Genomic DNA, 144,179 nt, shown 5'->3' on the forward strand with positions numbered 1-144,179 from the left:
ACACACCAATCCAAACTTTAACATATTTGCCTTAAAGAAGAAACAGTTCTGTGGTAATCTCATAGTCTACCTCGATCCCCACACCTCACAGGCAGCAGAGGATCACTTCCTGCAACAAGTAGGAGTGGGAAAAGACTGAATACACATTGAAACACTTAGCTAGTAACTTTTTAAGTGGTAGTTTATCTTGAATGTGCATCCCCTTTCCCCTCAATGCTCGATCCACATGGTTGAGCTCACAGCACTACTGCAGTGGCTCTCTCCACTTCAGCTCCAAGGGTAGCTGCAAGCCTTCACAACCATGTTTTGTTCTGGGTTGTTTGCTTCAAAGAGAAATAAAAAGGAAAAAAAAAAAGAAAATAGAAAAAACTAAACAGGGCACAGCATTAACATTGTCCTTTTCCCTCCTGTGGCTGAGCAGGACCAAGGATTAGCTTCTTTGCAGAAATCCTCTAGAGGAGAAATAATGAAATTTTGCTTTTCACAGGGGTTTAAAACATGGCCAGACTTTAGGAATTGTACCAATAGGAGAGGGAAAGTGTTCTCACAACTAAGTGCCTTCCTTGCATTCTTTCCCAGCATTCATAGGACAGAAAAAACCCAAAGAAAAATAATTTCCCTGCCTCACCTGGTTATTATTAATTACAGAATTAGTCAAACTGGAAAGGTCATACAACCACATTTAATTAGAAACTTGGGGAGAAATCACTTTTTTTTTTCACTGTTGTTTTTTCATTGCTTTTAGTCAGGGGGAAAGTAATCAGAAAGCATCATTTTCTGACTGCATGGAAGGCAAAAGCCAGAATTTACTTATTTAACATGGAAGGAATAAAGGTGGGGTTTCTGGTGAATGGCAGAAAAAAACGAAACACCTGTCATGTTACCTAGAAAGAAACCTGCTGCCTACTGAAACTCTACTGAGCAGAGCATGACCCCACTCACACAATGCTTGAATTACCGGATATTTGTTGTAACAAACAGGAAAATCCCAGAGAACACAAGCCAGGGGCCAGGCTGGGCAGTCAGGCAGGGCAGCATGTCACAGCCCTGTCCCCAAGCTGACAGCTTTTCCCAGGTGCAAAGACCAGCCCTGCCAAGGAAACACATGTGATTTGCCTGGCCAGTCTCCTTTTCCTCCCTTGGCCCCAAGGCTAGGAGGAAGGCAGCTGTCCTGCTGCTCATCCCAGACAGGGGAAAGGGTAGGTCTGTTGATGGCAAGAAACTCTGTGACACACATAAATAGTCAGTGGACAGTGGCAGAGGGATGTGTGGAACATCCTTGCTCCTTTTCTGTCCTTCACCTGCAAGACAAGGAAATTACAACAATGTCCTCATCATTTGTGCAAGGTGAAAAATCCTTTCTTACCATCCTGAGTCTCTAAATTATCATCTGGAGAAAATTTCTCAGTGACCAATTCTCGGTCCTTAAAAGAAGCAGCTGGGGAACTTACTACCTCATGCACACCCAGGGCTGGAGCAGGTCCAGTGGAGGTGACAGAGATGATTTAGTGCCTGGAGCATCTCTTTTATGGGGAAAGGCTGGGGGAGCTGGGGCTGTCCAGGCTGGAGAGGAGCCCCAGCTGAGCGAGCCCTGCTGCCACCTTTGCAAGGACTGGGGATGGTCCATTAGAGAGCTAAGCTAGCACAGATGATGGAAAAGCCAGGCACTGCTTTCCACAAAGAAACTGCACATGCTGTAATGTAACCAATCTTCTTGCAAATGAATTGAAAAAAAATTTTAAGGCCTAGTCCTAGTCATAGCTATTCTTAGAAAGCAATGGCATATATAAGCCACAGCCTTAGTGTAAACTACTTGTTTTCCAATGTATTTCGGTACCATTATCAAAAGTGGATGCATACAGCTGAATGATAGAACAGCTATAATTGAGGGGGAAATTTGGCCTGATCTCAAAAATCAAGCTAAAACTATAGTTACATCCATATTAAGTAGGAAAAAAAAAAAAAAAACCCAACCATTAGTTTCCTAGCTTAAATCTCTTGCTGAAAACACACTTTAAAATCTGATACTAAACAGTCCAGCCATAGTCCTGATACAAAATACAGTACTACAGATGACACACCAGGAAAAATAAAACAAAATTAACATACCAATGTTTGTGGCTGGACCACTGTACCATTACTGGCATTTTGCTTATGTAGTGATTCCATTGGTGTTTTGCATTACATGGCAAAACCATAGGTTCCCCTTCTAAGAAAAGAATTGCTTAATGTGCCAAATGGTACATCTGGAGAGAAGTACTGCCAGCCTGCAACGATAACAACAAAAATAGATTAATCCAATGCTAGCTGCCTAAGTTTCTAAATTATGATGCTCCTCACAATATTTCTATTAAGAATCATATTTGGGTAGTGTATTACCTAAAGCTTTCAGGCTGGAAAGCATCCTTAATCTATTATTCTAGGGCTTTTTATTTTTTTTTGCAGATCCAACAGCTGCAGGGGAGATGACTGTGGGTTTGGTGAGATATCATGTATTATTAGTGCTTTGCTTTAACTTTTTAATTAAATTATTCTGTGACCTTTCACAGGGGACACTATCAGGCACAAAAATTGTTTGATCTTCAAAAGAGTAATTTAAAATGAAGCCTTCTGCCTGATAGTGTGGATCAAGTGGCATGTGGTATTTAAGATCAGCACATGTAAAAGAGAAAACAGGTAAAAAGGATCTACTAGATCACATATGATTTATTATAATACATATTTCCAAAGCCTATTACACTACTACCATATAAAGTCTAACAGGCCCTTACAAGCAGTGACTTTGATACTTCTTTGAGAAGTTCCTGCACAAATCAAGCTTCTCCTGGAATGGGATTCCTGCAGGAGAGGCCTCAGTGCCCTTTGTCTAACTTGTTGCAGGGCTCTATGTGGATGAAAGTCTACAGCTGTGCAACTCCACATGAAAACCTGCAGTTCAGCACACCTCAGCTGAAGCCTCGAATTTAAATTATGCCTCCTTTTTAACAGTATTTTCTTCTTGACAATTTCACTGAAAGGACATCCCAAGCATTTTAGACTCCAAAGACTCAAGTTTACACAGAATGACACAAGCCACAGCGAGATATGCTGATCTAACCCCAGTAACACAAAATCCAACCTCTGCCTGCAGAATGAACACAGCAGATGTTGAAGATGCTACTGTAGTAAAGAACACGAATAACTCAAGGCAGGTTGGAGACACCACCAGCCCTCTGTGCCCCAGCAGACGAGGCAGGGATGTGGAAGTGCCTCAGAGCAAGGCTCTGCTTTGGGACAGCTGTAGCAAACCATTCCAGAGCACAATCAGGCAGAGATGCAGCAGTTTCAGGAGCTGGAGTAGCTCTCTGGCTCTGAAGTCTGTAACAGTCACTGCATTACAGAAGGCCATCAGAAGAATATGGGTGATTTTTTCCCCACTAAAGGTGGAAGGTTTTCCAACTGAATACTTCCCTGATTCAGGGGCTCCAGGCACGCTTTTGGGAGCTTTTGGAAAGTGGCCTACCTTACAGATCTTGGAGCAAAGGTTGCTCAAAACATTGTTCTGGAGTTATCCACAATCAATCTCAAAATAGTCTATGAATAATTTTAAATACTAAATTGAAAAAAAATAGGTGATTCCATTTTCTAAAGAATATTTCATCCCCCAAAAATTCTAGAGGGCAAATTAACATAGCTGAGACAAGATACTTAACAGGGTAGTAGAAATGTTTCAGGGATGACACATCAGTGCATGTGACAATGGAGACACAACACAGGTGAAATATTTGAAATTCTGTAAAAACATGTGGGTCATTATTACACTCTACTCAGGGCTGGGGGATGAGAAAAGATGTAGCTCTCAGAAGCTGCCTTTATGCTGTAAAATTTCTCATCTGCTAGCAACTGCAGGGTGGTACTGGGGGATCTGCTGGCTTTGAACAGCACATGGATGGCCCCACATGTCCCAAATCCCTGCCAGTTTGGGTGTATGGGACAGTGCTGTAAATGTCTGCTGGGGAGTTACACTACTCCAGACTTCAACTAGGTAATTACCATCCTGCATAATACCAATGAGTACTGAAAAACACAATTAAGCCCAAACCGAACTTCTCAAAAGTCTCCATGCATCCTCTTCCCCACATGGACAAACTGCCAATTGTCATAGGAAGCGCCAGTGTTCCTTTATGTGAAGAATGTATATTGTTTTGACATTTACCCATGCTTCCTAAAGTTGAAAGCACCTCCTCAGAAACTGACCATGCACAATAGTCTGGCAAACAAACTCACCTGTCCTCCAAATGTATTGACATTTTTCCTCTCACACAGCAGTTCCTTTATTTTCCCAAAGATCAGAAAATTTCCATTCCAATAAATATTTTTCAGGATTGCTCTTTAGTTGCTTCCTGAAGAAACATGTTGAAAATTGATCTTATCTAAGTTATTTCCTTGTCTGACACAGAATTTTAATGGAAGTTTGAACAACAAATTCAGAGCAGCATGCCTGTCACCAAGGGGATAAGGAGTGTCTACAGTTAGACAAAAGTTATGGAACTTTCCAAACAGCTTTGGAAGGCTGATCTCTACAAAGTCTTATATTATTTGCTTACTTTCAATATCCAGACTTGCGTTTCATTTTATTGAACAATCAGTCCTGAAGTCTTCCTAGTGGCCTTTAACATGTATCTCTAATTTTAGTGTTAGACATCAAATCTACAAGTCTAGCTCACACAACAAACATCATGAATTTCTGCCTAACTTGGATGCAGTGAAAACATTGTTTTCCCTGAAAAACAATGTAATAGATAAAGAACAAAGTTCACAGTGAAAATGTGTGGTATGGTTTTATCCTATGATAACACAACAGTTCTTTAATATTTAACTTTGATAATAACAGCTGAATTAGATACATGCTTCCAGATACATGCTTCTACAGATGGTGGATGCAGAGATTAAGTGACTGCCTGAAAGTAACACAGGAGATGTGTGGCAGTCAAAAACTGATCCAAGAACTCCCAATTCCTCTCTACTGTGTGCACCACGGGGCTATTGTGCCTTTTGACTAGCTCTGTTATTTTTGTACCTGTAATAGCGGTTGCCCTCACCCGGTTTTGTTAAAATTGCCCTCAATACCAGTAGAAAACACCAGTTCTCACCTTCAACAACCCCTATGTTTGGCCTTACAAGTCCTAACCCCCCCTCCAAGCTGGGGGAAGGTCTAGGAGCATCTCCCAGCACAGCTCCCACACCCACAGCACTGACATCCCAACTCTCTCGATCCTACGAACCCCACACACCTCCTGCCTCCTCCCAGACCTCCTCCTCCTCTGAACAATCTGCCTCACAATTTGTCTGCCAAACCTGCAAGTCTGGCAGAATGGTGTGCAAAGTCTCACCCATCTATTAGTGTCTAGAAAGAAGCTGTGGCTCAGGAACCCCTTTCATATCCAGACTGGGAGGCTCATGCTCACCTGGTGCCCAGCAGCTCCAGCTGTAGGAATGAGTTGCAGCTGCTCTTGGGGGGACCTTTATAACTGCATTTTTGCAGAGCTTCAGTTCCAGAGAAGATAACCCCAAAGCCTTCACCTTTTATTTGGGATAACTGAGAACATGGAAACTGAAAGACTGTATGGAAGGGATTTAGAAAAATACAACCGGCTGCTAACCACTCATGTTACTGCATGTCAGTGGGAAATAAACACCAGATGTGTGCCCTCCAAAACCTCCCAGATGTGATTTGTCCAGAGCTGCAGTACAATCAGAAATACAATCTAGGAACTGCACACCAGCGTGTCTTGGCACTGATCACCACAAAACAGCCACTGCACTTTGTGTTCACACAGGACTGCCTCACTCAGGGTGAAGAGAATTCATGGTGTGCCAGAAGCCATCAAAATCCAGCTTCCATAAATCTGATAAAAATGCTGAAGGAAAAACTAAAACATGAAAAATGTTTGCAAGGAGCAGTAAATGAATATGGAAGTCTACAGTACATCTAAAATCTAAAATTAATCAATATTTTAAAAACATCAATTATTTCCCTTTTTAAAACTCCTTAGTTTTCACAAACGCACATACCTGTTTTTATTGGTGCATAAACCAGCTCATCCAGATTTTTTCCTATTAGCCAGATTCTATAACTTATAGTAGATGAAAAACAAAAAGCTGGATCCTGTCAAAGGATGCGAGATAACTTATGATTAAAAAAGATTTCAGGGATGAAGTTTCCTAAGTAACCACGGAAAAGCCACATATTTATCACTTGAGCTCAGAGTTCTCCCTTTCCCAAGGGAAAGGACATAAAACCAGGCATCTGTTTATATCAGTTTGAAAGGAAGTGGTAGAAAGGATGACTGTAACAGTGCCCTGTCCAACATTATTTCCTGGCGTTCATCTGCTGATGTTTGAAGTGCATTGGCACAAAGTGTACCTTTGCTAAACTTCTCAAAATATATGAAACCTCAAGTATCTCAGAACAACAAAATCAAAATTAGGTGATAATAGATACGTAAAACCCAAGCCACCTTCTCCCACTCTCTCAGTCCACCTGTAGGAGCCAGCAAAGCATATCCAAATTTGTGTTCAAACCCACCAGCACCAGGGCAAACCTGTTATTCAAAAATCTCAGAACAACAGAATTTATTTCATTAGTTTCTAATCCCTGTCTCCAGTTGGAATAGTTCCCATAGCAAACTCCAGAAGCTTTGGAATGGCAGTGACAGCAGAGGAGAGAAAGAGAATTACCATCAAAGAGACTTACCCTGCCAGTATATTATTTTTAATATAGATGTAGAAATGAAAATATTTCTTTCAAACTGTTATAAGTTATCCCAAAGGTGATGGTTCTGAAAAAGCAGAATACCTTGTATTATTCATTATTTTAACTGCACAACATGGAAAACAGCAGTGTGCTTTATCCAATAGGCATCGAGTGGAGAGGCTCTTTTGGAGACTCAAGCTGTTCATTTGATTGGTAATCCCTGGAAGACACTGCCATTGATACATTATACTCCTGTTCCACAACACATTGGACAACTCGCTGACAATTTCCTTCTCTGAAAACCTGCTGTCACTTCAGGGTGTGCTGGGCAGCCCCCAGCATGTAGCAGGCTCCAGAAGATGCTCCTAGACTCCCAGTGCCTTTTAGGCTTTGGTAAAGATCAAAACGAGAAGGGACATGATGCTGAGCATTCCCTGTGAGGGTTCTGCATCTTAGCAACTCAAAAACTGGCTCTGTAATCCAATTCATTTACCTCAAGAATAAGACAAGATTTTTTTTTGTTTTAGTTTTATGTTCATGGAGTGATAGAGGATAGCAGAATGTCAGTGAGTGAAACTGAAGGCACCTGCTTGGCATTCAGTGCCTGCTAGTTTCTAATGTCATGGGTTGGAAAAGTTTAATCTAGAATTTGCATTAAAAGAAAGAGCTGAAAAAAACAGTTAATAAATAAAAAAAGATAGGTGGCTGTGGCACGGGCACCTTTGGGATCTGGCAAGTGGAGAACCAGCAGTGGATTTGGCACCCAAGAAAAAGCAGCACTACTCTTGCCTCCATAGCAGCTTTCACCAAATCCTTCCCCCATGTCCAACACAACCTTTCACAGTAGCAAGTTGTCCTTGGTATGACCCGTGTTTCCAGCTAGTAAAGTCCTCCTCTCTTCCCCCTATTCCCTCAGAAGGCATCAGTTTTCTATTTTAAAAATATCAAGTCACCCTACTTCAGCTGCATTATAAACAAAGACAAACAAAACAACCCAAAACAGTTTCGTGTGTGGAACAAGAAAAAAAACACTTCAAACCCAAAGAAGTTTCCAATAAGTCACTCATTGAAATTCAGGAAGAAAAAACCCCAAAGGGTAAAAATACCCCCATGTATCCAAGTTCTCTGAGGCCATTTCTTTCCCTCATCTGTGTTCCATCATCTTCTTCCCTATCCAGAAAAGTTGTGGTGTCCGTGGGAGTATGAAAAAACATTGGAGTGACCACGGAAAGGAACTCTCTGTCTGGCAGCAGAAAGTCATGCGTTATCCCGTCTCCAGGAACTCAGCCTTCCTTCGATGGTCATAAATATTCTCTGATGACAAAGCAGAGGGTAGTCATTCAACCAGACTGAATAATACTGTACAACCCTGAAAAGCACACTGGGATCTGTGCTCTGTCCCCAGCCACAACAAAGATCCACGGGAAACAACCCAGCTGGCCTCATGTGTAGGACACCCTGCACTGCCACATCCACCTTCAGGCTGATTCAGGCAGGAGTGCTGCACTTCTCTCTTTCAGAGGTCTCAACACACCCGGTGGCCATAAAATTTTTCTGAGGACAGTGTCATCCACAGCAGCCCTTGGCAAAGGATTCGGGGTGCTATTGGGTGAGAGCTGGACGTGTTGGGATCCTAAACTCCCCACGTGCTGGGCTGAGTGATCAGCCTCAACCACACATCACTGAATGACACATAGGCTGAAAAAAGCACCAAAGTACAGGTTATCTCATTAATGATAACTAGCATGTGCTATTAACGAGCACACAAGCAGTCATGTCACCTTTTTAGTTACACTCTGTTCTTGGGAGTTTTCAAAGTTTTACAAAACATTCAGGTACAAGTTTTTTTAAGGGAGGGAAAAAAAAGACTCATTACACCTTTAACTTGACATTACACTGTGTAATAAAAGATCTCCTAATTTTCAGGAGAACATTACTTGACATCTTGTTGCATAAATACTCTGCTTGTGCAAGCAGATCTGGGAATGATCAGTAATGTATGTCACAGTCTTGCAAAAGCTATTGATGAGAAAATTATCTTAATGACCAAGAAGATCCTTTCTTTCCCTAGCCAGAAAAAAAAAACCCAAAAAAACCCAATAAACAAAACGCCAACAAAGATCTAAATGTAAGTCACTCTTCTGCTGGTCTCCCTTTTCACTCACCAACCCCAAAATAATAAATTTACAGTAAATAAACAAAAATCACTTTATGCTTACCCATATGCCTTCTCCTTTTATGGTAGCCTTATAAATTAAATTTAATCTTGCCCTTCAAGGTAGAAATAAGTAATAAAACTAACCTGTTTATTTGTCAGTGTAGTTTGAGAATTATACTCGTGTTTCTGCTTTTGAGAACGTGAGGGATTGTTGACACAATGGAGGCCAAGCATGCATTTATGGTGCATGATATCACCGTGGGGCTCACAGAGGCAGTTTACTTATTCCACAGATGACTGCCACAAGAGAATGTAATTGCTCAATAATGTGTCAATGTACCCATGGGAAGCATTTAAGTCATCTGAGACCTGTATTGGGAACATGCCAGGGACCCTAGCACTACCTCTAATTTGCACGAAATGGAGGAATTGTGGCCATCTTCTACAGAAAGGGTAAACAGAACAAGGGAGAAAGTCCAGACGAGTCAACACAACTGGAAGGGGAAAAACTGTCCCCCATATTCAGGAAATAAAAGCTGTGACTTACGAACTCCCAAGCAGGCCAGTCAACATCATTGTGGTATACTCCAGCACATGAGATGATCTGCACTGGGGAGAAATTCCCTCACCAAGAATTAAAGCCTCAGAAATAGACCTAACACCTGACTGAAAAGCTATTTATGGACAATGTAATTCTCATACCATCTCCACCATGGCTTTATTTTTTAGTCATAAATCAAGTTAAAGTGAAGTATTGATTAAATATTATTGGGAGGTAAACAACAATTAAAGCTTTCTGAACACTGCATGAATTTTCCAAATGGTTTACAGGATGTTTTCTGTTCACCTTTCCTCAAGACACAGCTCGGAAGAACCTGTACTCTTTTAGCACAAATGGATCAGTCCTCAACCCCACAATGGATCAAAAGATCTGACTGAAGGACATCCACTGTGCCATGCCTTGATGCGCAGCTCAGAGCCCAGATGAGACCTACTCCGTGTAAAAAAGCCAAACAAAAATCCTAGTTCTGCTAATTTCAGGTTAGTCTTTCAATGTAGTTTTTGACCCCAGATCTCCCTCAGATCTCCCTCTACTTCTTCCTCCCACCCTGATCTGACTTTTCCCATTCCGAATGAGATTTAGAAGTCTGCCTGATGGCAGGTGGGTGGAGGCTCTCCAGATACTATGTTTGTTGGTAGCCCAGCAGTTATTTGTGGTTGACTTTTTTGGTTGCCCACAGGAATTTCCAGGGTGGTGTAAACAGACAGATGTGGGTTCTTTTCTGCTATATAGATCACACCATAGAGAGATATCAAAGGAAAAAACCAAGCCCATGAATAATGCACTAGTGGTAGCATTTGAAGCTCTGAACTTTAAAGACTGGCCTCTGAATTTATTGGTTTAATTGTTGGGTATGGACACTTAGGCTGCCAGATAGCTTTTGAAATCAAAATATCACTGAAAGGTTTCCCGAATATTCAGAAGTTTATACAAAGTGTAAGTGGGCTCAAGTACTGGCAAACTCCAGGCTGGTCCCGCCCTGACAGCACTGCCACAATCTTACACGCTAAAATTGTTCTTTCCTTCTTTCCCTCAGTAGCACAGTGGTTTGATTTTTACTTCAGTGATGCATCTCAACAACTATTCCATGGCTCATTGCTGCTGTAACACTGGGAAGCTGAAGGGGAGGGTTTCAAAGGTATGGATTAGTAAAGCTCCACTGATTTCAGGCTAATTCATACTAGCCAGGAAATTCTGCCCCTTGTTCTCTTTTTTCGGTTTGTTTCTACTGTAAATGCTCGCACAAGAGACGCATCGTGGCATTTTTAGCCTTGAGATGAACAACTAGCCCATGATTAAAATCACATTAAGTCAACAGTGCAACTTGCTAATCATTCTTACTCTAGAGTTTCCAGCTAAAGCTTTTCTCATAATTTATTTTTCCAGGAGGATTTGTGTATGTTTCTGTCAGTCTATTTTCAAGCATGGCAGGTTACAGAGGCACTTTGATTCATGGCTGGACATGGATTATTTTAATTAGAAAGAAAAAGGAGTCTTGGTTTTAACAGCCTTGCACTGTCATCTTGCGGTTGCAGTGCTCACTTCCTCACTCTTATTTGGAAATCCCTTGAACAAGAATTTGATTTGAGCAGGAAGAAATGGTGAGCCTCATTCCCAGAGCTTGGGTTTGTTTGGAGGCCTCCTTCCTGACATTCTTGAGACAACAAGACAGAGTGACCTTGCCAACTGTTTCCACTTCAGCTTTTTCCATGTCCTTCCTTTGTGAGAAGAAAGCATCACCTCCTCCACAAAACCCTCATTATTTAGAAGACTTCATCTCCTCCAGACTTACAGCACTTCCACTATGAACACATGCTCCAAGACACATTTTCAGGGCAGTGTCATGCACAGTCATCCTTCCTGCCTGAGCTTTGAGGAGGGAATACTCTGCCACTGTCAGGTCCCAGTGAGGGACACAACTGAGACAAATCACTCACAACATCTTCTCAGCTTTACTCACTAATCTCGAGCTGCAAACAGCAATCATTTCTGCCTCTTTTCAGGACTTCTCAAGACACCAAGCATGGGATTATCCTTGTAGACACTTTCAAGAGTTAATTTCCTGAGTTGTCCAAAAGACAAGAGAAAGCCCTGAGCCAGGCTTCCCTTCATCTCCAGTAGCTTCTCTTCCACCTGCTTCCTTGTATCTTCCTGCTGGATAATAAGAAACCATATTTTGCAAAGATAGCCCAAATCCATCCCCTCCCAGTGAAGCCTGGCCAAATCATCTATCAGTGAGTGACTAGAAATGAGGAAATCAACTTAATTAGTCACTTGGATGTGTGCAGCAGCATGTTACCCCAACCTAAACTACAGATTCCAAAAGCTGTATCCCTGTCCTCCTCAACAGGCAATATTTAGATCTCCTATTATATAAAATCCTTCCTACTGTTTTACCAACGCCAGGAATCAAAAGCTTAAAAATCTACATTGTTTCTATTTGTGCTATTCACTTCTGTCATTTGTCTCAAATTAGAGGTAAAAAATGCCCATAGGGTCACTTTTGTTACATTCAGTTTCAGCATCTCTATTTGGGCTGCCAATACCTTCAGGAAATGTTTATTTTTAGAGAAACCACAGTTAAGAGTTAGGGGCAAAAAATAAAAAATGGGTTTCTAAGGGACTTAGTTTAATACTTGGGGAAAAACCCACTATATTTTGATTAGAATTGTGTTACTATTGTTCCCTTGAAGGAAACTTAAGAGTGAAAAAAAACGAACTCCCTGTTTCCGGAAAGAACTGTCTTACAGCTTAAAATGTTATAAACCATATTTACTTCAACTTTTCCTTTACATGTGAAAATTGTCATGATTTTGCAAACAGATTGCCACAGATAAGATTTGTGCATCAACCCAAAATCTTACTGCCAGCAGAGGGGTCTTCTGTGGGCTTTGGAACCCATTAAAACACCATTCAGAATCCGTGAGGGTTATACTCTAAAACTCCCAAAATACAAGATATTTATGCCAGATTTTTTTACAGCTACAAAGGATTTTAAAGGGTATAAATTATCTATCTTGTCCTCACACTTTCCAAATGACTACATTTTAGTTTAGCTTCAGAAAAAAAAAAAAAACAAACTTCTTCAGAGATAAAATGTAAAACTACTTCAGAAAGAGGATTGCAAAATAATGGGGTTGTATGGAAACTTTGGGAGCTGAGAGTTACCAGAAGTGTGACTACTGTTATCAAACAAATGAACTGAAATCACAGACCCATAGAACCATTCAGGTTGGAAAAGACCTCCAAGTTCATTCAATCTAGCCTGTGACTGATCCCCACCTTGTCACCCAGACCAGAGCACTGAGTGCCACATTCAGGCATTCCTTGGGCACCTCCAGGGATGGAGAGTCCAACACTTCCCTGGCTCATCCTTGCCAATACCTGACCATCCTTTCAGTGAAGAAATTCCTCCTGATGTCCAACCTGACTCTCCCCTGGCAGAGCTTGGGCCCATTTCCTTTTGTTCTGTCCCTTACCTGGGAGCAGAGCCTAATCCCTGGCTGTCCCATCCTGTCAGGGAGTTGTGGAGAGCCAGAAGATCCACTCTGAACCTCCTTTTCTCCAGGCTGAGACCCCCCCAGCTCTCTCAGCTGTTTCTGGTACTCCAGGCCCTTTCTCCAGTTCCATTCCCTTCTCTGGACTCACAGATATGAAGAATCCAATTTTTGGCATGCTTAGCAGAGATGTCAGGAGACAAATCTGACTGACAAGGGTGTGTTGGAGATGCCCTTGAGGCCAGGGATTGATAACCTGCAGAGGGCAAAGCAAAACCAAACCCACACGAGGACCCAGCTCAGCCCTTGGGAGCAGGACAAGCTGCCATCTCCCCAGAGTACAGGAACACATATCCCACAAGGCCAGCAGCACCAAACCCAGCTGCTGCTGCTGCTGCTGCTGCTGAAGGGCTCCCAGAGCAGCAAGGACCACCTCTAACAGCAGGAGCAGCACATGCTAATTCCATCCTTCCCCTCGCTGCCAGCCTGCCAGCCCAGCTGATAATTGGCACTAACTGCAGCCGTGGTTGCTGTGATGTGGCAGCTGTTTGCCAAGAGCTGGACTGAGACCACCAACTCACTTCAGACAGGCCACTAAACACCCTTCTGAGGGTAACCACGAGGTCGCTCTCAACTTGGGTTAGATTCAAGCTGGGGACTTCGAGGTGAAAAGGCTCCGCATTCAATTACCAGTCCCCTGAGTCATCCCATCCACCCTCTATAGTTATTTCAAAGTGCTCTGGTAAGCAATATCTGAGAACATTACATGTGTTCTAAATGCTAAAAATACATGTCTAAGAAGGCAGGGAAAAGATTGGATGACTCAAAAGGGCATTTTAATTTCTCTTTAAAAAGAAATTAAATGAAAAAAAAAGAAAAAACATCACTCACTTTCAAACTGCTTTTTCTTTTTTTTCCAAATATTTTTTTCACACCCTGGTTTGCCAGTCCAATTAATTTCTTGCAAATATCTTTGGAATACAAAAGAGAGACTTCTAGGAAAAAAAAAGTTCCTTTTACCTTTGTATTTTCTAAATAGCTAAATCAGTACTAGAAAGAAGGTGAAAGTACTTGGGGGTGGGGGGGAGAGGGGGTGTGAGAAGGGTAGCAGGAACAAAACAAAATGCTAAAAGATGGATTAAAAAGGCCCCACACTGAAAATGACAAGTCCCAGGGATTCCACACAGGGTTTCTCAAACGTGCGGATTTGTTTTCAGAGTGACGCTGCCCTCTGGTACCCCAGGATATGGTATTTTCAATGCAGCTCCAGAGGGTCACCAATCCATTTGTGTCACCTATCCTGGGATCTGACAACTCTCCCCAGGGGCTCAGTTAAACAAGCCTTCAGTTTTTAAACAAAGTGGATTTTAATTGAGAAGCACCTGTGGTGAGAGTCTACTGGCATTATTAAGAAGCAAATTTATCACAGTGAATCATAGAATTAGGAGGTGGGGGAGCCAGCAGGGAGGGGGAGTCCACATGTACGTCATACCTGCAACACAGAACCAGTCCTTTCATAGAAAACCCTTGGAGAAATGTGTAGGATTTGACTGCACCCCACAAGGAGCATTTTTCCCAACAAGCTGTTCCCAGGGTGCTGAAAAGCTATCATTCATAAAAAATTATTGAGGGGGAAGGAGGTAGCAAAAGGGAGTTCAGGAGGCCAGGGATGCCAGTGGGAGCTGCAGAATGAGACCCTCTGTAAAGCACGCACCTGTTTGTGGCCACCATAAAAGCTTAACTAGAAAGCCTAAAGTTCCAAATTGGGGGGGTGCAGGGGGCTGGTGGGAGAAAGGGGGAAAGAGGGAAAACATAATGAAAGCTTGTCTTAATATAAAAATAAACTTTAACCCATGGAGTGCAGGCTCACAACAGATGGCTGCAATTTAGAAAAAAGCCCTGGCAACGAGAAATACACAGAACTGAGGAGGAAACTCTTCCAGACACATCTTGGTATCATCAAACATGGGCTTGGGGCAAAGACTGGAATTGCACCTCTTTATAAAATATGTGGCTAAAAAACCTGCTTCTAAACCAAAATTTAATGTTGGCCTAGAGAGCAGTTGATAGCAGGGGCCAAGGTCTGTCTAAATGTAGTAATAAACAATTCCACTAAGGAAGAGTTTACAAGGCAAGGAGAAGAGAGTGAAGCCAACAGTTAGATGACATACAAATGTTTACAGTGACAAGGGGTGTGCTGTAATTTTAATGACACCACTAGTAAGATCCCTTGGTGATTTGTTGCAGGGTTATGCGCTCACTTTACCCTTGGTAAGGGACAGAAAAGATGTGCTCAAGCCTTTTGGCCCAGTTTAAAAGACTTAACATCAAAGGTGAGGCTCCTCATAGGTATTAGTCACTAAGGATGCTTTTCACCCTCAGAAAATAGCTGGGCATTTTCATCCATTATTTCCTTATCAATGTTTTCCCACTTACTGCACATGTAACACTGCCTTTTTTCTCCCCTTGTTTATGTAAATCAGCCTCACTTCAAATCAAAAGTAGGCACAGACTGTGATGTGCATAAGAAAAGAAATGCATAGTGCAGAATAAAGGGGGTAAGGAACAGAAATACCAGCCACTCTACATCCCATGTCTGGGGAAATGTGGTAAATGTAATCAACAATTTCAGAATTTGCTTTCTTTCTCTTTTAAAATCACTGCTGCAGTAAAAACCTACTTCTCCCATGCCACAGTGCCTTGATCTGCAAGGCTTGTTTCAACTTTTTTTATTAAGATACTGTCAGCTTGGACTTGCATGGAGAGAGACTATATGAACATGGACAGGACAAGGGAGAACGGCTTCAAACTGTAAGAGAGTAGATATTAGATTAGATTAGATTAGACATTAGAAGGAAATTCTTCCCTATGAGGGTGGTCAGACCGTGGCACAGGCTGCCCAGAAAAGCTGTGGCTGCCCCATCCCTGGAAGTGTTCAAGGCCAAGCTGGACAGGGCTTGAAGCAGCCTGGTTTAGTGGAAGGTGTCCCTGCCCATGGCATGGGGGTGGAATGAGATGAGCCTTAAGGTCCCTTCCAACCCAAACCATCCTGTGTTTCTATAACATCTTTTTCTATAGCATTATTTTTCTTTACTCAGCTTTATATATTCTTTCAGCATGCTCTTCCCTTCCTCCACTTTAATTCTTACATTTAATATTAACAGTTGAATAGTTCTGTAGCAAATGTAGCTAACTTCCTCCACGATTACACAGAGGTAATCAGCAAACTGATTCTTCTCCCCCAACTCGACCCTCAAAACAGCCCATGTACACTATTTCCATGACCTGTTCTGTGAGAAAAGTGCCAACACAGAACATGCAAATGCTCAGTGTTAAACTGATTCCTAGCCTAAGTTGTTTAAATACATTTCAAACAAGCAATAAACATAGGATTTATCATGAAAACTGAATGTTTTTATAAGCAGTCACTGAACAGTTCACTGTGCTGGTCCTGTTAAGGCATCGTGAATCTGGGAGCCTGTTCTGGGCTCCTCAGTGCAAGAAAGACATTGAGGGGCTGGAATGTGTCCAGAGAAGGGAGAGGAGCTGGCAAGGGGGCTGGAACACCAGGAATGGCTGAGGGAGCTGGGGACAGCTCAGTCTGGAGAAAAGGAGGTTCAGGAGAGACCTTCTGGCTCTCTACAACTCGCTAACAGGAGGGTGCAGCCAGATTGGGATTGGTCTGTTCTCCTGAATAGTAAGAGACAGGACATGGGGAGATGACCTCAAGCTGTGACAGAGAGATTCAGGGTGGCTGCTTAGAAAAATTCCTCCTGGAAAGGGCCATCCAGCCCTGCCACAGGCTGCCCAGGGCACTAGTGGAATCCCCAACTATTCTGACCCGCTTAAGGTGAGGAGAGGTGAGTTTTGGCCCAAACTAAAATTGCAGAAAGTGATGCCTAAAGAGGCTTACCTGGTACAGAGGCTCGACGAAGTTAAAGGAATAAAATAGGTATTTATTAAAAACGCCTTCAAAGGATACACCTTGGGCAGTAAAAGAGCCTGGCCACAGTTCCACCATCTTGGGATGGATGATGTGTCACGAGTTTTCACACTTTATAAGTTTCATAGCCTCAGCCTATGAAGTCCATCCTCTCAGTTTGCTCCTCAATTCGCTGTTGTTTATGCTTTTTGGGCCTGAGGCTGTAATGGTGTCCTTGGTTCTCAGGCTGGAAAAGGATTGCTTAGTCCAACTACCTATGAATAGAACTTACTAACAGTTTATATGAAATTCAGAATCACACACTAAGGCAGTACAGAATCTAAAAAATACGAAAGCTAAAACTTAAGGCATCAAAAGGAATTAGGTCCTCACCATAGTGGAAAACAAGATTAAAACCCAAATGAGCTTACAGGTTGGAATCCAAAGTGATCATTCAACTTCATTTTTTTTTTTTTTTTTCATAAAGAAGGTAAGAAAGAGATACAATAGTAAAGTAGGAAATGCCAAGAACAAGTACGAGAAGCACAAGGAAAGGGGTTACCACATCCATGAGTCCAGTGCTGGCTCCTAGAGTGTAATGGGGAAAATCATCCCCAGTGAAGTCCCTCCAAGAGATGTGAGTGAGTCAGCAGCAGAGCAGAGCCACGGCAGCAGGACCAGCAGGGTGGGGCACAAGCAGCTTCATAGGAGCAGCCAGGACAGCACAGGACAGCACAGACAGCAAAGACTCCAACACTTTGTAGATCTTGCAGTCTGCAGCAGGTTAGGCACTTGCTTACAGAATGGCAATGTTATATCTCACCTTAGAGCAACAGCAGGTCTGTGGAGAACTCCATTTTAGCTCTCTTAAAGTTCATTGGCTGCTCATTGGTACCCAGGAAAAGTTCCCTTCATGCATCAAAAAGTTTACTGCTTGTTTTTCTCATATATCAAAACTTTATTGCTTGTTCATCAGAGGTATCAAATTTTATTACAAGCTATTTTAATGGCCTTCAAACAGGGTGCTTCATTTTCTAAAATAAACTAAAAACATTTTTGTTCTGCTTATGTTTTGGAGTTAACACCACCATGGCAAGGTACCTCTCAATAACTAATGCACTACCACTTCAGAGCTTTATTGAGATTTTTTTTCCCTTAGGCATCACAGCTTTTGTGCTTATTTTGATCACATTTTCAAAAATTCAGAAGAAAATGTTTTAAGAGCAACCGCGCCAAAACCAAAAAAAAACCAACCAACCAAAAAAAAACCCAGACTGGACTGTTTGTCTTATAACAAATATTGACTATGAATATATGCTAAAGCATGAAGATTTTCAGAACTCTTATTACAGAACTAAAGGCATCGTGCAAAAATTCAGCAAGTGGACAAACAAGTTGAAATACGTCCTGCATCACAAAATGAAAAAATGAAACACAAATTCATTTTGTCCAATTATGTTTCTATGTTAATACTTACTTGTACTCAGAAATGAAATGAAGCTTTAAAATTTAGCATAAATGTGTTATAGAAGCCATCTTAAATTTAAATAAAACCAAGTGCAACTTAACAGTCTGTCTTACTCAGGAACTTCTGTGACATCTCTGCGTCATCACCAGTGCAGCATCAGCTCCACTTTTGAACTTAGATGAGATGAGATGCCATGCAGCAAAAACCAGGAGGTTAATTTTAAATGCTGTGGGCTCCCCTTGGTCTTTACCTCCAGCTGTGTTTTTCTTTCCCATGAAAACCCATGCAAAACTAGAATTATCTGATTTGTTTGTATATTTTTCTCTTTACTATTTAAGTATTTTAACTATTTAGGTATTCTCTGAATTATATACTACTTTTAGAATAAGCTGTAAGACTGCAGAAAATGCTGGGCAAAATTGCACAGTATCCTTGATTCCAATGTGGACTTGATAATCTTGGAGCTCTTTTCCAACCTTAATGATTTCATGATTCTATAAGGCCATTAAAAGCAATACAGTGCCAATCCTATCCAAATGAAATTTGGGGTGAAAGAAGACAACTCTTTTATCTTCTGGAGAGGGGAGGCTCTCCCTAAAAAGATACTATATGGACAGGAAATCTCAGCGAGTGTCCAGACAGCAGGAGGGAAGATGCAAACTAACAATACTCTGTCATTTGACTGACAACCTGTTTTCCATCTCTGAGTTCCCCCTGGGACCTGAACTCCTCCTTCTCTCACCCTGCGATCTGTTTTTATTTGCTTCTGCCTTATCCAGTCTAGGTAGTTCCTAATTCCGTATTAGATGGACACCACCAGGCAGGTCTGAGAGAAATGCAGAGAGTCTCAGTTCTTGCCTTCTTTTGCCAGGACCACCCTAGTGAGGGGAAACAGCTGAGGGAAATGTCCTGTACAGACACTGGATCCATGACTGGAACATCAATTCAGTAAATTTAGTAGCTCAGCCCTCCATGTCTCTACCTTCAACATATAAACCAAAGTTTTTCAGAGCTTACAGTGTGGCCAAATTCAGGCTGGGTTATGCCAGAGGAAAATTCACTACCCTCATTTATATAGGGAATAGCTAAAGCTTCCAAAAAAAAGTTGTTCTAAAGATACTAAAGACCTATTCAAAAATCAATGCCAGTTTCTCACCCTCTTAAATTGCTGGATGTTATCAGAAACTACTGGAAGAGAAATTTCCCTCAGAGAAACCCATTAAGCCTAAAGTAGCATGAACCCCCCCCCCCCCGCCCCCCCCAGTGGAATGGTTATGCGTTGGCCAAGCTGCAAGAGACTGGAACTGGCTCTCGACATGGAAAGGTCTGTTGGCAGAGGGGGGGCAGCTCGTCAGGACCCTGGACAGCACCACAGGGAGTCAGCGGTGCACACTTCCTAAGGGGACACAGGGCTTGTAAGAAGGAAGTGGGAACTCCAGGCCATCACAGAATGGTTTGCATTGCAAGGGACCTTAGAGATCACCCAGTTCCAAGGCCCTTTTCCATGGGCAGGGACACCTTCCACCATCCCAGGTTGCTCAGAGCCCCATCCACCCTGGCCTTGGACAATGCCAGGGATGGGGCAGCCACAGTTTCTCTGAGAAACATGTGCCAGGGTCTCACCACCCGCACAGGGAAGAATTTCTTCCTAAAATGCATTCTTCTGCATTGCTCAATAAATCCCCCTCATTTGACACAAAGAAGTCTACACCAAGAAGAGAGGGATTTCAAAATTGATACAACCCAACAACACAGCTCAGGCTTGGTACAAAATCTGAGGATAATTTCGGGTAGAGCCTCACATGTTTACTACTTTCTCATTTGCAAATCAAGTAGACTTTTTTTTGATCCTCACTACACAATTGCTTGCACCAACCTCAAAATACAAACTGACTGTTAAATAAAGGTTGTGACAATGGCATTAATTGCCTGTGACTATTTTTTTTTTTGGGTTGCATTTAAAAATGTATTTTACAAGTACTTAAGGAAAAAATAAATTATTAGAAGCATATTCAGAGCTTTGCAAACATTTCAGGTTATTTCTCACAATTTGCCAGAAGGCTTTTCCAGAATCTCTCCACTTACAATGAAAAACCGACTCCCTATTCTCTTTTAACAGCAAATGGACCTTAAAAATTAAAAAAGAAAAAAAAATCTGATCTCTATTTTTTGAAAGCACTCGAAAGCAATAAGATGGTCACAAGACTTGATTTGCCTGTTCTGCCCCTTTACAAACTCACTAAAGCTTGCTTTTTATGACTGATTGCTGTGCTGTATTAATCCCTGAGCATATAAAACGAGTCTATTGGAGACCAGGACTCCACTGGGGGAGGACAGGGAAGCTGTTGTCTTCCGAGAATTAATCCATCCTGGAAAATCAAAAGCCAGCCACTCACAATACAGTAATCAGCATGTTCTCCACTATGAAAGCCTTACGTTTCCCTTTTAGAAAACACAACTATTACTCCATTATGTACTAAAACACATAAAACTCTTTATTTTTTTGGTGTTTGTTATTATTTGGCTTATATTTATGGGTTCATGTGTATTCTATTGGTGGGTATACAACCATCAAGTTAAAAAAACCACACCCTGTCTATTCCCCATTGCTTAAAAAGAAAAAGGGACTCCCACTGTTTTTTCCACAACCAAAGTTCTCTCTGGATTTGCTTTGTGAGCAGGATTTTAACTCTTTATCACCCTAAATAAAAGGAAATTCTTTGCATTTTTTCCTTATATAGAAAGCCCAGAAAGTCCATTTTCTGTTCAAAATAATTTATTTTTAAAATCACTTTGTTAAATTATCTAACATGAATTTCCTAAATAGTGGCATTAAAGTAAGAGTGAATTTTTCGAATTACACCATTAAGAACAACTTCACTTTATTCCAGACAGTATAACATTTGATGCTCCTTTGTTAGCAAAAATTTAGTTCTTTCCTTTTAAAGTTGAATGATGTAGCCATCCAAATAACCCCATTTTTTCCTTTTTTTTTAAGAGTAGAATTTTTTTTTGCCCCCCCCTTCCCCCCCCCCCCCCTCCCCCATTTAGGTGCTGGAAGTATGAATCTTCCATTGTGTTATAGAGATAAAGATCAAAACCCTGAAAAACCCAGCTCTAAATCTTACATGACAGTAATGAAAAAGCTAAATGAATTCTGGCCAAAACATAATAATTAAGGCTTAAGGAAATCATTGAGAAGCCATATACTCAAGAAGAAACACAATCACATTTCCATTCAGCCAGCAAAAGGCACCTACCTGTATACAACAGCACTTCAACACAATTTTTAACATCCAACAAAATATTCCTGTCAAATTATTTTTTAAAAGCAAACAAATCAATTTGCTTATATTCATATTTGCCCTTTGCTAAAGCAAAAAATACTTTTCTCCTCTATTTATTTTTCAAGTAAAGAATTACTAAAAAGCAGTAAGAGTTAAGAGACGTGGTTGCTATTGCCATTATCCCTTTTCAGACATAATTTATTTAATCAATGGCTGTAGACAGGAGTTTTGTATCCTTGACTTTAAAACCAACAGATGTCTAAAATCCCACTGCGTCAATTCCACAGTGTCACCAGGTTGGCATGGTAGACATCAATATCTTTCTGTTAACTTGAAACGCCCTTATCAGCTCTACTCACCATCAGATTTAAACAGTACAATGTACTTCTCAGAGTTCAAAGCAATGTGCACTTTTTTCCATTTTTAAATCAAAAATTCAACTGAGGGAGCAAAAGCTCATGCACATTGATGAAGGTCTGTTACACTTAATGTGGAGTTTAAGGACATGAACTTGTCTTTCTATTTAAGTATGGGGTTAAATGTCAACAAGACCATGAACATGTTAGTTTTTCTGAGACCTCTGTGTTAGATGTGACTGAAGATAATCCAGTGACAGTAACTATACAGAAGTACCAGCAATAATTCCTGTTTTTTGGCTTCCAGGGCAAAGCTATGGTACACATAGAGTTAACTGTGCCCTCCTCCCCCTGCCCCCCAGCTTCACCCCCCTTCTTCCCCATCTCATTCATGCCACATTCCACAGTGGCAGGGTCCAACAACAATATAGGAGGGTACCCAAAATGAAGAGGCAGGGCCTTCTATTCTTCTGCCTCTCTTGAATTAATTAACTGGAAATGAGTTTTGTCAATGTTTTGGAAAGGCAGAGGGGTGAAAAGAAACTGCTAGAATTAATCACAGTGAGAAACTACCTCTTCAGCAGTCTGCCAAAGTTCAGAAAACCCATGAGAAGTGCAAAATAAAAGGAAAGTGGGCTGACTTACCCTCCAAAGGAACAAATAAAATTCAAACAAACACCGAAGTCTCCAAAACAGAGACATGCCCCAGTGCAAAGGAATGCAGCATCTGTTGCCACAACAGCTTCAGCTTTGGTTTTAATATACTTGTCATGAAGACTGATAGGTATCAAGGTAGAAAAGACAGTTTACTAATACTTAAATAGACAAAAGGCACGTTGTGCTTAATTCACTAAATATTTAAGTACATCCAACTTTGATGCTTATATAAATAGAGATATTTAGGTCCCACGATTGAAAATTAGCAACTTTGCTTGTTTAGCTCTGACTCAGCACAGATCTTTTACACGAAGAAGGCAGCCTGCAAAGGAGTTCTTTCTTTCTAGAGTTTTAAAAACAATAGTTATCTCCAGGTTCAGCAAAGGAAATTATGACAAGTCGATACTGCACGTATGACATTCTTTTACTGATGAAAAAAGAAGTAATGAAATTCCAACCAACTGACAAGAAGGACCTTTTTGCACAAGCTGATTTACCCAGGTACATAGAAAATACACAGGTGACCTTTTGTTTACAGCAAAGGGAGGCAGAAGCATCATCTGGCAGTTTTTCTGAGAACAAACACAGTAATTTCAACAGACTGGCACTAAAACTGAAAAAACTGGTTGCTGAGCAAGGGAAAATATTTTATAAAAGAAATACATTTTTAATTATTTGACTACTGCTAATATTTTTGCTCAGGAGGGTTTTTTCCTGACTGACCGCAGAATTAACTTGTCATCTCGTTGCTGTATCTCCAAGCCCATCCTCTCGAGGGCAGAGGGGTCTGCCAGCCCCTTCTGCTCCATCTGTGCAATCAATGCCTGGTTCTGCTCGTTCTCTTCAGTGAGATTCCGGATCGCATAAATTGCCCACTGGCTCACAACTGTTGAGCAGAGTTAAGGATTTATTTATTTAAAGATGAAACATTGTTTATTTTCATTGATTACTGCATCCACCTCCCCCACCCTCCCCCAATCCCTTAAACTCAGAAAACTAGTAGAAATCAAGGGTTTGAAAAAGTAAGAAGTTTACAAGTGCTGACATTGAACCTGCAAATGCTTGCATAAGAGGCAATTTAATTTTAAAAGATGTATGCCCCTAAACTTCAGGTAAATTTACTAGGGTTTATGTTGAGTCAAAAAAACCCCAAACAAACAAAAAACCTCAACCAAATGAACAGCAAGAATTAAAAGACATACTGTTTTAAATCAAAATTACAGTCAATTGAAATATTCCAATGATCTTCCTAGTGAATTTAAGTGAAAAATAAGTCAGTTCTTTATGATCTGAACACTTTGACACTACACTTCCAAGCACTGGCAAACAAAATAAGCTGTACAACATGTACAGGAAAGATTACCATTATTTTCACTGCAAAAGTTGAAAAAATGAAGAAAAAGACAACCAGGTTAATATCTGAAAATAGCACAAATAATGTCAGAGACTCTTAAACTTCTTTGATGTCTAATAATACCTAAACTCAGTCCTTTATGCCTGGGTGCTTTTACACACTTGCCAGGAGACCAGACACTACGATCACTGGCAGGGAGCTCCCGCTGATGTTTAAAATGGGCACAAGCTGCAACTCATTCACCTCCCAAGGTGGTCCCTTGAGGCCAGGATTGAGGCACATGTCAGGGATGTAGACAAAGGATTTAAATTCCCAGGATTATCAGCCAGGCATCTTCCAAGCGAACTACAGTGCTCATTTTATGAAGTGTCAGAGATGTTGGTCCCAACTCTGCAGCTGAAAAGTTGTTATGATATAATCTTTCCCAAGTTACCCATAGAGGAGCCAAGCCTTTCTGAATCATGAGTGGTTTGCCTGCAGGGCACCAATTATTTACTACATGTAGTTTCACATCCAGTAGAAGAATATGCATAATTTACTCATCTCCTTGACGTCTTTTGGGTTGGAGAGCATCTAAGCAGAGATAAATGTTCTTGTGGGCATTTGCCAGGGGGCGACAGGAGGGAAAACTCAGAGGGGAACTTCAGACAAAACAACAGAAGAGAGGAACTGGACTTAAACAATCTTACACAACCTCAACAGACAGATGGGTTTAGATGAAGAGTAGCTTAGACACAAATGGAAGGGAACAGCCCTGCATTGGTATGTGTCAGTAAAACAGCCTTTTCGTAGCAGTTTATATTTATTCTCAAATTCAAGAAGTCCAGAATTGGAAATCAAAAATAATAAAGCATTAACTACTATGGAGCCTCTTTTTTTTTTCCCTGATAGACCTCTTTAGAGTTTGTCAGGAAGCATGCTGCACACCTTCTTAATTCAAAAAAATTCCAGTGTGAGGTAGTTACAGAGGAGAGAAATTAAGACCAAAACAAATTATGCATCACATCAAAGCTTTAACAGGTGAACACAACAGAGAATATCAACGTATTCTCTTCTGTTGGTAAATCACCACTAGAATTAAATAAAAACACAAGTGCCAAGTTACATTTAAGTTACATAAACTTGGTATTTGCACTGAAGATTACATTTGAGAATATAAAACAGTAAGATGCTGAAGTAATAAAATCAAATATGTGCAGACTCTCAGTCATCAGCACCAATGGTGAGAACAGATCTCAGACCAGCAAAGCATGCAAGTTGGTGAATGCAGATAAACCAAGGCTGACACCCAGCAGGTCTTTTCCAGGTCTGATTTAGGGCATGTCACAAGGGCCAAAAAGTAACATGAAGTTCTCCCAGTGGACTGTGAAAAACATCCTACCACCCTCCCTGGCTCGGCTCCTGGGATGAGAAGCACACTTTTCTTGCTGTGTTCCTAAAATACGGCTTCTGCATAAAATGTGGCACTTGCATAAAAGCGTATTTTCTACAATATTAACAGCAATTTTCAGAGAGTGACATCTCTCAATCACATAAAGTGCCACACAGACAAAAAATATACTCTCAAAACTTTTATGTTTATTAGCCTTGGGAATGATCCTGCTAATACAGTCTTTATGTACTTCAACACAAACCCGCTGCTAAACCCGATGGCAAATGCTCTTTTCCTATTACCAGATCCATTCATGCTTACATAATATCTAAGACATCCCCATTATCTTATGAACTCTATCACCATTGTGGTATTTATCATTACTGACTACTGTAGCTGAAGCTGCAAAATGGTTTCAATAACATTTTCACTCCTTCAGAAACCCCTTTCTGTGTGGAGGTTTTCCATTGTGACCACACCATGAATATTCATGATCCCCTTGTTTGAGTGCTGGGGAAGGATGAGGCCTTTGGACAGCTGGGAGCAGACCCTGGCAGACTTGAGTGTCTGCGGAGATTAAAGCTAGTCCCCAGCTAATACTCACATTACCCTCTTGCTCCTCTCCAAAGACAGAGACACAGAGAGAAAATTAAACATATTTGAGAGTCTCTAATCCTACCTACACTTTAGGCACTTTATTGTACGCTCAGCTTTAGAAAGAGAGCTTCTAAAGTTGCCATAGTTACTACAAATAGCAGTGTGAGCCTGTTTGTTGTGAAACTGAACCAAAGAGAAGCAACACAGCAAGCACAGCAGATCTGATTGCACAGACTCATCCAGATTTTTCCAACTAGGCATATTACATTCTCAAATAAATTAATATTATAGAACAGTGAAGATTATGGCATTCTGTCACAGGGAAGATGGCATACAAAAGGAAGAAAACAATTAATTTCATTTTGCAGAAGCCTCCTCCCTGAACTATCTGTGCTTAGGGACTGAAAACAAACATTTCCATGCATTTATAGCAACACTTTTCCAAAATCCTTCAGTACTGCATGCTTTGTGATTCCCATGCTATTTTGACATATAGGAATAACAAAACTGAATCAACTTGCCTTGTCTTCCATACTTAACATCCTCATTCGCAATTTAAAATCGTCCTCTGGGTTGTAACTTAGATTACAGGGAGAGGGGAACACAAAGAGAAAGGAAGAAAGGTGGAGAAAACTGTTCCTTAAGGATGAAAAATGTTACTATCTGTAAGCCATGAAAATCTATGACACTAAATCTTGTTTAAGTTTTGCCACCGACTGCAAAAGGAACTTTTCACAATTCTCCCAGTTCTTTTCACTTGGATTCTGCTACAAGAGCTTGTTGGAGTCAATGCAAGAGCACAGTGACTGGTTTGTAAGCTTAATGGGGTGTGAAAATACAACGATGTCCTGCCAGGAACCACTAACCAATACTGCTGGAGAGGACACACAGACCATTTCTCAGGGAAAGTATTCCACCTTCTCATTATTAGTCCAATTGGAACTTAACATTATTGACAAACCCACTGCAGCCACCAGGACCCCAATGAATTGTTCTATAAAGCGATTTGGATTCTATGGATGACAGAGAGCAGAAAAAATTACTAATGAGGATGGAAGCTGATGAAGTAGATAAAAGGCAATCCATAAGCAATCTTGGAAGTATGTTGTATGTTGCTTGAAAAAGGGAAATTTTAGGAGCTAATTATTATCATTAATACAGGATACTGAAGGGATGACAAGAAGAATGAAACACGTACATCTGTTTTCCTAAGTGCCTTTCACAGTTATTAATATTGAAGGATCTCTAAATATAACATTCTTATTGGAGAGTTTATTCCATAGTGTAGGGACTTTTTTTTTTTTTAAATTAGACTGTTTCCTGTACTACAGTCAGTTTTCTATAACTAAATTATTCCTTAGGAACTTTCTTCCTTACAAGTAATTAGGTCTTATGCAAAGGAGGGTTATCTTTGCCCAATCCCATTACCTCATTTAAATGAAAATTTTTGTCATTTAAAGAGCAACTACATTCTAATCAAATACAGGAAGAGATACAGAACCTTATTGTTGGAACACTTGTCAGGTTGGAACTCTAGTCAAATGGGTTGTTTATGTAATCCATTTCTTAAAGCCACCCAATTTTTCTAAGAGTTATCCTGAAACAGGTCTGTAGGACTAAAAAGCAGAGGTAATGGAAATACAGTATTTGTCTTGTACAATAATTATATTTCTTTCAGGCCTTCAACAAGTAATCCAAATATCACTAGAACATCTGCAGACTGGAATGAAATACTAAAGCATCACTTAAGAGTCACTTCCACTTGCAGACCTGACTGGATGGCACTGAAAAGACATAAATCATTTTTCTTTCCAGTCTTTCAGTCCTTTCAAGTACTTCTGTTTCACAGCACCCTGAAGATAATTCCTCCCACCACTAAAGGAGGTCTCTAGACAACTGCACAGTTGCTCCTCACAGTCTGGAGCTGTGATGGACCCCACACAGACAGTCAGGACTTTGACCCCTCACCATCAGCCAAACTTCTTACAAAGTTCTACAAGTTTCTGCTAGGCATTTTAGTAGTTAACTGAAGTTCTAGAAGCTGTATAAAATCAGAGCAATTACTCACAATTCCTCTGTATTTTTATGTGACTTCTACCCGTGATGAAGATATTACCAAAGAAGTAATAACAGAAAATTTAATGAATTAAATGTTTCATCTAAATTTACTTACTTATTTTCAAGAAGTTGATTTATATTTTTAGAATTAATGCTTTAGACCCTATTTATTCTTGGCATTGAATTACCAGAAAACATCAGGAATTCATCCTATACAAACTTAAAATATTTTGCCTAGAAGAGAGGCAAAAAAAGAGTCTAGAAGATTTCAGTTGCCTGTATTTTCATTTATTCCACAGCTGTTCTTATGACCTATAATTGCAGTCAGCACATTCTGGGTTTAAAAGCCAGAAATGGACAGTACTGTATAAGGTGGGAATGTCCCTACCTGCCTGCTCTGCTTGACTTTGCTCTTGCAGAGCAGACAAAGCACAACACATCCAGCCTATAAGCCTCCAAAATACAGAGGCACCACTAGATGCTGGCAGAGATATTTATTCCTGATCACACTTTGTAGGGATAAGTGAAAGTAGGTGTTTCTGCTACAGGCAACTCTCACCTGGTCTGAGGGATCGGGCAGAGGGTTGGACCATCCAGTACCAAACAAGGCTCCATCTCCACCACAGCGTGGCAGCAGAGCTTTACTGGAGCTTGCAACCAGCCCTTCCACTCCTCACCAGCAGCCCTCCCCAAGGGGAGCTGCTTCCACAAAATATTCCAATAAAGACAGAAAGCCTATCTCCAAAAACTTGAACAGGGGTTTGCAGGTCGAATTCTGCCCTAGAGAACACAGCTTTGACAGAGATTTTAAACTACACCATCTCAAAACAGACAAATGGGAAAACCCATTTGGTTTAAAGGCAATAAAACAGCTTCAATACTAGGGTAATATTCTCTGTAATTAACAGTCTACAGGCAACAGGAAACATCCACAGTACAAAATAATTGTACATTAAACACTTTTTCCAGTCCCAAAGCCCTCACTATCCTCCCATGCCAGTAGTGTTCCCTTGCAGACAAACACCATCCTTTCTGGTTTCTGCATTTATCTTACTCTCTGAGCAGTCTACCCATGATCTGCAATGATGAATCCATTTCTTAAAGTGTGCCTTGTGGGACACAGGCTTCTTCAAAATGGGAGTTACACTTTCTGTATAACCAGAACACAGACATGTTAAACCTCATGGATGACTTTCAGTGACAATTTATCCATGTAAGTATCTACGGCCAACAAATATACTTTGAAGACCAGAACGGACTATTAAACCTCTTTTACCAAACTCTTCTGCATAAACACAGATGACCAAATGTTAGCTCCTCTTGAAATCAAGCCTGTCAATTCTGTTTCATGCACAAGATGCTTTCATGCCTTTTCTCTGAAAAACTTTCAGTGTTGAAGTGGAAGATTTCACTGTGTCCCTAAACAAACTGTCCTAGTGGGTAAATATCTCACTCATTACAGCCTGTGAGTTATTTCTGGCTTGGATTTGTTTAGAATTGTTTCCAAACGATTTTCAGCATAGATTAAAAAAAAAAACAACAACAATTCCAGATCATAACCAGCACTTGGTAAAGTATTTTTTGCATGAACTAAAGAAAGAAACCAAGGGAGATATTCCAAGGTATCTCTTTTTTCAATTCATGTTTTTCAGCATCCTTTTTGAAGGACAGGCACCAGAATACTGACAGCCAGGGCAGACCATGAGGCTCATTTGAGTTCCAAGGCTTTCCTTTTTTAACTATATCCTCATGAAGTTAAATGGCACCCTTTGTTCATTGAATGGGGTTTACTACTTCAGAAATTTGAAGTTTAATGGGACATTCCTTACCTAGAGTCACATAGGAATTTTTCTCCCCAGATCACTGGTATTTCTGGGTTAACAACTCTGAGCAGTATTATGCACCCAGATTGCTATTAGTCCTTAATGCCTGCCAACTAAACATTTAATCTATATTCTGTGTGCAGCCTTTCATGTTCTGTGGGACTTAAAACCCAATGCCAGAACATCTTAGCATACTATGAACTTAAAAAATTTGGGTCTAAAACTTCAGAGCTACAAAAGTCATAGGACACGTTTAGCTCTGTCAGGCTATTTTTATTATAATGTCTCTTTTGCCAAAACTTACAGAACTTTCAAAAAAAATTAAGCCATAACCTCCAGCTTGTTTTCCTTTTCCCTTTCCTCAGACTTGTAATACTAGCTTAAAACCAAGAATATGACACATTCATTTTTTGCTGCTTAAGCTGCCAATTTTTTTAAAATTACGACTTACATTTTTAATAGAAACCCATAATTTATGAGCAGTTACAGATCATCTGGTTTTAAAACAGAAAGAATCACAGTCTTGATCGATATCTCAAGTTAGTACTTCACAGTTAGAATATTCAGTTCTTTCCCTTCTTTTACATTAATTCTGTTTTAAGAGTTCATAACTAAATCTATTAGCTATCTGTAAGAGGTACCAGAGTTAGCAGGCAGGTATGTTAAAAAGCTTTCACCTTACTGTTAAAAATCCCTTATCTTCCCTCCCCAAGTTGAAAAAAAATGCAACATTTCCTGAAGTTGAAACTCATGTATTAAATTATTATTAACACCTACCACAAACACTGAGATGTGAAGCTACCAAGCACAGGGAGATGGTAATGTGCTCACAAACTGATCATAAGGCAGGTTGTAGTCCTTTTAAATTTCCTGGGACATGGAAAGAAAAAGGCCCCACCTTTACACAGAAATATATTAATGTATATTCATATGTATACATACAGAAATAAACACATTTTCTAAAATGCTTTAAAATGGCAATTACAGGAGTCAAAAAAAACTTTCAGAAATTTGGCACTACACTTAAAAAGGCAATCTAATTCATGCCTGAGATTTGGTCAAGCTAATTATAATTCACCATTCTAAGACAGATGATGAGTTGAGCTGACACAATCTGCACTGAAGCTCTTTCTCTGTTTAGAAATGTTAGAGATTCATCCATTTACATAAATCCAACAAGGATTTTATGCCACCTTATCTTTCAGTACAGTACATGTGTATTTTATTGATTCAGGGTCTCTGAGTAACTTATGCGGCATACCTTCCCCCCTGCTGCATATGATTATTTCAAATGTCACTTTATGACAAATAATCAAAACACTGAAGGTAAATGAAACTCCAGTTCCTTGGTCACAGACATCAAATGATACCCAGTGTGCATCCAAAAATAACAACCATTTAATAAATGGGTGTTTTGAAAGATGCAACTAAATTACAACCAACTGTTTGTTTAGCAAAATAGCCATTAGCCACAATTCTGTCTACAATTTCAGGGAATGGCTGCAGCTCCTTGAGGAAATCGCCACACTCCAAGAGAAATGAACAAATCCACAAGGCGAGTGGAAAAGACTGCAAATAAATCCTGAGTGAGGAAAGAAAGGTAAGTTTTTAGAAACCATCTGCAAATCGAAAGAACAAAATTTAACCAAAGGATCTGAGGAAGCGAGAGCGAGCAATTTAAGGCTCAGGAAGCAGCTACACAGGAGAACACATTCACCAGCTGAAAACTGTTTTAATTACAGTGATTGAAAATGGGGCAACAGAAAAATGTCAGAATAAAGATATTATTCAAAGCATTGGCCAGATGACATCCAAATATTCTTTGGAGGCATGCACAAGAAAAAAATGTCAAGAAGACAGACTGAAATATGATAAGCTGGTTGTAGAAGGCATTCCACTCTCAACAATATTTCTGAACCACTCCTAGTTTTACTTAAAAAAACCAAAAATCTTTGGCTCTCAAATTTCTAGTGCTCTGTCTCAGCCCAGAGGGGAATTTTTCAAAAGTAAGTCTGCAGAAAAATCAAGGAAGCTGTTTCAGCTATAAAAGCAGTGAAATATTATATATTTTCTTTTCTTTCTTTGTGTTTTTTTTTTTTTTTTTTTTTTTTGGAGTGCTTCTGATAACTAAAGATCTGCTTTCTTTCAAGAATTCAAGCCTGTCATGGATTTAAATCCACAGAGAGGATTAGAGAAGAGGACAAATATGACAATATTTGGTTTAGAAATAGAGTTATTAACTTTAAAACTTTAATTCCTCACATTTACATGCATGAGTTGGTACCTACAGAGATTACTCCTCACAAGGGATTAGAAATATTAGAATGTAACATTTGAAAGAGTCATCTTGTGTCCTGTATAGCTCTCTTAGATTTCCTCCAGCTTTAAGAGGGTCCCTGTACATCACATGTTTCTTAAAGGTGATAGCTTGGTAGAAATGAGATACTGAAGAATAAATTCATATTCACATCTCTGCAAATCTGTGTTAATATTTTATAAACTCTCAAGGAACTCATTACCAACACCACCTTTCCCCCCCCAAACTCTGAAGTTCAATATTTTTAAACTATTTTAAATAATTTCAGTATTTTAATCATCATGCAGATGCTCTAAAAAAAAGAATTTTAGTAATTATACAATCAGTAACCTGAAATATACCATTAGAATTTGTAACTTTGTTAAATGATAAAACACAAAGAGTGATCCTGTGGTCACTTCTGGAGGATAAAAAAGGTTAAGTGCTTTAATTTTTCAGAATATCTATTTCTGTACTGCACACTACATTCTTTCTGTGGTCTCAAGTATTATTCATGAGGAGAATGCTGAATTTGACAGAAAAGCTTTCCTGGGGAGCAGTGTGGAAGACAGAATTAGTAATGTAGAACATCTCATAAGAAAACTTAGTATTTTTGTTTTCATTCTAAAATAACCATTTTCTGGCAATAAAGAGTTGAGAATTGCAGTCATTGTGTCAGAATTTAGATCTACCAAGTATGCTTAATGTGTTATGTTTCTCCCTTGGTTCTCCACCTTTAGCTGAGTTTTGCCCTGAAGAGTTTGCAGCATCCAGAAAAGATGAACAATGAGTTAAGACATGGAATTTGTGTTATCCCAACTCTTCGGATGTGCAGCCAAGGTTAAGTGAGATTTAAAACAAGATTGGGTTTCTCCTGTGCCCTTTCCAACAGGAAGCAGTACTCAGCTCCTCCCCCTTTGGAGTTTTATAATAATCTCACTCAGAACACTTTAGGCAATATACTGAAAACTACTTGGAGTGGAATCGAGATCTCTTTGGTCAATTAATGCTGTTGTAAGCAAAGATTGGATAAATTTGGCAATGTTTCTTTCAAGAGTAAAAAATACCCTTGATAGATAGTGACAGCAGTAGGCACTGATAGACAGGAGACCTTCCCAACTACAACCAAAAGTGGTATTTGAAAATAGCTGTTTGGCTGAAGCCTCTCGGGAATCATTTAAGAAACTACCCTGCTAAAGGCCCAACCGGATACAACATGGAGGGATTCCCTTCTAAACCCATCAGGCCCCTCATCTCCCTCAGCCACTAACAATACAAAGCTACCAAGAATTCACAGCAACTTGCACAACAGGGCAGGATTTTGTCTACTGAATAAGGTGAAAGCAATAAGCTCCTCTCAGACTGCTCTTGCACAATGAATAACCACATTTGTACCTGTTCCAGCTTCTTGCCTGATCAGTTCTTCTCTGTACCTTAGAATTACATTCAGACAGAGCTCAGGTTTGTGTATATGTCGCAAAGCAGGAATCCTCCACTCTCTCCACTCTAAAAATAATTCTCAGCACACAGGAATTGAGCATGGCAATACAGTGATTTCTTGGTTTCCATCTATGGTGGAATCTTGAAATAGGATCACAGACTGGTTTGGGTTGGAAGAGACCTTAAAGCTCATCGTGTTCCAAACTAGTTCCAACTCTAGCTCCAAACTCATCTAATTCCATGGGCAGGGACACCTTCCACTATCCCAAGTTGCTCAGAGTCCCATCCAACCTGGCCTTGAACACTTCCAGGGATGGGCAGCCACAGCTTCTCTGGGCAACCTGTGCCAGTGAGAACAGGCACGGTTGGCTTCCACTCAGCTGTTATTTTGCCTTTAGCTCTATGAATGAAGGGTTCAGGCCAACTGATTTATGTTCTTAATCTGTGCAGACATGTCCCATTCTTTTACTGCTGACCTCAACCACTGCTTGTTAAAAGTCACAATGACACATTCAATACTGGTTGATAGAAGATGTTTGCAGCGCTCTGTGTCATTCCTGGATGGCACAGAGCAATCAACAACATTGCAAAACTGAGGCCCTCTACCAAAGAATACACTCCCCCTTAGCCTAGGTGGCCTTCAAACTTACTTGTGCAGCAAAGCAAGTGTCACTATGGGGAGGAAAAGGGTAATTCCATAGAGTCACAGTATGGCTTGGCTTGGGAGAGCCAAGTTCTGTGTAAGTGGGCAGAACCTGGCAAGAGAAGACCATTACAGTTCTCATAAGTTCTGTGGGTCCTTTACAGTGATCATATAATAATGTGATTTTGTGTATGCCTATGAAAATACAGAATCATATAGTTCACATCAAACTACTTAATGCACTGCCAGTGCCTGAAATGAGCTTTCTAAAAAAAAGGCAATCATTGCTGAAGTGACATCGGGCTGTATTTTCTTGGCAACACACATGGGATAGCCACACGTGCATGAAAACACTCAGCTTTGTGATGGCTCACACTAAAAAGTCAACTCACTCTCCTATTTTTGCTTTCTACTGGCTCCCATTCAGCAGTGAGGCTGTTGTACAGCATGTGGGCTGTTTCAGGGTTGCACTCTGGAACTTAGATAGAAACATCTGTCAGCTCCCCCGCAAGTCCTTGCTGGCATCTTGCAAAAACAAACTGCCATTGTTGTAGACCATAGCAACTTGATTTCCTCCAGCTTTAGCCAGATTCATGAACCACAATTATACTTGCTGCTGCCATGAAGTCAAAATTATTTTCAATCTACCTCTCAGATGACTGAATATAATAGAAGCAGCTTTGGAAGGAATATCTGAAAATTAACTTACTCTTTCTATATTTTCATGCATTATTCAAACTATGGGATCTGTATATGGATATTCATATCAACCACAGCATTTCCTTTCACAAATGCAGAAAATTCTCATTCCTAAAACACAGCCTGCTAGGTGTTTACTCACATATAAAACACATATATGTATATATGCACACACATATATAAAAACATATATTTTCACAGCAGGATGTATTTTCTTCATGTATGACTGATTTCTTGGCCAATAGAAAGCTGTGTTAATTAACAGTTTATGTAAAATAGATACTTACATAACGTCATTCTGATTAAATCCAGACACTCACAAAATCAATTTATTGAGACACCTTCTATAAGACTGTCAATTTGGCAGGCAGCCTGAGAAAACAAGAATGTTCCATCTTCAAAACTGCAGGTCACTTCTGACTTTCAAGTTTTACCACTAACAGCTATTACATTGCAGTACTCTGGATGATTTCTTTTCCCAAAATAGTAATTAATATTTCTATGGACAGCCACTGAAAAGGAAAAAAAGCCACATCTGTGTGTGTTACTCATGAGCACAAATGAAGGAAGCAGTGAAAAACTGAACAGCTTAGCTAAGGTAAACTGAAAAGTCTTCAATAATAAAGAGGTCAGTTTATTTAAAGCCTCTCATAAGCACCTTTTTTTGAGTGATTAGGGTCAAAAGTATTTTGATCTGAATGGGCTGACCTCCCTCCTCATGTTTACCTTAAGGAAATGGAACCTGTGAAAGGGCAGAAATGAAGCTGGAAGAAGCAGGAAGAGCTTAGGATGAGGTAAAAGGCAAGAACAAAAGGAAGGGCTCTTGTCTGATGATAGAGCCAGTCAGAGATGTGGAAGATGATGATTCAAGAGAGAAAAATAGAAGATATTTGAATTTAGAACATCTTTTCAACACAAATAACCTGAAAAGCAGGATTTGGAGTAAATTTTTTACTGGTATTACCCAGATAGGCATCTCCAACCCACTCTGCTGTCCTTTAGCAGGTTGAATTTATTTGTTTTTAAGCACAGGTTACAAAGGTAAAGCACAATGTTCCCACTTTTCAGAAGCAGAACAAGAAACTGAATTTTCAGAACTAAAAGATTAGCTCATACAAGAATCTCTCCTTAATCTAAAGGCAAATAACTCTGCCTGCATTTTGAAACACTCTGTTTTCCTTTGAAACAGAAGGACAGCTATGATTAGGACACAGTCAATCCACAGAAGATTTACCAGGTACAGAAAAAAGTGGTATTAAGCATTCTTTGAAGTTTAACTCTTAATGAACTGCATCTCCCCAGTCTCAACTGTTTACTTTTTGTCCTGCGCTGAAAGCCTAAGTGCCACAGAAAATCTGGCATCCTTCAGCATCTCTCTGTTGAATTTACATGCAAAGTTGTAGTAGCTTGAAAATTTAAATACCAATTCAAATAATTACAGAGGCACAGTAAATTTGTTTTTAACGGTCCATAATAATAATCTTCATGTCTGTAACTATGAGAGTGGTGGTTTGTTTGTTTTTACTCATGAAATATCCTGAAGGGGAACAAACCAAACTGTTTGCTAGAATAAATGTAGAAGTTACGAGCCTGAGATATAATTAGACAAGACAACAGCTCTCCCAAACTGGGGACTGAAAGATGAACTGAAAAAAATTAATTAAAGCAATGCAAACATGTCAGTTGAACTTCATAAGCTACAAACTCCCTGCTATTTCTATTCACATTACAGAGCTGCCCAGGATCTCAAAGGATGCAATTTTAAGGTAATGACAGGTTTACAAAGGAATTTAATTTAGGATAAGAGAAGACCCATTTCCTCTTTCAGTGTACTTCCATATGCTACAAATAAAAACATTTATCAAAGAATTTTTTCTCTCAAAGGTAATAAAGAACTCCTTTAAAAGAACTCCTTTAACATCTAACGTGGAAGTCCAGCTTCTCCTGATAAATTGCACACTTTAGGGGAAATTTAGGGAATTTTTTTTTTCATCAAGAAAAATATCCTGTAGCTTTTCCTGCAAAAGTTGCATTTTTTGGTGAGAAATTTTGTATGTATAATTTGGAGGCAGAACTTTTCTAGTAAAACGGAGAAAACACAATGACATCTTGACTGTAGAGCTTGGGTGATTCCAAAACAGATTCAACAAAAATCTGTTGCATCTACCAAGACTTACTAAGAAATCTAAATTATTATACAAAAGGATTCTGGGTGAAACTTTTTCCAGTCAGCTTTATCCAAGGAGAAATCCAAGTAACACAGCTTGAAACCACAGAAACAGGCACTAGGAACAAGAATGTAAAATGAACTTTTTGGACATGACTTCCTGAAGGAGCCATATTTAAAGAGCTATGCTAAGCTTTTTCTTGCAGCTTTCCACCCCACCTTGGAAAACTGCAGATGAGTTACTGGGGTCCCTTCCAGCCTTACCCATTCTGGGATTTGTGCCAGGCAGGACTGGAGCACACAGAGAACACAAAGAGCCAAATCTCTTCAGAGAAACATTATGCAATGCATTCAGTCCCCTACATGCTACTAAGGACCTGTGGTGTCCAGACGTAGCAGAACATGCTGCAAAGCAGATGAAAATAGCAGCATATCTAAACTGCAAAATTCTCCTCTGCTTCCCTCCGTATGACCTGCTGGGAAGGCAGCAGATGAGGAACGTTAGAGGCAGGAGAGAAGCAGGGAAGCATTACCTTCATGTAGCACAAGAGCACCTGGAATAGAAAGGTCAAAACAATAAACAGAGCCATAGGCAGGAGCTGCACTCCAGAAGCTGATGCAGCAAACTTTGTCACAGCAGGCGAGTCCTTCCTGTGCCCACGTGCTACTCACTTTTCTGTATCACCCAATACTGTATGCTATGGATCACTGGTAAAAGATCACATTAAGAGGTTTTATTATGTTTTTAAAAACCAAGTAAACAAAGTTTTATCCTCTAGTAGGAAGTTTATGGTATAGCCATAAAATGTCAAAATGTATAAAAAGGTGCAAGAACTTCCACTTTGCTCAAAACACAGTAAAGACTCTCATGGTATTTTATTTTCCTTTTATTCAAGATCATAAATTACAAGTCTATCCTTTGAGAGCCTCAAACTTGATCCTCTTCTACTATAGTTAAAATGAAGGATTAATCCTAGAAGTGGTTGCACAGCTGTGCTTTCCAGCAAAGAAGAGTCACTTGGGACAAAAACTACTTACTAGGTATTCTCAGGGCTGTTTTTCCATTTAGGGAAAGGTAAATTTCCCTGCCCATGCCACCACAGCCAGCAGTGCCCATTACCAGGTCTGGACCATGGAAATACAATTCTGCCACTCAGTGCACTGTCAAGAGGCACACTGTCAGGTCTCAAACTATAGGAATACTGAAGATGTAAAACCTGTGGATATAAAGCATCAAACTGAATAACTCAGAGGATGCTTACCACCCCTAGTTCCTCCACCAGCTTGTTAACATAGTGCTATCATCTACATTATTTCATTGTTTTTGGATATATTTATATGCAGATGATGTTCTGCAGGACACAATTGAGAGAATATGAAACATTTTCACTACTCTTTTTTGTTTGTTATGCTTGTTAGAAAGAGTATACTTTTTCTTCTATAATAATTTGAAAATCAATTTCATGTGTTCAGTATAAAAATGCTGACATTTCCAAGCAATTATCAGAAAGTTACAAAGAGCTAATTATTAGATGACAGAAAATCACGGCTCAGTCACTGAACACACTTGTATTACTTGAAGAGATGGGTATCTCTACTTAACAACTACTTATCTTCAATATAAGATTATTTCTCTCTAATAGCAATGTATTTTAAAAGTTTCTGCTCTTAAGTTTAAGGAGAAGAAATCTCTAATATGAAGCACAACACCATTTATACTAAAATCTCCCCAGTATTTCATTAATTTGCATCATTGATTTTCTCAACTACACACACTTTCATAACAGCTTGCTAGCCTTGTCTTTGTGCTTAGAATAAGCTCCCAATGTGATTTAATAAGTGTAGAGAATCAATGAGGTACTTATTTCAGTTTCCAGAACAGACTGCAGTGGAAACAAAAGCTCTAAAATCTGATATAATGACCAGAGTCTGAACTCAGACTCCTGTCACAGCTCTTTGAATGGGCACACTTGCAAACCAGTAATATTTATTATTTTAAGAAATAGAATATAACCACAGTTAACTTAGAATCCAGTTCATGGAAGCCTATCTGTGCCCTTGCTCACTTCTGAACCATTTAAATATAACCTAGAAGCTCATGAGGCCACTTACATTTAGATACCCTGCGAAAGCAATGCCAGCATAAATCCATGAAAACCCCCACACCTTTTCTCATGAGTCACATTCAATTATTTTGTAAAGGATACAAGGATTGTTGTCATCAATGCTGCAATTGTCCAGAATCAAGGAAATGCCATCCAAGTCATACACCTAAATAAAAACAAAGTTTAATTTAACAAATATCTCAACTAACAAAGTTTCATGAAAGAAATACATAAAAACATAACAGGGATGTTTGTTTCATCTAAAATATTAAACATGCTAACATGAATTACAGAGTAAACCTGGCATTTTCAGCATGAGTATCACAAAACAGTAACACAAGAGGGCACTGATTTCACATTCTCCCTTCATTTAGCAAGTGTCTGACTGAGGTATTTTCTATTTCTCACACTGAGGCAGATAAGTTATGCTCACTTACAGCTCCTGCTTGCTTCCAGAAGGAAGAGACATCAAACACTGTAGGGTAAAAAGTAGGGAAAAAAAGAAGTTGAAAAATACACCTACACCCACACAAGTATGCGTGAGACCCATCTTCTTACCGTCAGTCCCAACGTGTTACTTGCATGTGCCAGCACAAGTTCTTTACATCAAATAAGAGCTGTGGATGCTTTTCCTTTGAGAAAATTCCTTATGCTACTATCAAATGAGCAAAGATGAGATTTGGTGTCTTTAGCTCCTTGTGCATGCATACACATGAGAGTTCACAAACTGCACTACATTTGTGAGAGTGTGTGAGATAACAACACGTAATCCTAACAGACTCATACACATACACTTTACCAAGTACTTGGGACAAGTTGATCTTAACAACAGACATGGAGCATTATTACCTTACAGAAAGTACGTTCCATAAGAAATTTATGTAGACTCCTAAGGTACACTGTAACATTACACATGAGTATTTATAGCTTTGCACTTCCTTTCCAACCTCAACCATTCTGTGATAGCCAAGTTATACTTGTCCAAATCTTAGGTTCTTTAATCTCTTAAATTTTAATTTCAAACCAAGAACTGCCAGTTAAAGGAGTTTAATGCAATGCCAATTTAGGCCGTGGCTTGATGATGGTGTTCTCTCTTCCATCTCTTTTGCCCCAAACAAGATGCATTTTTATGTACCAAGGAAAACAATAAATCTCAAAGTTTACACTGCAGGATCATCAGCTTTCTGAAGTACAAGTTTTGCGGTAAGACAGGCAAGTTGAGTAGATTTAGATGTGAAATCTTAAACAGCCTATGGATCAATAAAACTGAATTCAGAGACAAAGATGAGCACATGCCTCTTACAAGTTCTTTTTCCGATGTTATTGCAGAGTCTCAAGCTACATGAGAAAGCAGCGGTGACAGACACACAGACAGGCAATGCTCACATTTATAAGAAGCAAAGAACACTCCCAGGTCTTTAAACCCACCTCACACATCTGTGCTAGCATGCCTAACTTTACCTACATGAAGTACAGTTAATAATACAAGTTTAAAAATATCCATTGTCTCCACAGAATGTTTGTGTTTTCTCCAAAGGCCACGCACCATGTATAGTATCATACTTCAAAGCTTGAACAAGCAGTGACCTTTAGGTAACACAGCACTTGCACATGCTTGGGAAATGCTGGTTCTTTGATGTTCAGTCTGTAGCCAAACTCTGATGTGCCTACAATGTTACCTCTTATTTCCCACCAGTGAAATGCTGAACTGTAGAAATTAATGGGGATCAAGTGCTGTCAACAGAAACAAACCATGCAATAATATGCTCCAGTTTAATTCAAACGAGATGTCTGGTTAACAGAGTTAGCATTTTTGGAAAGTACAATTTTAATTAGGGCTCACTGACACTTCAAAAAGTTACTGTGAGAATATGATACGATTCCTTCAAAGTTATGTGGGAACAGCAGCAGCAAACTACAGCCTTAGTGATACCTTCATGAAAAAACAAGTTGCTAACTACCACTGCCTTGCACCTCCCCCCTTTGAGTTTCTTTAACATCACACAATTCAACTGTACATACAATTTGCATGAGTTAGGCACAGCTTTTGTCACCACAATGCCAGCTTTAAAATGTCACCTGTGACTTACTACACAGAAGAATGGAGCAAGAAGAAAGCGCTTACAATGTACCTACCCAAGACAAATATATATACTCCAAGTGACTCATGAGATGAAGAGGTCAAATCCTGAGCAACCACTATTAGAAAAGTTCCAGTCCATGCCAGTTGCTCCTGAACCTCCAGTGGTCCACTAAAAAAGCATTTTATGGCAAACTACAATTCATGCTCTATAATGTGAGCCAGTCCAGCAACTGTTCTGAATATAGCAGAGCCACGTCTGCAACAAGAGTGCTACAGGCAGAGGGATGAACCACTGTTCCACCCAGTGTCCCACTTGAATTGCTCAGAGTCTCTCAAATCATGTTACTCTCATATCCTTGTAACCTCCCAAACCAGCACATTTTGCAAACATTGAGAAATCATCCTAAATCTTACACAGATCTCTTACACAGATCCATTGGAACTACACTGCCCAAGAGAAACTGCTTTGGGAACTTTTCCAACTAATTACTGGTCTCAGAGTTTTTGCTTTGAAGAGAACTCTCTGTGAAATGCCCAGTGTAGAGCAAGGGAGTGGAGCTTTATCAGGGATCTTCTGCAAGCCTTGGAGAAGGAGTCAATATTGCATAAAACCCAAATCTTACTTTAAATATGGTGTGGGTGTGAAAGTACCTTGTGAAGAGAACATTTGTGGCTGGTGTGAAACTGGCTGTAGTCTGTCCAGATTTTGGAAGGAATTATAGACAGAAACTAAAGAATAGGAGAGTTGTGGTGTCTGGTGAACAGAACTGCTCTTGTTGGCCTGTGTTGTGAAAGATTGCTAAATCTGCTCTCCATTTACATTACTGACAACACAGTTGGCCAATAACAGGGAACTGCACTGGACTGCAACAAAGCCACAAAGTTATTTTATTATCAAGAGAAGAGTAGTTCGGAATAATACTGTATTTTGAACTACACTGAAATAGAAAATGAAGCTGCAAGGTTACTTAAGACAAGGTTATAATTTAAACAACACAGCTCTGTGCCAATGATCTTTAGTGCTTCAGTCAAGTCAGTAATGAATATCTTGCCCTAATGTTACAATGTCAGTGTCTGAAATAGCATTCCAAAATAGCAGAAACACAGAATATCCAGCATTCCAAGGCAGGTATCCAAACCTGCCAGTTAAAAAGCCTACTTTCACAGCACAGCTTTATATTGCTGTCATTTGTTTACTGCACTTGCTTCTGAAACATAGTCGTGTATCATGCCAGTAAGAGAAACTTAAATGTATTACACTGAAGAGAAAATGCCTTTCCCAGTGACAGTGACTGCTAGTTTTTTTCTCTGTATCTGTAATTTAATAATCAATTTCAATTATTTAAACCAGGCTCTGAAAAGAAGCTCACGCAAGCAAAGGTCCTTTACAAATATAAAACAAAGTTTATGGGAAGAAATAGCCCAAGGCTGTATTGGCCTACTCTTCCATGGTCAAGGAATGATACAGTCTTTAATTCAGATGATTTGGGACATAACAGCCCTGAGGAAAAAGCTGTGTTTTTTCTCTTAATAACCAATGAAAAAAACATATGGACAAAAATTGGCATCTTTATGTTATCTTACAGAAGTCACATTTATCGACCAATACATGGACAACATCAATAGCACAGTGAAGGGTATGTGCCTAAACAGAACTGTTCCTGACAATCTCCCAGTACTTTCTCACGAAGTACACAGAAATAATTACCATTAACACAACCATTCACACCAGATCCCAGGAGAAGTATAAATTAATTGAGACTATTTATTGAATCTTTCCCTCTAGCAGCAATGGAGCTAAGCTCAGGGGTAAGAATGCAAATTCTCTGAGCATGACAGTGCTTGTTGCTAAATCTGCCTGCATCTAGGAAAATGCAACCACAATCTCCAGGTCCAGCAACTGTACAGACAAAAATGCAAAAAAAAAGAAGAGTCCAGCAAAAATAATCTCTTCAAAGAATCATTAACATTTTGGGCATTAGAATAAGAGTACTATTATGCAGAAAAGAACATTTGTGCCTTTACATAACAACAACTGAACATAAACCACTCTTCCACCAGAATGTGATCAATTTTCAGCCTTTAATCAATGCAGAATGAGAAAGGTGTTTGTTTCAGTCACAGAAAAACTTCTATTTCTTAGAAGCTGTGTTTTGCCAAACTATAGGTGAGCAAAAAGAGTATGTTCTCTCAAACAGAAGTGGACTAGTAACAGACCAAGCAATGCTGACACTTACTCTTCCTTTTACACATTATTTATAATCACACTGAAATACAGAAAGACAAATTTCTAGGTTAAAAAGCGGCTGGGGGTGGGAAACGTTCTAGAAATTAGTCCAAAAACAGGAACAAGTAGGAACCATTTATAAGGAAAACCTCTAAAGACAACATTCATTACAGATCACCAGTTTCCTACCAGACAAAAAGTCTGTCTTCAATCATGTTTAGCTTCACAGTATTAAATTTTAACTCCCATTATGGAACTTAAAAGGTTTCTGGCAGCAATCAAACTGGCAAATTTCACATTTTTATTAACTTGGCTCCTTCCCTTCACTCTTTGTAATGCTTCCAGTTCTGTCACACAGCTGTAAGTGCCCAAACCCACTCAAGCAGCAGTGCCTGGTGCCTTAGGTAGGGCTGTGCTGGTCGGCTGCCAAACGCCAGCCCTGGTCCCCAGTGCATCAGTGCTTCAGCAGCCACAACTTGACTTCCCCTCTCTGGAGCACTCTGGGTTTCTCATCTACCCTGTTTGCTGCTTCTCACATGGCTAAAAGCAGGAGCATAACAGCAAACCTGATCCCCATATTTCTCTGACAAATTAGACTGGCTAATGTAATTAAAACCTGGAGGAGGTGGAGTCAGAGAGAAAGGGAAGATTAACACAGCTGGGCTGGCATCACCACAGGAATCCTAACAAATGTATTAAGGTAGCAGAACACACTTGATGATTGTATTTTACAGACTTCTCTTAGTGCCCTAGATTACTAAATGATTAAATTGCAATGTACTTCTCAAGAGCTGAATCATCAAGATATTAACATCCATCACACATGCATCAACAGCATCCTAAGCTGCATCCGTGGAGTGGAGCCAACAGATACAGGAGAGGAGGAGGCTTCAAGAGAACCTGCTGGCAGCCTTCCCACATCCCCACAAACTAGCCACCAAGACTGAGCTGCTCTCCTGACTCAGGTTCAAAGTAGTTTAAATAGAGAAAATATGGATAAAAAAGTGTAACTGAGAAAGTTCTGGCTGGATACAAGGAAAAATTTTTTACTATGAGGATATGGAGCAGCTACTGTGGACTCTCCATCTTGGAGGATTTCAAGACTTTTCTAGAAAATCCCTGAGTAACCTACTCGGAATTCAACTTTAGGCAGGAGATCCCTTTCTGAACAACTGTGTGAGTCTAAAACAGTTTTGTCTCACTCTAGCAAAAATGAAAAGGCTAAGACCATGGAAAGAAGCACAAGTCAATTATTTTCCTCACATTTAATTGGAAGATCAGATTCTTCCTACTTTGACCTCTTCTTGGTTATAAAATTGTAAATAGTTGTCAGAAATTTACTAAAGGATGTAAAATTTGGAAGCAGTTCTAGAAAAAATGTGATTCTTAACCATCAGTGGAATAATCTGGCATATTCACTGACTTCACAGGACAGAGAAATCTTAAAAGTACAGTAATTTCACGACTATAAGGCGCACCTTAAAGCCTAAAATTTTTATCAAAACCCAGAAGTGCGCCGTATAATCCAGTGCGCCTTACATATGGACAAAGTTTGGAAATTTGCCAACCTGGAAGTGTGAGCTGCTCATGCGGCTCCGTTACTTATTGGTTACTTTGTTGTGCGCGGCTCCTCGCTGCAAAAACAAAAGTGCGCCTTATAATCTGGTGCGCTTTATATATGGAAAAAGTTGGGAAATTTGCCAACACCCGGAAGTGTGCCTTATAATCCAGTGTGCCTTATAGTCGTGAAATTACTGTAATTTGTATTTTGTATGCCAGACCCTTCATATGAACTTCTTCTTATAAACCCCTATAACTTTGAATTAATGCCTCAGAGCAAATACAAAGGATTCCCCATCTGTACAAAAGGAAACTTCATGTTTTCTAGAGTAAAAAGTAAGAATTTTGTACCATTCAATATACTGAAGAATATCTGAACTAGCTGTGAAGAAAATAAAAAAGCAATACAAGTGAGGCCTGAACCCCACAACTGATGAAAATTTTTTGAAAAGAGCATAAGCAACATGGTTAACCTACAGAAGCAGCTTGTTGGAGAACACAGCAACCTTTAATTAGGAAAATAGTATGTTTTATTATCCTCATGAGGACAAGATGAAATGAGCCTAAGAACAGACCATTCACATTACACATCCATTAAATATTTTTAACAGTAATGGACAATGAAGCATTGCAATACACTGACACACAAGTCTCAGACTCCTGGAGCAGACTCCAATAATGCAAGTCTCTGCAAATGACCTGACAAACCTTAGCCTGAACACCCCACCTGGTCCTGCTCTGGACAGGTGAATGGTTCCAACCTTCGCAATCCCTTCTGCCTCTAAGTCTGCATGACTTCCTTAGAGAGAAAATCACACTAAAATATCAAATTATGCCAAAGAAAAGGAATCCAATGAAATATACACTGAGCATTTGTTGCCAGTCTTTGGCCACCATTAAAGATATTTTTAAGCTTTACTCCTTCTGAATGTACCACATGAGACTACATAATCACTTACATAGTGAGAAATATGTCCTTCAGACTCTGCCACCAAACAGACTGACTAACAGAGTCAATTTTCCGCCAAGACCTCCTCAACAGTAGCTGATTAGGGTAGAATACAGTATTCAATGTAGGTAACAGAAGAGCTTAATAAGAGCAGGAACATAGCAACTGTTAGGTTCCCAAACAGCCTCCTCTACACCTATGATGATACTGAAAAATGTTACTTCATTTTTTTCATTTCTTGGTTTTGGGCTTTTTCATTTGTTTTTCCAAGCAGCAGAAGTGACAGGAGATATACACAGGATATTCTGCTTCAAAAGACAGAATACTTTAGGCCTTCAATGCTACTGAATTCCATGGCCTATGGCAGACTACAGGCACTTTGGTTTACAATACAGGCAGCTGTGGCTTGCTTGCCATCAAGTCTATTATAGGAGTTCACCACATTCTGCAGAGCTACTGAAATACTTGTGGACAGAGGTTCCCTACTCCAGGACAACACAGCAGCCTTGCTTAGTTGGTCTGAGAGCCCCTTGCACCAGCACCAGTGACTGTACTCATGTCTACTTCAACCAAGGCAATGTCCCCAGAACACTCTTCCACCTCTACACCACCTAGGTAAGCATGTACTTAACATTTTAATGTGTGAAACTCAGAAATCATGGAAACAAAACCTGTTCCTCCTGCTACATTAATTTCAAAGATATTTGCTCTCTTTCAGCATTATCTCCCAGAGAGACATGAGGTTTATTTCAACTCTCCCAAAAGTGGAGATCCTTGCCTCTTTCTTGGAGGTAAAAAGAAATTATAATAAAAAATAACTTAGAATTTGAATGTGGGGTCCTTTGTGATGTCCTAAACCTCTTGTCAAAGAGCTGATTTAGAAAAAGAGGGTTTTGACCTTATGGAAGATGAAGGGAAGATGAAGGTTTCATACACACTATCAGGCCTGAGCCAAAATAAGATAATACAAACACTTGAGAATTCAGAATAGCTTCCCACAAGAGACAGTAACACAACTGGAACATTTGCTTTTTAAACAGTGCAGCTTTCCTTATTCTCTTACGTACAGTTCCTGAACCAGAAGCCACAACAAATAGATGCTGCCATGAGAAGCAGGCTGTTTCCTCTGGTATGGTTTAGATCTGTGACTTGATGTGGATAAAGCAAAGTCCAACATAGACTCATTTTGCTTGAAACACACAATACTCACTAGTGTAGACTTTGCCTATCCTGGCAGCAGCAGTAGAAGAGAACAATGGTGCTAAACATCATCCAGTATTCAACACTGCCCTTCAGATTAGTTGAATTTGTACAAATTTGCATTAATACCATGGCATACATTTATGTACTTCTAGTCACACACTCTCCTATTCTACTAAACCCAGTAATCAGACTATCCAATCACTGCTATAAAAGTGACTCTTAATTCTCTTCTATTCTTTCATCAGAACAAAAAGAAACTTAAAGGAAATTAAGTGTAAGAATTAGTTATATAGAGACAACTTCTAACAAGACTGTCAAAACTTTGAAATGTTATTTAGTTCTAAAGCAAAGTGAAAACTGAAGACTTTGCACTTTGAAGTTCTGAAAAAATACATGGATAAAGGTCAAACAACAAATCACATGACCCCTTTCAGCCTTTTAAATCACCATTGTAATAGAAAGTTCCAAGTAATTCTGACAAACTGCCACTGTTTCGGTGACTACAATATTTTTATCTTCCACGTCAAGCTTTAGAAAGCATTTTACGAATAGCTCAATTAAAATGAGAGACCTTGTTTTGTGAGTTGTGTGTTATTTTTTGGGGTTATTTTTGTTGTTTCTTTGTTTGTTTAAAGTTTTGTTCCCTCCAGTTTCACATTTTACATTACGTTAGAAAAACTTTTCTTCTGGAACAGAATTCCAGAAGATATCCTGATTCTGAAAATCATTGACACTGACAGAAAAATACATTACCACTGAATGCTCCTGTTGAAGATTTCCTCATTAGTGTTCTACACTAGTGATCACACACTCTTCCACACAAAAATGGGCATCACAGTCTTGTGACTGTTACTTTGCTCTACTACTCAGGTCAGCTTTGGTACTTACTTCATTTCTGCCCAACAGTTGGCACACCTGCCTTGCTCTTCTCACAACATTTCAACTGCTCCCTGACACACAGTCCAGTTGAAATCCTTCAAAACTGCCAGCTGCTTTCAACTTAAAGTGAGTGGAATGGAAAACAATCCAAAATCATACCCTGTTCTGATGAATGCACCACCCTCACAGAGGCCACATATGTCATCACTCTCACACATCACAACCATATTCTGAAATTGGTTCCACTCCCAATATCTAGGATTACAACTCTTACTTGGAAATTTCTGAATTTAGCAAGCAAAAATAAATGCCAATCAGATCCTCCTTGCTCTAATGATGACTTTTGCTGTGTCCAGCATTACTTAACATTCTCACTTAGTTTCACTTTGAAGCAAGGATTTGAAAAAAAAAATTAAAAATCAATGTCAGACATATAATTCCATCAGCAGCAAACCCTCAAATAATGAAAATAATGTGTGAAAAAATGTAGGATGATCTCAAAACATGCAGTGATTTACGCCAGTGATTTCTATGTTTCATGATTAAATTCTGCAGCTAAATTCAGCACACTGAATCACATACTTCAGAGTGCACTGACAGACTCAAAACTAAAAGCAAAATGGTGGCAGTTTCCTGTAATTCCTCTGAGTTTCCTATAGTAATTGTGAAGTGACTCTAGTGTTGCTAAATTTTTTAAGGAGTTGTAAAGAGTAAGTTATTGAGTATATCCCCCCAAACTTCACAGCCAAGGCAGGGGTGGGGGGGTGTGAGAAAAGAAGAAAAGGAGAAAGCTGGTAGGTTAGAAGATTGGAAATAGCACAGAGACATTTATTAAAGGCATTAATGATTCTCTGCTTCCACATTCCCTTGTAAGCAGGGTTTCCAAGATTTTACTGATGGGTCAAAGAACAAACCATTAATTTTCTAGTACATGTGCTAAAGACATGCACTCTGTTACATGTTAAGTACAAAACTATCCTTGATGATAATTAAATTTTCACTAGGTTAAAGCATAGTAAACAAAGTGTTTTTGGAAAGGACTGTAAAATGCCTTTTTAGAAAGCTGCAGAAACAGTAAATGGGATGCTGCAGGACTCAGCTGGCTACTACAGTGAGTAGACAGTTTAATGGTGCTTGCTGCTTGTGTTTTAAATCAAACCCAGACAAAGAAGCCCTCAGAAGCCTGAGCCAGCCATACAACCCCATTGCTAATACTGAAGTAAACAGTATGTCACACTGAGCAATACCCACCTCTGTTTTACATGAAACATGACGTTTTCCGAGAAACACAGAAATAACGGAAGCATGGTCCTTTTGAAAGAAAAGAAAAAAAACCAACAAAAACCCACCAGTCCAATTCTCACAATTACAAGAACTGTTTTCTGTCAGGACTAACAGATGTTGCCACACTTTACTGAAGAGCCTACTGGGGATGGTTTCAAAGGAGGCCAATGCAAGCGCAAATCAATTCTTGAGCTGGAAGAAGCTTTAGACAATTCTGCTGAGATGGATTAATGTCTTTTACCTCGGATTTTATGATACTTCAAATCACAAAGTATTGGTCATCCAAAATAGAACTGATGGCATGTCCAAATACAAAAGCAAAGCAACTACACTTTCTTTAACTTTGCAAAAGTAATCCATTAGCTATCTTTTTATTTTATAAGCCCATACAAAACATCAATCCTGGTGTAAATATGTCCTTTAAAGTCCTTTCAAGTCTTCCCCATGTCATTTTATAAGCAAATTCAGTACATTTGTATTTGTTCAGTGCATGAATAAATCCCAATAACTTCACTGGGACATTCAGGAGGAATGATAAGAGAAGGCTGAAGTATTCACCTTAACTCCCTAACGAGGAACAGGTCCTCTTTTAAATATGATCCAACGGCAAGATCTTTTCATGCCTCCTTCTCAAGCTCTGCACGTTCAGCAATCAGGTCCTGCCCATATTTCCTGGAAGAGTGACTCCAGACTAGCATGTTAACTTCACAGGTAGCAACAGCAGACCTACTGAGGGTGCTGGGATTTCTTATTCCTTTTTTTGGTATTATGCTTTTGTACAAAGCAAAGTAAAACAAAACGTAAACATTGTCAAAGCCAAGAAATTATTGTGAATTGAGTAATTATAAAATGAACAGATTAACTTTTTTGGTTCCATTTTAATTGTTTATGAGCCAGATCCAGAAGTTGAACTTGATGACCCTTTGTGGATCCTTTCCAACTCAGGATTATTCTATGATTCAGATGGAATTTATTTCTGCATAATTGAAATAATGTCACAAACTACTTCAGCAACAATTTTACTGAGACAACAGTCACACATTTTATAAATAAAACCTCCTCTTGATTAAGAACTCTGCCTGAAGAAGATACTCTCTTGAAATCAGAGTATCCCAGACAGACTAAATTATTTCTTATATGCTGAAACAAAACAAAGAAAACAGAAGGCTTTCAGTGATTTATTTAAAAGATTTGGTAGTATCAAAACAAGGGAACCTGTGGCAAGAGAGAAATAGTTTTCAAAAGAAAATTTTTTAAAATACATTTATTCAAGTTAACATTAATTAATATAATGCTTCTATTCTCACTTGATTGTACCCTGGGAAAAAAAGGTGACTATTTCCACAAATATAATTTCCCAGATTTGATTTATTCTTTTAAAATAAGATTGAAGTAGGTTTCTCATCAGCTGTATGCTCTATAATCTCTTTCTTTAATGGGAAGTATAGATAAAGGTGTTCTGGATTGCCAGCCTGTTACAGAGTGGCTAGCAGCACTGTATGCAAATAAAAAATCTGGAAAATATCACTGTATACGAGCATGACAAAGAAGTCTTCTCTGTTTTTTAAAGAGAAAAATATTAACCTAAGGTTTGCAAACTGGTATCATTGAATTCAAATGCTATTCTTTAACAAGACCAGGTTGGACAGGGCTTGGAGAACCCTGGTCTAGAGGAAGGTGTTGCTGCCCATGGCAGGGGGTGGGATGAAAGAAGCTTTAAGATCCCTTCCAAACCAAACCATTCTGGGATTCTATGAGACTGATCAGCTTAACAAAAGAAGCAGGGGAAATCCCTGTGCACACACATTATTGAAACATTTCATGTTTCTAACACTGCAAACCAAAAAGGGGTTTACTTTGGTTTGGAGTCTTTTTCACAGCTTTTATACATTGAGGATTAATTCCTCAATGATTCCAGGATTTTGCCAGTAATGGTGTTGCATTTTTAATCGTAAAAGAAATCTGAATGATGATCTTTTTAACATGGCTCATCATTTTTGACATTTGCCACCCCTTTTGCTGATGTAACTCTAGCTAAAAGTAACCAATAGAGCTTTTCCACTGAAAATTTTTACAAAGTGTGATTCTGGCAGCATAATGTTTTTGCATCTTTTTCCATTATAGTTTTGGAAAGTCCCAAGCTGCCAAACCACAAAAGAATTCAGAAAACAACCCGAATAATACTCTAGGTTACAGTAGTGTAACAGTTTGGTATTTGCCCCCTTTCAGCAGTTACCTACAACCACAGCAATAAATAAAAGTGGAATAAATCCTTGCATATTACATTGCACCCCCATGACCACTGAAGACATCAGTTATCAAATGACACGGTCCACTTGCACCATAACACAGCTCAGATCCACAGAATCACTAACATTGGAAAAGACCTCCAAGATCAAAAATCCAAATCCAACCTGCAACTGATCCCCACCCTGTGACCCAGACCAGAGCACTGAGTTCCATCTCACTGAACACCTCCAGGAGTGATGACTCCACCACCTCCCTGGGCAGCCCCTTCCAATGCCTGCTCATCCTTTCCATGAAGAAATGACTTCTGATATCCAACCTGAACCTGCCCTTGAGCCACTTCCTCTTGGCCTGTCCCTTGCTCCCTGGAGCAGAGCCTGATCCCCACCTGGCTGCACCCTCCTGTCAGGGAGTTGTGGAGAGCCAGAGGGCCCCCCTGAGCCTCCTTTTCTCCAGCTGAGCCCCCCAGCTCCCTGAGCTGCTCCTCAAAGGACTTACAGAATGAATGCCTGCCCCCCACAACAAGCAGATAAATGCACTACTTAACAAACCTCTCCTGCGTGTTGGGAGCTGTTTGTATTCTGAAAACTATTTTCAAGGAAAACAAACTACAGACTAGGTTGGGAACCAGAGAATGTCATGAGGTTTGTACAGAAGCAGGGCACACTGCAGCTTCAAAACCACATGTGGTGACTCAAGAGGTGAGCAAATAAACTTGCAATGATCTGCCAAAGGTTTACCCACATAGAACGTTTTGAGGTGCAGGTCTCCATAGCCCAAGCCAACGGGACCCAAGGTCTAATCCCTCCCAGTGTAATCAAAATAAGTACAATGACCATTATAGGAGATGTAGAATGTAGGCTGGAAGGAAGGACAAGATGAATCAACCTCATCTCAAGTGAACAATACACTAGTGAAGTCTGAAGGCTGCAATGAACTTGGATCAATGCAACTCATTTCAGCAGAGCTTCTGAGTGCATGAGCAGACAGAGCTGGGATGCTGGGATTTGGCACTGCCTTTTGGGTGCTGCTCCTTGCTGCATTTTTGAGATGGTCCCTGGGGCTGCTGGCTCCTGACAATCTGCACTCCTCTGGGCAACACTCAAGAACTGCTGAGCAAACAGTGCAGACCATGGGCTCTTCCCAAGGAAGGGAAGTTTCACAGAAAAGCAGTTCTGTGATTTGATTTTGATCGGGGAAGATTGAGGGGAGGAAGAGGAGAATGCTGGGATGTGCTTGTGAGCCTTGCCAAACTGCAACTTGCCCTCATGGATGGTCCCTCACACACCTGATGCACCCACCATGGACTGGCCCAGCCCTTGTGTGACATGAACACTGTTTCTTTGCTGACAATCCAGACTACAGAAAGCTGAGCAATTATTCTCTGCATTTACCTGAAATTCTAAGAATATACATTTCCTTTTAATGATTCACCAAGCATAACCTTTGCACAGGATCAGATTCTCTTACTAAGATAAATTTAGCCACCTTGTTGAGATTAAGATCAACTTTACATTTAGAAAACAAGACTCCTGATGTTGTGATTTATATGTCTATAAAAGCCACATATATGGTCTGCATGGTATACAATAACTCAGGAATGCATGCTCTAGCACTAAATTTCATGCTGAAAGCTTGCTAATGCCTCAGGCTACTGAGCGAGATGATACATGAAGCTGTACACAAGGAGATTGCATAGTCGTTTCTTAATTTACCTCTAAATTACAACTATCAGAGAGTTTTCTGAGTATTTGTGTCTCTAAATGTCTTGTAGTCTGGTAATAACAACTGCAGGTATTACAAAAGTAAGACTCCCCATTTCTAGCTGAACTCCTGTACGCGTGACGAACAAAATTACAGGTTTTCAAATCTGCAAAGGTGTTGTTCAAATTGTTTTAAAAACTCCCTAATGAATGTATCCTTTCATATGGTTAATTTACCTGAAAATATTATGACACTAAGCCAATTGTTTATACAATTCTGAATGTTCTGTTTTGCATTATTTATATTGTTATTTCTTTTCTTGCAACAGATCATTAATTTGATGACAGCCTATGAAGTCAAGACTGCAAATTTCAACTGAAAAATAGAAAGAGTTCTCGTTTCGAAACCGTTTCATTACTCTATATTAAGTATATATACACTGTGTCATTAAAAATTATTTAAAACAAACCTACCCAAGCACAGCCAACTCTTCCTAGCAAGTCCATTAACAAGAAAAAAAATATCATATGAATAGAGATTGAGGGTACATTTCCATAGATGAAATTTGTACCATAATTAATGCAATCATAAAAATTAGAAACTTTTTCAAAAAACTTTGAATTCTGTAAGTCACTATTTTTTACTATTTTTAAAAAGAAAGAAAATTTCTATAGGAGTTGAATAACAAACACTTTCATTTGAAGTTGATATTCAAAGGAGCAAGTCAACACTTTTACAGAAATGCCTGCAGGAACAAGTTGACAGCAATGGTGGGTCAGAAGGTGAGAGGAGAAAAACCCTTGAATCAGAACCTCAATCAGCTGCCACCAGGTTGATCTACTGTAGGGGAACTATACCCTCATTTTTTTCCCCTCAGCAGCTACAAATTCTAAAAGCACTTTAAAAAAAGTGCATTGAATGGTAAGGTGCTCGTGAATCTGTACAATTCAAGAGCTGCACCTAAGAGGCGACACTCCCAACCACCAAATACTCCATTTGGATTGTAGGTTCCAGAAAAACTGGCAACAGTTAGTGTCCTCTCAAACTGGCTTTGCTTCTTATGCCTGGAGCTGTGGGGAACAAACAGAGCTGAAACAACTAAACAGACCTGGCTGGAAAATACTGAGGGAGTGACATTCAAGTAGCAGGGAACAAAAGTTAGATGCGGGTTAAAGGGAACCTACCAATTTATGACTAATTACACCGAACTGTTTGCGCTTTTGTTTGCAGGCAAAACACTGTTGTCTTTACTATTATTATTTTTAGCTACAATACTGAATAATTGCCTAAAATAAAGGCCTTCAATATTTCCAAATAAAGCCCTTCAGTATTTCCAAAGCCAAATGTGCAATCATACATTTGCTGGACTCAAGGATGAAGAGATTTTTAGAGAAGTTGAAAACTCTCCTATGGAAAATTTCAAGCCCTGAACAGCTCCATGGGTAGCACCCCATATTTTCTAAAAAGACAGGAAAATATTTATTTGAAGGTAAATGTTACAATTTCCCCATATTAAAATTCAATATGTGTTGCCAGTTTCAATATGAATCCACTGAACTTCATAATTATGCTTTAGAACAGTAATTGCTAGACCAAAATCTAAATCACTTTTATTTTGTCATAGGTAAGATTAATGTCAAAGCAAAGCTGACTGTATTGCTAAAACATGCAGAAAAAACAGAGAAAAGACACTTATATTCAATACTTATTCTAGTTTATGAAGAACACAAAAGATTCTATCTTTACAAAATGAAGCCAATCCTCATCACTGAATCATGGAATGGTTTGGGTTGCAAGGGACTTGAAAGTTCATCTCAATTCATTCCCTGTCATAGGCAGGGACACCTTCCACTAGACCACTCTGCTTCAAGCCCCGTCCAACCTGACCAGATTCAATATTTCACTTCAAATATCAGTCAGATTGCAATAATGTAAAAATATTAAAGCAAACTGAAATACTGCACATACAACCTCAAAAATTATTAGACTGAAATGAAGTAAACTGGTTATTTTTGCATTAGAGGTGGTAAACTATGTAAATTTTTTGTCAAAAGCAACAGAATTATATTTTTAAAGTTAGACAAGCAGAATGCATAATGAAACTGAAATAGGAATACTGCACCAGCCTTGGTTAAATCCATTCACACTGCACTCAGATCCTCTGGGCTGGATGTCCTGTTCCACAGGAAACTGTCTTCAGGGGATTATCACTCCCAGAGTCCATATCATGACCTAAATCCCATCCTCAGGGTACACACACCATTCAAGACTTGTGCATTCTTGTACCTGTACTTTTCCAAGTACTGATGACTTGCAAAGAAGATTTTTCAACTTCTGTAAATTCATACAATGTATGGTCATACAATTTTGTCGTTTTTTCCAGTATCAGTATCATTTTCTTTTCCTCCTTTTCCCATCAGTAAGACTGTGCCAGAACTCGTTTTTAAACAAAGTTCATTAAGACATGGCAAAAGACATCACCTTGCCAGTAATGAAAATACGATCCACCAAGATAAATAGAAAATATTATTGGTATTTTTTTAAAATTCAACAGTGCATCTTTTCTCCCAGGAATTTAACAGGAGTTATGATTCTTAATCAAGAGAGTAATCAGGCTCATATTTGAGAATCTCTTTCACAGTATATTTGTGTAACACAATTTGAACTCTGCTTGTGGGAAGATTATCAAAGGGAAGTAAATCCAAGATGTAAAATACAATTAGTTTTAACCAAAAGTAATACAAATCTCAATTTTATCCATCCTGGAGTAGTACATTGAGGTAACTGAGGAGTTTGTGTGTATGTGTGTGTGTATGTGTGTGTGCGCATGTTTTTATACACAGTATAAAAACAGTATGTACAGTAATTTCACGATTATAAGATGCACCTGATTATAAGCCGCACGTCCGGGTGTCAGCAACTGTCTTGGGTTACAATACAGGGTGTGATACAAGGTATCTATTCTATCACCAGTTGTTGAGGGTGGGGGCAGTGATCCTTATCTCCACAGGAGATATTCTGCTAATGGGCCATCCATTGAAACCAGGCAGGGCATTGTTCTTTATCTTTTCACAACCCATCCTTCCTCCAGCCAGTCATTTTCTGCTAATGGCCATTGAGTCCCACTGTGGGACTGATAAAATTACTGCATCCCATTGAAAGTTGCTCCAGCCAGGGGGAAGAGCCCAACATTTCTTACCAAGATAAAAACAGAGGTTTTGGGACACTAAGGGAGCCCCTTTCTCCACTGGACTCCAGAGGAAAACCAGATTTCTCCACATCACCACTGGACCTCCGGAGGGAAACTGCACCTTGTACAGGAGCACTGCTCCAACTGAGCCACATCTGTCACTGCAGGAGGATGCAGCCACCAATTAATGGGACTGCTACCAACACCCTGCCTGATGGGGTGTCAGGTTGTACTCTGACTTTGTCAGGGTTTGGGGTTTGTTTCTTTGTAGTACTGTATTTCTATTTTAATTTCCCTAGTAAAGAACTGTTATTCCTAATTCCCATATCTTTGCCTGAGAGCAGTTTGATTCCAAAATTATAATAATTTGGAGGGAGGAGGTTTACATTTCTCCATTTCAAAGAGAAGCTCCTGCCTTTCTCAGCAGACACCTGTCCTCCAAACTAAAACAGCAACTTTTTGTTCTTTGTCCAATTATCAGCCGCACCTGATTACAAGCCGTACTTTGGGTTCAGACCAAAATTTTAGTCAAAATGGTGCAGCTTATAATCGTGAAATTACTGTACATTAAATTACAGACTGGTTTGGGGTGGAAGTGACCTTTAAAGATCATCTTGTCCACAGCCCCTGACACCTTCTATGACCCCAAGCTGCTCCAAGATCCATCCAATATGGCCTGGAACACTCTCAGGGATGGGGCAGCCACAGCTTCTCTGATCAATCTGTGTCAGGGTCACACCACCCTCACAGGGAAGAATTTCTTCCCAATATACATCTAAACCTGCTCTGTCAGTGGGAAGCTATTCCCCCTTCTCCTGTCATGCCAGGCCCTGGTAAATAGCCTCTCTCCATTCTTCTTGTCAGCTCCCTTCAGGTACTGGTATTCCTGTATTATGTATCTACTGCATTATCTTTTATATTATTTATCTATTATATGTCTACACAGATGCATGTATCTATATATAAATCATACATACATGCCAATATTTATATATTTAATTATACAGCAAGTAAACACCAAAATATCTAACTTGTATTAATTATCAATTTCCTCATTCTTCAGTTAGGAGAAATACTCCATTTCATAAACGAGAACTATAAGACAATAACACAATTCTGACAGAAAGGCAAGCGCAAATAAAATCTTCTGTCCCTCCTCAGATTACTGCTTTTCTACCTCAGAGGACATTTGTGATAACCAGCCAGAATGACTCCACAATAATTATTATACTGAACTTTAATCCTGCTTTGTCTTGCGAAGAATGACTTTGGTCAAAATAATTTGTTACCTGTGTATCACAACTGCCAAGAGTTCCTACACCTATTTGACTCACTTGGAACTAGCACACGGTAGTGAGTTGACCTTTGCAATTTTATTACAGTGAAAGAAAAAGAAGGTAGATTCTGCAGGCACATAAGCTAAAGAAAAAAAAAAAAAAAAAAGTCAACCGGGCTTCAGCACACGTAAGGATTTCTCCAGGAGGCAAACACTGAGGAATCACAAATGCCTCCCCGCTTCCTCTTCTCTACCTTAGCTTTATATATCTGAGTTGACAGTATGGAATAGCCCTTTGGCTAATTTGGGTCAGCTGGCGTGGCTCTGTCCCCTCCCAGGACACTGCCCACTCCCATCCCCTTTAGTGGGGGAAGGAATGCCAGAGGACAGCACTGCTCAGCAATAGCCAAAAAAATGGTTTGTTATCAACACCTGTCCAGCTACTAATGCAAAGCACAGCAGTGGAAGGGCTGAGAATTTACCTCAGTTAGACCCAACGCACTTGTAGACATTTGTTTTCATTCAATCCTCCTCAATCAGTGGTGACAAAGGGAATTTTGGAATTCCAGACTGTGAGGATGTATCTGAAATTTAGGGATTCAGTCTTGCAGACAGGGATTGTTTGGGCATACTGTGTATTACCAAATTCTATTTCCAAGCAGAGTCCAAGGGAGCCTCTATCAGTCCTGGAAGGTGAAGAAACAGATCTGCCAAGCGGTTGTCTGCTCCCTTAGTCTCCCTCAGGCTAAGCCTATGGGGATGTGAATATACCGTGACTATCAGTAAGTGCTTCCCTCTTGCCCCACTGAGTGACACTCTTAGGAGCAAGAAGGAAAATCACACTGGTGGCACAGGTTTCTCTTCTGTTAGAGAAGAATTTAGTGTCAGCATATGTGATGGAAGCAATCAGTCTTGTGGTGTTACCCACTGGAAATGCTTCAGGGCAAGATGGAAGGAATCTTGCTAGCAGTCTTTCATTAAATAAATATTAATACATACAATCAAGCCATCATCTTGGTTTTTGCAAATCTAGCTCATTCTGCATTTCATAAACAGTAGAGGATTAATTCAGTATCTTAGTGCTCTGACTTTCAGCGTATGACTTGACATACTTTGATCTTGCTCCTACTGCTACAATATCTAAATATAGGCCATGCTCCATTCAAGGAACTTAAATCCAATTGTTTTTCTAGTGTCTTTATGAGATCTTTGGTTAATGTCCCTGTGAAATCCTGCCAGCAAACCACTTCTGCCATAACAATCTGAACATATCTGATTGACTGCAATTATGAGGCGAACTTGGAAACTCACAGTTTTAAACATTTAAATACTCGTGAATGAGGCAATTCTTTGTCATTTCTTGATTGAAATACTGAGGTTTTTGGTTAAAGAATAGAAGGCTTTCAAACAAGCACAGTTAACGTGAATTAGCATGCTAAAGGTATCAATAATAGACCATAAAAGGAGTACTACATCTGTTGTCTCTCCCAACAGAGGCAGAAGATCCTGAATATTTATAAAGTCCTTAAACAATGCAGAGGAACTGAAGACACTTTTCTAAAATCTCCTTAAAGACTGCCAAGTTCTCTTGTCACCTGTTCTACCACTGCTTACATAAAAAGCTAAGTAGGTTTCTTCCAATCATTGGCTGAGGATAGCAGGCACATTAAATTAGTTGATTAAAGCATGCAGAAGCGATCACCACTTATTTTTATATTATTGCAACCCTCTTGTAACATTGGGGCTCTTTGAAGAGCCCACATCTCAAGCAGAAAAGATAACTGAATAGAGTTCTGCAAGTAAGACCTGAACAGGCAGAATCTTTGCTTACATGGACTTGTGCAGTCTCATTCCTTGCCTCTTTAAAAATGAGACCAGTTCTTTGGTTCCTTCGGGCATAGGCATGACTAAACTTGGCTCAAGCATTGCCATGCTGAAGAACAAGAAGCAGAATCCTGCAGGGCTACAATTTAGAACAAATAGCATCACCCAATGGCAGAAATGCAAATCTGCAGATGGCTGTCATTAACTTTCTGGCTCCTCTGAAAGACATGAAGTAAAACAGGAGAAATGGGAAAATAAACCCTAATAAAATCAAATGTTTGGTCTCTGTCTAAAGACTAGGTGCTCTGATATGGCCTCACACCTTTCAACAGGAGTTTTAGAAAACAATTAATTAATGATTGGAGCTGTGTCAGAGAAGATATAATTTGGGTATTAGGAAAATATCTTTCCTCCAGAGGATCTGGGGCACTGAACAGCCTCCCCAGGACAGCAGTCACAACCCCAAGGCTACTAGAGCTCCGGGAGCGTTTGGACAATGCTCTCAGGGATGCACAGGGTAGGACTATTGGGGTGTCTGTGCAGGGCCAGGAGTTGGACCGGACGATACTTGTGGGTCCCTTCTACCTCAGGAGAGTCTATGGTTCTAATTTTCAGGGCTGGTAAGAGAATTCAGACTGCTTCAGAGGCACACAGCAGGCAGAGAAAACTGAAAGCTGAAAGCTGCTTTTTGACAAGGCAAAGCTGGGCTGAAGCTAGCATGGCATTACACCTCTACTGAACCTGATAATGCCTGTCCCAGGGGAGGGAGTCAAAACCTGAATGCCACTGTGGTGAAACTGAAACTGGTAGCACATTAGGAGCTTCTGTCTAGCTCAGTGCTTCTCTGATTTTGGTGGGAAAGTTAGCATCAGGATTAAGTGGCATGTGCTTAACATGCAGCCTGCCAATCATTGGAAGGGCTTACACACCCTTACACACGAAGTCTTCCTGGTGCTCTCCTCACCCTGAATGCAGCACAGTGCGCCACTAAAACCAAGTTACTGCAGTAAATTCACCACAAAATGTAGTCTTTCACATCATGCTTCATTATTTCTTCCATCAAACTATTTTATGCCAAAATGCGAACTGAGCTACATTATAAGCAGTGATGGCCAAATCTCAATACTTAAAATAAAATAATCTTTTTTTTTTCCTTCTTGTTCCTATAAACTTCAGGATTGTCACAAAAACACAAGCTGAGAAACTTTAATATCTCACAGTAACCAAAACTTACTCACTTATCAGGAAACAGATGAAAAGATGAATGATTCCTGTGCCTCTCAGCACAACCTCTTTTAAGTGGAATGAGAAGAAAGCTGTATATCCAAAAATGATCATATTCAACACTCACAGCACTACAATGTCAGATCATTGTGAAGTCTGGTGCGGCTTTAAAAAAACCCCAAAACTCAATAAATGAAACACCCTGAAGAGATTGTATGCAGGATGTCAGTTCAGAGAAGATGGGGAAATTCAGGTCAAGTTGAGGTTAGAACAATGCAAAACAACATAGAAAACTGATGACACTTGTTGTAGTACTGGAAAATATATCACTTGTATCTGATACCAGTAAAAGTGGGAAGAACTTGGATTAACAGCTCAGATCTGAGCCAGAGAAAGAGTGTTCAGAAACGCAGATGTACATATGGGGTTCCTGTTTCCAGCAATCTATACCACTGGCAAACCCCAGGAACCACAGATAACCCCCTTCCAGCAATACAGTGTACATTAGATCTTCTGAACTTCTTTTTAAAAAATAACTACATCAGAAGGTTTTATTTTAATAAGTTTTTCTAAAATTGTGTACTCCAAACAAATTCAGTTCTTAACCAGGTAGTAAACTAGCAAGAAATGTTTTTAGTTGATATGGTGGTCCTCACATAACTGAGTAAGATACTAAAAAACACCTATGAAAACATCTCCAAGTATTCCTCAAGCAACTAGAATTTTAATAACCCATGCCTTCCAGAATAATTTGAAACCAAGCTGAAGAAAGGAAAGAGCAACAGTACAAAACCCTTTGGTGAATACCAAGTTAATTCATCTCTGAAGTAGTTACCTTAGGTATGATAACTACTACTCAGCCTGCTGGAAAGGAAAGGAGTTGCAGGAATCTCTTGAGAACTCTTCCATATAAAGGTCAGTTACCTTTTGTCTGGGAAAATGAGTATTTTACACCTTCAACAGGCACATTAAATAGAAATGCTACAGATGCAGTTTCAACACATAGGTAAGTGCTGAAACAGCTGGAAACAGCTGTTTGACACTGGTGTACCAAGCTTTCCTTTAAAAAGGGCTGGAATTCTGTGCTGTACCACTATGATGATAAGGTTCAGCATCAAAGAGGGTTCAAAAAAACCCATCAACACCCAGAGTCAAAAGTAAGCCAGGAAGCCTACAAGTTGGTATAGACTGTTTGGAAATGCATACAGAGTCAGCTTGGTTTATTTTTTAACTTTCCATGCTTTGTATGATCAAGGTTTCAAGTGAAATTGGCCAAACCAGCCAAGTCACAATGAATCAACCGCATCAGCTGTCAACAACTGGAGGGGTAGAAGAGGAAACAGAAGCAGGGCAAGAGGGAACATTAACTTGCTGCTGCTAAAGGGTCAGCACAACAGAATAAAGTTTTGTATTATTCTCTAAGGACAAATGAGTCACGTTACAAAAATAATCCATCACTTTAGAAACAATACTGCACACTATGCATTCATCTCTGACCTCAAGGCAAAAACCTCATACCAACCCTTTATTACTCAGATTGTCTGCCCCTTAAGAGAGAACCTGATTGTCTTTTGTTCACCAGTCTATGCTTTGATGGAAATCTTCGCATTTCATTAAGGATTCATGATTGCAACAGAGCTGAAGATTAACATCATAACAACATGGGACCAGGTCTTGAGACAGTTCCCTTGTATGTCCCAACAGATACTCTTGAGGCACAGACACTTTGCTACTTGGTGTATTTCTGCATTAGTTAGGTAGAGTCCCCACCTCCAGAGCAAAGCCCCAGCTTTTAAAAGGACTTCTGTCAGAAGGTCAATTTTCAGCTTTCCTGCTAACCTTCACAGTGCTGTACCCAGACAACAATTACAGAGCTTAGTCCTGTAACACCCTGAATGTTTTGTCCTTATCTAGTAAAGCATTAAAATGTACAGAGCTTTATGAGGATAGCCCCACCCAACCAGTGGAACCATGCAGATTTTTTGGTAGGTGTGCTGTTTTTGTTCAACTGTAAACCAAGAATCTTTCTTCCATTTTAAGCTTCTGTTTAACATTAGGAAAATATAATAATCACAATGATGCAAGTTTTTACTTAAAAAATTCAAGAGGTTTAGTTCTTCCCCTACCACCTCTCAACAGCATATGCTACTAATTTCAAATCTTTCTACGACAGAATGTAATTATTTTTAAAAAGTTACATTAATCCTGAAGAAGAAGCTCATGGAGTTTTTCTAAAAACCTTAGGTGAGAAAGAACCATTTGCTAAATAACTTAATGTTGTGAAAGATCAAGAGGAATGGCTTCAAACTGAAAAAAGGTAAGTTTAGATCAGGTATTATGAAGAAATTCTTCTCTGTGAGGGTGGGGAGGCACAAGTTGCCCAGAGTAGCTGTGGCTGTCCCATCTCTGGAAGTGTCCAAGACCCAGCTAGACAGGGCTTGGAGAAACCTGGGATAGTGAAAGGTGTCCCTGCCCTGGCAGGGGGTCAAACATGATGGTTCTTGAGGTCCCTTGCAACTCAAGTGATTCTGTGAAAACAAAGCATGTGTCCTTACTGTGAGTTTTTCTATTTCATAATCACTACAGCAATAAGATGAAGTTGAAGAGCATGGTGGCCACAGTTTGATCTAGGGATGTTGGCAACTTTTGCTAAATAAGTGGATTGTACACCTTGCCCCATGAAAAAAAGGATTTGGAAACTGAATTCCAAACAAGTCAAATCTTGTTCATATTTTCAGGCAGAACAGTCTGCAAATTAGGAACCCAGTCGCATATTAAACAATTTGGCTTAGAGATATACATATAAATATATAAATCTAAGTTAATTTAAACATGCTAAATAGTATCCAGATGTTTTACTTGCTACTTTTATTAAGAATAATTTTAACAGTAGAAGCGTTTTCCTTTTCCCTTTTCTCCCAGAAGACTTCCTTTTTTCATCTCTGCATTAATAAAAAACAGCATTACAGCATTAGAGAAAGCACTGCTGCCACCTCAAATAAATACAGGCCCATGAAAAAAAGTATCCCTCATAAATTGTTCATCATTGGAGAGACTCTACCTAGGTAGAGTGCCAGTACCAAAGACAACTATATTTTTATTATTTTCCCCCTATATGAATAACTGAACAGCTTTATTAAAGAAACAGAATTTAAGATTAGGATGCTATGATTCAGTTCATGGGCATCCACAGTACCAAAAATGTCGTTGGTAGCTTTAGGGACAGGAAATAAGCATGTGCAGAGTAGTGTTAGGTGTCAAAAAGCAGAGATCAGTCATCTCCCTTTCCATGCATATGATTCTTGTAAAGCAACACAGAAACACAGATTAACAGCTATGACCTATTTTGTATTTCTACATTAAAGACCTATTTCATTTCTACAATAAAGACCTATATCCTCTGTAATTCATTCATTAGGTTTCTTTTTTAAGTTTTACTTGTTATTAAACAGTTCTACATAAAGCAGCAGAATGAGATGAATTAATCCATCACGTCACAGCTCTGAGAGAGGAAAGTAAGTATCTAAAGCCTTCCCCCAATAAACCAGTATAAATTCTGTCTGGATGATAAATGTGAGGTGTTTAGAAGGCAAGTCTAACAAGGTAATGTGAGTATGGAAGAATTTTCATTTTTTCCATCTGATAGCTTCATTCATCACCTACCAGCCAAGACCTCCAATGCTGGCTCAGCCTGAGAACCCACCTCCTTCCTTCTGGTGTATTTAATAAAAACATACAGGGCATCTTTGTGAAGGAGACATAATACAACACAAGTCAGGAGATTGCCTCCCATGTATGACAGTAACTTGTGAAAGCTCTTCATCCTACACAAAAGGAAAAAAGAACAGAACTGCACATCTGTCGCAGGTTCTTGGCAGGTCTAACATGGAATGAGTTCACCCCTTGGTGTACTAAGTACAGCACTTTTGTTGTTCTCTCCTGGATGTCACTTCACCACACCCAAGAGGGTAAGTAGCCTGGGTGTCACTTCACTCAGGAAAGAGCTCCGTGATGCAGTGATCCAACTCTGTTCCATGGAGAGTTTGGCCCAAGACACTATTCAAACTCCAGGTCTTTGGGGACTTTGGGGACTTTTGTTTTCAGAAAAATCAGTTGCTTTTTATTGAATACAGAGAGCAAACTGGGTTAAACTGGTGTAAACCAAACAATAGATACAAAATCAAATGTACATTGTGAGATAGAAGTCTGAAGAGGGGTGGGAACTCAGTTCTCGGTCTGAACCATGCACCACTTTGAGCAACTAACTCTTATCTCAGAACTCTTCTTATCTGTGCAATGACAGCAGCTGCTTGCCCAGCCCTCGCAAGCAGGTGTTTATGTATGAAAACTGCCTTACAAATGGCAAGTGCATGTATGTGAACAGATTTAAATATATTAAATAAACTGAAAGTACAGACAGGATATGATACAATTGGCATTTCTGAAGTTTCAACAGCACTTCAATAATGTACCATGACATCACACACCAGAATCTAAATAATTTTTAAGACAGCATAAGGCAATATTATTTTCAGGCAATTTATACCAAATAAATATGCAACTTCCATTGAAAACATTAAGCCTGCATGCTTAATTGCTCCAGAGGCCTTTGAAAATCCCAGTAAAAAGGACAATAAGCTGTAAATAAACACTTCCAAAATGAAAGCAACCCCTTTCCCTCCACTATCATTAGGTATTCCACAAAAATGTATTTCACTTCCACAAACACATATTACATCATAATGGGTCAGAGACACAGCTAAGCAAGAGTGATTAACAGTATTAATAATATTTTTTCAGACGTATTAAAAACTTTGATTGCATACTCCTAATATGAATGGGAAAATGGAAGACCATTCCCATATTATCCATCCAGAGGATCATATTACTAGAATCTGTCAGAGAAAGACACTTTTGGAAATTTATTTCTTCCTGAAACCAAGATTGTCTAACAAATCCTGGAGGAAAACCACATCTTTTATCCCCAAAACAAAAGAGAAACAACAAAAAAAATTAATATTTAAAGCTTGCTGCTGTTTCCTATATAGGAATTATTGCTTTTCTATACAGGAATTATAAGATAAAGGGTTGCAAGTGATTTGATAAAGGCATTCCTGCATTTTTAAAATGACATGAAAAAGGAAAAAGAAGCATTAGACTAATTCAGAGATTTAAAATTAAGTTCATGCAACAATGCACATCCATTTCCTTCAAAGTGAAGTGGAAATTTAGTTTGAGACTTTTCAAAGAAAGTGGAAAAGTGAAAACACAAAGGAATTGGCACTGGCTTGCATTCTACAGGACTGAAACAAAAGGTAGGCAGGCAAACATTACACTGTTTTTAATAAGTCAGCATAATTGTGATAGTAATTCATAGATGCTAAAAAGATGTCTGCTTTATACAATCAATTCCACAATTTACAAATAAATTTCTAGACTAACAATATATTTCAGTTACCTTGTAGTCAGGCATCCGTTTACCCATCAGAGTTCTGCCAGAAAATATATAAGCTCACCTTGTCTTGGTTTTCCTTATTCTTGTAACACAGATTTCCAATCAAACGAATGAGATGAGATTTGAAACCCACGGCTGGATGTGAAATTTCTTCCTGTCCTGTCACAGCATGTGTGGCAGTGAAAATATTTACAGCCTGTTTCCCAGCAAGGTGAGTTAATCTCAGGGTATCTAAGAAAACATTTGAATACATTATCATTAGAAAATCAGCCTCTCTTGGCACAGAGCTTTATTATTATTGTTGAGCTCAAAGCTAAGTGACATAATTTCTGATATTCAACATCATGTCAGAGCACTTTGAAAGTTTACCTCATTGTGTGATTTGGGCTAATGTAACCATCCATAAAAGACCAGCCCAATATCAGAAGGTATTTTTGTGTAATTTTTACACCATTACACAGCTCATACATGAAGGTTGAAGGCTGTTGCTATTGATCTTCACTTGAAGAGTCAGAATTTGTAGCTGTTGAGAATTCTGGCACCATAAATATATTGTTAAAACCAAGATTTTTAGAAAACTTCCTGTAGTTTGAATTTGTCACAGCAATACATACTAACCACAGAATCACTTTTTCCTCTCTTCTTTGGCCTGTTCCTGGCACTGTAGTATGACGAGAAATTTCAAGTACACAGAATTACAGAACAGTTTAGGTTAAAAAGGTCTTTAAAGATCACCTTATCTCATCTGCCATGGGCAGGGACACCTTCCACTATCCCAGGTTGCTCCAAGCCCTGTCCAACCTGCCCTTGGACACTTCCAGGGATGGGGCAGCCACAGCTTCTCTGGGCACCCTGTGCCTCACCACCCTCACAATCTAACCCTACCCTCTAACAGTTTAAAGCCATTCCCTTTGCTCTGTCTCAACAGGTCCGTGCCAATAGCATCCCTCCATCTTTCCTGTAGGCTCCCTTCTGGTCCTCAAAGGCTACAATCAGGTCTCCCTGAAGCTTCTCCAGGCTCAATGATACCAATTGTCTCAGCATCTCCTCACAGCAGAGTTGCTCCATCCCTCTGATCAACTTTAAGTTTCCTTAACACACACACACACACACACACACACACACACAAGCACAAAATAAATCCTGTTGTTAGTCATCTTACTGTAAACCATATATCTAAGAACCTGTCTGCTTTTTTTCTTTTGTTGTTGCTAGAGGTATTTTCTTTATTTGTTTGTTAGGGCTTTTTCAATAAGGATCCTCCAAACATCTCAAAAGAACCACAGCTAACAGCCATTTCAGCCTTTTTTTTTAAATTTTCACCTATTGGTCTTAAAAATACACAAACTTTTACAATTTTCTCACAAAATGGTAGCGTACCTCAGTCCCAAAGTGCAAAAAATAAGATCACGATATGTATCATCCCTCCTTCCTCCCTTGAGCATTTTTGGAACACCTTAACGTACTTTCTTAGTGTACAGTCCTTTCCTTGCTCTTAGCCTCTTTAAAACTGACCTTTAAAAGTCACTGGATTGGGTTAACAGCATTCAAACTGCATCTAAATTTCAAAAATTTGGGAAACAGAAGGGAACAGGCATGGAGGAAAAGTCCTGTTCCTATTTCTTGAAGAAACTCTTCTACGCATTTAGCCAGTGATAGAACATAGGAAGCAGCTGTCCCATCCACCACTTTCCACAGGAAAAGAGCATTGCTGCTACTTGAATTGAGGCTCTGTTGGGCAACACAGGCCAACAGAGAAAGTGGAGAAGCAGAAAATTTCCAGGAACAAATCAAATATTTGAAAATGCAGATTAACTCCATCTCCTATTTATTTATCTTATTCAAAGGTCAGAATGATAATTACCACCAGTTGGGAAAAACATGTTTTTGTTCACAGAGCACCAACAGTTAAGCCTTGTGGCTGTTCACTCACCTACAGCGGTTTCAAGCAAACCAGGGAATGCCTGCAGATGTTCCAGCTGGCCGTTGTTTGAGGTCATTTCACAAAGAACATCGAGAAGACGAATTGTCACCAGTGCTTCCTGGAATGAAAACTGCATTTCTGAAAATGGCTTATGGAAGCTATCATAAAAGCATAAACCCAAAAATGTAAATAGGAGATAGGAACTCTCAGCTCCTCAAGTTCTGTACAGGTCTTCCAAACTGCCAAGAATAAATTTATATAAAATTAGGGAAACTTTCTAAAATAACAATAACGTATTAGATTGCCATTTCTTTTCTACAGTTAGTGTTACATCTGCCTGAAAAATCATGGGCAAACCAAAACAGAGCCATAGGGGATAAAATTTTAACAAAAACACAGTAGCTTCCAAAAGCAGAAATACAGAAAATTACTAGCTGAGAAAATTATTTCTGTATAAATGTTTTCTTTGAGTTTATTCATTCAGAGCAGTCCACTTTAAAGACACAAACACCGCCTGCAAGACACCAATTTGTTATCCGCAGGAATTCTGTAAAGTTCTGTGGTCAAACAAACTGTGGCTGTGAGAATTTACATTATTCTTGGGTAAACAGGATTGCAATCAGAGATGCAGCATTTTGGTTAGGTGCACGACGCAATTTCATTTACATTATTATTTATTCAGACACAGAACTATTTTTTCTCATGGAATATATTGGTCCTGCTTATAATGACAATCCAGCACTTACAGAAAATACCTTAAGAGCACATGACAGAATTTGGAACACCACATATTCCTCAAGAGCCAGGCTGATGAACCCACTCCAGGTGTGTTACATAAACTGCAAGTAGCCATGAAAAGGCTGAGACATTGGTCACAGTAACTATTCCTGCCTTGTCTGGTCCAGGAAAAAAAAAAGGTTTACTTACCAACAGTATAATATTTTGGATCCATATCATCAACAGAGTGTTATTCAAATCATGAACAATAGTGTTCAGTAATTAAGTAGTACAATTATATTCATTCATTGCTCCTTGAATTGCTATAGGGTCCAGATACTAAGGTTGTATTTTCATTTTTTGACCCATACAGGTTAGCAAAATGCAAGTCTTGTCCTAAATTGTTCAATAAACTGCTTTCATCAGCACAAAGACAGACTCTTAATACATCAGCCATTATCCTGTTACAAAGTAATAATACCCCAACTGTATTTCAGAGACACTAACCAGCTTTTTACAATTTTAAGAGGAACAGATTATTTAAAATATAAAAAGACTCCCAAATTTTCATGTATATTTGAAACTTGCTAAGTTAAAAAAATTGTTCCTTCCCTGCTGCTGACTTTCCAAATTGGGCTTTTTTTTGCCCTCCACCTGTACAAAAGAAAGGCAGTAAAGGAAAATACTTCCTTTTGAAAAAACCCAAAACAGTTTGAACTCTGACAGACATCTTGATATGGATATGATCTGAAAAGTAAATGAGGAAATAACCGAAGACTTTTAGAATAAATATATTTAGAGCAAGATGCAGAAAAGATGTTCCTTATAAAGAGATGAACTAAATCCAGGGAAGGGTTTTATTTTGCAAGTATGGTTGAAAGTTAGTGCATGCTCAAGTCAGGCTTTGAATGGAAAAGCTATTTTCAACATTGGTTTAAGCACTGCAAAAGCATATGATTAGCTTCTCATGGGTTTAAGATGCAAGCTACAAGACCTGATGTTCCTTAAGAAAACAAGGCAGCATCTACATATAACAAATTAAACAGTGGATGGGACACCCAGACAACAGTCTGGGAGTCAAGCCAGCCCAAGGACTGCTCCCAAAAGTTTTCAAATGTGGCCTCAGAATTCTGGAGTCCAAGGCAGCTTACTACTACAGACATGGCCTGAGCAAGGCACTTGGCTTGTGGGCCACAGAAAAGGCCAGGAAAAGCCAACTTGAGTATCACAGATGTTGCCTAAAGCCTTTTTAATGACAGACTCTACATGCACAACTACATTTTTTGCAGATAAATACAACTGCTACACAAAATCTAAAAATACAAATGAGGAGAAATTGGTGCAATTCTTTATAATTTCTTTAAGAAACAGTTTTATGAATTTAGACTGGCATTTCTCTTTTTCCATGGTAAGCATATGTTGTGAACAAATGTTTACACAGATAGCATGCACACATATTGCCCTCTATTTATTCACCTGTCAGGACTTATATTTTCTGCTCATTCAGTGAGCCCCACTTTTTCACCATTGATACTCAACTTGTCATATATCTTGTTTATATGAGAGAAGAATAAGAACTCAGTGTCAAGCAGGGCAAGTTATGGAGTAATATTCACAATACTGCTGTCCCAGCACCTTCTGGTTGGACAGAGACCTCCTTCTGGTGGGTGCAAACAAACAGTTTTTTATTCCATGAACTGAAACCACAGAAAGTGGTTTGGAAAGTACCACAAAGGACAAAAAAACATAAAAGGAAGGCAGAGGGAAAAAAAAGTAAAGATGGAATTGTCTCAATTTATGTCCTCTCACTGCCAAGTTGGTACCTTTTCCAGAACTAGTCAATTAAGTTATCTGACATAACTTAGACTAAACAGTTGGAGTAGTGGGGGAGACTGTGTTTCTTGGACAGATAAGAAGAGATTGCATGCTTGTTGGTTTGTGTCTTTTTTTAACACATGCAACTACCACCTCCTCAAAAGTGATTTACAGTATTTTTTCACAACATGTCTCAACCTACTTTTACAATTCTTGTTACTATTTAAACAAAAAAAACCCAAGCAAGTACAACACATTTAAATATTATCATATAGAAGCATTTAAGATAAATGTCTTTTCTACTTTGATAATAAATTATTTATGATGCTTCTTCTCTGGAGTTTCTAGAAGTGAAACTATTGCACATTAGTTTTGTATTAACAAGAAAATTATTCTGATTACACGTACATTACTGTTTCCCATCTATGAACAGAATAAGTATTTTAATTTTGATTTGTATTTGAATCATAGGTTCATCACAGAATCACAAAATATTCTGAGCTGAAAGGCAGACACAAGGATCAAGTCCAACTCTTAGGTGAATGGCCCATATGGGGATCAAACCCATAACCTTAGTGTTACCAGCACCATGCTCTGATCAACTCAGCTCATCCCAAGTCATGGTCTGAGTTGGAAGGGACCTTAAAGCCCATCCTGTCCCACATCCTGCCTTGGGCAGGGACACCTTCTGCTATCCCAGGCTGCTCCAAGCCCCATCCAACCTGGCCTTGGACACTTCCAGGGATGGGGCAGCCACAGCTTCTCTGGGCAACAAGTGCCAGGGCCTTACAACCCTCACAGGAGAGAATTTCTTCCTACCATGTAATCTATCTTTACGTTCCTTCAGTGTGAAGCCATTCCCCCTTGTCCTGTCACTATACATCCTTCTACGCTTGAAGGAATTACAATTCACAACTCAAATAAATTGTAGGAGTGATCCTTGGTAAGATAATAAATCACCCAAATATGTGACAACTTGAACATCTTTTAGATTTTGAAATATTTAACAATGGGGTAGACTTATTTCGAAGTACCATATCCTTTGCCATCCTCAAATTCAAAATGAAAGTTGGCTTCTGTCCTACAGACTCTACTATGGGCTCTGCCACCTCTTTCCCAACATAAACTGGAAAAGACACTGTTAACAGTGGGACTGATTTATCACATCACATTCTAGTACATAAACGATTATCACTCATACCTCATCTTCCGCATCTCCTGCAGCAGTTAGCTTGAGCACAGCTCCACACTTCTCTTGGAAACAGACTGCGAGGAAGTCAGCATGTCTGATGAACACATTCATTTCTTCACTGTTAACTGAGCTCTTGTCACTGACTTTCACCATCATCAGGTCTAACAAATTAATTCTGGAGACACAGAAAACAATTTGTTATGCAGATTCACTGAGCCACACAGCATTATCAGTAGAATAAGCAGCAGTTAAAAAACGATAAAAACAATTACCATGCAGGTAACAGAGAGGACTTTTAAAAATTAAAAAGCCTCATGAATACTGGCAATCAGTTTCTGTCTGCAGAGTTTTTTTCTGTACAGAATTAATTTAACTCATCATTCAATTAATACAATCTGGCTGGAAAGTCAACAACTTTCTCAAATCTATTTCAATTTATAATTTCTTATGTCCTAACAAAACATTACTGAGACTGCATATTCCCTATATCTAAAATTTCCAGCAAACCAGCTCTTACAAGCTGTTAAACAAAATAAGCAGAGACTATTTGACAGGTTCTGTTTAAAAAATACAGGTTTTCACAGCCCTTGCCTTGCCCGCAGTCCTTCACTAACTCTCCTCCAAAACCCCAAACCAGTTCTGAGTCCAAACAGAGAAAATAAAAATTGATAGGCACACTGTTCTTTATAGTAATTTTATAATTGTTACTAGATGGACTAAGCAAATCCAAGTTCAATGTATTGAGCTGGCTAGTAACTAGATACATAATGAAGCTGCTCTATGAAATCTACTTGAGTTGGGTTTTTTAACAGCTTTAATGTAATTTTGTTTCCAATGTCCTTTCACGTTGTCAGGGCAAACTGGAAGCATTTTGTGGAAGTAGGACTTGTACATGGCAGAGGCTCTGCTACAGGTCCCTGCTCCAGTCCAGCACACAGGGACTGGTAAAGCCTCACTGTCATTCTCTCAAACTGAAAGAATACTGTTTATTGAACAAATTCAAACAGAATTGCCACTCAGGATTTTCTTTCAGTGAAATATTTGAAATTCAGATGGAAGGACTGACATTTAAACATGTGGAATAGCTCAAATGCATTTTCCTTTAAATTTACCAAGCAGGCTGTCAGAAGAGGAAGAGAAATGTCTTTTTCTGTGGAAAAACCTCGGTCATTGCTTTACTGACCTCCAAAAACCCACCTCTATTAATCACAAAACAGCTACTCAGTCCTTGCTAAACTCAATTCTCAGTGTTATTAATAAGCTGCATTAAACTATTATCTGAAGGAGGACAAAAAGCTTTTTCAGCATGGCAGCACAGAAGTGCTGTTGGCACATCTGGCGAAGGGTGGACTCCAGGCAGGAGGCTGAACAGCCTCTGTCAGGGGCTCTGCTCACGGTCTGTTTGCTCTGCAGGTTACAGCCAGGTGCACCCTGCCATCTCCAAACGCCCAGAGCCCAGCTCCCCAACACCCTACACTGACCAAAGGCTTTCCCATTTGGCACCCCATACAAAACCCAAATTTGTCATTTGCCCCTGACACAGGGCTAGACTTGATAGGTCAGTTTTCACCAAGTTTAGAGTCTTTCAAGCCTACGCTCAGCTCACAGGCTGGTCACAGACTTGATGAGCAAAGGAATTATTCCAGGACTGCAGTGGGTTCAACCCGGTCAAGATGCCAGGCACCTACCAAAGTTGCTCTCACAATTCCCTTCCCTCCCCTCTCACCATTACCTGGACAGGGGAAAGAAAACTTCACAAAGGGTTCATGGGTTTAGATAAGGGCCATGACAGATCACTCATCAAATACTGTCATGAGCAAAACAGGCTCAAAGATATACAGAGGTATAACTTAAATTTATTGCCAACAATATCAGAGCAGGGTAATGAGAAATAACATAAAACCTTAAAAACACCTTCCTCCCATCCCTCTCCTTCCCAGCTCTACCTCCTACCCCAGTGGTGAAGGGAGACAGGGAATGGGGACTATGGTCAGTGCATCACCCACTGTTTCTCCTGCTAGTCAGGGAAAGGAGTTGTTACCCTGCTGCACCCAGGGGTCCCTCCCATGGGAGACAGTTCTCCATGAACTTCTCCAACCTGAGTCCATCCCACAGGCAACAGATCCCTGCAAACTGCTGAGTCCCTCCTATGGTGAAAGTCTCCATCAAACTGCTGCAGTGTGGGTCACCCTACCATGGGTACAGTCTTTCAGGGACAGGCTGCTCCACCACAGGCTCCCACAGCCTCCCACAGGGTCACAGCCTCCTCTCAGGCATCCCCCTGCTCTGGCATGGGTCTCCTCCACAGGCTGCAGGTGGATCTCTGCATCCCTCATGGATCTCCATGGGCTGCAGGGGCACAGCTGCCTCACCATGGTCTGTGCCATGGGCTGCAGAGGAATCCCAGCTCCAGTGCCTGGAACATCTCCTACTCCTCCTTCTTCAGTGACCTTGGTGTCTGGAGAGTTGTTTCTCTCACATATTCTCACCCTGCTCTTCTCTGGCTGCAATTACAACTGCAAAAACTTCTTTTTCCCTTTTTTCTGATGTATGTTATCCCAGAGGAGTTACTACCATTTCTAGTTGTCCCAGCTTTGACCAGTGGCATGCCAATATTTGGAGATGCCAGGGATTGGCTCTGCCAGACATGGAGGAAGCTTCCAGCAGCTTCTCACAGCAGTCACCCCTGTAGTCCCCCCACTACCAAAACCAGGCCATGCAAACCCAAAACAAATACTATCTTCTGCTTGACAGGATTCTAGCCAGTGCTTCTTGCACCAATAACCCAAATAATAAACGCTTAAAACTGAGAAGCAATCCTTTTGTAAATAAGTTGGAGAGTCACCACACTTCCATAAACCCCATTAAATAGATTAAATGGTTGAAAATAGGGAAATTTTTTTGCACTACTCTTCCCCTTGCAGTAAGAATGGATGCCTTTTTCAACAATTGCAGTTCTTCATTAAACACCACCTGAATGTAATTTCTTTTGAAGTTTTCTGGTCTCTTTAGGCATTCAAGTCAAACTGTTTTCCTGAGTTTTCTTCTAGGCCCAGTCATTCAGGACATGCCCATCTTCCCCTGAATTTCAAGCAAGCCTTACCATTCAGCCAATAGTTTCCTGAGAGCAATGTGCTTTGTTCTGGTGCAAGTTCCCTTACATTCCTTTTTCTCCTCTCAGTTTTTCTTTCAAGACTCACCTTAATTTCTCCAAGTTAGTTCTCCCAGACAATGCAATTTGCTCATTTCTTTTAAATGATCTCACAACTGTTCAGCCATTCAAATGGCAGCACTTCTTCCTACTTGTTTGCCTGCAGCTAAATACAACAAATATGACAACTGCTAGTACCAGCTGAGTTTGTAACACTCAGTTCAGTATCTCAAATCTAATTCTGTGCATTATATTTACAATTTACAATTAAACTTTTGTTTGGAAATAATCATGCCATGTCATCTTCCTTTTCTTTAGGCACCATTGACAAAGACCTTTTGTGAATCCCTTGCAGTTTTTTTCCCCCAGCCAAATTTAAACTAGTTCTTCCTGAAGCTGACTAAATTGGCATAAACTTAGAACAGCCAGTAGAAGGTATTTGCAGTCATCAGTAAAACAAACTTCTGTCTCCTATAGTCTGAAAATAAACCACAGAATTCAAATGCAACTTAAATCTGGAAGCTCATTACTACACAATAAAATGCTGCCTCACTAAGCCTAAAACTAGCAGTGTAAAATTCTACTTTCTTAGCATCAAACATCGTTTGCATCAAATGTGTTTTGTTTATAACCTCTTAGCAAAGGCCAGACACTCGGGACATTCTTCCTCTGTGACTTAAGCTTCTTCCTGGAACACTTCCCTGACAGCAATGGTTCCATAAGACAAATTAGGCCCTTCCTCAAAACTTTCACTTCTTTCATCTTCAAATGATACTTGCAAGCATCATATTCAATTAAAATTGGTAAATTTGTGAGCAACTGTAGTTCAGTGCTACCTTCAGCTACTCTTATATCTATGAGCATTGTCAGGAACAAAACCATCCCAAGCACTGACAATGGCAGCCCTGTAGCTGAGCCTTAGCAAGAAGGGCTGCTGCTTATTTGAGTGCCCTTTTCCTGGCAGGCAATTCCATCAGTGGCTGCATCCTTCACTCAGGACACTTCACCTGACAACACTAAAATCAAACCTAGAGATGAAAGTACTTGAGCATCTTAAAAACACCTGAAGCTATTCAGCTGCACTTTTTCATGCTGTTAATTAAAGCAAAACCCCTTCTTAGGAGGGACAACAACAGATGTGCTTACTTTTTAAGATTTTATAACATAATTAAGACAAGCAAGGCATGAACTTACAGTGTCCATGCTCAAGGCTAACTTGCATGAATGCAAACCAGCTTTTTCTAAATACTTCTGCCAAATACCTGCACACACATGCAGGAGAATCTCAAATCTGGCAAAGAATTCAAGAGTACACACTCTTTTAGCTCAATGGCCATATCCTTCTACAATAATCCCTTTCAGAGAACCAGCAGGCATTGTCACAACACAATACACTTCTCCAGGTCAGAATGCTACTAAAAACCTGATTGCATTAACACAGGATTTATTTCAGGCCATTTGCACACTCAGACATGCAACACATTAAATTTGTTAGGAAATGAAAGAGAAAGTTGTCCAGAACTCAGGAATTTTATTTTAATTGAAAATTCAAATTTCTGATCCACTTGTACAAGAACTGCATTGAGGCAGGCACCATGGCCACTGTAACACAAATGCACTGGATTTCAACTGCAGGAAATACTTTGGATAGTGCAAATACTGTGAATAGTGCAAATAACTGTGGTTACATAGCCACGTACGCTCTGAGCATCCCAGGCAACTGCCAGCTTTGGGAGTCACCACTACTGGGCATATTCACCAACTTCCTCAGCACAGCCAATTTCATTTCAGGAAATACATTTAAACTACCTGTATTTAATGTGTGTGACAGAGGTTACTGTCACTGAGGGCTACCATATATTCATGAGCTCCTGCTGCCTTCCCCAGACACCTCAATACCACAACTGTCCATTCTTCATTTATAGCACTTGGTCAGCCTCACTGGACACTTAACACGACAGTGCTTGTGGTGAAGACTTCTTGTCTCATTCTGAAACAATGGATTCCCTATTCTTGGAGTTTATGGCTGCTTTTCCTCCAGTTCATGACAGTCAAAATGGTTTTATCTGAACTGTATTTGTCTCCTCATGTACCTCAAAAGAATGCATTCTCAAATATGCTAACACTACCCGGGAAGATGCCAAGGCAGGGTATTCTTCTATAGCTCAGATGCAAAAAGATTATTTCACAGCACTTCCATATGTTTGTCAGTAAATTAGCCAGTGTCCAACTCATAACACACTGTACTGTGATTATGTCTTTGAAAAACTTAATGGAGCTGACTGGCCGAACTCTTGGCATTGATAATAAATTCAGGAGTTATGCTCTAACTAGTGATCACACCTGTGATCATCTATGTCACGTCTACACCAAAAGCCTTTGAGGTAAGGACTCCGATGAGCATCTGTTGTATGCTGAGACCTTCCATAAAGTGGTAACACCTACTGCTTTAAGTACACCTGAACACCCTAACCCAGCCCTGGCTATCCTCAAAGGCATTATGAAAACATGCAAACTGCCATTCATTATATTCCCCAAAAGAACTAAATCTAGCTCATACATTTAAAACAGTTATACAGCACCTACTTCCTGGTACATTAAGCACACAGCTCAGATTTGTTCCCACTTGGTCATCCTGAATTACGAAGGAAAACAGTTATTTCCCTCCTTATCATTCCCATCCCATCTTCATACAATAATGATATTTTATTCATGGTTCAAATCTACTGCATATTCTTTCTTTGTCTGATATCCTTTCAGTTTTCTTGTAATCTCCAATTAGTGCCTGAACCCTCACCTGTGGCAATGCTGGAAATAACACAAAACAAAAAAATGCAAAGGCACTGTTTTATTTAGTGCTTTGTCTTTCACCTGCAAAAACTAGAGAGGAACTTGCATCTTCCGTGGGTGGATGTGGAACAACACAGACATTAAACACATACATGAGACCACAAAATCAGCAGTTGGAAGAGCTGTAGAATTCTAGCAGTGTTTCCCAAATTTGATTGCCTTAAAAAATATTTTTTTTAAATCTTCCTCAATTCTCTACTAAAGCAATGAGCATTTTTCCATTATAGCAGTGGCCATTTCCCATCAATTCAGCACACATTTAACTCAAATGCCTGAAGCAAAACTATCAATGCTTCTTCAAGGTGAAGGTTTGTTGGAGCTTTTCAGCAGTGGAAATGTTGAAGATTAAGTAATCACAGCCATCTGCTCATCTATGTTCTGTAGGTTCTGCTAACCAGTATGAGACACACTTCTATCCTTCTTAAAGGCTACCTCTTAATTTCTTGACACAACAACAGAAGTATGAAGAGCTGAGGACATTTCTAATCAAGCTGCAAAACTCGGCAGGGTGTGGTACTCTTATGAAATCAAGACCCAGGCATGAAATGCTGTCCTTTTTTTGTGAGTGAAGTATTTCTTTACCGAGTAATGGCGCCAACCTGGATTCTGCAACCCTACATAAATCACTGCCAGTTGTGGCTAAGCTGTAATGTTAACCAACCAATTTAAAACCATTACTGACATAGAAACATGTATTTAGAGATTTTGTGCCAACTATGAAACCACACAGTTTTTCAATCATGTGAACAGGATACTCTATATGGAATGCTAAATACTAAAAGCCACACTGGTTTTGGGGTTACCTTTCTTGATTGCTCAGTTTGGCATAGATGGCTTTTACCAGCTCTGGACATTTCAGCAAATGTTCTGTAACAATCAGGAACCTAAAGGAAAAGAAAAAGAAAGTCATAGTGGTGCTGTAAAAGCAGTACCCATGTTTATTCCAAATGGTGCCGGTTAGTTTTATTTACAGATGAACGCGTGTTGTGCTTTTGGTCCTACTCGCTAATAGATACAAATTGGCACAAAATAATTGCCCATTGTCCTGTAGTTTTTCCCCTAACATAGAGATGACCATTTCTCATCAGTTCAGCACACTTTTACTCACACATTTGAAGGAAAGCTGGCTGGAGTCTTAGGCCAGTTATACACACCACAATTCAAACAATGAAACACTCATCCAGTGGTTTATGCATCCAAACAAAAAGCCAAAGTTCAAGCTTGAAAATTATTATTCTATTCACCACAACACTGTATGTAAGCCCAAACAGTCAAAAAAGTGCCCAAATAATATATTGATTTTTCTTTAAAAAACACAATTTGATAAAGGATCAAAGCAAATGGGAACTTCTTTGTCAGATGCAAGGCAGCAAAGTACTTTTCTCAACTTCACAAACATGTCTAACAGAAACCTAAGCTGTGAAGCAATTCTAAGTCCTTGCTTTACAAGGCAGGTAGATACAGAATCACAGAGCCTCATATTCAGGAAGGGACCAACAAAGATCCTGGTCCTGCACAAAACATCCCAACTTTAACACAAGGATCTTTTCAGCCAAAATACAGTTAAGTATATTATGTAATAAATTATCAAGCTTTATTCTTCCTCTCCTTTTTGCCTTCCCTTTCTCACACCATATTCGGGGTTTCTGTCTGGAATACAAAAAGACCAACAAATGACCAAAAGTTCACAAACTGGCCACTGGTTCCCTCTTTCTCTTCACCAAAATGTTGCAAGGGACCTATGATACCAACCTACCTCAAACAAGAGTCTCTTTAAAAAAAAATCTATGCAAAACTGGCAAAAGGCTATTCTTTCTTATCAATACTTTCTCTGCAAAATATGGTCAGCCTTGGCCTTGTACTAATGCCAGTATTTACACCATTTACTTTCCCAAGTACCATCCACATCAGTCCATAGCAGGTGTTGGTCATTTAATTTTAACCCAGATTCATACTACTAGCATTATGGGAAAAAAACAAAGTAGGTAAAAGTACTTTGCTCTTCAAATCACATTCCCAGGAGCACTAGCAGTGATATTTATGCTGCACAGGTACACACAAACTAGCTGATGCACTTTTGAAGTAGCATGTCTGGGCTGCAATAATTACAAGTTAAGTCTAAGAATATTCCTCTGAGCTGATGAAGCTACAGAGAAAGAACAGCTAAAATAATATAAAAACCAAGCCATTTCAATACTTCCTCCACCTCTTCCCTAGTTTTCCCTTTGCTGACAGTCTTTATTTTGCACAGCCATAACCTATTACACAGCTAATAAGACGATCCCAAGGAAGACTTCCAGCTGCAACAAAATATTTTTGGACAAGTACTCAATGCCAATTGGGCAAATAGGAGAATAAGAGGTCCAAAAGAGGATAAGAGGTCCAATAGCTATTGTATTTCTAATCATAACTGTGGACTTAGCCACCATCTGCTTGAGTTACTTGACATTTTTAAGAGGAGAGGGAAGAAAAGCTATTTTCTACTGCACTTCTTTTTTCTGATATTTGCGCATTCTTTCATGAAAAAAATATGCAGAGGTGTAAGGAATCATCAACTTAAAACTGACATGCTGAGGATTGTAGTATTGATCTAAGAATTTTTCAAAACCAGTTCAAAAAACCACAAAGGCTCGCCCAAAGTCTGCAGCACAAATGCATCCAACTGAGCTGCACAGACTCAGTTGTAGCACCCAAGTCAAGCCATCAGCAGGGCACTCAAGGGCAACTCTTCTACAGTTCCTCAACTAACAACTCACAGCTATCCCCAGTTAAACCTTCAGAATTGTCACAACCAACTTCATTTTCCAGGGGTTTAAGCAGAACCACAAACTTCTGCGTGGAGCTTCAGAAGAAAATAGCACAGATCAGTGCTATGCAGAACACAGAACTTGGCCTAAGAATGTACAAATTTCAGCTGACAGTGCAGTACAGTAAAAAGTGCATTTGAAGAGACAGCCTGAAGCCCAGCTTTTCCATTTTGCAATTGGGGCTACTTCATTTAAAGCTTAATTTTCATGTTAAAGACTACGCTAAGGAAATCTACTTGACTATTTGTCTTGTAATTAAAACGTGCTCAATAATTACCACAGAAAAAGATCTGCTGCTACTAGGTTCACTACTGCTAAGTGGAAGGCCCATTGTTCAGCTGTTACTTGGGTCTGTACTCCTGTATTTCCTCACACACATTCTGCACATTCTGTGGACTAGAAACTCTACTGTTTGAGGAGCTTGGAGTATTTTAGACTAAAATTTCTGATTCTTACCTTCTGGTTTCATGATGTGACACAACACTTCAGAAAACAAAATGCTGTGGCTGCCCCATCCCTGGAAGCATCCAAGGCCAGGTTGGATAGGGCTTGGAGCAACCTGGGAGAGTGGAAGGTATCCCTTGCAGAGGGTGGAAGGAGATGGGCTTTAAGGACCATTCCAACCACACCAGTCTGTGATTCTATAAAGTATCTACTTCTGCATTTAAGTGTCCCTTTTACTTTATCAATTTTCTGCACTACTGTATCATGAAGAACAGAGCACAAGCATCATCACCAACAGAAAACAAGAATTAACAGTGGAGTAAAACACTTCTAACTCCTTCACCACACCCAGAAATTTTGGCAGTAGCTAAGCAAGGATGCAGCAAATTCAATATACTATCTTTAGTCCTCTCAGCTCTCCTGTTTCTCATTTGTGACACAGGAAATTAAGAGGAAAAGTAAGATCACCCACAATTCTGAAATACAAAAAGATATTCAGTTTTGGGTTACTGACTGAACATGGCATTTCAAATGCACAGAAAGGCTTTGGTAGGAGACCTAAACTCTCCTTGGGGGCCAACAGCAGAACCACTGGAATAAGTTGAAGACCACTGTAATTTAGTGAAGGAAATTGTGAAAATTAAAGCTGTTATGCAAGCGTAACACAGTAACAAATGAACAGTGTTAAATATGCCAATTTTCTCAACTCTTTAAAAATTGTTTGGCTAAAGTCCTAAAAAAAAAAAAATCAAGTGCTTCCATAGTAGATAAATACAGGAGGAGATGTTCAAATACACAAGGGCTGTATTGTACCAAACTGAGATTCAGAAGCAGCCAAGACAAAGTGCTATGAGCTACATTTGCACTCAGTACATTCCAGATGGCCACTAAGCTTGCTCCAACCAAAGCTGGGTGTAAGCAATCAATTTTATCATCAAATGTCATGCTCCATATTAAGTTGAATTTACCCCATTTATTTAATGTAGGGAAGAGTTTCCTCAGTCTCAGAAAAAGAGGAACACAACCCCACATATGTTTTCCAAGTACAAAGAACAAGACATGGCAATTCTCTACTTGATCAGCAACCTTCTTTTTCAATCTCAAAATCTCATTTTTCATCACCCTACAATAATGCCACTCTATGCAAAATATTTAGTAAGAACTACATAGCTATCTTTTCACTGTAATTTAACAAACAAAAGTAATAAATCATCCACATTTTGAAGAAAAGTAAAGAAGAAAATTCAGCTACTTTCAGCCAACTTTCAAACTCTTATCACGAGCATTTTTAGATGCTAAAAAAGCAATACACCTCATGAAGAATTATTTGGAATCAGAACATATTTTAGAAGCAGAAGTATATTTCACCCTTCCACAAAACCAGAATATCTTACCAAAACCATTTAAATAAACAATTACAAGCATAAAGCTATTTAATAACAAATGGAACATGTGCCATCATAAAAGAAGAGGTAATTCACCCTATTCCCACACCAGCACTTCTCACTCAGATGAAGAATAAAGAAACACATTTTCACATTTAAGGCTTGGTCCTAGTAACAAACATCACAATACTCCTCTCCTGTGCTGAACCAAGTACAACAGTGAACATCCTTCCATCTTCCAAAGGCATTCCCACAATGAAAGCATCCTCCCTACTGGCCACAATAGCCCCCACCAAGTAAACTCTGAAGTCTAGAAGACTAAATTCAAATTACGTGCAGTACTTCTCTGATTCAGAAGATACTCCCACTCAATTTGACAGCTACATCTGAAAGGCACTAAAGAGAGATTTAAACTAACTTATATGTAAAATTGAAATAATTTTTTTCTGAAGAGCTACCAAGAAAAAAATGGAAGATGATTAGCAATGGCTAATAGCACTTCCTGCTCCCCCCCCTCCACAATATACACAAGAAGAAAGAGGTGACAAGATAATTAAATGTATGAGGCTGAGCTTTGAAAGACTGAGGAAATCTGTGCCAATTCACTGCTACTGCAAATAGAAAGTAGAAGCTACTCAGATTCCTAAAATTAAGAAAACTTTTCCAAGTGTCAGTACTATTTAAAACCACAGCTGAACTTGGAATCTGCATTGTAACTTCAACTTCCCTGGAATTAAAAAAAGAATTACTTTCTGGAGAGATGAAGAAGTGGGTGGAGGACATCCTACAGTGTGAGACAGAACAAACTGAGTTGCCAGGCCAATGAAAAATAAAAGTTTCTTCACCACACACAGGAATTAAACAAAAAGAGCAGTACTGAAGAGTTCTATCCTCACCTTAAATCTGTGCCCATAGGCGAGACTCCTTGCCACAGGAGTACCAGTATCTGTCCACACATCTTTCCATACGCCAGGACAAGAAACCCAAAGGCAAAAAACTGGGGAGGGGCAGCCCCACATCCTAATCTTCACAGTAATCATTTAGCTGTGGTTTCAAAAAGAGAGTGGAGGTTCAGCAGAACTTATTTCAATGTCAAACAGCTGAGCACACTTCTAATATCATTTTTCTGAAAGCCAAAAGGCACATTATGTCTCTTATTTTAAAATGGAGGATTTTTGTTCTTTGCTCTTCAGGAATCAAAAATACAACCTGTTTTTCCTGTCTATATTAGGTGAACTGCCCCACGCACACATATGGAAAAACTGATGACACAAGCTATGCTCTCATCTCTAATGGAGCCAACAAGGTATTTCTAAAATAAACAGAACACACATTGATCTTGGTTAGGATGAATTATAATGTAGTTTTTGTACTACTTTTTCCTAATTATTTAAAAAACCATATTTTTCCAGGTTCACATTCTAAAATAGATCTTATGTGGCATTCTCTTGGTTCCTCTTCTAAATACTGTACCTTCTACACTGTGTGACATATTTTGCTCCTGATAAACACAAAGTCAGAGGGAGTGGATGCAGATTTATGTGGAAACACAGAGAAACAACTCTTGAAAGGCTCCACAATTTATTTTCCAGAGCCAAAGACTCTCTGCATGTGTTTAGGAAAAGCTATTACTGAAAAAAAACCAAGATAGAACATTTTGGAACTGCAAGAGAGTTTGTAACAGAGGGCTCTTCAGGCCTTGGTAGCATTAACAGAGAACAGAGTAGAAAATACATTTCAGTTATTGAACAGGAACACTCAGTTATATTCCAGCTTTGTTTCCTAAAGGGTGAATATGTCCAATTTCCTGGCAGCATCCTTTGGTAGGAAGACAAGAATCAGATTATGGAGCAAGTTTGCTTGTGTGTTTAAAATATTTAAACATTAACACATTTAAACTGTTGGAGCAAGTCCAGAGGAGGCCACAAAGTCGATAAAGGGATTGAAGCACTTCCCTTATGGAGACAGGAAGACAGAGTTGAGGCTGTTCAGCCTGGACAAGAGAAGATGGTGTGGAGACCTTAACAGCATTTTCCAGTATCTGAAAGGGTTTCAGGGAAGCTGGAGAGGGACTTTTCATCAGGAACTGTAGCGACACAACAAGGGGGAATGGATATAAACTAATAGAGAGTAGGTTTAGATTAGATATAGGGAAGAAATTCCTTCTGTAAGGGTGGTGAGGCCCAGGCACAGGTTGCCCAGGGAAGTGACTGCCCCATCCCTGGCAGTGTCCAAGGCCAGGCTGGACAAGACTGGAGCAAACTGGGATAGTGGAAGGTGTCCCTGCCCATGGCATTGATACTGAAATCAGCCCAATAGAAACTTTCTAACACAGTCTGAGTACTAGAGAGCAGGAATTCTTCATGGCAGCACTGGGCACCCACGGGGATACTTCTTTCAACTGAGTGCCCCTAGCATCAGGTGAACAGAATTTTTTATCACTTACTCTGATTACATATTCATGAGCAACTTCCCTGACTTTATTTGACACAGCTGCACTCCTTATTAGAAGTCCTTTTAATGGTTTTTTGGGAGTCTCCCCTTCAACATTCAGTGTCTTTTTTTATGTAGCTGCTCCTTGACCCCTACTTTTGAATAAGTGCAATATCATTGTTTTGCATAACTTCCACTTTGTCAGCCTTGCAGAGCTGAGCTGGCATCCTGCTTGCGTTTTGCATGAATTCTGTTTCTCTGCTTCTCCAAAGCTACACTGTTCCCTTATATGACTAGGATAAAATGTTGTTCTGTTCTATCATCCTCATCAATGAGTAAAATGCTGTTCAGTTCTACTGTCCGTATCAGTAGAGAGCTGGAACTGGATGAGCTTTAAGGCCTCTTCCAACCCAAACTATCCTACAATTTTTTGTGTTCAACTCAGTACATTAACAGCTCAGAATTAAATCTGTGTATCATTAGAGATACTTTGGAAAATGGAAGATACATGGAAAATTACAGTAATTTCACGTGTATAAGATGCATCTTTTTGACTGAAGTTTTGATCTGAACCTGAAAGTGCGCCTTATACTCCGGTGTGCCTTACACTCATGAAACTACTGCAATTACTGTCACACAAGGTCTTGAAAACCATGCTCATCTCTTTGAACAGAAATATAAGATGGAAGAGAGAGATGGAAGAAGCAGACCCAAAAGATGCAGAAAAACCAGTAAGAGTTTCAGAGACAGATCTGCTGCTGTTTAGGAACACATCAAAAAGAAAAAAGTGACACTAAAAGAAATGGAAAATAAAAGATCACAAGAAGGGGGAAACAACTGAACTGAGAGGCTTGAAGACTTTCTATGTATAAGGAAGTATTTTAGAGGGAAAGCTAATCCACAACCATGATCTTGAGCAGAACAAACTAGAAGAAACCTGTCCCAAAAAGGGGAAGCCCGCCTTAAAGAGAAAAATTACAGGTCTAAAGCTAGGACATGAAAAGTCCCTGATGCATAAGACTGGCGTTTTCCACCACAGCTAGGAGGCATTAATTCCTGATCTAAAAGCTCAGGCAGTAGCTCACTTTTTGCAAAGAACAGCATGTTTTCTAGAAGACAACTGCACGACAAAGAACCCTCAAGGAGATAGGATCAGTTAATTAGGGTATGCCAGAAATCAGATCCAAGAAAGGAAGCAAACTTGTTTCTGCGGCGTTAGTGTCTTTGCAAAGACTTACTCTTTGAAGTACATTCTGTAACATATACCTTGCAACTTTCCAAAGCCACAAGCTCTGGGCAATCTCCACAAGCCCAGCTACAAAGGGGTACCAGCCAGTCAGACAAATATTTTTAAGAACCTCAGCTGGAGATAGACACCATCTGCTTCCTCAGATCGCTGCTCTTGAGAGTCAGACCAGGAGCAGCAACTTCAGATGACCTCCCAGCACTCAAGATTACAGGACTGCTAGCCTGACACAAGTTCAGGAGCTGTACTGAATAGAATGTAAAAATATACTGCCTAATATATGTTAGTTAACATTATTTTAATATGCCATTCAGCATCTATCATTAAAAATGGCAGATATCAATATGTAAGTAATCCTGGAGCTGTTGAGAAGATCAAGCTTCTAAAAGAGAAAGAGAAGGATGCATCAGTTCTTAAATCATTAGAATATTTATTAAATGTGTGTATTACATTCTCCAGCTTCACAGATTACAGAGATAGAAGCATTTCCAAGGCTGACAAGCAACTACAAGCTTAATGAAACGAGCCTTCAGACCATCTAATCTGGAGAAACATGATCACAGAAGAACTGAACACAAAATTTGACCATGGCATTCCGTATAAAATTGACTTCCTCCTTTATTAACTATTTCTAAGCTCACAGCACACCACAAAAATACTTAAGAGAATGTGTATCACTCAAGAAACACACTTCGATGTGCATCATAACACTGTTACCTCTCATTATTTCAAGTTCTAAGGCAACTTTTTGTTACCTTGTCAATCTACAAACACATTTTTAACTTGCATCAGCACTTAGTCTAGAAATTCCACTATGCTGATCTGCAAAGTAGCTCTTCTTTGTTTCAAAAACTGCTTAGGAAGTTAATGACTTGGCTTTCCATCACTGATTAGAATTAGAAGTTGCTGAACAGATCTTAATTCCCATGAACCACCCCTCTCAGAAAGCAGAACCAACACCTCAGATATTCCCTCTTTCCTGACCCAAAATCTTAGCCTTCTACCAAACGTCTTGTGACTCAATAAGTAGGCAAAAGTGACAGAAAGCTACACCCAGCCTTTAAACACCCTTCCTCTGCTCTCTCTAGCTGGGAGAGGAGTTTATGGTACACAGAAGAACAGCAAAAGCTCTGCTACTGATTGCTGCCTCTAAAAAATCTCTGAGGAACTGCTCAGAACAATCTCAGATTTCCTCGGATAGAAGCTGTCTACAAAACTGCTGAGGAAGAGGCAAAAGGCATCACACTTAGAAAGAGGCTCCTCCTGAACTTTTCCTAAGGACTTTTCCAACTTGAAGATTGGAAACTGGACTTTAAACATGAATATAGGATTATTAACAGAGAAAGAACTGTCAGCTCATCAAAATAAAGACTTGAAAGGTGTGTTTGCATTCCTGTGATGGGTGAGGAACAGAGAACCCAACATGTGCTAGCTGACTGGAGTAGTGAGGACTCCATAGAAGAGACTACATTTCAGCCAGTGGCCTTAAATCCAAATATCTATCCTGGATATCCTCTCTCTGTCCTAACAATTCATGGCAGCAGCTGCAAAAATAGTTTGAGCATCACAATTGTTTAGTTGCAGAATGCACTGGATACTGTCTTAGAGGAACATTAATTTCATAAATTTCAGTGCACAATAAAAGGGAATAAAATAATGAACCAAAGTTCTGCCTATGACAAAAACTTCCCTAGTTATTCAAACAAAGAGTTCCAATACCTAAAAGCAGCAATTGACAGCAAGAAAGCCCAGTCAAGAGGAAGACTAAACAAACACATGGCAAACACTTCTTATTTGTTGTAACACTAAATTAGATGCTCCAGCTCGGAGACAAGAAGGTATGCAGGAATTAAGTAGTAAGAACATCTTAATTGCAGTTGCTTGTGAGTAAGTAGTGAGCATATCCTCCAAGAATAATCTGTATTTCAGTCCAGCCATATAATAACATAGAACGGTTGCTGTGTACTTTTGCCAGCTGTAGCACAAGAGACCCAAACCTTTCCAACAGGACACTGGCACACTGCAAATGCCACAGCCATGTAAATTCCTTTCAGTAATTCTACTGGAATGTAGATGTACTTCAGTGAGAGCTGTAGCACAGCTGCAAATTTTCAGTGTTAGAGTTTGCCCCTTTTTCATTTCAATACTACCCTGAAATGAGACCACTTCCCACCCACATCAAACATCCACATTGGAGGTAAGACATTTTCATCATAACATCTACTTCACACTAGAGACATCAGGGAAATGCATCCCTCAGCATTTTTTTTGATGCTGCATTTTTTCAGCATTTACCTTTAAAACGTAAATTTACCACTATGACTTTGGTATCTCAGAACAAATTTCACGGTATCTTCAATACATTAAAAAAATTAAGGACAATCAGGATAATTATCTGAAAAGCAACGATTTACACATGTGTTACTGACAGATGACAAAACTAAAGACTCAGTTTGTCACTTCTGAAACAGAAGTCTCATCGTCTGACCTTAAACTTACAGTTGGCTTTTTGAAAACTATTTATGTGCTAAGCAAATTGCCCTTCCCATTAAAAAAGCCCAGTCACAAACAAATTTTAGATAATTTTTCTCAATACAAAAGCAAACTATAAAATGACATTTCATTCAATCATCTTAAGTCTGTGTTGAGACTTTCCATATCACTTCTAAAACACCAACAATTCTTCCTCATTAAATTTTGAATTTAAACACAAACTTAGAAAGAATGCTACAAAAACATACAAACAATTTTTTCCCCTTGGAATACACGGTGTAACAATTAGCTGAATGTGCATCCTTGCTATGTAGGGCAGCACATTTATCAAAGGCATAACTGACAACAATATTTGGAAGAATGGCCATTAGTAAAAAATATAAAGTTCAAAGAGATAAAACCACTGATTAGGTACTCTTAAAGTATGAAATGAAGATCCACAACAAAAAGTCTTCCCTGTTCTGGTATAAAAATGACTGCATGTTGCAGTAGAAAAGGGATATGTTATAGAAGTAAATCAGGAAACCCCCCAGGTTTTATGCAGCACTCACAAGCATTAGACATACAAATCTTCTTAGCATGACCCATCTGTGAAACTATTCTGTGCTAACTTTAAAAAATCTCCACAAACCAGCACACAAGTATAAATTGGTTTGCATTCTATTAATCAGTTTGCAAACTGTTTCATTAAGAAAAAAATTCCATGATTTGAAAATTCCTATGTCCTCAACAAAAAAGGAGTCTTATTTTAGCAGCAATCAAAAGAGTCATTGAAACTACCATGAAAATGATCTCTATTATAACCTACTAATTTCTTATTAGATCTTCATTTACTACTTTGCAGTGTCACAACTTCAGACATTTTAATACAGTGATTTACACCAGAAAAAAGAAAATGTAATGATACATACGACCACTCAGAATCCAACTGTTCTGTGTAGACTCTCAGGACGTGAAGAGCCACAGTTAAGTTCCCTGGAGCCAGGAGTTCTCTCACTCGCTCTGAATTCAGGCAGGTGAACAGGACCATGCAGCAATAGGTGACAATTTTCTCATCTCTGTATGTCAGGTATGTCCTTCAAGAAAAAATAAGGAGTTATGGGCAAGTTAAAACGGATCCTAGAAAAACAGGCTGGTGGCCCTGAGCTCGCTGAGCTGTCCTTTGCTGTCTTTTAGAGAATGACATGTTTGTCATTGCCTAAGAAGGATAAATATCCTGCAAGGAAAAATACCCAACTCACAGCTGAAGGTCAAACTTCACAGGAAGTTTACAAAATTAATGCTAAATTGGAGCTGCTTTTCTTACCATAATGCCTTCCTACACCCAGTGCTGACAAGTGGGCTCCAAAAACCCACTGAAAATGATTATCAAATAGAATCAAAGTGCCTTTGTTACCAGCTTACTAGAAAAATTCTGGCTGAACACATCAACAGTGTTGTCATGTGTCTGCACAAAATAGTTTATCCAGTATTTCCTTACAGGTATGTCAACAAATCCCCAGGAAGATATTCTGGTGAGGTTGGGAGGGGGACAGAAGGATTGAAAGAGATGAAGATGAAGGAACTTTTATAGATTAATCTGAACCACGAATACTGACAGGTCTGCACAGCAGTAACATGAGAAAAAAAAAAATATTGTGTTCTTGGAAATGAGTGTAACTACTTAAAAACACATCTGAAATAAAGATTATGCTTGAAGCTCATCACCCAAAATAGTTTTCTTCCAGTTTCTGTTAAATTAAATCAATTTACTGTTAGTTTAGAACAAGCAGGTTTTTAAAGGTTCTGACTCCTGTGGCTGACTAACAAAAAACATCTACAGGATATGGTCTCAACCAGCCCATTCTCACCAAAGTTATTTTTCAGTTTCACAGTGCTAGCAAAGGCACAACTATCATGTACAAAAGATTTGAATACAACCACAGAAATGACACTAGAAAAAAAAACCCGCATCCATGCTTACAAGAAGAGATCTGGGAAAGCACACTTCCAAATGCTATTCTGGGAATCTCCATTTCCTGCTGCAATGTTTCCAAGAAACTGGAGACTACAACGAAGAGCTGAAAGAAATCCAGAAAATAAATTAACAAGAATTCAAAGCAACACTTACAAATTTCACAAAAATTACATACTTCAACATTCCAGATACACAGTGCAGAATCCATCTCCAGGAAGCTTTAGGTACAGTATTTCACTGCTACTATACATAAATACTTGCATTTTCTCTTTTAATGCAAATAATTTTATGAAGTACTTCAGAATTACACCCAAGACGTGTCTGAGTATTACACACCAGCTACTAGTGATTACAAAAACTAATTGACAGGTCCCTGCTCCTCACATTATATTCTGGTTAGCTGGACAAATCACTATAGACTATTGAGAAGGTGCTCAATACCTTCTATTCCAGAATTTCTATCCCAGAAAAATGAAAGCCAGCTCTCCAAACAGTTCTGCTTCCATTTTTGACACTGAATTTAATATGGCCCATTTCTGCTCTTATTCCAAAGGATTTATTTTAGCCTCCTCTCAATACAGATTTAAAACATGAGAAGATGACATTTCACCACACAAGGTAATATTCTAGAGCAGTCATCAAAAGGTGTAAATTCATAAAAAGCAATAGCATGAAACCAGAGAATTCACAAAATTAGAATTTTTTTTGAGCTTATCAACAGCTCTCAATAGCCTAGCTGTTACTAGTAAGTTGGCAAAGAAACTTGAAATTATACGTTCAAATTCAGTTTAACAGATAATACAAACAGTCTAATACATATGGAGGCAGATAGTATTGCCAGGTTCTGCAAATCTAAAATTAGGTCTCTTGGAAAGGTGCTGTGCTGTTGTGCCAGCCGGCAGCCAGATTTCCTACACAGGTCCAGGCATATGTCCTCTTGAAAACAAGAAAGCAAGTCTACAAGTGGCCACTTGGGCTCAGAAAAAAAGTAACTTTTTTTGCCATATATATATATATATGCCCAAAATATATATGTATTCTCCATAATGCATCCTGTAGTTCTTAATACCTCTGTTGTCTTCCCCTAAACATCTGCAGTGATTTATCATTTTCTGCTCATCATTGTCCCTCCACTTCTCCTGTCCATCTGGTTCCCATCGTGCTGACTAAGGAGTTTCTGAAGGACAGCAAGCATGGGCACACCAGCAGGTATTTTATGGAAACATTTCCCTGATAGAAAAAAAATAACTAGGCAGTAAATTCTACGAACAGGGTATTATTTCCCTTGATGAATTCCTTACCTATACATCAGTAAGAAAGTTCTCCGAAAGAAACATAAGGTTGGTTGACTATATTCCAGTTTTTCCCTAAAATCTGCTTGACCTTTTTCAGCTATCCATTACACCTTGATTGTTAGAGATTGGTCTACAGACCAAGGAAAAAAGTTCAAGATCTTGTAAAGTTACCATTCTTACTGTAACAAAGAGAAAATGCCATGAACACATTTCCAGTACAGTAATAAATAGCTGTGAATTCTCCATTAATAATGGAAGGAAGACACAGGAAAAGGTGACAATTCGGTGGATGCACCCATGGAAAAAACCAGTTTCATCACTAAGTGCTTAACTGTAATCAGTAAGAGTTAAGATTTTTCTTTTAATTAGAGAACACAAATCAATATATAGGCAAGTGGATACTCTGTAAGACAAAACCTATCACATCTATGCCTAACTAAGCAGAGAAAGAGGATGCCTTGGTAACGCAACACTTTGCCATACAAGAAATCTCACATGATGACTCTCAGCAATTTGGAAGATGTGATTCTACAACCAGAAATGAGCACCCAAGGCAGCTGAGCAAAACTCAGGGTCCAGGTCATACACCAGGTCCAGCAGTCACAGCGTGAAAAGTCATCACACCACACCTAGAGTAGCTCATCACAGCGTGCTCTCTGAAGCACATCACAGCAGTATTTGTATGGTTGTGTTTAAAAAACCCGAAACATCTCCCTCAGAACTCCACAGGTGGTGGCCTTGGAATACGTCTCATGCAGTGCTTCTCACCATATATAAATCCACATAAAATGTCCTAGCCTAGCACCAAGCTACCAAGGGACAGGGAATTTGGAAATAAGCATTGCAAATCTATACTATTGTATTTATGCTTTAAGAAAGAAACTCCCCAAAAATCCAACTAGAGCCGTTGATTCACAGTGAGGTATGCATGTGTTTAAAAAAGCAAACACTACAATAGAAAGGACGTATTGCATTTCAAACTATTGAGATATTTTCTTAGCATTCAATTTCCACGTTTTTCTTTTCTGTTTTACCTCTGTTGGACTTGACTGCTGCAATATATGATTGAATTATGCTTGGATATCTGTACAATATAAATACTGCTTTTCTCCTCCACAAAAATTTCTTCATCATGAAATCACAGAACCCTGGAACTATTAAGCTTGAAAAAGACCTGTAAGATCATAAAGTCCAACCATCAACCCACGATTATCATGTTTACCACTAAAGCATGTTCTCAAGTACCACATCCATACCTTTTGTGAATACCTCCAGAATGATAACTCCACTTTCTCCCTGGGCAGCCCATTTCAATGCCCGTCCATCCTTTCCACAAAGAAATTTTCCCTGATATCTAGTGTGAACTTCCCCTGGCACAATTTTCCATGGTCTTTCCATGCTTTTACAGCAAAAGAAAAAAAATGTAGAAGCTGATGAAGACAAGCTTCCATCCTGCCATCCAATCAATAAAAATGTGCATTCTGAAAGACGGGAGGGGAAAACAAAAAAGAGGGGGGAAAAAAAAAAGACAAGACCAAAGTCTGAAAATATACAGACTTTAACAAAGCTAAAAACAATTGTCTTAATTCAGTAGCTAACAGCATGACTAAAATTTACTTTAAAAAAAGGTTACCCTGTGTGTGGTCAAGGTGAGTATTTTTAACCTGCTGTTCAACCACCATGAAATCACGTGTTCTAAGATGTAACTTCTGATACACAAATCAACCCTGGAGATGAAGAGATTTCCCCTCACTGAGATTTCAATAGCTCCTGTAAAAGCTCGTGTTCTTTAGCAAATACACAGATTACATGTTACTTTCACAACCAGTCTGCAACGGCTTAAGGAACTTCTCCAGATAATAAAAATAACCTCTTTATACAACAGGGCAAAGGGTACAAGCAAAATTCTGGTACCTAAATGTCTTTCCACATGTAAACTGAACATTTAGTTGCTCAAGGCCACCCATAACAAAGGTGAGGCAGTTGATACTTGATGGTCCTGTATGAGGATGGTTTAAATGCACTCCAGTAGTTCAGTACCTTCAAGATCACAGCTCTCTTTCTTCCTTCCAGTCCTTTATTAACACAGAACAACTGAGCCAGGTTCTAGTGCATGTTTTTCATTTAATTATTATATTGACATTATCTCATTTAACAATTACATTATGTGGTCTAAAGGACCACAGTGGATCATCTGGTCCCTGCTCCAATGCAGCAATGCCAGAGCACAGGGCACAGGGTTGTGTCCAGCTGGCTCTGGAATATCCCAGTGAGGAGACTCCACACCCTGTCTGGTCTCTGTTCAGCACTGCCCAGGGAAGAAGTTGTGCCTCCTGTGCAGGTGGAACCCCCTGGGCTCAGTCCCTGCCCGTGGCTCTGGTGCCATTGCTGGGCCCCCGGAGCAGAGCCTGGGCCCTGCTCGGAGCCCTCCCTGCACACAGGGACACCCAGGGCTGAGGGCCCCTCTCAGCTGGGGCTCCTCTCCAGCCTGGACAGCCCCAGCTCCCTCAGCCTTTCCCTGCCACAGATGCTCCAGTCCACACAAAGACGTCATTTCACAGAACAGGAATTGCAGAATCAGATTGTGTAGTAGATGAAAATTAAAATCTCTGAAGTTCTGAGGACAATGACTTTAAGCATTAAGACTTTAAAACTCAATAACTTGTTTCCTTCTGTTCCGTACAGTCAGAACAGGAGCCAACAAACAGGTTCAGCAATCATTTCAGAAAACTTTGACATCAACTGTAAAGGCTTAAAACAGTCCTAAGAGATTTCCATTCTCTTTATTTGGGTCAGACAACACAGTGACAGTTTTCAGTACAAGCCTCTGCCTTTACTGGAGTTATAAAACAAATAGAGATATAAAACAGATCCAACCAAAGCCCATGCAAAACTGTACAACTTTCCTTGTCAGACTGCAAACATAAGGCATACAAACTTGCATCTGTCTTAATGCTCTAACTAGTAATATGCAGGAAAAACAGAGCTGGAGTGTCCCATCTGCATTGGGGTAGACACAAAGTCCAGTAAGTCCTGCGACCACAATCCAGGCTCTCGCACACTTTCAAACTTTTGCCTATGAACTTTGCAAGTCTAAACTGTGGGGTGTGAACTGTCACACAGCAGCTCTGGCTGTTCGTAAACAATGGCAGAATGCTTTGTGATAGACTGCCTCAAAAACATAAAACCTCCAACTCAGCATAAGGTGTAGACCTCTATTACTATAAATGTGAGTTTCCACCACTATCATCCGGTCATTGACTCGTTTCCTTGTGGCTGCAAGTTAAAGCAACTTCCAGTCATAAAGAGTTATTTGCCTCTTCACCACCATGAATCATACCACAAATACTGATGAAAATGTATTTTCCTTGGAAAACAGTCTGTCTAGACTACTGAAATTGAATGTACAATACATATATGGGCTCTGTCATTTAATGTTATTAAAACTGTACTTAGTATTTTATTGCAGTAAATAAAATTATTGTCTACCTACCTTTTATATTTCCACCTTGGTCTTACTGCACTTGCTGCAGTACAGACTAGCAACCCATTTTTACCCTCTGTGGAATACCAAAAATGTAGTGTTTAGTAAGTTTCTGCTCCCCCTCCCTCCATCTCCGAAACAGTTGCGCTCGTACCTTTTTTTCTTTCCTTTCAGAAGTGTCAACTCTACTTTTAACAGACCATTATGTGCATTTGATTGGACAACCCTTGTATTCTTGGAAGATAAATGTTCAGGCAAAATATCAACACTCTGTCTGACTTAAAGGAGAATTTGACTTAAAGGCAAGCAAAATTCTTCCCACACTATTACAAATGTGGAGTTACAAATAAATTAGAAGACAGGTGGAAGAAACCATCAGGCCACACATCAAATTAGTCTCTGATGCAAATTAAGTTCCAATGAGGTCTCCTAATGGGAGATTAAAAAAAAAAAAACAACTTACTTGTGCATTTACTAAGGAAAGAATCAGCTTGACAGAACTCTCAAGATCAGGGTCAAACCAATTCTGATTCACACAGCAGTAACAAGGCTTATTAAACATAGTACTAGAACTATTTTCTTTATTGCCTGGTATTTTAATTCCATCATTGCATTTTTAGAAAGTTAACAAATTTGCGCTCACTCCTTTAACAAATTATCTGTTAAAATCTAAAGGCATATGAAATTGGACTCATGTTACATCCCCACAAATAGCAAAAACACATGCCTGAGATACTCTCCTATGTGAAGTAAAATACTTTTAAGTGCTTGCAGACCTGGGAACTCCATTTATTAGCTTCCTGCACACATTAGGATGTAAAATCTTGTTCTTGAATCAGCCCAAAAGCTGAGCCTAAATCTAATGCAATGTCTCTTTAAAGGTCCTGCAGCAGTGAAATCAGCAAGTTTGAAGTACTGGGGAGTCTCAAACCGGGCTTAAACCATGCCAGGAAACTAAGAAAAATAAGAAGGACTGGCCACCCACTATGCACTATTAGTGGTGTCTGACTATGAGACACACTCCTCCTACATGATACCTTGTACAGGTCTGAAAAAAAAACAAAAGAAGAAAAAACTATTAACACATAAAGTACTAACCAAGGTTATGAACAAATTTCTCCAATTACTTTTGATAGCATACTGTGCATGTTGTTTCATTTAACCCAAAATTTCCACTGAAGTGCTTATATTTGCACTCAAAGAGCTGAATGATCTTTTACTGTAAGTCTATGGAACAAGTATTAGACTTCCCCCCACTTACTTGTACCATTTATACTCTGTACCTGGTTAATAAATGGACCACAGTTCTTTCGGAATACAGAATTACAAGCAAATTTCGACTTACTATTTTTACTGGCATATCCACATTAACATACAGCAACAGTTTTATCATCAGCCTTTTTTGGGCATTTTTCTTTAGTTTAATACCTGTAAAGGCAGCTTACCTCTTCTCATTGCCACGTTATGGTCCCTTTTGCACCACACGTGGTATATGCCCAGAGGATGAAAGAAAGCGGAAGAACTCGATGTGTCTCACAAACTTACTTGATGTCTCCGCACATTATGTAACTTGGCAATGTTCCCCAAAATTCTCAAAAAGCGAGAGACACGTTTCTCTCCGTGCCCAAAGCTGCTAAAAAAAAAGTGTGCTGCAGAATGGGAAATAGAAGTCTTGTAGCTTTGTGTCTGGAAAGTCATGGTTGGACAACTCCCTCTTTTCCACCAGAACAGTGCTCCTGCAACTGGAGGATATGGAAGATGTGCCATAGCAATGACAATCAAACGGCTGAGAGAATGACATGTGTAACCCCTACACAATTATAAGCACTTGAATTTTTATCCCAACAGACAAAAACAGATGCTTCCCATTGTTCCTTCTGCCCAGATCTTCCTCTAGTTTCCTTCTATTCTCCTTCCATCTTCACTTGCCCAGGAAGGCCTTCACTTCTCCCTTGGGGCCTCTGTGGGAAGTTCTTTAGAAGGGATATTTCCTCTCAGCATACATGAAAAAAGTTAAGTTTCTTCTCCTTGCATTAAATTATTATGCTCTGTCTTTAGGAAGCTCTCTGCAATTAAAAGGTTGGTTTGCCCCATTCTTCCCATTATCTTGAGATCCTAATGTCTCTGCTGCAAAAAACACGGTGACCACCTTAAATCTAGGGATGTTTCTGAGAGGTTTGATTCACGTTTATTTGTGCAGAACAGAAACCTGCCTCATTATGAATCTTGCTGACATTATTTGCTGGGGTAGGGTAGCGGACACTTAAGAGCAAGGAAGGAAGGAAAGGACTTACAGAACACTGTATTTAGAGATCCGCAGAAATATAGGCATTACCATTCATTTCAAGCCTCAACCAAAGTAACCAGAAACCATTCTAATTAAATAGACATCAGCAAACTCCTATTTCCTTTGTGCTCCAAGTGGATATCAGTCCACATTATAAAACCACTATGCATGTGGCATAAATCAGCAACATCTTGGCAGGCTATACTAGAAAGCCTCCAAATTGCAGGAGCAGGAAAAAAACAAACCAGCTCTACACACTGTCTAAAAGCTGTACCAGCAACGAGAGCAGAGGAGCCCACAGGGTAGCCCATTGACCTACTGATTGTTCTGACTTACGGATATTTCCTCAGGTTACTCTCTCTCTCCTAGAAGGAGCAAAATGATTTACACTAACACTGAGACAGTCACTGCCTCTGCCTCCCAGTACAGCAAAACATTTTTCCATGAGCACCACAAGAAGGACAGTTTGAACCATCAGTACAAGTAGCACCAAATTGGTAGGAAAGCACCAGTTTTTTAATCACTATTTCAAAGTCAGCTTCCAATGCCATCCATGTCATTAGCACATGACAGGAGAACCTCATTAGGCAGGATCTGGTCCACAGCTCAAATCATGCCTTCACAAGTTGCTGCAATAAAACACTTTTATACTCACACATACATAGCCAATAAAATAATTCAGTCAGCACAGCTTAAACAGAGAGAGGCTATTTACAAGGGCCTGGACTGACAGGACAAGAGGGAATGGCTTCCCACTGCCAGAAGGCAGGGTTAGATGAGATATTAGAGAAACTCTTTCCTGGCAAGATGGTAAGGCCCTGGCACAAGCTGCCCAGAGAAAGTGTGGATGCCTCAGCCCTGGAAGTGTCCAAGATCAGGTTGGATGAGGCTTGGAGTTCCTGACATAGTGGAACCATGGCAGGGGGTGTGGACATGATGATCTTTAATGTCCCATTTGGAGACATAGGCCATTCTGTGATTCTAAATCAGACCTCTACTGCAGAAGCAGCAAGACTCAAGGAGAGAACCAAGCCCACAGTAGGACAAAAAAACCCACTACCATGAATCACTGCATTCAAACAGTAGGACATTTAGACCAGAGTAAGAAAAAGGTTTAAAATTAGAGGAGAGTCTTCCATGGGACCAATAAGGGACAAACACAGCAAACTAGAGCTTACTATATTTGGACACAAGCCTACAACTGCAGTTGCCTGTAATGATGAAGATCCCAGCCCTGCTGGAAGTTGGAAGCCCCACTCCCTCTTCCTTTTCTTTTTGCCATTAAGGTAAGAAAGTGCTGCATTTAAGTAGAGTCCTTGGTCCTACAATGGATCCTACAAAGCCCTTCTTCAGTGGATGTAAACTCTTTCAAAACCCCATGCCACTCCAAATGTTAAAAAATGAAAAAAGAAATTAAGGTATGTGTAAAGTTTCCATATTAATACCAGAAGTCACAGCCAACATTACACAGACATGTCAGGTAGAAAACATTGGTAATACTGGCCTTTACTCAAAATCTCAGTTCCTGCTGTATCACACAAATGTACACAAATAACCCCAGACCTGCAGGACACAGGGAGCTGTGCCTGTATGCACTGTGCAAGATCCAAAGTGTGGGAACTCCCAGTGAATGGAGCAAACAGGGCCAGTACTACATGCACAAGAGCTAAAGAGAATTCTGTATTTGCTAATTCAGGACAACTCATCAGTTTGAGTGCTCTTGGTGTCCAGGTTTGGTTCTTTTTCTTTTGCAGACAGAGGCAAGTGGTGTAAAGGTTGGTTCCCTATTTTTGAGTTTCTGAAAAAAGGCCAAAGCACAAAGCCTTGGAACAATGACCTCAACCAGACTCAACCAAATCAGAGTCTTTCCACAGCCTTCAATGAATTTTGGACCAAACTACGAGAACCAAGAGAATGTTCTTGCCCACAGGAGGTTGCATCAGGTTGGCATGATTTGGGTATATGAAGTTGCACAGCTGGAATCCTTGCTGTAGGTGTTCTGAAGACAGTTAATTAAAAATCTGTGGCAATAATCACTGAAACACAGCAGAGACAGAATAGCTGCACAGTTAAAACTGCGCATCTGGTAACTTCCCATTGCCCAGCAGCAAGTTCTGCCTGTACCTTTAACCAGCCAAGGGACATGTGCCTATTGCTAGAAAACCTCACAACTATTTCTTACCATACATATTTCTGGGACATGTTCACACACACTTTAAAGAGGAACTCAGACACATTTTAAAAAAGGAAAAATAAAAAAAAGAGTTAAACACAAAGGAAGTAGAACAACAACAACAGGGAAAAAAAAAAACGGTACAGAAGAACAAACCAATTGCTTAAAACTATCCTGTTTGGTAAAGCAGTAAAATGCTCTCAGCTATAGTAATTAGGGGATAGCAAAATTCAAAAAACCAGGATTTTCTTAAGCTATGGAAACATGAAACCAAAATCCCAATACAAGTGCAACTAGCAGTTTACTCCTACCAGATAGCATATCAACTGATTGTTAGGGCACACACTCTGCAAATGCTAGAGACCATGAAAATCCCAATATTATTTTTATAGATTGGAAAAACACAAAGGCCAAAAACAACACCAATAACTCAAATAAAAAACTCATGCTTATGTTTACATTAAAGTTTGATGAGTATAATATATTCGTCACAGTCCCACAATTATTCCCCAAAAATACTATAAATATTATTTTGACAATGTAATTATAGTTTTTACTTTAACAGTGGAAGCAAAGTATTGGCACCAGTCCCCATACAAAAATCCTAACAGACAAAGCACAGATCACACATTGAAACTGGCAACTCTCAAGGTCAGGGCTGTCCTTTATTCCTATGTCTAAAAAAAGTCTGTTTAAGTTAGCAGTTGGTTTATTCAAGCTGTAATACACACATAGTTTTAATTATGCTAGCTGTAAGCAAAAGGAAACCCTAAATACAAAAATAAATGGGAGTGCAGATTTTTAAATTATCTTTTCTTCCATGCAACTGAGGCATGTTCTTTCATGCTGCTTTTTGGCAATTAATCCCATGGACTTTGGGTCCACTCAGGATCTGCTTTCTCCCTGTTCCTCTCCCTCAAAAGAAAAGCTGATGAACTTACATTGAGAAACATCACCTATCAACAGTTCATGATGACTGTATGACAGTTAAAATGATTCAAGCTTTATAACCACTCATTTCATGTAAATCAGCATGTAACATGACTTGTACAAAAAATCTGCAACAGAACAATTTACTGTATTTGGTCACAAACACCCCCAAGGTCTCTAACAAAACAGTGTGTCTTTTCCTTCATAAACAAATAATTGGGGCACTGATGTGGGAAGAGAGAAAACTTTCCTTGCTTAACCCTGTTGGTTTAAATTTAGTAGCCATTGTCTATGAGAGTCTCCAGGACACAATTTAGAAATTGCATCTTCTCCAAACCCCTCTAAACAAGCCTGTGTGAAAACACATGTTCAGACAGTTACAGACCTCTGTTTATAGACAATAAAACTTGGCAGTGATTTCCCAAATGCATTAGCTCTGCTATGATGTCTGCCAAGCAAAAAGTTACTACCTGTGTTCCATCACACTTTCCCATGCATGTTTTAAAATATTTATTTTTTTATATAGAAAACATTAGCAGCAATTTGGAAATGAAACCATTCAGTGCAACATGATTAAAGAAGTGAAAGCAAAATGCAGGTTTTTTAAAGAATCAAACAGAAGAATGAAAAATAGTGGACAAGCGATAAAAGGGAAGTACAAAAGATGAGAGTGACTCTTTTGGTCAATATTGGCATTCATTACAGAAAATTTAGGTTCCATAACTGACCAGTCTGTTTCTTTTTCCTGTTGATTTAAAATACTTTGCTGAATGTCCAGACATTTCAAATAATTTCAAGAATAGGTGAAAACTAGTTAGACTGTGATGCCAGTACATAAGCCTCTAATGCCCATATTTTTCTGCTCACTGGTTTTACAAAGGTACCACTCCAGTGCATTCCCAAAAGTCAAAGTATTTATTTCTAACTCATTTTCCTACTGCCAAAATAGCCTTCTTAAGGGGACCATAGCCTTCTAGGGAAGAAAATAAATAGAGATAAATAAATATTGACAAGAAACAGTAAACAGTTAAGGACACATGGCTGCCCATTTAAGAAGGAATACAGGAAAACCAATTCAGTGTGCTTTGGCAGGTTTGAAAGCATTTCCTTCCCCTGCTCTTCTAAGTACCTTCAAAATTAGCCAGTCTTGATTTTCCACTGTAATTCCAAACTGCCAATCCTTGAGTGCAGAAATGGAAAAAGGCAGAGCAAAGAAACATCTCCTGGTTTTTTTTCACTGAGTGAGGACAGAACTGAAAGTTTTGTTTCCCTACATCCTCTTGAAAAAATAAAATCACTGGTATTTCCTATTTTTGTTTTAAGGAATACTTTTGCAAAACTAACAATTTAACCTTGTTTTACTCATGTTCTTCTTCAGAAAAACAAAAACATTTGATTAAATATTTCCTTTTCTGTAAATCTTTGAAAAGTACTTTGAATTAACAACTTTTAAGAACTGTGAAAGTACCCACTGTAGCTGCTGGAAATTTATTTCCTCTTGCCATTTATTTCTGGGGATCTCTCCTAACAAAATGTCAATGTGATTTTCTAGTACTACATGAGCACCCATAGCTTATATTCAGTGGCTTTTGAAACCCAGCATATCTTCACCTTCAAAAGCTTACAAAGAAATCAAGTATCCCTCTTTGATCAGTCGCTTGATGTTCTCCTGTAGACCTCAGGGGAGCATTTGTCTTCTTACTTCATCCAAGATGAAATGCTTCCTTCCCATTTGGAAACTATAGATAGGCCTAGGTCCCTTACATCTCATTCTTGAAGCACATGCACACCCTCATGCTTTTTTAAATTTCTTTTTAGTGTATACAAAGGAGTGATATTTATACCAAGTTCTGAATTCAAAGGTTATTCATTGCTATCACTTCTGCAGAATGCTTCTCTTCCACACTGATAGATTAAAAAAAACTTCCCAAGGCACTATCTCCCCAGATCATGAGCAACACACAAAGCACCAATGGGTCAAGAGCAACTGGGTTTTCATTAACTGGAAGAAAAATATGCATGAGAACTGATCAGATCCAGAACAGTTGGAGTAGTTCAACAACACTGACTGAGGCTGAACCCATGGTACTATTAATGGTCAGAGGAGAGAGGGGAAAAAAGGTGGCAGAAAAGCAGAGAGAAAAAAGGAAGATAAAGGAAAAAGGAGAGAGAAGAAAAATAGGAGAGAGAAAAAAGGTAGAGGAAAAAAGAGGGACAGAGGAAAAAAGAAGAGACAAAAATAAAAAGGAAAAAATAGAGAAAAAGGGAGAGAGGGAAGAAACAGGGGAAAAGAGGGGGGGGAGAAAAAAGGTTCAAAGAAAGGAATGTTTTTTATAGTTCTCTTGTAAGAACATGGCATTTGTAGTACTTGAAAAATGCTTAAAATAAGGTATCACATATTTTCCCACACATCCTCCCTCACAAAAGGAAGCATGAACAGGTGTTAGACATATGATACTCATGTTACTGAACATCCTACTAGAAAAGGCTCAAGTTACTATAAGAAATGCAGTATTAAAAAATTTACATAGAGTCATCTTTCATCACTGCTTTTAAAGGAATGCTGTAAGTTCTGTTCTGAAGAGAGTATCTGTAGCTGTTTAACTACACCTAAACACTTAGTAGAAAATTGGAAGCAAGGTCAAATTCCTGTTCATGGCTTCAAGCTACATACCACTACAATTTAACCAAAGATTCTAGACTTTGTAGAATTATGAGCAGAGAACACCCCAAACCTTGCTCTAACAGGCAGCACACCTGGACACAGGCTTTGGCTGAGATCCCCAGCAGTGCCTGTGACATGAACCCAGGCTCTTAACACTTTGTACCAAAAATATTCTGTACCAGTAATAGTACGGCAGCAGGACCAGGGCAGTGACTGTCCCCGATGCTGGCACACTGCTGAGGCATCTCCAGTCCTGTGTCCAGCTCTGGGCCTTTACCTAGAAAAAAATAAGACTCTGAAGTGCTGGGAGCATCTCCAGGGAAGGGAACGGAGCTGGAGAAAGGTGTGGAGCACAAGTCCAATGAAGAGCAGCTGAGACAGCTGGAGGGGCTCAACCTGGAGAAAAGGAGGCTCAGGGGGGATCTTCCGGCTCTCCACAACTCCCTGACAGGAAGGGGCAGCCAGGGAGGGGTGGGCTCTGCTCCCAGGGAAGAAGGGACAGGATGAGAAGAAATGGCCTGAAACTGTGCTAGGGGAGAGTCAGGTTGGACATTAGGAGGAACTTCTTCACAGAAGATGTTGTCAGGGACTGGCAGGGACAGCCCAAAGAAGTGGAGTTCCCATTCCTGGAGGTGTCCAAGGAATGGTTGGACATGGCACTCAGTGACAGGCTGGACACAGTGGTCTTGGAGGTCTTTTTCAACCCCAGTTATTTCACAATTCTGTGATTCTCATGTTAACACATTTTTATGCAGTTTTTTGGGTTGTTAAAACCCCTAAAAACTATGGAGGTCTGGCACCAGCACAGCAACAATACCTGTGCCAGTTGTTTTAAAGCAAGGTCAGTATCACCAGTGCCTGGACATGAGGAATACTGGTGGGATGCTTGGAGCACCTCTCAGGCAAGCACTGCAGCTGAGATGAGACCCCAGCTCTGCTCAGAGAAGACAATCACCTCATTCAGAGAACTCACACAACAAGTTGTCTCAAGCAGGGCAGCTATGAGGCATTCAATGCCTTTTCACCCGAGAGGACAGAAATGTATTTTGGCAGGACAAAACTGTATTTTGGCAGATAAATCCTTTTTAAGCAATTATATTGGAATTCAAAGAGCATTCTTCAGCATCAGCAGTATTTTGAAGTGGTGAAAGGTTTGAGAAGATCTGTTTACAAACAAAAACATTAAAGTTCCTTCTGTCCAAGCTGGAGTGGGAATCAATGAAAGGCTCAGATGGGACACTGCCTATAGAAAATGAGCTTGCTGCAAAACAGGCACGTCCTTGCTTGAAACTTACCCAGGAGACAGAAAGCTATTCTTTGGGTTTTTTCCAGATTTTGGAGAGGGATTCTAAATCCAGCTCTCACATTCTGGAATCTGAAGATGCATCATCTCAACAAACCTCAATGTATCTTCCCAAAGATCTGCTGGATTCCACTGGAAAGCTTAAGATTTGCTATAGTTTGAAAAAATAAAAAAAAAACCAAACAAACTTAACCCCATAACCAAACCAAGGCACATGCTGTGAAGTGAAGGATATTTTCTACTTGGGCTTCTGACAAGGATATTTCCTACGTCTGCTGCAATCCCAAACATACTGAACTACTTCTGAGCTCTTAAGAGATCTGGGTCTGCTTTAAGTTCAGTTAAAGTTCATCTGGCAGCTTCATCAGCTGCTCCTCTGAGGCAAGTGTTCTTGGTCTTCATACCCACAGCAGAAAAAAGCTGCTATGATGAGACTCCTCTAATTAAAAAAAAATAACTAAAACAAAAGGGATGTGGAGAGGGTACTTCAGAAATTTCATTAAATCTATATCCTGCAGGGAATTTTTTCCTTCAGATCTAAAAAATTTAGTATATTATTATCTATTTGTTGGAAGACTGTGGTCTCAAATCAGTTAAGAAACTGATAAAAGAGCTTCTTGCATGCAGTGTTTCTGCATGAGCAGGTATAGTTTCTGCATCTTCAATCCCCATCCAAATTAATTCTGAAATAGGCAAAGGGGGCAGCATTTATCAGTTTGTCTCTCTTCCCACGAGGAATATCCAAGCTCTGTAGTCTAAAGCATTAAATACCTCCTTTCACATTCATCTGCTTCCTAGACTTTCAGCATGTACAGCTTTAAGAACACTGGGGCAAAGTCCAGGCTTTAGATACTGTCCAAGAAGTGCAGCACACAAATTTTTCTCTCCTTGACCGAAAAGTTCTATCCCTTGAAGAAAAGAAGAGGAAGGACTGCTGGAGCAGTAAGAACAGGGAGCACATTTACAAGTAGGTGTGAATTATCTGTCACAGGTAATTCTTACTCCTGCCCAGAAGAAGGACTACAAGCTGTTTAGCATCATTGCATATCAGCCCTGGAAAGTGCCCAGCAGGAAAGGACCTGGTGCTGCTGGTCAGCTGTGGCTCAGGTGGGCAAGAACGCCAATGGCACATGGCCTGTCACAGCCACGGTCTGGCAGCAGGACCAGGGCAGTGACTGTCCCTGTGCTGGCACTGCTGAGGCACCTAGAGTCCTCAGGGCAGCTGTCACCTCAGGGAGGACACTGCAGGGCTGGAGCATACCCAGAGAAGGGAATGGAGGGAGGGTGGGATCTGGAGCACCAGGAACAGCTGAGAGAGCTAGAGGGGCTCAGTCTGGGGAAAAGGAGGTTCAGGGGGCACCTTTTGGCTCTGACAGGAGGGGGCAGCCAGGGGGGTTGGGCTCTGCTCCCAGGGAAGAAGGGACAGGATGAGAGGAAACAGCCTCAAACTGTGCTAGGGGAGAGTCAGGTTGGACACCAAGAGGAATTTCTTCACTTTAAGGGTGGTCAGGCATTGGGAGGGACAGCCCAGTGAGGTGGTGGAGCTCCCCATCGCGAGAGGTGTCCAAGGAATGGCTGGGCGTGGCACTCAGTGCTCTGGTCTGGGTGACAGGGTGACAAGATGGGGATCAGTCACAGGCTGGACACCGCGGTATTGGAGGCCTTTTCCAAGCTCAGTGACTGTGGTCCTGTGAACCCCAGTAGCAGTCATCCAGCAGTTGGTATCTTCATGCAACTCCTCAAAGGAGGTTCCCTTTGCCAAGCAGTACAAAATACAGATTGCTCAAGACAGATTAGCTGTAAGAAAGATTAGTTTTAAGAATGTCTTTGATTACGACAGATGTACTATGTAAGCAATTATGGGAAATAAAACTAGACTATGGAATTCAACTCAAAGTAAATGGGAAGTAGGCAAGGAGGAAGAGTGGGGACAAACATCTAACTGTAGTGATACCATAAAAGAAAGGACTAAAAATCTTAGTGGTTTTTAAATGCAAGCATCAAAAAGAAAGGAGACTCTTATTATGAGGACAGTTGGCATGTATGTGGGATTGGACAATCCCTGAATGCTGTATGTATGAATTAACTATTTTTGAACCTACCTGAAATTTCGAACAGCTATTTCAGGACAGACATCCTAACTCACCTGCAAGGATTCTGGCCCATTGCCTTAGTGGTATATCATGTACCTAAAACATTAACTTTTTCCATACTTGGCTGAGACAAATATTACAAACATACAGGAATTTATCTAGTTTTTTAAAGCATTGAAAAAGAAGAAAGAGATGTATGGTGAAAACATGCAGTAGAGGTTTTTAATAAATATACTCAATTGAGGAGCCCAATTAACCATGCATATAACCTCTGGGCACGTATTTTTAAAGTATTACTCCTAGCAGAGAGGATGCAAAGGAGTCTAGATTTATTTGAATAAATATTAGCAACAGTTTTTAGCCATACCACTTTGTACAACACCACCTTTTATGTTTCTTTGATCATGTCCCCTCCCTTAACCATCACATGGGTCACAGCAGTAGCCAAAGAACACATACTTTCATTTCATTTCACATTTTATCCATTTGAAATTTACTACTGAACTTTCTTACAAAAATTACCACACCACTCACTCACTAGCCTTAACAGCTACTAGTGGATTAGAGTGCAAACCTGCCACACATCAGGTTAAATGAATATTTCAGTCTGCAGAAAGAAGTTTCAGTCTTATCTTTGTAAATACGGTAATGTTGGAACTTCAAGTTTATTTAGCCTACAATGATTTGTTCTGGGAATTTTTCACAGGAACATTTAGTGCTGTTCACCCTGCAGCACAGCCTTACCTCCTCCTCCTTGTACTTCATTGCTATGGAAGCAACATGAAGGTATTTTAAAAACCTTAAGAATTTACACAGGCACCAAGAGGGATCATCCAATCCAAGCAGCCATTCGAGGGAAGAAATGATCCACACCCAAATGAACAACCTGAAATACTCCACTTAACACCTAATTATCTGCAAGAACAAAAGGCACATGCTACTCAAGCCCTGTGATCTGATTTCCTATACAAAATATGAGAAGAATCATGAAACAGAATTACAGTTAATAAACACAGTACCATTTACTAATTTCATGGGTCTCTTTCATTTCAACAGTGCTATCTAAATCTAATTTAGCAATTTGCTTTGGTACAACTAATAATCCACAGTCAAATGTAACTGTTAACTTCTGAGTAAACCCTGCAGAAGGAACCAGTGCTCTAGGCACAACATTAATTTCCACTTAGAATAAAGTTCATGAGATCACTCAGCAAGAAATTAGCGACATTTTCTTGTCTACAATTTTTCTATTGCACTAAAATATGTGGAATACATGAGCCATGCTCATCACAGAGGCTTCCCAAGGAGATCAATGCTACCTACAGCATCAAATGAACCACCTATCCTGGGTCAATACAGCAAATCTGAGTTACAACTCAGATGTATTTACTGAGTGGTTCTGTAAAGTAACAGTCACAAAACAACTTTTAGTGAAATGCTGTAAAAACTGTCTTGTCAATGTCACCGTTACCGTCAACATTGACCAGCAGAGATTTTACACCATCCTCTGGCTGAAGTGCCAGAAGCAGATAATCAAATTTTATCCTCCTTCGCTTTTTGCTCAAACTCGTGAGCAGAGAAGAGCCCTACACACATGGCCTAGTAAGGATGAGCCAGCAGCCACGAAGCCAAAGGGAAGACCTCAGGCCATTCCTGTATCCAACAATGAACCATCCTGTTCCCTTTCCTGCAGGTGTTGGGCAGCCCCTCTGGCAGGTGGCATTCTTAAACCACACCTCCTGATGCTTTGAATGGGCTGAAAGTGGAAGCCCACTTTCCCAGTACAGCTTTTTGAGCCCACTACTGTCCAACGCCCCAGCAGGGACAGTGACAGGCTGGACAGAAGCAACATTTTGGCTTCTGTCCCTTTTCCTTTTATCTGCTGATCTGCAAAGCAGTTCACAACTGTGGGGCAGGATGCTCTTGTCCTCCATGATCTTTCCCAGTCCTTCCTGTAACATGGTTTGAAAGTGATTCCTGTGCACCATCAGTTCCTCCTCTTGAGGGCCGCTGAGCAAGCCCTTTTAGCCACCTGCAGAGCTTATAGTTCAGCTCTTCCCACACTGAAGGGCTGTGCTGGCATCACCAACCCTTCTCAGGCAGCAGGATTCCAGCAACAGGTCCAGGAGTGAACCTGGCTTAAGCATAATACCCTCACGTGCCCACAGGGCTTCAGTTTTAGCCAAACACAGCAGCAAAAGGAAACCCAGCCTGGACTTCATTGCCCCCTCACAGCTTCATAAAGGTGTTTGAGAGTAAGTTACTGCATGACAGCTGTTTCATCTGCTTTCACAGAATGACAGAACAGCAGCAGCAGACATGCAGTAAAAAACCCCATCTGAGAAACAAGAATGAAAAGATAACAGACACACAAGAAAACAAACATGCTTTACTGTCTGCAACCACACACAGTCACAACTGGAGTCCATTGTATAAAGCTCCACATGAACACACTGGGAAAAATAGATTGTGAGGAGAAAAACTGAAAACCCTTAATATCCAGTGAAATGAATAGAAATAATTACCACTAGGGAGGAAGGGTAACACATTTTCTCTTCACTGCATTGAAAGAAAAAACTCATCTGCTAAGGAAATGTGAACACTACTCAAATCAGTACTCAACTCTTGGCAGATAGCATCCTGACTGGTCAGCAGTCGTGGTACCCAAATGAAAATTAAAAATAATTTTTAAAAAGTCACAGCCAAAATTTGCTTCCTGGAATCAGATAAATTATTTTAAGTATCGACAAATGAAAAGACAGTAAAACAGCAGAATGTCTTTTGAATGAAGCTACTACATGAATTTTTCCTTTTAGAAAACCAAATATCCTGCTTCATATTAAAGTTTCCACACATCTTTCCTTTAGCAATCTATAAGGAACAGATCAGTGAAAATAAAGCTGAACTAGACTTGAGGCTGAGACCTTTTTCAAGCAGTCCAAGAGAGGGCAAATTCCTAACTGCAATTCAAGAAAGAATGAAGTTTATTTATAAAACAAATGCAACAGTAAAGTGATATCATACTATCCATGTAAAAAAATATAGTGCAGGCTATACATTTAACAAAATCCCCAGCCTTACCAGTCAGCAACAATTCTTCTTTGATTTTTATTCCATGAAGCAACTCTATCAAATGGACAGATGTAGAGATGAGACCCAAGTTCCTATCATTAAAGTGAGAAAAAAACCACAATAATTTATTTGATATGAAATACACTAAAAAAAATTTAAAAGGCTTTTCACCAAAGTTAACAGGAAAACTTTAGCATCTTCAGGATCTCTGAAACAAAAATAGTTTCTCCTACATTACTGCCTGCCTATTAGCAGCCACACTACTACCATCAGGAGCAAATCAAAGGGGTTTATTGCATCATCCTGCATTTTACCGAAATTGGGCACACAACCTTCAGAGTCAAGTACCTTTTCCTCCCTTTTTGCTATTCTTCCTATCAGACATTAAACATTAGCAAGTTATTAATATAATTTCAATAGTTTTATTTGTGTAAAAACTTTGCTTTTTCTAAAGGTGAAGCATCCAGGACAAGAGTCATGTATCTTACTTCATAATAAACTTGGAGAATTTTCAATGCCAACAAAGCAATTAGTGACAGCTACCAAAAAACAACAGGGTCAGCTGAAAGGGAAACATACACAAAGAGAGAAGCAGAGAAGGCCAAGTAATCATTTAGCCTCTCTCCAGTGAGGAGGAATCATAGGTAGACTCTCAGAACGATTTGCATTGCAATTTCTCTGGCATTGACAGAATTCTGCCCTAGCACAGAAAGTAAGACTTGGTCCCATGTCAAAATTACATTTAGTCCAATAAATCAAATTTGACGAGTCCTAAGAAGCCAATTTTTAAGACTTTGATATAAACAACTTGTGACAAGTTCAGGGGGTTCTTTGGTTGGTTAGTTGGTGTGGGGTTCTTGTGGGGCATCTGGGAAAGGAGAATGTTTGTTGCTATTTTGCTGGGTTTTTTAAAAACATCAAGCAGATCATCAGGTAACTACAGCTGGTTGTACCACAAGCATCCCTCAATATTGCAACAGACACAGGCAATGAATAGAGAGGCTAAATAACTTAAGGAGCCAGATTGACTTAATGTCCTTTAAACTCAGCTTGCCTGTATATATGCATCAGGATTAATATGCACAGTTCTACGTGCCGTGTTTTCCTAGGAAAGCCAGACAGATCTAAATGAACCTTAAAAGACATGTTATCCTGTAACCGATTTTTAAGACCATTTACTTATTCATTATGTTATAAAAAAAAATTCAAGAAAGAGAAAAAAAAGGATAGTTCAACAGTCAGGCTTCCAACAGGTTTATTTCATTTGTGTAATTCAACTCGTATTATGGACCCAAACACTTTGTTCTATTACTGAGCAGGGCCCCAAACTGACCTACAAATAGGTCAGCTATTTTTGTTTCCAGCATATTTGAATTCAATGATTGTATCAAGCAGGAAATGCCAGTTAATAAATCAACTAACACAGTAGTGTAAAATAAGAATCTCTTTTATAAAACCACACAAACATCAGAAGCTCATAATTGGGTATGGGCTAAAAGGGATCATAACCGTACCTCATGACATGTTGATTCTTGGCACACTCAACACAGGCATTCCTCAGACATCTGAAGCACTCTGCTATGAGCAGGAGGCAGGTATCCAGATCTGCCAGTCCACAGGAGTCCTTACAGGTCTGCTCAATGGCACTTGAGGTGTTTGTCAGGATTTCCAGGACATCCCGAAATGTACTTTCTTCTGCTGCTTCTCTGAAACACATATTTGTGATGAAAAAAAAACCATAAATGCACTCCTACCAAAAAGCCTATGACATTGACACTTACTGTAAACCCAAAGATGTTTCTGCAGCAATCTTTAGATGTTTCTTTAGCAATCTTTAGCTATTCAGAGTATTCAACTACTCACAGTCTTTCAAGTAGAAAGAACAAAAATCTTCCGATTAGCCTTTTTAGAAAAGGGGCTGTCGGAGAGTTGTGTTGCCTTAGTATTCCTCATGACTTTTCAACAGCTATTTTAGAATTTTACTAAAAAGGAAAAAAAAATTCTCCCTAATACACATAGTTGGCAGATTTATGCATGATACTGCGTGCTGCTTTAAGAGGAATTGCTTTAGTTAATGAGCACAGTTTACATGTCTAGCATTAGATGTTTCAGAAGAATAAGGTACCAGAAGCTCCAGGTTGCAGCAGATTTCCTCAGAAGGACAAAGGTCATGGAGAAAGCTGGTGGTTGCACGAGCACCATTCTGAAGTGTGTGAATCACAGTCGAGGGAAAAAGCCAACTCTGTTCCACCTCAGCAGACAACTACCCAACACAGAAGGTACCAGGCCACTTCCTGGAGCACCCAGACCAAGGAAAACAGCACTACCAAACCAAAAGTATATGCAGAAAACCATATGACTGCATGACAGCTGATGCTACTGCTCCATGAAGATTCACCAGTTTCCCAGGACAGACACACATATCTACAGATGATCTGTCACACAGAGATAAACAACATTTCCAAACTACAGTTATTCATCTACACTGTGCCCTGATCTTATGTCCATGAAAGAGATGAGGGCAACGTGTGACAAACGTTGCTAAATCAGCTCTCCACATGCTGGTGGAGAGAAGCCACGCCAGAGAGTGTTTAAAGCATTGCTACAGGGAAGTTCAATAAATTCGCTCATCCAATACTTCTGACTGGGATCAGGAAAAGGAAATCCAGATGCAGCCTCTTTGAACCTTAAATAGGGTTGTCATGTACCCAGGATCAAACAGAAGAAAGTGAGATGAGAGGAAATGTAAAGTACCATTAAATAAAATGTTCACACAGAAAACTCTTCCTGAAGAATTAAAAAACTTTTTGATCAAACACTGCTGGGTGGTATAGTATTACCTGCATTCTGCTGCTCACTTAAATGCCTACATATTTGCATAATTAGAAATTCTACCTTCTCTTTTGTAAGTGATCATTTCCATAAATCAAACCACAGAATCACCAAGATTGGAAAAGATCTTGAAGACCATCAAGTTCAAGATTAACCAAACACTGCCAATCCACCTTGTCCCTAAGCACATCCTTAAGACATGTCTGGAGATGTTATTTCCCACCTCTGCTCCTGCCATGTTTTCTTTCCTAGACTAAACAAAACTCTCAGTCTTTACTCACAGTTCACATTTTCTAAGTCCCTTATCAGATTTGTTGCTCCAATAGTGACACTTTATGCTAGGCTACATCTTATTGACAGTACAGTGTCATCAATTTTGAGGTCTGCTAGGGCATGGAGGAGACCTACAAAGAAGGTGCAGTGCTGTAAGAACTACAACAACATACACAAATATCACTGAATTACCACAACATCAGGTTTCAGATTTCCAGGAAGTATGTATTTAATTCTGCAACCTTGATCAAATATATTGATCAAGACCAATATATTTACACATTCTCCATATACACCGAAACATTAAAAAACCCACCACTGCATCATTGAATTATGGAGGAGAAGCTACACTTTACAGTGGTGCAATACTGAAGGGAAAATACCAAAGCGGCACAAAAAACAAAGACCAAAGTAGAGCTGGCTCTCAGTCATAAAGGAAACAGTGGAGCTTACATAACCAGAAAGAAAGTTTGGAATTTGGTTTTGGTTTCAAGACTGAAGAAAATATATTCATGGAACTTGAACCTTCAACTTACAAGAAGCAGTGCAGCTCCTTCACATTGTGCCAAGAGAAGACTTCAGTGGCCGATGTACCACATTCCCCATGGGAAATGCACCAGAGACAAGCTTTTCTAAATGTCAGAAGAGCTATGGCCTGGTAAGGTAGCTCCCAGTCAGGGAGTGCTTTCTGCATTGAGCAGAACCATTAGCAGTTCTGATTTCTTAAACTCTGACATTACTCTGAAATGGGACCACTCAGCCCACTGTAGTTTCCCTCATATCAGCCTATGCCTTTTGTTGGATTATCCCATGAAACCAGTCATTTCCTGACTCAACTGCAAAATACAGAAACCAGTGGTCAGACAAGACATACTACCGTACAACATTCACTTATTTAAATTGGTGAAAGAAATGAAAGAAGCCAGAAGAACTTTTGTGCACATTTTTGAGACTCCATGGGTAAAAGGACACCTTACCCATTATTCCTGTGCTGGAAAAGCCCCCCTTTCCCACCAGAGTTATGCAGCAGAACAGAACTTTTAGTCAGACACTGGATCAGAAGCATGCTGAGCTGCTGTGACAATTTTTCTTTTAAAATTAGATTGAAAGTAAAAAAAACCCCAAACCTAAGAGTGAAGACATTTCCAGTAAAATACAAAGATTAAACCCTTGTGTGTCCTAATGGAGCAAGTGTGGGGTTCACAAGAATGCGTGTGTCCTCGTTGTAAATGTAGAAGGAGATGCTGATTTATTTACATTTATTTACATCGAGGAGAGACTGAACTCCAAACCCGCCTCTTGAACACTATGAAAGAAAATCCAGACTTCTCAAGACAGACCATTCCAGGCAGAAATCAAATCTCAAAGCCTAAGTGAGCAAGTAAATGGTATTCCAAATGAAGATGGACTGACTTAGATGTTGTTTGATAAAGCAGGGCTCTGTTCTGAGAAAAGTTACATGTGAGTCTTGTACCTAAACATTCAAATGGCACTGCAATTTGAGTGTGTACTACAAAGGAACCCTAATGAAAAAATCCTCAAATTAACAACAACAGCAGAAAATATTTAGTTGATATTAAGAAACCAGCCCAGACTGACTTCAGGAAACTGTTCCACAGCAATGCTTACTAACAGTTTTTAAAAAATAATCATTTTCCAGCAGTACAACAAATATTCATATACAAAGCAGCAGCTATAAATATTAAAAACCTATTTTTGAAATGGAAAATATTTTCCTTCCATAATATTTTTCCTAATTTTTAATTTATAAAACTGCCAAAGAGCCTCCTAAATGGATTTTAGATTAAAATAATGCCTTGCATTGTAAACATGCCTTGAAATCCATCCAGAATTGCTTTGTGGATATTCCACAAACTTCTGCTTCCTGTGACTGGCTGCCTAACACAGCAGCTCCACAATTTGCTATTGCTACCCGTCCTTCATCTCCACATCAAGTTCTGCAGGAATACAAAAGGATGCAGAGGCAAAGGGTACAGCAGCCCAGCTCTTGGACAAGGAAGACATGCACAATTTCTTGTTGAGTCAAAACAGAGTGTCAGAATTCCTGCACCCGTGCCAAAAGGAAGATTACTGTCACTTTTTGTAAGACCTGTTTGATTGTTAAAAGCAGAAACTACAAGATAACACTCTAGTGAATACAGTGTTAAAAACAGTAATGAAACTCTGTTCAAAAGCCCAGGGTCCAAAAAACCACAAAACTAGTTATGAACTATGCAAACAAATCCACACATTTACAATTCTGTATTTCCACTCTAAGTTTTAGGTACTTGCACAACTTCATTCCTGTAAGCAGAGTCTGTAAAAAGCCTTTAAAGTACTTATCCTCACAACATTCCCAGGAACAAAATAAAGCCATTTTCTTGTTTTTGTGGCTTAGTAAAGAAAGAATAAAGAAATCAACTAAAAGCACAGGAAGCCTCAAGTAAATCATATAGCCAAATGTAACTCTCCCAAATTTCATATCATGGTCTCATAGTAGGAGGGCATTGTTGCCTTACTTTATTTCCTTCTGAGTTACAAAATACCAGAATTCACATTTTTAATGTATTTTGTTTCCACAAACACTGAACAGTCCTGTAATAACAAAAGAATTGCCACTAAGTATCACACCTTCAAACATAAAACATCCACTGGGTTGTGTCTTCCTGACTGAACAGCACCAACAACAGGATTTGCCAGAGTTGGCAAATTTTCTGCCAGAGCTATCCTAGATCCATTCAGCCACATCCTATGGGATGTAAGGTAATGCTACAGCTTTGTCCTTCTGGAAGGGCAACTACAGTGTCTCTCTTTCAGCCCACCTGTACCCACAAAGCTTGGCTGTTTTGGGGAATAGCTACTCTTCTTTCAAACACAGTGGCAGAGGTTTTGGGAAGCAAGACCGAGAAAGTATCAGCCCATAAGCCCAAAATTTCTACAGGTCCTCCCTTCTTCCCAGGGAAACGAAGATGAACACCAGAACAAGGTTGCCTAGGTCTCCTGCACCCCCATGGAGATCACAAAAAAAATATTTGTGAGTACATCTTGCCCCCCCTCATTCCCTGACTTTTAAATGTGGATTTGAAAAACAAAACTGTATTGGGAATTTAAACAATCAAAACAAAACAGCAGCAGGATTTTACATCAAGCTTAAGTCTGGTTTCTTCACTCTCAGGTGTCAAGACCTTCAGACATCCAGTGCTAGGAGTGAGCACAAGCTTCCCACTGTGCTGTGCCTTCTCCCTCCTTCCAGGAAGAGCAAAACCCATTCCTCTAACCCCAGACTCCCAGCTGAACCTCTGCAAGCCCAGCTTCTGCCAAAGCCAACAGTGCTGTGTGGTATTTCAGAGGTCTCCCTGACCTTCACACAACTTCATACCAGCCCCATTTCTACAGCAGCCCTATTCTGTCTTTACTCATCTTAAACCTCCTGAGGGGCATCCAACCTTCCCTTCCATGAAGCCAGTGCAGCTCACCCTGCCACACAGTGCACGCTGCCTGTCCCTAAGGCCCACAGTCACCACCCTTATCCAAAGCTTTGGCCTCACATGGGAACGAGACCATCACCCAGAAGGGCCTCCCAGAGGCACATCTCACCCTTTCTGCTACTCCCACAGCTACATCCCACCTAAGGAGCCTGTTCATAAAGGCACCACAAGCCCCAGAAATGGTACATGGAAATCCCATGAGGTTCAACAAGACCACGTGCTGATACTGCACCTGGGTCAGGAAAACCCTCTCGGGAGATTAATCCAGGCTGGGGATGAGCAGGTGGAGCAGCCCTGGGAGATGCTGGAGGATGAGAGCTGGACATGCCCTGGCCATGTACACTGGGATCCTGAACCCCCCTGTGCTGGGCTGAGAGCTGCCTCCAGCCCTGGGATCCCAGCACAGGAGGGACATGGAGCTACTGGGGACAATTCAAAGGAGGCACCACGTTGTTTACACAGATGGAGCAGCTCTGCTATTAGGAAAGGCTGGGAGACTTGGGAGTGCTCAGCCTGAAGAAGAGCAGCTCTAGGCTGACCTAACTGATGCTTTCCAAGCACCTGAAGGGAATCTACAAGAAGATGGAGACAGACCAGAAGCGACAAAACAAGGGGAAATGGCTTCGGCCTGATATATTGCTTTAGACTGGACGCTAGGAAGAAATTTTTCCCTGTGAGGCTGGTGAGGCACTGGCACAGGTTGCCCAGAAAAACTGTGGCTGCCCCTGGATCCTTGCAAGTGTCCAAGGCCAGGCTGGATGGGGATTGGAGCAACCTGGGATAGCGGAAGGTGTCCCTGCCCATTGAAGGAGTGGGATGCGATTAACTTCAATGTCCCTCTAACCCACGCCATTCTGCATCGCCAGGATATTTTATGCCACCCACGGCTAAGAGACAAACACCCTTCCTCCGTGCTACAGGCACAAGGACTGCAGCTCCTCACGGACCCCCCGGGGCAGGGCAGAAGGGACAGACCAACCCCCGCCACGCACAGCCCCAGGAGAAGGCTGCGAGTGCAGAACCTCTCCAGGAGGGACCAGACCCACAGCCCTATGGGGATACCGAGGGCCCCTTTTCCGGCCCGCAGCCGGCACACGAGGGGCAGGACCGCGCTGGGAGCCGAGGCGAGTCCTGCCCGACATCCGCCGGCACCGCCGCTCCCTGCTCCCCGCTACCTGGGCTGCGCCTCCCGGAACACAGCAGACAGCGCCCGCAGCCTCTCCAGGCGGGCCGCGGGCACCGCTCCCGCCGCCGCCATGGTCCGGCCCCGCTCCGCCCCCGCCGCCGCCATGGCCCGGCCCCGCTCCGCCCCCGCCGCCATGGCCCGGCCCTGCCCCGCTCCGCCCCCGCCGCCATGGCCCGGCCCGGCCCCGCTCTGCCCCCGCCGCGCGGAAATGGCGGCGGTGTCGCGCCAACATGGCGCTCTGTCTCAGGGACGGATTGCCTTTCCGTGTCTTTTTCCTCACCTTTCCCTTGTTTTTCTCTTCCTCCCCCTCCTTACCCCAGTAGGGAGCTCACCGCGGCACCGGCTCCCATGACGCCGCCGCTGCTGCGCGCCCCGCACCTCTTCGCGTGTGCTGTCGGAGATACGTGTCTCTAAACAAAATAGATGTTAAATGAATATAAAAATGCATGAATTGCGGGAATAATTATTTCATGCTTAATATCCTAATGATCTCCCAGCCTGTGGCAGGGGTGCGGAACCAGACGATTGCTAAGGTGCTTTTCTGTTCAAGCCCTTCTGTGATTCTCTGAAGTAAATACTACTTTGCTTCAGGTTTTAATTTTTTTTAACTGAATATTACATTTTTAATATTTATTTTTTGAAAATATCGTCCAGCATTTTTTAAACACGTATTGAAAGTTGATCTGTATGTGTGTGGGTGGGAAATTAGCTTCCAATAGATAAAAAGACTAATTGTGGCCAAACACTGTAGAAAGCTTTATTAGACAATTGTCATCACATCACAGCCTGGTTTGGGTTGGAAGGGACTTTAAAGCCCATCCAGTGCCACCCTCTGCCTTGGACACATCCCACTATCCCAGGTTGCTCCCAGTCCTGTCCAGCCTGGCCTTGGACACTTCCAGGTATCCAGGGGCAGCCCCAGCTGCTCTGGGCACCCTCACAGGGAACACACTCTTAGAGTCCAGTCAATTCTTATATAGATTATAAAAATTAGTGTTTTTTTCCAGATTACTCACTGATGTATCTTAAGCTCATCTGATCAACCTGTGAGCAACAGGCAGATCCCTTAAAGACTACAGCAGAAAATAAAACTATGTAGAACTTGCTTTTAAGAATTCTCCATCAAATTAAGAGGTAGGCTATACTCTTGAGGCAACAGTGCTTGAAGCTGGAAACAGAGAAGGACGTGTCTCAGCTCAGACTCTGGTAGACCATTGCCCCACTCCACCGAACGCTGGCTCTGCAGTAGGCAAAGCAGGTCAAAGACGATGAATCCCTCCTATCTGAAATGTTGTGAGAGGGCCACTTGTTCTAATCAGTGTGTATACTGACTGTGCTCCTTTTTTATTGGGGGCAACTTCCATCAGAAGATAAAATTTGGCTCTGGAAAAAAGTTACTTTACATTAAAAAAGCAAATCCTGCAGCATAAATATTTTATATATTTCCAGCATAAATACTAGTTTTCTGACGCTTATTTTGGGTCTGTGTTATATTAAGTATGACTTATCCACACAGCTTTGAAGCTGTAGACCACAAGCTTTTATTTTTGTTCTGTTATTTAGTAGGATCTAGTGGAATTGATCGATGCAGTTGGAAAAATGCGTTTCATTAGCGTCTGTTGCTAAGTCTGTGGAGCACACCCTGCCAACGTGCCCTCAGTTTCCTGCTTACACTGTGCAAATTACAAGCATTCTTTGCCTTGCCAAGGAATTCTGAACACCTCTATTAAGATGAGGAAGAACAGATCTGAGAGGAGGTAGCATCATCTTTTTAAACACCAAAGGTAAAACAGAATCCGTATGAAATGGATACTGCAGACTGTCTCAAACCCAAGAATAACTATTGCAATCTGAAGCCAACTACTAAACAGAGTTTGGCTTCAGGTGAGATGTTACACATGTGTCTGAAGGCCATAAAAGAGCAGTTACATTTGATGTTGAGATTTATGTGTCACTTGTTTTTTGTGTAGTATCATAAATAAATTTAATTCTTTATAAGAAAGAAATCCCTCCATCTGGAAAAAAAGCTCGCAATGCCTCAGAGGAGATGTTCAAAGCCCTTACATTTTGTCCTGGAAACAAATGATGTCTTCTGAGAAGCAGACACAGATGAAATGCTGTCAGCTGCACAGTTGTCAGGCTCTGAGTCACTGCAGGACTCTTGCCTCATTTGTTAGATGCAGTCCAGTTTCTAGAGGCAATGAGGAATTTTGTCACTGTCGTCTACCCTTCACAAAAGCTTTATTTGACATTTGCATGGAGTGGTTTTTTTGGGATCAGCATTATCCTCATCATATTAGCCAATGGCATAAGCATGTGGAAAGACACTATGCTTGCCCTGGCCAGCTGGATCTAAGAGATGCTGCTTAGGATATCTGGTACCCAAAAAGGTTCCCTGGTAGCCTGAGGAATTTCATGGTACACGAATTTCACAGTACACAAATTTTGCCTCAGTCATGTACCAGCTGATGTATAATATGTAGAATTTAGAGTTTTGTCTGGTTTTGTCTGGTACAGAAGAAAGAACAGCTGAATTGTAAAAGAATAGTGCTGAATTAAAGGAGGTTTTGTGTATGTTAACTTGTGTCATCCTGCAGTTTTTCCCATGCTATGAGGTGCCAGGGAGAGGCCTCCTTCTATTTAGAAATTTATTCTCATGAATAGAGAATGTCCCTGTTACAGAGTTAACACAAATTTGGATAAAACTAAACCTTCAAAAAGTCATTGATTTTTCTGCTTCTTGAATGCCAGGTGATGCTGTATCCCTTGAAGTGTTCAAGGTCAGGTTGGACAGGGCTTGGAGCAACCTGTTGAAGAGGAAAGTGCTCCTGCCCAAGGCAGGGGAGTGGAATGAGATGCTCTTTAAGGTCACTTCCAACTCAAACCATTCCATGATTCTATGATTTAGAGTAATATATAGTTTAACACCGCTGCAGGGGAAAAAATAATGGTTACCACAGTTTAATTTCTGTAGGAAAGGACAGGGATGCACAAGGCCCTACACAAAGTAGGGAAGGACATTTCTCTCCACAAGGCAGGCTGCCCTTGACACCAGTCATGAGGCTGAAGGGAGCATGATGGATGTGGGGAATGTGGCAGTAAGCAATGAGCTTGAAGAAATGCTGCATAGAGACAACATATCTAAAACAAATTCTAAGGATTTTGTTTAAGGTTTTGTGGTAAAGAAGGATTCTTGAGGAGGACTGTGAAGGTGAGAGCATGCAGTTGCTAGTCTCTTCTTGTAACCTTTTCCACTCTCCAGTGTTAAAGTGCTAGTCCAGTGTGAAAATGCTCTCACAAGCAGTCAAGTGGGAGCTAGATTTGACAGTTGTGTAGATTTCCCACACAAATACAATCAGATCTCATCTCTCATGTGAAAATCTTGGGTTTTCCTGCTTTTCATTGCAGCAACAGCTTTTCTGGACTTCAGCAGCCCAGACAACTGAGCATCCAAAAAGCTGCTATTGAGCTAGTACACATAAATCACCTCTGTGCTTTGTGCTGAGCTCACCAGGCTTTTGTGCTTCTGAGGAGTCACTCTGTGGCACAGAACAGGGAGTTCAAGCAGACTCATTGCTTTTCCACAGTGTGGAATCACTCTCCACATGCACATTAAACCTGCTGGGATTGCTCCATATATGCAGAGCTCCACATGGGAATCTCACCTTTTGGGGACTGTGGCAGCCACTGGTTAGCATGTGTGAGCAAAGTCTTACAAAATCCTGTGTACTGTCCTGGAAATGCTATCTGCCTTCTATTGCTTGGGAAATTTAATTCATCTGCTAAGCTTGGGGGCCAGCCTGGCTCCTTCAGATGTCTCACAAAGATGCTGTTGGAGAGATGGGAATATACTCTCTGAAATTGTATCTCATTCACAGAAAATAGAAATAAATATCCCTACTAAGGAGCAGAAATAACTGAAAAGTTCCCCACCACCTGGTTGCTGTCAGAGAGTAAAGAGGCACGTGCTTGAATATTTTGGAGGAATTCACCAGTTCTGTAGTCTTCCTGAACAGAAGTGTCAAGCCAGTGAATGGAGGAGCAAAGGGAAATGTCCACAGGGCATTGGCAGTGCTCCCATTTACCAGCATTGGTGTACCTTGTCAACGCTGTGAAATTTGCTGCAGGGAAAAAACAAGGTCTAAAAGAATGAAGAACAAGAAAAACCCATATAGTGACTCAGAGTATCTCCTATTTTGGGTTACTGCTTGTGTTTGGAATTAGAGAATTGTAGCTGTGATCCTGACCATGCTTCATACTGAGAAATGGAGAGTAAACCCCTCCAGCTCTGTCAAAAGCCTGACATCTAGTGGAGGTAAAAAGTGGGCAGCAGAACTTAGCCTAAAACCATCTGACTGCAGAATTTGTATTATTCACTGCTGGTATAGAGTCCATTTAATTTGTTAATTCCATCTGTGAAATAACTTTATTGTACACTAAAAACATAGGATACATGTCCCTTCCAACTCATGATAATTTAGGGTTCTGAATCACAATAACCTAAGCCTTTAGAAGGTTTTCCATATGTCCAACACCTGTCAGCAGGTAAGCTTTCTAAGGTGAGAGCAGTAGGCTTAGGATTGGTATCTTCATGTTAGGAGACAAATACCTACAAAGTTTGCTTTTGCAGAATTCATGAAAGTCAGTCTAATGTCATCTTAAGAAATAATATTTGAGAAGATGATATTGGTACTAGAAGTTACTACATACGTTATCTATTTGTCTCTAAGAAGAAAATAAATACTGACAGAACTGAGAAATAAAGGGTTAAACTTCAGTTCTCCAGAATCTTTTTCTTTAGATCTTTGTCAATTTTTGCAGCTATAAGAAAAGCTTCAATACTTACAAGAAAAATATTGAAAATTGTGAGCATTCATTTTGATATAATACTATGAAGCTTGTAATGTTCTAGTTAAAATCTCAGAACTTGTTTTCTTGTAATTTTCCTATACTAGCTTAATATTCGTTGAAAGAAATATGCAACCTAAACCTTCTGAAAAAGAGCAAATATTTCAATTAAAATAACGTCATCAAAGGATTTCAGAATGTTCAGATATATGGATATTTTGTTGCTTTTTTATTTCAAAACCTTAACCCATTGAAGAAATATCTGATGAAACCAGTATGTAAAGGCTGTCCAAAACCATTTGTCTAATTATGTATCTGAACAAAAGCTTTGATCCATTCCTGTTTTATATGTCTTTTTCCACAAGTTCATGTCAGTATACTGAAGTGATAGGTTATTAATTTTTTTAAACTAACATCTTTTTTAAGCTCTTGAAAATATAAGTTAAGTTTGGTAGTTTCCTTCTGCATCAGCTGATTATAAAATTTGGCCTCTGAAGAAGTCATTATTTGTATGTATATGACAGGCTTCTAAATTCATAAATCCCACATTCTTTAATGACTGGAGTAATAATACTTCAGAGCTATAAATTTCCCAGCTCACATGGAGATAAAAGCAGATATTGAAGGAGGCATTTGTCCATCTGTTCACCTGTGCAATGTTCTCTTTAAGTCCAAAACTCATCCAAATAAAATCAGCCCCCTGTGTCTGCATGGGTGTGCCACATGTTATCCATTTGCTAGATAGATGCTGTGTGGGCTTTGCTAGCCTCCTCTCCCATTCTTTACCAGTCTCTGAGTGTGCCTCATACCCCTGTAACACAGCATGCAGTTATTAAGTCATATAAATTAATAATTAAAATATTAACTAGTAATTCCATGTTCAAGACACTGTCAGGGATGGGTAAGCCTGCTTTCTGATCTGAGCAAGTGCTAATATTCACAGAACACAAATTCTGGTTTCACCAGTGGGAGAAACAAGGAGAAAACTTGTGATGAGTCAGAAGTGGAGCCTCAGTTGGCAGGAATTCGGTCTGGTATCTAACTTCTCTTTTCCCTTTTCTCCTTACCATCATTTTTGTGACTCTCCAACTGTACAAAACTCTGAGTCTTCCATTAGCTTTGGGAAAACATCTCTTTTTTTTCTCCCTTTCAGAGTGGTCTGGTTTAAAGGCAGAACTAAAGGGAATAAAGCACAATGTGGTGTTTATGTTTGCTAGATTTTGCTTTTGTCTCTTACCAGTGCTTGCCCCTCACTGATGGAACAGCTGTCCTTGGCTCCTCCTGCCCCCCAGCTGTATCACAACCACCAGGCATCAGGAGTCACCTGCCCGATGCTGGGAACATGCAGAGTGAGATATTTGCATATAATTAGAGCAGCCCTGTGCACCACAGCCTCTGCTCCTCTGCTTCTGTTTTATGCCAGCGTCATCAACAGCCAGGGTCACATCTTAGACAAAATCTGTTGCATTGTTTTCACAGCTAAAAACTCCATCCAGCTACATCTAACTTCCCAAACTAATATACTCTTACCTCCTAAAATGCTATTCACACCTGTGCCTGCCTGATTTCTAAATGTGCACTGTATTTCCCAGCACTATCCATTCATGGACAGATGGGGAGTCAGTTGATAAGTCAACCACAGGTAGCAGTCAGTTTTTCCTGCACAAGACAAAGATTTGTAAGATCATCATGTTAGATGAAGAGTCTGAGTACAGTGTGCAGCTTCATTCCTGAAGCAAGGAGTGCCTCTGCTGAGGAATCTGTTATAAATCACATTTTTAGTGAGACTGGCAAAGCCGCATAACTCTGGCCTCAGGGAACCTGTCTAATTTGTCAGCTAAAATTCAGTCTCCTGATAGAAAACTAGTCCATTCATGCTTTGTGAAGGCTAATTGCCCATGGAAGGAATCTGCTCAAGGAACTGTCAGCAGTGATGTGGTGTAGCACCATCATCTGGCTGGAGCTTCCCAGGGAAGGTCGGCAAAGCTCCCCTTCCTCTTGTGCTGACCTTTAACCGTGCAGCTGCTCTCCCTCAGAAAGGCATGTTTGGTCACACCATTAGCAGAGTTGCAGGACCCAGAGGAGTTCTTATTCACCAATATCCTTCTTCAAACCTGCAACAGAAGTTGCTTAAACTCACCACCACTTGAAAAAGGACACAAATAACATCCAGCAAATACGAGCTTCCAAAAATAATCCTTGGAAGAAACACTACTTCAGTTCTTAAGAACTTATGCGCTGTGAACTGCAAAAACTCCAGCATTTGATAAATTGCCACAGATTTAACACTTCCTATTTCAGAAAAGAGCTGAGTTTCTTTCCTGGACTAATGAAAGTAGTTCCAATGATTTTCTAGCTGCAAGTCAGATTTTAATTCCCTTCCATAATGTTAGACACACAGTATGTTTTTTCTCTTCTGGGATATTATTCTCTGTTGTTTGCCCCAAACTTCAATAGCAAAGTAACTCCATTTGTTCCAGCTTAGTGCCATTGTTAAATGACTGTGTTTTATTCCTACTAATTATGAAGCCCAAACTTTGAGTATGTCCCTAGAATAGCAATGAGGATGGGAAGAGATGTTGGGAAGAATGGTCAGATCTTGGGGGAAGAAAGCAATCATTCACAGTTACTAGCAACTGTTAACAAGTAGAGGTTCAATACTTGCCAGGGATAATTTAGGATCCTGTAAGAGATCTCTTCAATTCATTTAACTTACTCTTACACTTATTTATCATGCTGCTATGAACAGGTCTCCTGGACGGAATTAATTGTATTAGACAAAGAAAATAGGTATGAATAACAAGATAATTGCTTGGAAAACAGTTACATGAAGCCCCAACCTATCTATAGCCACTCTTTTCCTCTACTATAGAAAGACTTAGTTCAAAAATAGTTACCAAGAAATGTTCCTTGTAGTTAAAAAGTGCAGATTGACCATGTAAGTTTGAATTCAGCAGGGTGTTAAATGCAAGTTTGCAAGAAACAGGATAGTCCTGGGATGATTACCAACCTTAAAATAATGCCCATGTTTAAGTTTCTTGATGTATCAAGACCCCTTTGTTCTGTTTGACTCCATCAAATTTGTGTGTTTATTCTATTAGATGGCATCAATGACTAGTCTCTTTTCTAAGTGCTTTGTAGAAAAGGGGACATAATTGCCTGAAAAGAGGCCTATTAAGTGTTTGCTTTTAAATCAAAGAACACTTTTGAAATATTAAATAAAGAAGGACTACAATATATGTCACTTCAACCCATCTCAAATATACTGATGCACATTAATTATTTACTTTGGGCTCATACATCTATTTGGTTTTGCATTCAAAACTTTGTTACCCTGGTAACCCAAACATCTCACAGAATTTAACTTATTCTCCATCTAAAGTACACTCTCTTAAGGAAATTCATACAGGTTCTCATGAGAGCTCTTTTCCCTTTTTTCCCCTTTGTTTGTAAAGGAAGAAATAGTGACTGGTTTTGCCATGAATGGGTTGTTTTTGTCTTTTCTGCCTCCCCTCTCCCATCCCATTAATGACTGCAGAGATTTAAACACAACAGTACATTCAGCCTGTGTTCATTGTTTAACAAAGATTCCAGTCTTAAACAAGTTGGATTGCTTTACTCCAGTATCAATATATGTTAATATACTGGGAAGAGCCTTTCTGAGGAATTCATTATTTCAGAGGATACCTTCATTCTCAACAGGCTGTCCTCTCATATATTCCTTTAAGGAAGAGCAATGTAGATCTGTTCTGGTGTTTTACTGCGGTGTCACTAACTGGGGTATATTTCAGCACTTGGTACAATGGCAAACATCAAGAAGAGATTGCCAGTGCACCTCACAGCCCTACTTCTACACTGTGGTATTCCCTGGCAGGTAGTCCAGGATGGGGGGAACAGCAGTGAATGTCCTGTAGGAGACTGGGCTTTCAGAAGACAAAGATTACTGAAATAGTCTGCCCTCGAAGTGGTCTGGCCTCCCTCCTCCAGTGGTGATTGCTGGTGATGTGGCTCAGGGAGTTGAGCCAGGTGCACATGATGGCTGCAGACTGATGGAGCTGACAGGTCTCGGAAAGCAGCAGACCTGCTTTGCCCTGGGGGCCACTTCCCATCCTTGCTCCATTGTTTGAGGTCTAACAGTCAGTGACCCAGTAGAAGAACAAGCTGATTGAGAGGGCTGATCCAGCAGGAAAGCTGGAAGTTGACTCCAGGACTTTCTGCCCTGCTCCTTCCTGCCTGTTCTTGGTTGCTGGTGTCCCACACCTCATGCTGTGCTGCTGTGAGTGTTTCTGTGGCCACACATCCCTGTGGTTTGGTGACTTGATTCAACTGCTCCAATTTTGTGTTATCATATTCTTGCTATTACTTTTATTAGTTCCTGATGCTGATCCACTATGGGGTGTTCACCATGTGGTTTGACAAAAGGCAGGAGATGGGGGCCTGCAGGAACAAGGGACAGGAAGCGTGAGAGGGCAGAATGTGATAATTGGCATTGCCACCTTCCCACAGAGCATTGGGCAGGTGATTTTGGGAAGACAAGTCAGAGCTGGAAAGGAAGATACACTTTGCAGTTTGTGCTGGGCAGATAGCACAGCATCTGTAGTGTTGTGACAGCTCAGAACTAGAATGCACCCAAACTAGACCCCAAGGAAACCACAGGCAGCTCACGAACAAAGAAGTGACATCTGCATCCAGAAGTCCCCTCCAGGGACAGAGCAGCACAGACTGCCCATGCCTACCTGAGCACAGGGCAGAAAGATGCAAATCATGGATAGCTCTGGAGAATTACATCCAAGGGAAAACATTCACAAGAAGGGGTGGATGGACCAAACTCTACAGAGTACATCGTCCAAGCAGGAACAGCACAGCCACAACCACACGCTCACTCTGCTAAGGCCAGAAAGAGCAAGAACATTTGTTGAGCCCCATGGTCTACATGACAAATCAGTATTTGTTTCAGATTTTGATTTTTTTGATTAAGAAGACTTATTCAGACCAATGCAGAAGAAGTAAGTAAGTAAAGGAGTAAAGGAGTAAACACAAGCTTAAAATTTCAGAAGAGTTTCAAACTCGTTATTCAAGATTATTTGCTTGCTGTGTAATCTCTTCCTCATCATTCATTGACCTCTGGCAAATAAAGAGTTGAGCTGACAGCAACTTTTTTTTCCTCAAGCCCAAATTCTTAATAATACCTTCTATTTAAAGTTGTATATCAACCTCCTCAGACACTCTGTTCAATAATCTCTCTTAAAACCACCATCCTACTTGTCTTTCACGTTTAAGAAACTTGCAAAGAGGATTTCACAGTAAGCCAGGTAGGGAGATTATTTTTTCTTATTGGGAATAAAGGGGGGAAAATTCTAAAGGAAGTAAAGCCAGTCTGCTTATGGAAAAACAAAATCTCTTTTCTTGATTTTTCCCCTTTGATTTAGAAAAACATCTTGTTAATCCCTGCAGAGTTTCTGAGAGAAAAATTGTCTAAGATCCCTACACAGTGATAGATGTTAGATACGAGTGAAGCAGAAAAGATTGACTGATTTAATGATTAAACAAAAAGCGGAGGTATAAATGACTGAGGAATCTATCAGGGAAACATATTAACTGCAGTTTCCTGATTTTTCTACCTTTGCAGTCTTAATAATTTACTTAGAGGAGATGCTGAGGTGACTCTCTCAGTTAGCTCTTCCTAACCTTAAACATAATGAGGTTTTATCCATTTCAATCACAGAACCCCCCATCACACTCTATCCAGTTTGTTAGAGTTAATAAATCTGACTCAGTTCTTTGGAAAGCTTTCCAAAATTTGGATGATGTCACCTTTGCACATTTTTGAATTTATATCAAATAAAGAGTTTTTCAATTTTTTTTTACAAAAAAGTAACATTTTTTTTTCCTTCTTGGGTACATTATTCTCTGAAGTTTTGAAGTGAGGATAAAAATGTTTACGAGCATTTTAATTTGAAGGAGGATAGAAAAGTTTATTAAAAGATTTGCAGCATTTAGATAAAAGAGGAGTAAATAGAGTGTATTGTAATCTGGATAGGAATGACAGCACACAACTACATTTATAATCACAATATAAGTACAGAATACTGCAAATACTAAGTGCCAGCATTACAGTCTCAAGGAATATTGTAAAAAAGATACAGACCAACTCTGCTGATTTAGCAGCAGGAATAATACAATTAATTGCTCAAAAGGATCTAATTAGCTGAAGTGACAGTATTTTTTCCAGTCACACTGCAAATCAAGATACTTTGTAGGAATTACCTCCAGGAGATGAACAACATATTTCTGAGCACAGGTGGAAAGCAGATGACTTTGAAAACAAAAGTTACTAGGGCATCAAGAAGCTGCCATGGCCTCAAACAAGGACAAGCATCTCCCTGTGCACAGGAGCCATTCCCACCTCTCAGCCCAATTGCTGCAATACCGAGCATCTCTGCCAGTGCACAGGGACTCAGCCTGGCACTGCTTGCTCTGCAGTGGTCCTTGGAAAGTCCTTACACCCTACAGACATGATTCAAATATACCTATACAAATTTCATCTCCTCTTTACATCAGTCTTCATTTACTGGAAAAAAATGTCTGGGTTTGCCCCTAGAATGAGCACAGCACAAATACCACCTAGGCAGTATCTCAGGAGCTTTTCTCACGCCAATGGACAGAAATAGCCTGCTTGACTGGCACTCAGTTTCCAGCACTGATGTCCCTCAGCAAAGGGGGAACTACAAGATGCTGCCTGTTGAAAAGGGATCAATTCTTGGCTCTGTTGGTACAGTCTGTCTCTGGGAAGTTACCAAGCAGGGAGTTGTTGTTTGTACTGGATGTTGGAGTGCAGTGAGAAAGCCACAATTCCCTGTGAAAGGCACCCAAGAACAGGAAAGTCTGTTTAGGGGAGTTTGGGTGGTACCAGCTTGGGTGAGGCCTGAGGTGATGGCCATTGAGTGAAAAGGTCTCATGATTCATTCCCTGCTCCACATGCCAAACTGCTCTTGTGGCATTTCAGATCAACCTTACTGCAGAACACGTCTTTGTATAATGCCGTGGAGCCTTGCTCATCCCAGCATGTGAGCTACTGCTGCCTGGGGCTGGGAGCAGGGCTCCTCCAGGAGCACACCAGAGACAAGATTCAGATACAGAGTTGTAACTGCCTCCTTGGAGAGATCCATCCACTGTGTTCTGGTTGGGAATATGTTCAATTACTGCCTATATTAGGGGCATATAATAATCTTTTCCATTAAAGTTTAGTTGCGTTGGCTCATGAATTATTGGAAAAGAAAGCCCAAGTGCCATCCATGTATGGCCACTTGTATCTTCCTCCTCTTGTACCCGAGCAAAAGCCACCTCACAAAACTTGCTCGTGCAGCCGTGCTGGTCCCCAGCCCTGTGAAGGGACCTCTTGTGTGCATGCCAAGAGAGTGAGAGGAATTTGTGACTGCAGGTTGCAAAGGAAAAGCCTGAAGGGTGTTTTCCCCCTTGCCTTATTGGTTTGGAAGCAGAAGGAGAGGGGAAGAAGGTTTTTCCTGATTCTAGCACATATTTCCCTAGTTCAGCGTAGCTGAAGTACACATGCTCATGGTTCATCCTCACAAATGCCATGTCAGGCCCTGTGCCAATACAAACACCAAGTCTGTCCTCAATATATGCAGGGGGAAAAAATAGCTTTAGCTCACTCCAGATTAGAGTATGTTTGCAGAGAAAGGGAGGAAATGAGGAGGGCTCTGATAGTTGTAGCTGAGTAATGCTGATCTCTGCCCTTAATTGGTCCTGTTGAGGAGGGCTCAGCTATTTCCCTTGGCATGCTTTCAAGTTGATTATAATACAAATAAAAAGGTGTTCAAACATACCAGGAAAAGATCTCAAAGGAACATATCTTAATTCAGTAGGATAAGAGGTTTGGTAGGGCTGGTGAGCTGAGGGAGATACAGGTGCCTTAGGCCACATACCAGTGTGAAATCTCCAGTGTTGGTTCCTTACAAAGACATGGGACCAAGAGACATGAGACTTTTGATTTTGTCTTTAAAATATTCCCATGCTATAAAAACCTGAAAAACTTTCTCCATTTGCAGGTGTTGGTAAAAATGTTTGAAACCAACTTTAAAATAGACGGAAGCCTTTCACTCTTTTTAGATTTCTTGTGCCTGGAGAGCCAGTGCTATTTCTGCATGAAGCAGAAATAGCATGAACAAAATTAAGTTGATCAAAACAAGAACTTGGCAAGTATGGCAGCAACTGAAAGGGATCCTGTTTGATCACTACTGAAGACTTTATGAAGGAAGGAAAAAGAGAAAAGTTAACTTTGTTTGCAGGTGGTCAGTCACTAAAAATGAAATTGAAAACAAATGAGTTTAATAGATTAATATAAATTAATAAATTATTCATGGCAATTAGTTTGCCAAGCATCAATCCATGCAGTTTTCATAAAGAATAAAGATCCTAGCCCAGTTTCCTGGCCTGGTAATTACATTGTCCCTACTTAAATTTCCCCTTCAGTTCAACATTATGTACGTGTCTTCCTCTTTGAAAACTGTCTGACAAACCCGAAACCTGTCGCTTGGCTTTTGATGCTGGGTAGTAGCTTTGGGTTTTGCTCCTGGACTCATTATTCCTCTACCCCAAGTGGCTCTGTATTTCTTTAGGCTCAGAGCACTAAATGGAAGGAATTTAAGCCATAGCATCACTAAATCTAATATTTCTAAGGCTTTAATACAATTAAGTATCTTACTACCATTGAGTGAAAAGGTTTAACCATGTCAAACTCCACCCAAATCAGCCCAGAAAGGACACTGACTTTGCCCGGCCTTCAAAAGCTGCTGCAGAGGTTTTCATCATTAGTTGAATTTCACCCAAGCTCCCTCTGCAGCTATGAACCTTGCATCCAAATGCTTCCTAATGCTGGGCTGGGGATTATCCACATGGCTCAACCTCAGGGTTTGGAGAAACAAACAAACATTTCAGGAGCAGCTGAAGGCTGTTCCTGCAGCTCCACCTTTTGGGAGCTGGGGATCAGCCAGACTGCTTGAGATGGTGATTTCTTTACATGAAAAGGACTTAACCTTGTTGCACTTGTGGCTGACATTAATCTCTAAAATATAAAGAATGAAGCACCTTGGAAGTTTTAAAGATGCATTGATTCCTCTCAGAAAGCTCTGTAATGTGTTAGGCTAGAGATATTTTTATTCCAAATAGTTTCTGCTTAGTATCAGCAAGGAACCTGATTTAGTACTCACAAAAGAATGTCTCCTTTCATTCTTTCTGCTTAAGATTCACTTGGATTCTTTGTGCTGGATTGAGAGGTGCTCAAAGTATGTAATGTCAAATATGACAGTATCTGGTCCACATCAAATTCAATAGCATTTGTGTATGTTTGAGATGGATTTGGTTTCTAATCCTCCACTTGCAGCCTCAGAACAGACTACAGCTCAGAGACTTCATGCCGTGAGGTGTCAAGTACCCTTAGCCTGTGATTAGGTGATTTTTGTTCTCCAGTGAGAGGTCAAATTATCCTGTTTCTTTTTGAGAGAGCCCAGCACACAGCATGAGGAGATGCTATCCTGTGTTGGTGGGTTGAAGACATTTGAAACATGCAGAAAGCATCCTGGATGCAATCAACTTCCAAAAGACTTGGATCTGGACTACAGTACAAGTCTACCTCTGCTGGAAAAAGCAGGGATATGTTGGTGACTGACAAAGGGACTGATCCAGAGTCCATTGAAAGTTATGATACATATGGCTTGCACTGGGACTTGAACCAAGTCTGTGGTGGGTTTTAAAGTGAAAAGATATTGTGGCAGCCAAGAGTGACCTTTAAGAGAAGAGAATTGCCCCCCAAAAAATGGCCTCACTTGTTGGTTCCAGGAACTCAGGGGATGAGTGAAAAAAAACTAGCAACTCACAGATCAACAACATAAACCCCTTTTTACCTCTTTTTACTCTTCTACCATGGATTAAGTTGCTTGATGAATATCAGACATGTATTTGCCTTTCATCACTTTTCACATTCTAAATCTTGCCCTAGACTCAGCCTCTCTGTTTCAGACTACTGAATATTATATGTGCACAGGAGCAATTTGGTGTCTATAATGATAGGCATGATTGTTAAATTGGTTTCCAGTGTCTTTGAGGCTGCATCCCTGCAGAATTGCAATTAAACACTTGACAAACCACAAGGCCATTCTAATCCCACTTCAAAAATTTCTGATGCAAGGATGGCATTCTGCCTTCCTTCTCCACTGAAAGATGGGGAGACCCAGCATTACTCAGGCTCTTAAAAATACTCTTTTTCACCTTCGGTTCGGTGGCTCGTGTTTCAGCTGTAACATTCTGCCTCAGTTGGCCATTGCTGTGTAACAAGCTCCTCTTTGTTCAGCCCTGCTACCTCATTTCTTTCTATTAGCCTTTAATCCCTGTCAGGGTTTCACCTTTGCAGCGATGAGGTCACAGCTCATGTTGATTGGGAAAGGAAATCCTGATGATTGTTGCTGACAGAAAGCTGATAATGCTGGTTTGGGCAGCAGTAAATTCTCAGTCTCTAAATGAAGACTAATCTTTGAGCCAGAAATCACCTCTTTCAGTAGTTTTTTTTGGGCCTCATTCACAAATATTTTCCCATGCTCATGTTGCCTGACCTTTGGAGCATTCAATGCACCTATGTTATTGTGCAGAACTGTTTTCCAGGGACCAAAATAAGCAGGCATCTATCAGTGAGAGGCAGGTGAATTTATGAAATAAATCAATAGTGTTACCCTCATTGGGAATGCAGCACTTGGAGCTCTCTGTAGCCTCTGCAACCTTAAGTCCAAATTGCTCTCTGCTGCTGAGCCATCCTATAAGCATTTTCATTTCTTTAAATGATTGGTGTTGTTAGGACCACTTTTTTTTTGTTTGTTTTTTTTTGTTTTTTTGGTTTTTTTTTCAGGACAAAAGCACAACATGCAGAGAGATAAAAGAATTTTAAAAAGGTGAGCAGGAATGGCTTGTGCTGTTAATTTCATATTGTTGTTCATATTGAACCGTGATTCAGTAAAGACAGTTTTTAAATAACTCTGAGCAATGCAGATGCTTCTTTTACAAAATTATAAATCCTGTCTTTGGTATGGTTTACTACCTTAAATCAAGTGAGGCCATTGAACTGGTCCTTCTCTGCTGCAGTAACCATCACATGCAAATTCCTTGCACCTCCTGCAAGGGCACAGCTCCTTGCCAGCAGGGAGCAGCAGGGAAGTTCACCCATGGCTGGACAAAGACAACTCTCCTGAAAATCCAAAAATTCGAATAATTGACAATACTGTCAAAACCTTATCTTCTGCACATTATATTGTCTTTTTCTTTCTGTTCCTCCTGCTTTTCCCCAAAACACATGTTCCATCAACACACTGCAATCTAATCTCCTCCTAGTGCCTTATCTACCTAACAGAGCCTCAGTGCCCCCAAATATAGCTGCTTTGTGCACTTATTCACTCCCAGACAGCCAAACCCAGGCTCAGTGCTCCCAAGATATGAGAAGCTGGTGGCTGAAAGCTTTGGCTCCCTCCCTGCCAGCCCAGCCTGGCTATTGTTTTTGTCTCTCAGCAAGCTGTACTTACCCCTTTGATCAAAATAACCCTGGACTCTGGTCTGAATGCAGATTTGAACTTTACAAATTGGGTTTTCTCAGCTAACAAAGTGGGCATTTTTCTCCCTTTTCTCTCTGCAGTAACAGAACTCCCTGCTCCAACACACAGCTGGTAGCATTTTAGTCTGGCAATCCCTATGTAATCCATTCTAATTTTTTTTCTTCCTTCCACAGTTGGTCTTCCCAAAGGCAAAAATCCACTGTGGTCAAAATTTTCTCTAAATACAGGCTCCAGCAAGGAAGCAATTCAGGCACCTGAACACAGATGTGCAGTAGGTGATTTGGGCTAGCTGTAATACCCACATCAGCCTGGCAGAGATGATATAGGAGCTGTGGAAGAAGCACAGCTTTCCAGAGGGGCAGACAAAGCCCAGGCAGGCTGTAAAAGAGCCTTAAGAATAGGTAAGTTTGGGGCACACATTTTCAAGGTTCAAAAATTAATCATTATGTGATGTATAGAAACCATCACTTCAGTGTTTGTACTAGCATTCCCATATTTGCAGGGAGAAACCTCAGTATGTTTGTATGTTAATCCTTATGCCTACAGGTAACTACTTCATGTATCTTATACGTGTCTGCATCTGTCTGCATGTATCAGATTTTCCAATCCTTCTGTCAACTAAATCTACTGGCCTGTGGGTTAAACTCTTCAGAGGAGAAAGGGAAACTTTGTTCCTTGAATTGTTTTGACTTCAGGATTCTCTCCTATCTTGGTTTAGCAAAAATGCTGGCATTAGCTAGACTTTGTATACAAGACAAATTTTTCATGAGAGGAATTAAACCGGACTAAGATTCCTGAATAGCCCCACTTTTCTTCACATCCATATCCCACTGTCAGGGGCAGCTCAAGAGCTCAAGGACAGCAACAAACACCTGTGAGGCAGACCAGTGCTCTGTCTCAGAGCACTGACCAGTGCACAGAGAGCAAGCAGACACCTGGAAAATGCTTAAGTAAACAGAGCCCAGGGAAGGGCTGTCCTTGGAGCGCAGAGGACGAGGAGCGAGCACACACAAAGTGTATGTGTGATGTCTCCTTGGACTGGGACAGCAGCAAGGCTGAAACCAAGAAAAGCTGCTGCAGTATGGAAAGCAGAGCTGCTGGCCTGCCTGACCTGGTTTCCATTACCTGCCTGGGCTGAGGTGAGATTCCTTAAATGCAAGAGCACTGTCTCTGCAATGATTGGGATGGATAGTCCAGCTCTTGTTTCTGCCCATAATTTGTCAGCCCTGAGATGTTGGCGAGACAAAGCCTTGCATAAATGCACGGGAAATACACTGCAGTGTAAAAATCAGACTCAGTGGGACCACAGCATCATTCCTCCCACAGTTCCAGGGCTTTACTCCTGATTGATTCCTCTGGTTTGTGCTGGCTCCTTCAAGCATCTGGCCATGTTCTGCCATACTGCAAGCTCCATTTCACAGGAGCAGAAAATGGGCACATCCTGGGAGGGAGATGTGTGTGGAGATACGCTAATTGCTGATGGATGAATTCCCAGTGGATGGCACTTATTTCTCCCAGACCAGATCAAGCTTCCTTCCATGTGCTGCAAACAGCTTTTTATGTGCATCCCTTTACCAGCAGCTTTTAACAACACACTACCCTGCTTTTCTTACTGATCTGCTGCTAAAAAAGAGAACATGTATTATGGTTTTAAGGTAGGTTTTTTTGTTGAATTTGTAAAATTCATATTTCATATATCAACATTAAAAAAGCTAAAGAAAAAATATTGATAATATTGATGCAACACATATCTAACCCACCCAAACTAGCATCGAACTCTTGCCATAAGTAAATTTAAAAAAAAAAAAAAAACAAACAGCTGAAGGCATGGAAAACCCTTTAAGGAAGAAAAATTGGGATGTCAAGTACAGGTCTATTGTGCAATGCCATTTAAATCCAATTACACAGCTAGAACCAAGTAAAGTCACACAGCTTCTCCAGCTCTACTCCAAATTCATTACTCCTATTTCAAAATATATTCTCAAAATAAGCACACTTACAGCTCTATGCTGCTCAGCTCGGTAGGATACCTTTAATCTCTCAAGCAATACAGCTGAAGGCAGACTTGCAGCAGACTTGCAGCCACCTTGGAACACAGTCACCTTGGATTTGGGAGATTTTGTATTAATAAATGCTCTTCCTTGGAACACAAACAAATAATTTCATCAGCATTATAATGCCATTAGCTGCAGACACTTTTTGCTTCAAACTCCCTTTTCCATTCTAAGATTTCATGTCTTTTTATCACCCTTTTGTTCCAAGTTTGTATGACAACTAGAATATTTAGTTTATTCTAGAGATAACATTTAATAGGTCTAGTCTAGTGCCTGAGAAGCAAAGGGCCTGACACACCTGACAAACTGGTGAGGGAACTGAGAGGCTGCAGAGATGCCTGACCCATGAATCCCTCATGATCCAAGGCAGTAGGTGGGAATTTTGAAGGTCAGGTTGACACTTCAGGGCATGCTGTTTGGCAGAGAATTCAGCACTTGATAATGAAAGTTTATAATGGTTCAATACCAAAGAGCCTTGGTGAGATCTGATGGTTTCACCTAAACGTGTGCACCTAAAGTCTACCTGCTTAAAAAGAAGCTGCTGAGGCCTAAGGTGTCCCTCTTGTGCAAGCATTTTCAGGCTGCAGGTTTTTAAGACTGTCACTTCTTGTATTATTATGGATTTTCTTGGAGATGGAAGAAGTTGCCTGCATGGCAAAAAGGCCATTCCTCCTGGGAACTAGGGAGCACTTGCTCAGCGTGCCAGGAAAAAAAACCAAAACCCAAAAATAAATAATTTCATGCATGCTTTAATATAGAAACAGTGCAAGTTTAGACTTTTCCTTAGCTACAGGCAGCACATCATCTGCTCCTCCATGGCAGGAGGCATGTTTACCCTTCCCCCTCTTCTGGCACCCATCAGCTCAGGTCAACACTCACTCTGATTTGCCACTACTTTCAGTTTGAGAACATAAGCCTTGTTTAGGCTAAGAGACAAAAAACTGACTTGAGATACAGAAAATTTCTGCCCAAACACTTAAGTTTTTGCCAAAATCCTAGTGCTGAAATGAGTCTTACGCAACAGGGCAGATTGAGAAGAAGCGTCATACTCTGCTTGTCCTGTAAAGCAGAGAAGACAAGCTTGGAGTTTGCCTTTTGCTTTTAATTACCAGATTTTTCCTCTTTTGCATCCCAGGGTGCTTTTTATCTGTACAGCAATTTCCATCCTTACAAACATACCTCTGATGAAAAACCAGAATGAAACAAAACAGTGTTCTTTCAGGTAATTTAGAAAATGGTTTAACTTTCATCTCCGTTTTCTGCAGAAATTAACAACTCTAAATGGATGGGACAGGTTTTTAAAAAAATTACCCAGGTTTTATGATCTAGGAGACTCACAAGGTTACATGATTGTTTCTGAAGTTTTGTTATAACTTCTTAATCCCTAGGATGTAATAGATAGTGCTACTTGCTTCATTTCTATAGATGGAACTTCCTAGTCATTACCCTCAGCAAGTTTTACAGCTTGGGACAGACAGACCCACAAGAAAAAAGAGCCAGATCTTCCCAGTCTATGGAGAAGGGATGAAACTGTATTTCCTTGGAATCCACTCAGGTTCAAGCCACCCTTGATAAGATGTCCTCATTTTGAATTGGAAAAAGAACATAACTGTGTTTGGACTGTGCTGAGCAGGTCACACATAAATGAATCTCTGCATTCCTTCTGAGGCTCTGGGAGTAACTGGGTGACCTGTGGGCATTTCAGTTTGCACCATTACTGCACTCCTGAAGCTCATCTGCCAGGTTGTCTTCAGCTACTGTACCTTGGGGTTTACTGCAGAGAGATCACAGAGTAACAGCTGGATTCAACTTGGGTGAAACTAGAGCAAGATGCATATCAAGAGAGCACCTATTGTGCTTCAGCCTCAGGAATGTTCAGCACTATTGATCAGACTAGACCTTTTCTGGGGAAAACCCCTCAGCTGGAGAGCTTGTGTGTTTGTGGGAGGTGAACATCAACTCCTTATCCTCAGCAGTCTCCACATGTGATCCTTTTATGCTTTACTGCTTTGCTGGTGTAGACAGAGCCTACACATCTTGCTCAAGGGCATAAGGAGCATCAGGGGCAGTGTGATGACAAAACTCAGCTCTCTGCTGCTGCTTCTTGAGACACGCAACACCTACATGTACATGTACAGCTATAACCCACTGCAGCCAGGCAGCTGGGGCTGCCCATGGCCTCATATCAGGATGCATGTCTGACCTGCCACAAGCTGCACTCAGACAAGACACCAGCCATCAGATAGGCCCATCCCTCTCATCTTTCTTCCCCACAGAAAATATTTCTGTTTCCATCAATGAGCTCCACAGCTGGGACAATTCCACCCACTGGCTTCTGATAAAGCCTAGCCATGTGTGCTGATATCACATGGCTAATAATAGGCCAGCAGGACAAATCCTGTGAGACTGGGAATAATACAGCTTGGTGCTGACAGGATAAGTGGCAGTATCACTTTTCAAGTGAGATTTATTGACTGCAAGCTCAAGGTGGAGCTCATTCATCAGTGACTTTCTTCCACTGTTTAAGGAGTGACTTTGCTGTGTAGGTTGATTGTATTTATTTGAAACATACCACCTTGGACTCAAAAAATACTGGCATTTCTATTCTTCAGTCTCAGCTGAAGGGTCATACCATGCTCAATTTGCTGCAAATTTTACATGCATAATCTCTGGTTTAAATTTAAGGATGGACAGTGAGAAAACACAAGGGTACTTTCTAGCAAGTTCAATATATTTTTCTTTCATGTTCTAGTCACAGAAGAATGGCATTTTAAAAAATGCCTTTCTGTAAATACCTTAGCACATCCTTTTTTGTTATACAGCTAAATTTTGAGGAGATTAAGGGATAGATAATAAAAGCATTGACATACCTAAATACCACAGATAGCTAATCTGTCTTGACTCTTATGACAATGTCACTAGGCATCTGCAGATCTTCAGGAATCTGGCCATGTGGGAAACAGCTTTGGATCCATACAGCCTGTCAAATATTTCTTGGGCTCCCCCCTCTCAAGAGTTTCATTTATGGTAAATAAAAAATATGGTTGATGTATTATAGAGGATCTAATGCATTAAGCATTGTAGAAGAATCAAAAAGAAAACGGAGGGTGGGGAGAGAGCTAGCAAAAGATGTTCAGTCACTCATGAAATTCACTAGTCAAAACTAATGGCAATGCTCCATGGACTTCAAGAGAGCAAATTCAGACCATGAACAACAACTCAAAGAGAACAAAAAACTTGTGTGGATAAGACACATGTGCAGTGTAACTTCAGCCACAGATGCTACTCAGTTATTTCAGAGCGCTGCATTTCTGAGGCAGACCCAAGGCTGCACTTACCCAAATGCTCTTTATTTGCGCATGAGTTCAGTTTCATGAACAATTACCAGCTACAAAACAGAGCAGTTTACATCCACCCAGTGGCTTACATGATATTCCAAAGAAACGCAAAAGAGCCTGGCACGTGCCAAACAACTGTAGAGGGTAGGGAGGAAAACGTGTACTAATAGAATTGCAAAGGAGGTTAAATAAGCAGAACACAGCTGCAGATAAACAGACTGCTTCTACAAATTCCTTCAAAAAATCTGATGTAAACTCTTTCACATACTGCAAGTAATTAATTAAATTCTTGGATTTCCTTTAATCTCATATGTGTGAAACTTACAGCCTTGAGTGAGGCCCCTGTGGTTTGAAGGTGATTTGTTGAACTTCTATGTATCTGATAGCCCCCAACACAGCATTGTAAATTAGTCATGGTTAATTTGGTTATAGCTATGCTTTATCTTTTTTTTTTTTTGTAATGACATTTTCTCTCCCCAGTCATAAGGAGAAAACTACCTCTCCCACCCCAAAAGTAATTATTTGTCATTTTAAAGGCTTCTGACAGTTCAAGGAAAGAAGGACCTAGGGACCAAGAGGTGTAGGTGGGAGGACTTCAGGGTACCAAGCCTTTGGACTAGCTCTGCAGGATCAAACCAACCCTTCAGGATCCTCCCAGCTCAGGATATTCCATGGCAAGAGCCAATAGGAGCCACCCTGTGAGCACCCCCCCTACAACATGGGGGCAGAACTGTGCTCTCTGCTGAAGATATTTTCCCTTCTGACCTCCCCAGTAATTATTGCCACCTTGCAGTGGTCCCAGACAGCCTTTCTACTCTTTCTGTCAAGTGTCTGGGTTATGAATTTAAAACACTTCCAAAACCTCTCTTAACATTTTTATAGAGCTGAAGATACATATTAAAGACAAGCCTGTTAATAATATTTCCATGATTTCTCAAAGTGTCTGCCACCCAAGGGTTCAGTACAGCTGGTTTTTATTTACAAAATATCAGAATGTGGGTTTTTCAGATAACCATCTATATAATCTCCCTACACAGAAGGAATGGATAAAACATGGAGAAGTAAAATGTTTGCCCAAGGTCTCTTTGAAATGCTGTGTGCCTGATGAATCAGGAACTCTTCATTAACTTCAATGGACACCAATTTAGGCTTTTAATGTTACTGCCAGAGAACATGTTAATGTTATTGTCATTGCAAGATGAAATGAATGAAATCGAAGTCAAAATGTCCTGAATCCAGTGCAGTTGCAGAGAATAATCAGATGATTCTGCTTTAGATCATTTTGGAGCCCCCAGCCCCTGGAGCTCCTTAGCTGGTCCCAGAGAAACCAGCCAGCCCTGCCTCAGCCAAGCAGGTGGGAAGGCAGGCTGGGAGCACTGAGCCCAGTGAGGAGCTCGTGCTGTGTGAGAGCAGAGGCTCAGGAGCCCTTCCAGGACATTCCTCCCCTCCATGGGCTCCCACAGGTGCACTCAGGCTGCTGGACATCCCTGGCTCCGAATGGCACACGGCCTCTCCATTTCACCAGATCATACTCAACCACCATGGAGAAGAGGATGGACCAGGTGGGTCCCATTCCTTCTTGTCAAATGCCTGCCTCCATGTTTCAGGAGAGATGGGAGCCCAGAGAATGGGGGGCTGAGCTTTGCTGCAGAGACACCAGAGAGGCTCTGCTGACCTAATGGAAATGCTCTTTTCCCGGTTCTCTCCCAACAGAAAGGTTCCTGCAGAGGCAGCCTCTATTCCGAGCATCAAATACACCACCACCAGATGCTGCCTCAGCTGACCACGTGTGCCTGGTCAGAGTCCTTGTGCCCCTACCTATGTCCATAGAACTCCAGTTTAGCAGCTTTCTAACCTCATTCCAGTAAACAGTGCATCTGCAGAGCTGGGAAATCTTGTGGGTTTAGGGGAAAAAAAACCCATCTCATTTTCTCAGTGCCCTTCAATGGGAGCAATCTGGTAGCCACCCACACCTATCAGATAACTGTGCTTGGCGAGTCATCAAAACCAAAGAGAAGCCTCAGCCCTCAGTGATTTCAGTGTAACCTTTGCCTGGCAGGAGCTTGGGATAGCCCACATGTTCTCAGACTGCATTAATATTCCCTTCCCAGCTTGCTAACACAGATGCTTTCCTGCCTCTTTCTGCCCATCTCACCCCAGACCACCTTCTCTGGTCTCTGACACAGAAAAAGAGCTCCACAGCACAATAACTTATGGAGCAGAACATCTCATTTCTCTTTGACTGACCCAGGCATCTGCAGCTGAAATACTCTTTCCATGTTCTCAGCTGTTCCCCATCTGAGAAACTTAAGGAGAGGGAAATGGAATAAGAGCTCAGGTGTAAATCTTAGTCAGGGGAGAGGCAAAAGAGAATTGTAATTATAAACATTAAAGAGCTTATTAGCCAAAGATTCTTCTACATTGAGGATTCTTTTACAATGAGTTGCTTGTATGAGTTGAAGAAACATCACTAAAATCAATCAATGCATATAATTCAAGACCAAATGAATGCTAAAGAAAGCGAAGTTTTGGGACTGATGGGGTCTGATTAAAAATAAAGTATGAGATTTAGTGGCTGCAAATGAGAACCCTAATCAGTAAGATGTAAAATGCATAGGTTGAAGGCTAGACTGTCCATTTTTCCTCAAGCTTTTTGGCAGTTGGTTTACAAACTACTTCATCCTCTCAATACCACAGAAAATCCAGTGCTTCCTGGTAGAGCTGGACAAATGGTCACCAGCTCAATAGGTACAAATGCATACAATTTTTCCACTTTGGTAGAGAAAAACCCCATTTTGTTTTTCTAATTTCTAGCTTCTATACAGCTGCCCACAGTTCAAGCTTTCTGGCTAGCCTTAAAGTTAAACACATATTTGCAATTTTCAAAACCTAAACTGTAGTTACAGAGTTATGATGGTATCTATTACAGTGGTGCTTTTTTATCGTTATTACAATTCCTGCTGAAAATGTTGGCAGTATTAGGACAATTCAGCAATGTGTAATTTAACTTACCTCACATCCAGAGTCAAGGGTGGTTGTTCTCATCAGGTCCAAGGTCACTCGTGGGCTGGGTTCACATAAAGTTGGTTTTGGCTTTGCCTGAGTGGAGGAACCCAAAATCTTTTATCAGCTCTCCCCCCATCACTGTATGACCTCCACCAGATCTCACTTGTGTGAGAACCATCAGCTAATGTCAAAACAAAAAGCCCTACCAGCCTATGGGGATCATCCTGCTCTGTGAGCATGGCCAGGCCAAGAGAGCCATCACCTGTGGTGTGATGCACCACAGCTGCTCTCCTTTAATGCCTATTGGTTTTTACCTTTTTTTCTTTTACGTGTTCTTGGTATTCTTTACACACTTATTTGAAGCTCTGTAGCTTATAATGCATTAGTAGTAAGTCTTCCCAGCAGTTTTCCCTGCCCTCTCCCTAGGCAGGAAGACAAAACAAATTCCAGAGCTCCAAGCCCCAGAGGTACAAGGCCCCTATCCTATCTTGGTTCTTACTGGGAACCAAGGCTGAAACCAGCTCTTTGGGACACATTTTCATAAACAAAGTACAGCTAGTACCAAGTTGGGGGGAGTGGAGGGGTGGAGCTCCAGAGAAGGGGCTTGGCTTGGGGGGAATTGCATCACCTAATTGGTACTTTTTATCAATTATGCCAACTTCCTGAAACCTATAAAAATGTATGCACCCTTGTGAAGGTGGACGTTTGTGGACGTTCTTCCATAACTGCTCCTGGAGCTCCAATAAAGATGCACCTTTATATTACCTCCTATACTAAAACTATCTCAAGATTCATTTCTAGGTTGAAAAAGGCATCACCTTCTATTTGATTAATTGTTTTTTAATTTTCCATCCAAGCAATACCAAAGCCAGACTTAAGCTAGGTGTGATTGTGGGGTCACTGTGCTTTACCCTCATGGGCTCTCAAACACCATGTAAGAATCATAGAATCCCAGAATGTCTTGGGTTGGAAGGGACCTCAAAGCTCATCCAGTCCCACCCCCTTCCACTAGACCAGGTTGCTCCAAGCCCCATCTAACCTGTCCTTGGACACTTCTAGGGATGGGGCAGCCACAGTTTCTCAGGCAGCCAGGGCCTCCCCACCCTCACAGGGCATAATTTTTTTCCTAATATCTAATATAAACCTGTTTTCTGTTCATGTGAGGCTATTCCCCCTTGTCCTGTCACTCCAGGCCCTTGTAAATAGTCTCTCCCCATCTTTCTTGAGGGCTCTCTTCAGGTACTGGAAGGGGCAATTAGGTCACCCTGCAGCTTCTCTTTTCCAAGCTGAATAATCCCAATTCTCTCAGCCTTTCCTCATGGAAGATGTGCTCCAAGAATGAAGTTTAAAAGAGAGTGGCCAGATACTGTCCCATAAAAGTGTCCCTCCTGGCATGATCTTGATGTGATTCAGAGTAACATGATAAAACATTTGGATATGAAAGCAAACATGGCTTTGTTTGTCTGAAGTCACCCCAGGATGGGTTTTCTTTCTGCAGCTGTTCAAAATCTCTCTCCTGGA

General features: G+C 40.2%; 1 protein-coding gene across 1 annotated transcript; it reads right to left on the reverse strand.

The window, feature by feature from the left end:
- Positions 1–22,802: 22,802 nt before the first annotated feature.
- On the reverse strand, positions 22,803–117,881 carry ATXN10 (ataxin 10). The gene is made up of 11 exons (XM_033058609.2): positions 117,787–117,881; positions 111,533–111,724; positions 110,028–110,110; positions 90,723–90,819; positions 89,671–89,835; positions 78,755–78,835; positions 71,960–72,125; positions 68,236–68,344; positions 66,364–66,533; positions 39,300–39,363; positions 22,803–23,529 (listed from the first exon to the last, which is right to left on the reverse strand). The coding sequence occupies exons 1-11, from the start codon at positions 117,867–117,869 to the stop codon at positions 23,342–23,344; spliced, it is 1,398 nt and encodes a 465-aa protein (XP_032914500.1). The 5' UTR covers positions 117,870–117,881; the 3' UTR covers positions 22,803–23,341.
- Positions 117,882–144,179: the final 26,298 nt, after the last annotated feature.

The sequence above is a fragment of the Catharus ustulatus genome, chromosome 4 (genome assembly GCF_009819885.2).
Source record: "Catharus ustulatus isolate bCatUst1 chromosome 4, bCatUst1.pri.v2, whole genome shotgun sequence".
NCBI lineage: Eukaryota > Metazoa > Chordata > Aves > Passeriformes > Turdidae > Catharus > Catharus ustulatus.

Excerpts from the sequence above, each read along its gene's own strand:
- ATXN10 (XM_033058609.2), bottom strand. The coding sequence starts at position 117,869 with ATGGCGGCGGCGGGAGCGGTGCCCGCGGCCCGCCTGGAGAGGCTGCGG. Across the intron at positions 111,725-117,786 it reads TTCCGGGAGGCGCAGCCCAG|AGAAGCAGCAGAAGAAAGTA; the intron begins GTAGCGGGGAGC and ends TATGTGTTTCAG. Across the intron at positions 72,126-78,754 it reads AAACTGAGCAATCAAGAAAG|AATTAATTTGTTAGACCTGA; the intron begins GTAACCCCAAAA and ends CTGTGTCTCCAG.